General features: G+C 49.1%; 1 long non-coding RNA gene across 1 annotated transcript; it reads right to left on the bottom strand.

Annotated features, from left to right (window-relative positions):
• Positions 1 to 12,255: 12,255 nt before the first annotated feature.
• On the bottom strand, positions 12,256 to 83,268 carry LOC114670778 (uncharacterized). The gene is made up of 3 exons (XR_013400854.1): positions 83,101 to 83,268; positions 58,065 to 58,213; positions 12,256 to 12,604 (listed from the first exon to the last, which is right to left on the bottom strand). It is a non-coding gene; the product is annotated as an uncharacterized LOC114670778 (long non-coding RNA).
• Between the last annotated feature and the right edge of the window lie 33,750 nt (positions 83,269 to 117,018).

Here is a 117,018-nt window from a genome sequence, read left to right as displayed (position 1 = left end):
AGAGGTGACAGAGCCTGGAGGTTCTGGGAGCGCCACAGGGGAGCCCCATGCTTGCAGCCAGAGCCCTGCCCCGAGCCTCCCCACCAGGGGGCAGCAGAGAGCTTTCCAGAGCCGGCCGCGGGGCTGGCGGGAAGCAGCGGGTCAGAGCTGCTGACAAACCTCATGTTGACCCCAGATCGCTGTCTCTGTGGGTTGAGCTTGGGAATTGGAGGCCGCCTGATTGGAAACATGAAGACGGCTCGGCCTGGCTGGAGCAGCGGGAAGCGCCGTCACGTTTACTGAGGACACAGACCTCCTGCCCGCTGGGCCTACAGCCATTCTTCTCAGGGTGGGGTCCGCAGGTCCGGGTTGCTCTCAGCAACAACAGAGTCCGGGGGACTTTGGAACTGTTCCTCCCCATCTCCACCCACCCTGGCTGGTGCCATGAGGGGCCTGGATCCTGGGATCCTGTTCCTCTTGGGCAGCAGAGACTGGGGGACCAGAGGAGATGATGGGTCTTCAAGCCCCACATTCAAACCCCAGCCCACCACTCACAGTCTGGGGGTGCGGGGTGAGGGAGTTGATTTCTCTGAGCCCCAGTTTGGTCACCACTAACATGAGGCCGACCTACTGGGGCAGAGTGCCAGCCCCAGGGCTAATAGAGGCCTGTTTCCTACTGACAATACTTCTTACTCCTAGGAACAGCTCCAACAACCACACACTAGAGAACATTCAACCCAGGCCAACTTGTCAGAGGCACGTGAACCAGAGCAACTCCATCTTGAATGGGGGCTGGGTAAAGGGAGGCTGAGACCTGCTGGGCCGCATTTCCAGGAGGCTAGGCATTCTTAGTCACAGGATGATATAGGAGGTCGGCACAAGATACAGGTCATAAAGACCTTGCTGATAAAGCAGGTTGCAGTACAGAAGCCGGCCAAAGCCCACCAAACCCAAGATGACCACGAGAGTGACCTCTGATTGTCCTCACAGCTCATTATGTGTTAATTATAATGCATGAGCTGCTAAAAGACATTCCCACCAGCGCCATGACAGTTTACAGATGCCATAGCAACATCTGGAGGTTACCCTACATGGTCTCAAAAGGGAGGACAAACTCTCAGTTCTGGGAATTGCCCACCCCTTTCCTGGAACACTCATGAATAGTCCAACCCTTGTTTAGCGTATGATCAAGAAATAACCATGAAAATGGGCAACCAGCAGCCTTTGGGGCCACTCTGCCTATGGAGCAGCCATTCTTTTTTTTTTTTTTTTTTTTTTTTTTGAGATGGAGTCTCGCCTCTGTTGCCCAGACTGGAATGCAGTGGCGTGATCTTGGCTCACTACAACCTCCGCCTCCTGGGTTCAAGCGATTCTCCTGCCTCAGTCTTCCTAGTAGCTGGGACTACAGGCACCTGCCACCACACCCAGCTAATCTTTTGTATTTTAGTGGAGACAGGGTTTTGCCATGTTGGACCAGGCTGGTCTCGAAGTTCTCACCTCAGATGATCCACCTGCCTCGGCATCCCAAAGTTACGGGATTACAGGAGTCAGCCACTGCGCCCAGCCAGAGTAGCCATTCTTTTAATTCTTTTCTTTCCTAATAAACTTGCTTTCACTTTATGAACTTGCCCCAAATTCTTTCTTCTGTGAGATCCAAAAACCCTCTCTTGGGGTCTGGATCGGGACCCCTTTCCAGTAACTTACTTAACCTCTCAGACCCTTCATCTCTTCATCTATAACCAAAGACAAAGCCTCCCCCGAGGTTCCAATAGTGAGGAGAGAACGCATGGGAAACGAGGGGCACGGAGTTGGTGTGCAGAACCAATGTCACAGACTGGCTGTCAAGCCACTGTCATACTGGAAGTAATATGCTCTCGCCCACGAGTTATGAAGAACAATATCACAGGGGGGTGTGTACCTTCTCTGGTAGTGGGAGTAGCATCATCATCTCTTTTAGATGACAGGAACAATATCACAGGGTGGGTGTACACACCGTGTTTTTGGAAGCAATGTCATTCTCTCTTCTAGCTTTTACGATTCATATCACAGGCGGGGTGTACACCCCTTGTTATATTGTATGGAATCTCAACCTCTTTCAACCTGTATCTTCAGAACAATATCCCATGGGGGTTGTACACCTCTTCAATATTGGTAGTAACGCCATCTTCTCCTTTCCTGGATATAAGAAACAGTATCACAGGAGGGGTGTACACCCCTTGCAATATTGGTAGTAATATCACCTCTCCCCTGTGGATATTAAGGACAAAATCCCAGGGTGGCTGTAAAGTTCCTACTTTATTGGGAGTAATATCGTCCACTCACCCCCTGGATAAGAGGAACCGTATCACAGAAGAATTGTCCACCCCCTTCGATATTGTCAGCCGTGTCATCTCCTTCCCGCCTGGATATTAGGAACGATACCCCAGGGTTGGGGGCGGTGTACACCCACTGCAGTATCGAAAGTAAAATCAGCCTCTTTCCCGCTGGATATTAGGAACTCTATCACAGGTGTGTGTACACCTTCTGGGATATTGGGAGTACTATCAGCCTCCACCCCGCTGCATATTAGGAACAATATTTGGGGGGCAGTGTGGTTACACCCCCTGCGATACTGAGAGCAATATTCTTCTCTTTCTCCTGTACAGTAGGAACTACATCACAGGCATCTGTACACCTGTGATATTGGGATTAATGTTATCCTCTCCCCCACTGAATATCAAAAACAATATCACAGAAGGGTGTACACTCCCTGCGATATGGCCAGTAATATCATCGTCTTTACCTTTGGATAGGAGGAACAACATCACAGAGGGTGTGTACACTGCCCTGCAATATTGGGCATAATGTTATCCTGTCTTCCCCTGGATATTAAGAACAATATCCCTGGTGGTGGGGGGTGGAGTACATTAAGAACAGTATCACTGGGTGGGCGTACACCCCCTGCGATATTGGGTGTAGTATCATCCTCTCTTCCCTAGGATATTAACAATATCACAGGAGGGGTGTAGAGCCACGGCCCCTGCATGTTTGGGAGTAATAGCCTCTTCGACCTGTGGCCTTTCTATGGAATCTCCTATGATGGCCTGATAAACAGTGTCTGACCAAAAAATTGGCTGGCCGGGGTAATGCTGCACCACGTGCGGGGTGCGAGGGTGGAAGCACGTGTGGACATCTACAAGGTGCTGAAGGAGAGTGAAGCCAGCGATGACCGGACCCTAATGGCATTCAACGAACAGGAGTCAAGCGCGGGGCCCAAGGAAGTCCAGGAAACGAGCTGGGGCCAGCCTCGGCAAGGCCAGCATAGCACTAGGGAACGCAACAGGGAAAAGCCCAGGAGAGAGATGGCCCTCAGCTCAAGTGGGAGGCACACGAGGCTTCAGCTGACCTCACGGCCCCTCTGCTCCCTTCCCTGCACTGGAACTCAGTTCTGAAGGAAGAACCCGGAGCAGAACTACTGTTTTCTGAGGTTCTGTGCCAAGCTGAACTAAGGAGTCTTCAACAGGGCTGGGAGTTTTCACCGCAAACTCTGGAGCCCTTCTGGATGTGAACATCTAAGGTAAAGGCCAGCGGCTGCTCTCCAGGAAGCGCCAGGCGGCCAAGCCACTGACGTGACCCCACGTGCCAAAGTGGCCACCATCCCGTCTGCAGCTGAGTGAGGACCCTCTCTGCAGCAAAGGCCTGTGGAACTACCTGACCATAGAGGTGGGTCAGCTTATCAGGGACTGGAGGGGCCACCATGCGGGTGTCAGCACCACGCCCATGACCAGCAGAATCCACTCCCCCCACAGCACATGTTGGTGAAGCTGCCTGCCAAGGAGGGCATGATTTCAGCTCTCTAAAGAACCTCTCATCTCACCAGGAAGGCTATGGTTCCAGGCAGCGGCCCCCAGTGGGCCCGGCTCTGTCCCAGAGCTCGTAGGTACCAGGCACTCAAACCCCTTCCTGCAGGATCCCACAGCTGGCCCTGCAGCCTCGCTAGTCAACGCAGGCAGGAGAGGCCGGCTCCAGAGAAATGGTGCTTACGCTCCCCTAGTCTAGGTGGCATAGAAACAGGACCCCAAGGACTGGATATATCATCTCGCTTTCAATCAATAAAGATAGGCTCTCCCTAAGGCAGAGAAGCTAAAAATTTACCCCGTTCTGGCCAGTGTGACCGACATAAAGCCAAGCTAGCAAAGGGTTGGGGGGAAAGATTAATAATAAATCTGGCTCATTCTTAGCACAGAAGAAACAAGTTGCTAAAATAAGGGAAAGAAAGCAATGGGAGGAAACGGGGTTCTCTTACCTGGACAACAGCATTCAGGCCAGTGTCCGCGCCCAGGCTTATTTCTGTGCCCGGGACATTGTTGCTAATCGTGGCCGGCACCACACACGGGGGATGCAAAGCTCCTGATGGTGGCTTCCTACCTTGGCCATGTCGCACGCGCTCTTGTAAGCCTGAAGCAGCGGGGCCAAGCCGTTAGCGGGGGTGCCGGGTGCTCACCTGCCAGCCCCAGGGCCTGCACTGAGGTCCAGGAAGGGACAGGAGGGGCCTGAGTCACCAGGGGAAGCCCATTCATGCGGGTCAAGGGGCCCAGGGAAGCTCTGGAGGCTGTGTGGGAGCAGGACAGGCCTCAGCGACACAGGAGGCTGCCTGGGCACAGCCCAGGTCCTTGTGAAAGGGGAGGCCTGCAGGCAGCACAGCAGGGTGGGTGTGAGGCAAGCAGCAGAGCAGGTTGCAGGCAGTGGCGAGTTAGTCACAAGCGGGACAGCTCAGCTCTCGGCCTCTCATTGTGGGTAAGGGAGGCCAGGGCGGTCAGGACGTTTAAAGGCAAAGCCAGTCCTGTAGCTTTCTGCAGGCAGGCAAGGATGAGTGGGATGGGGCCCACAGCTGTAAGGACCACACCAAGTGACCGCCGTCATCGTGCAGAGGCGGCCTCCACGCGCAGGCAGGGAAGGAGGCAGGCAGCTGGATTACCGGGGGGCCACACTCAGCCCCGGGCCGCATCTCTGCTCTCCGGCGGGAGGCTGCCATTTCTGCCCTCGGGAAGCCGCACACAAAGCCACACACGCGAGCAAGAACCTGAGTTGCTGCTCTGGGGTTCCACTGGGAAATGGGCTCTGGTGTCAGAACTGGGAGCGGTTCTCAAGCCCGTGTGCCCCGGGGTTTTTCAGACTCCACCTCAGGGTGTTAACCAAGGTAACAGTAGGACAGGTCCACACGCCCACTGTTCCCACGTCCAAGCAGCCCCACACAGCAAGGTGTTTTGTCATCCACTTGGTGGCAAAACCAACTATTTATGGACTTGGATGTGTCCCTCTTACTGTGAATATCCCCACATCTGCTGCAGAAATGCTACTGTTGGGACACAGGGTGGGGCCCACATGTCCCCGGGAGAGTTGGACACTGAGCGACCCAGGCTCTGCAGCCCTGGTGCAGCCCAAAGCATCCCAAGGCCAGGAGCCCGTGTGGGCTAAGGGCTTCGGACAGTGAGTGGAGATCCGTGGCAGGTGAGTTCACAGCGTGGTGGGTAGGAGGGTAAGGTGGGTGGGTCAGTGCTGGGTGACCACGAGGTGAGCTGTGAACAGGGACCCCCGTGCCCCATGGCATGGCCTCCATGTCCACCCAGGCTCAGCACATGCCCAGCTCTTGGGCTGCTCTGTACAGGCTCTGGCCATGGCAGTCTTTGCAGGACTTCAATCCAAATGCCAGCCTGCTTCCCAGCCAGAAACACTCATCTGGGGATACTCGCTGGCCTGGTGCCCAGGATGTGGCCCCCTCAGCACCACCATGTGGGGGGCTGCTCTTATGCTTTTCAGAGAGGTGATGTCACTCCTTTACTGTGGAATACCCTAGCTCAGGACTGACCAAGACTGGCTGCGGGGAGCCGGCTGCTTCTCCAAGAAGCTCTGGCTGGAAGCCAGAGGGTGTGGGTGACCCGGGGCCAGGAGGGGCCTGAGGCAGACAAGAGGGCAGGTGGGGGGATCTCAGCTCCTTAACTCCACATTGAAATCTGTGGGAATGGCCACATTGCTGCAAATCCTCTCTCCCCTCTTCCCTATCGCTCTTTTTCCTTCCTCAGTCTCCAAAAAAGGGGAGGGAAGATTCAAGACAGGGGAGACCCTGCCCAGAAAAGCATAAAACTCTCAAGACCAAACACAGCCGGGCCCCTGGGTCTGTGGTGGGGCCACTATGACAAGGAATTACAAGGCTGTGGTCACCGCCACCTTCGCGACACCTGACAGCAGCGTGGCACCCACCTACTGTGTTTCTGATGTGACCTGATCAAGCTTACAGGACAGAGTAATGCACCAGCCAGCGCTAAGGAATGAAAGGAGTCCAACGGAAACTCCCTGCAGCCATATCCTGAGAATGTGTAACACCTGCTCTGAGGTATTTCATTCATTCCGTTCTGCCCGGAAGACCCACTCCCCAGCACCGCATAGATTCTGAGGGGCTGTGGTGTCAGCTAAGCATCAATGCTGGCAAGAAGCAAATCATCAGTGAGGATGAGGATGAGGACGCACGTGTCCAAAGCAGATGATGACTTCAGCACATTAGATCCGCCCAGGGCTTCTGAAGTGCAACACGGCCAGGTCCTGAGCCAGACGCCTACTATGGAGCTTGCCCTGTGCTTGGAGGAACTTTCCGCAGCGTCCCTTGTCTCCAGTCCCAGGTGCTGGGAGCATCCCTTCTCCCAGTTCTAACCAGAAACCTCCCTGGACAGTGCAAACATCCCCTGGGGCACAATCACGCCATGAGAATCACCAAATTGACTGAACAACTGGAGCCATCCACAGACCCCAAACATAAATGCTGCCCAGGGCCAGGCCAGGAGTCACGGGTCACAGAGGGTGTGGCCAGACAGGGAAGAGACGCTCACTCCCACACGTCCTCAGCCTCTGACGGCTTCAGGACAGTGGCTGGAGTGACCTGGAGTCACCCACGTCAAGTCGCCTCATGCCCTCATTTTTCGAGTTCGCCACCAGCTCCTGTTCTACGGCCAGACGAGCCCAGTTCAGACCCAAATTCAAACCTTCTCAGGATTCACCCTGTTTGGCCGTCAGTAAACAGGGCTCTGGAGAAAACAGCTGCCATGTCCACATCTCGGTCCCTCTCCCTTCAGGGGTCCACAGAGGGATCCTCGGCGGCTTTCTCGTCCCTGCCCCGACTCCTGAGCAGCTGCAGCATTCGCCAGGGTGACCTCGATCAGCTCAGCCGGTGTCACTCACCCATCACGAGACTAGAACCACAGCACTCCCAAGACAGCCTCATTCCTCGGAGCTCAGGATCAGAAGGGCAATGAGGACACACATACACACTAAGGTGGCTGTGCCTGGCCAACGGGAGGCTCCACTAACTACACGCTCCAGTTCTTTCTCTATTGTAATCAGTTAACTTAAGGTCCGACAGTGGCTCATCCCTGTAACCCCCGTGCTTTGAGAGGCCAAGACAGGGGGATTGCTTGAGCCCAGAAGTTTGAGACCAGCCATGACAACACAGGGAGACCTCATCTCTGTAGAAATACAAAAAATTAGCCACGCATGGTGGCATGCACGTATAGTCCCAGCTACTCAGGAGGCTGAGGTGGGAGGATCGCCTAAGCCTGGGAGGTCGAGGCTGCAGTGAATCATGATTTCACCACTGCACTCCAGCCTGGGAAACAGAGTGACACCCTGTCTCCAAAAAAAAAAAAGAAAAAAAGAAAACAAAATTTTTTAACCTAGCTTTCAGAAACTCGAATGAATGAAAAACTGAATTTAAAACAATCGCATAATAAATCACACAGTCCCTCAAAGCGGGTGGAACTGACCATTTGTGGGGTGTTTGCCTCACGTGTTTTGGTTTTCAAATTTTGACCCTACACGTTTGTTACATATTTACAATCTAAAAAAAAAAAAAAAAAGTTATTTATAGCAGAGGACGCTGGAATTAAAGAGAGATTTTCTTCCTGAATGAAAGTGTACATCACATACCACAAGCATCTACGCTTTGTGTGGAAACTTGAAAATAAAAAGTCACAGGGAGATCAACACCAGCTTTGTCCCACATCTTCAGATGCTCAGCTAACTGCAGTGACTGCTCTCAAATTCTCCACCCATTCCCTCTGGGCAAGTGCCAATTAGGTAACGATTAGGGAAAAAAGAAGCTTCAATCCCTCCCATTGCACACCCAACTTTCACAGACCCAAAAATCCAGCTAAAGCTGGTGAAAGAGCAGTGAAAGCCATGCTGGAATCCCCTCTGTGAAACAGACACTCATGTTCACGTTCCCAGCATGAAGGTCAGCCCAGAGCCGGGCTGGACCCACAGCAGCAAAGCCGTGACGCCCGTCACCAGGATTACTGAAGCAATGCCTAGGTCAGAGATTAGTGACTGCCAAAAATAAGGTGAAAGTTGCCCCCAAAGCCAGTGAACACGGGAAAACCTGGGCAGGTTTCCTTCACAAAGAAAGTTTAAGACACTCAGAAAAGCAAGAAACGAGTGCTAAGCATTTCTAACCATATGAGCTGTATGTTAAAAGCTTATTTTAACTACCAGTGCTAGAAATAAGTTGCATGCCAAGGGTTTACAAAAAAAACTTTGAAAAATATTCGTGAGAACTAAGTCGCACAAGAAAAATCAAAACTTGAGAATTTCTGAAAAATTTTAGACATCAAGTTTTAAAAAAATGAAATGCTTCCTGCGTTAGGTACGGATCTTCAGATTCCCACCTGAATCACCAAGTGTGACACACAAACTTGAGGATAGGCATATATTTCTTTTAGCCCGGAATCGCGGTATGTGCCTGTGGTCCCAGGTACTCGGGAGGCTGAGGTGGGAGGATCACCTGAGCCCAGGAGGTCGAGGCTGCAGTGAGCCGAGATCACACCACTGCACTCAAGCCTGGGTGACAGAGTAAGACCTTGTCTCACAAAGAAAAAAACTAACAGAAAAGTTTGTTTCATTATTGTCTCTTGGCAAAAAAACTAAACTAGCCCCAATATTGCCTTGGATGTAATTGAACATCCCCAGTTTACAAACGGGAAAATGAGGTCAACAGCCAAGACCAAAGAGACAACAAATGCAATGGTGCGTTCAGGACAATGACTACAATTATAAAATATTCAGTTCAATTTCTACCCTCAGCATCAAGGTAGGGGCTCCTCATAATGGGAATTGGAGGCTCAAAGAAAATTTAGGCTCAACATTTAAAAAAAAAAAAAAGCGGATTTTAATGCTGGTGCAATCACAGGAGACTGCGGCCCAGCCATCCTCAGCGCTGCAGGTACTCACGGGCACACCCGGGGTCTTGGCCACGCTAAGTCCGGGCCGGTGGCCACACAGAAGAGGCGATATAACTTTTTTGGGAGTGAGATCAAAAATGTTCAGTCTAAAAACCTACTTTTCCAGGGGGGAGAAAAGAACGAGAAGCTCTCATTCAGGGTATTTGTAAAAGCCTGTTTCCAGCGCACTGGTAGATAAAAAGGGCCGGGGCCCTCGGGTTAGCCTCAGCGGGCGCCGGCCTGGCAGGGCGCACTGGGACTTACCTCAGTGATAGTGTTCAGGGCTGTGCCTGCCCCATGCTGAAATCCGAACGCGGCACATTGCTCGACACAGTAGCGGGAACCATGACCATGGGCACACAGAACTCCTCGTACTTCTCCCGGACGGCCGACAGCTCCAGGAGTCCCATTTAAATTGACCCAGTATCTGCACGCTGGCTGCTGAGAGGCCATGGTGTGGAACGGCCAGGACATCGCTTAGTCATAGGGGGCACAAGCACCACACTTGCCACTCCTGTGCTTCTATTTCATCAAACCCTATTTTCTCCTGAATATTGACCATAGCAAAGTCATTAGCCTTGGAGATGCATTTGAAACATCAACTTACTTTGTTCAAGAGGTTTAAGACACACTTAAGTCTTTCTTGCCATGCTCAACACACTCGGCTGGCCCTCTCTGAAGTGTTTCTGGAACAAAAGCCTTGGCCTGCTGCGTGAACATTCACACTGAGCACACTGTGGCGAGGCCGCTTGGCCAGCCAGCAGGGGGCAGAAGAGAGCCACAAGTGCCACGTGGGGTCCCTGCAAACTGCGCCTCTCTCCCTCAATCAAGGGGGGTGCCTCCTGCCCATCCACCGGCTTCCTCCAAGGCCTCTTCAGCTGCCACAGCACTGACTTCAGACTGCTCAGCCAATGGGGTAACAGACTCAACAGAGTTTCATGTTGTTAAAGGAAAATTTCTGTTACCAGGCAACCTTAATATCAGATTCAAGGTAAAATAACCAACAAGATTGTTTCCAAACCAACATGCTACTAGTGCCTTATCCTTCAATGCTGCTTAAACACGAAGTATGAGGAAAAAAGAGCATGGCACTTACTTCTTAAAAAATAACACCTCTTCCAGGTTCATGTTACCCATATCATAAAGACTTAGAACTGTGGATTCCCTACAGAAACGTGGAGTGGGGGTGGATCCCCACCGCTGACCCAGCCTCCCCCCAGCTCAGTCACCCCCCTCACCATGGGGTTCACACCTCTCCAGGCCCTGTCACCTCAACAAGGAAAGGTGGCGTCTCTGAGATCTCTTCACAGGGAGCACCTGGGAGCTAGAGAGACACACAGACACACCCATAACTGCTTTAAAATCCTGAAATGCAATACATATTCAAGGACTTCATTATTAGTTTTTTAAAACTGTAAGAACAGAGTGAGCCTGGTTTTAACCTCTCTGCCACAATAACACCGTGTACATCTGTCTTTTACTGTTTGTTCCTTCTCCAGCAGCTGCTGCCTGGCTGGCCGACTGAAGAAGAGCCTCTGGTACTCTGGGAGGAGGCCCTCGGTAAAAGCGTGAGCACCACCATCACGTCTCAGGACGCCGCACACGTTAAGGTCACCCACAGACCGCCATTCCCAATGCCTAGAAGGCACTGAAGGGGTCTCCTGCTCTTTGTAAATGTTAACTCTCCTAAGCTATGTTGTGTTGAAAAATTTTAACTGCAGTCCACACATACTTCTTTGTTTCAGTCTTGTTTTTATCCTAGAAGCATATTATTATGGAAAATTAAGTTTGCAAGGTTGAAGGGTTTTCTGAAAGTCGACTTCTAATCCTGGAAGAAAAAAAAAAAAATGGGCCAGATGTGGTGCTCACGCCTGTAATCCCAGCAGTTTGGGAGGCTGAGGCGGGCAGATCGCTTGAGCCCAGGAGCTCGAGACCAGCCTGGAAAACACGGCAAAACCCTGTCTCTACTAAAAATACAAAAAAATACAAAAAAAAAAAAAATTAGCTAGGTGTGGTGACATGTGTCTATTCCCAGCTACTCAGGAAGCTGAGGTGGGAGGATCACCTGAGCCCAGGAGGTGAAGGCTGCAGTCAGCCTAGATTTGCGTCACTGCACTCCAGCTTGGGTGACACAGTGAGACCCCGTCTCAAAAAAACAAAAAGCAAAAACAACTGTATAAAAAATCATTACAGAAGGGAGCTGGCCGAGCACAGTGGCTCACGCCTGTAATCCCAGCACTTTGGGAGGTCGGGGTGGGCAGATCACCTGAAGTCAGGAGTTTGAGACCAGCCTGGCCAATATGGCAAAACTCCATCTCTAATAAAAATACAAAAATTAGCTGGGCGTGGTGGCGGGTGCCTGTAGTCCCAGCTACTCAGGAGGCTGAGACAGGAGAATCACTTCAACCCGGGAAGCAGAAATTGCAGTGGGCCGAGATTGTGCCATTGCACTCCAGCCTGGGCAACAAGAGCAAGAGTCCACTTCAAAAATAAAAAGGGAGCTAATGTTTTTCATTTAAGGGAAAGGAGAAGAACTTTCAGTATTTATACATCTCACACACACATCTGCAGTGGTGGCCTCAAGTATTCAAGATACACATTCCCACAAATATAGTTCAAAACTACTCACCAAGTTACACGCTAAGAGCACATGCATTGTAAGAATGCTACATTATATTTTGTAAGCATCTGTATCCAATATTTTAGCATACTGGCAGTTTTCCCTTCAGGTGCTGTATGCCTAAATTATTACATGTTTAGTCATTCATTTTAGAATTTATTACTTCCTTTAGACAAAAGAAACATATTTAAACGTAAGCTACTAAATTAATGACTTAGGCGAAAAATTACTAAATTAACTTGGAAGTTCAACTTTGCAAACTGTATTTGTTGGACCTCATGTAAGCTAGATGATCAGTTTTTTAAATTGTTGTGTGTTTCCCTGGAGGACGGAAGTCTCTTGTCTCTCATCCACTGTGCACACCACTGCAGCCCGCGCCTGTCCTCCACGGCGCCACAGTGAGGCCTGCAATTCACCCTGTACCACGCCTTCCACACCTTACCTGAAAGTCACTAAGTATAACCAAGAAGGAAATGAAAAGCAGATAAATGACCTCCACCCCCACATCCAGCACGCAAATGTTAGACATTCATCAAAGTAAAACCAAAAACCAAAAACCCATGTTAGCTCACGATTGTAACTGGTAGAGTTATGTGCATGGCAATTTTAAAAGTCCAGTTAAGTAAAAACCTAATTGAAAGTCTCAAGAAATGCGAAGTTTATACAAGAAGACATCTGCAAACATTGACAGTGAGGAGAGGACTTCACTCTGCATCCAGCCTGTCCTGGAAGCCACGGCCAAATGCCAGGCTGTATAGATCTGAAAAGCAGAGAAAAACAAGCGTTGAAAGGTGTACAGTCTCAGCAATGTACAAATTCAATGTAAGATGCTCAGAAACCTTGAATTTCCAATCAGAAAACAGGAACATGAGCAAGTTCCCCAGCAGTGCCCACCTTCTGCCTATGGCACGTGTAACAGGATCGCTGGCCACCTCGGGGGGACAGAGGCTTCCTGGTCACATTCGCTCTGGCAGCCACACAGCTGGCCCCACCACAAACACCTGGCTAATACTGAAGAACCACCCGCTCCCTGGGCTTTGCTCACTCTAGCCGGGAGAGCATATTTACAGAGTACATTATCAACTGAATCCTCGTTCAATGCGTCAAGCTTGTTGAAGACAGTGAACTGAGCAGAGCAAATGTTCCCAGTTGGATGGCACTCAGTCACAACAGCAGCAGCCACTGTTCACAGGGTGCTGGCTTCGTGCCGGGAACAGTTCCAAGCATCTTCTTTCTGTCCGAGGAATGTGCACTGCAACCCTGTGGGGCCGTTTGCAACGTCCATCAGAGTTCTGAGGCAGCTGAGTCCAGGCTGTCTGTGGGCCTCGCCGTGTGGCCGTCCACGTCCCCTGCAGACCAGACCTCACTGCAGGTACCGCGGGTTCCAGAGCCATCTTGAGGCACATGCTCCCTTTGCCACCTCTTCCTGGCCCCTGACACCAACCCTCACCACTGCTGCCAACACTTTATTTTCTCATGGCTCCTGAGGGGCCTGTTCTTTCTGCCCTTCCCTGCTCCCTGTGTCCGGCGTGGAGGATGCCCACATCAACGCCAACGCTCATGTAATCACCACCCCTTCCATGGGGCTTGACGCCTAGGAGTCTCAATATCAGAAAGTCAGACTCCTGTGCTTGTTGGAGAATTTCTTCACATCATGGAAGTGAAGGGGATCAAATTCTAGGTGCCTGCAATAACCTCATTTCCACAGCTAAGCAACTTCAGTAGTAGCACAAAACAAAAAAGCTTTTTTAAACTTCTTTTATACAAGCTAAATACAATTTAATTTTTACATCCACGTTCTCATCAGCTCCCACCTGATGAGCAGGCAAATGGTAATTTTCAAAGAAACAAATTGTTCCATAATTTTAACACTTAGCATTATCACTATTAAGCAAGAATTATCCCCAAAATACACGATGATCTTGTTCTCACATTCAAAACTTGATTGTCACACAGTGAAATAGCACTTAATGCAAAGGAATGTTTCTTTTCAGGTTTCTGCTCTGGAAAAAAAGATTTCTGGCAAAGAGATAAACAATTATGTAACTATCCAAAATGCCTCCGAGAAAAATAATGTCATTAGTTAGTTCTTTAAAGTGTTACAAATGCAGTTGAGTTTTAATAGTAATTTGTCCACAATTATCAAAAGAATCTTTAAAAATCTTAATACTGAAAGAATAACCATAAATGGATATAAAACGCAAAGCAGAAGAGTTAATATTTGGGATAGAGTTTGGCCCATATTTTTAACATATGCATAGTTATTTATCTAGCTGAAGTATATCCCTCTCCTCCTAGGCTCTTCAACAAGCCTGATTTTCAAACATAGACTGGCTTTTGGTACATGAAGGCAGCTTTAAAAGATGTCAGGATCGGGCCGGGCACAGTGGCTCAAGCCTGTAATCCCAGCATTTTAGGAGGCCAAGGTGGGCCAATCTCTTGAGGTAAGGAGTTCGAGACCAGCCTGGCCAATACAGCAAAACCATTCCTGTATTAGAAATTTTTGTAATTAGCCAAGCGTGGTGGCACACACCTATAATCCCAGCTACTCGGGAGGCTGAGGCAGGGAGAACTGCTTGACACAGGAGGCAAAGGTTGCAGCGAGCGAAGATCGCACCACTGCACTCCAGCCTGGGTGACAAAGTGAGACTGTCTCAAACAAGCACTTAGACCTCAGAAAAAGCTTGAGCATCCCCCGCCCCAACCAACCCAAGGAATCACATGGCAATGGTTATCATGTGATTTCGACACAAAAAAGTTCTGTTCTCTCTAAACACAATGGTAAACACTTGCCATCAGCGCACAGAAACTCCCAGGACCCAGTAACACCGTACTTAGCAAGAATAACGGGCCACGTACGCAGTGTTCAGCTGCAGAAAGTGATGGCACCAAGAATGTGTGTGCGCTCAAACCAGATTCCTCGCTTTCAGGGTGGAGGGTCTCCCCGGGAAGATCATCCAGCGGGATGGTTTCCACTTCCACCATGAGGAGGAAACGGGGGTTTCCTGAGGGCACTGACAGGACTTGGGTCTCTGCCCTTGTCCTCTGTCCTGTTACGGGATGAGGGTGGGCTGAAGGCAGGTTCTCCCTACATCTTCCGGGCAGGAGAGATGGAGCTGACAGGTGGACGACGGCTTTTCCAAAATGTTCCCATGTTTATAACCTGTTATCCACCTGCTTTCCCTGGAGATCAGTGAAGCCGCATCTTTGCTTCTCTTGCATTAGGGACAACCCGTTGGTACGGCCTCTGGGTCAGCCTCTGCGCGGGTCTGAGTCACTCACTTGTGCCTTGGCCTCAGCATGCTCGTCTGTCAAATGGGCGGCCCCACAGACCAGTGACTTTCAACCGGAGTTCCAAGGAGGTTGCCCAAGGACAGGCAGGGGGAAGAGGAGGAAGAAAGCTGTCCTAGGAAGGGGGGAAGGGGAGGGCTGTCCAGGGAAAGGGAGGGGGAGGAAGAGGAGTGTGGAGGGAGGAGCAGAAGGGGGGTTCTCTGAGGAGGAGGACCAAGTTGCTGAGGTGTCTTGGAGTCAGAGGTGGCAGTGGGTTGGGCTCTAGGCCCTCTGTTACATAGTTTTAGGCTTTAACTATTTGTTATTTGTGGACACTTTAAAAGATTTAATTTGAAGAAAACCGGAATTGAGGATACCTTGCTTCTAAAACACAATTTCTCAGGCCTGAGACTAAGTGCTAGGCATTGCTCATTCTGTTACCATCATTTCCTCCTATTTAAAATCAGCCGAACACCCACAATCTCCCTTCAGTGTAAGCATCACCTTTTCAGAGGATCTCAAACAGCAGAGTGAGCAGCCCTTGACCCCGGCCTTGTGCACGAGGAGTGAAGAGCAGACGTGCAGTGAGGGCTGCGGACAAGGGAGGCCGAGGCCCAGCACCTCCCTGCACCGCTGTGCTCTGCCAGGCCTAAAGGACACCCTTGCCTCTCGGGTGAACAAGCAGCACAAGCTATCGACACTTATTCCAAAGGAACAGGAAGAAAATTCAAACGAAGTTAACACAGTTATCCCAACACAACACTGCAACAGCCCAGAAACAGAAGGGCCAGTGAGCCTGAGATGGGTGGTTCCCACAGCGGGACTGCAACGTTGGCATTAGGGCTTTTTGGCAAAAAAAAAAAAAAAAAAAAAAGACAAAAAAGGTAACATGGGCCACCCATTATTTCCTGCCAGTGGAAAGACACCCACAGGCCCCCAGACGCCAACGGTCCCCTGGAAACGAGCCCATGCAGTGCCTCGGGTCTTCGCACGAGCAGGCACGTGTTGTCCTCAGCACCCCCACCCGGGACACACACACACACCACACTTGGCTCCCACACCTGAGGGTCCAGGAGAATGGCAGGAAGTCCCCGCAGGACAGGGCATCCTGTAAGGGCACTGCAGGGCTACGCACCTCAGAGAGGCCCCCGGGCAGGTGCTCTCTCCCCAGAGGATGAGCCAGTCCTGACCACACCCAGATCGCGGTGGCCTCCAAGCCAAGTGCCAACATCTCACGTCCAAAGGGATGCGCAGGTACCTGCTGTGCGTGGAGCCCAAGCCCCTCGCAGAGGTCAGGACGAAGCCAGTGTCTAGTCCCGGGGCCGTCACCAGCCAGGAGAGGCGTCCGGGGCCCTTCCCAGCAATGGCCATGGGAAGTAACAACTCAGGCCCATCAGGGGCTTCCTCACTATGCAGGTTTTAGAAGTGGAGACAGAGGTTCAGGTCTAGTGGCACAAACATCGACAGACCCCATGGAAATGCGGGCGCGGCCCCTCCATCCCACCAGCTTTCATGGCTGTTCCTTTCTGCTGCCATCACGCATGTCCCCACCCAGCCAAGCCCCTTCTCCTTTTCCACACTGGATTCATCAAATCAAATCTCGCTGTCCTTGGCAAATGTACCATTAATTTATTTACCGCCCAGAACAAAAGCACACTTCCAGTTAACATGACACCCCCGCTATGATAGAACCACCTTAATTCAGACATGACGTGGAGGAACAGAGGAAGGAGGGGTCGAGGGCCGCCCTGGAATCGGCAGCTGTTTTCTGGGGAAAGCCTCCATCCCACCCGAGCCCGACATCGTGCCCCACTGTCCCCATGGTGTCCGAAAGCTCCAGGAAGACAGGGTCACTCTGACCCCTTCACACCCACAACGCCAAAGAGGAGCATGTGTTCAGGAAAAGTCTCCTGCTAGTGCTGAAGACAAGAGTAATTCCTCGTGGTGCCCAGAATGTCAGAAGAAAACAAGGCACCATGTGGACGCCTTCCAGGTGAATTTTGGAATGATTCTACCGAAAACCAGTCATCCTTTTTCAGAACAAAATCCATACAACATGTGTCGCCAGCAGAGAGATGGTCCCTTTCACGGCTTACAAACACACCTACGTTACACTGAATTTATCTCAAGCCACCCTCTCTGCGCTAATGTAAAACGTCTCCCTTATTAACCAGTAGCGTTTCTCATCTGGTGTTTTTTAACAAGCAAGAGGGCCCTGTAACACTCAGGCGTTGTCTAAAACGTCAAATGGAAGCCTAAAATCCTCTTCCATGCAGCTTCACTGCAAAGTATTTTGACGTGAGCCAAATCGTGCTCTTCCTACACCTCCACAGGAAACTCAATGCTTCATCAAGGAGATGCAGCATGATTTCTGCTAGGCACAGAAACTGGAAGGGTGGGGATAGGGTTGAGGGAACATTACATAGAAAGCACACCCCAATAATCACCTGCATGAGAGCCACATTGGCCGGCAAGCCCCGGTCGGCTCAGTCTCTGCAGTCACAGGTGTGAGGCCTGAAGGTCAGACACCTGGCACTGCTGACCACCCCAAGGTCATGGCCTCTGCCCCTTCTCTGCTGACCATCAGTTCTAAGCTTCTGGCAACACCGCCTGCTGCCCTGCCTGACCGACTCCTTTACGAAAAGCAAATGTTGCCAGGATAGCTTATGAGTACACTTGCCAGGAAAGCAGCTCTGATTGACGCTGAAACCCCCTTCTCACAGCCCTGGCAGCTCCCCTACCCCCGATGTGTACATGCTTGCAGCTCTGACCTTGCTCAGTGTCCACATAGGCTCTGTCCCCTGGACAGCCCAATGCAGACTCAACGTTGAGTCAGAAATACACAAAGAGGCTGACGGTTATGAACCACCTGCCTGTCCCCCGAAACACAGGTTGAAATGCTCACCCTCAATGTGATGCTGTCAGGAGGTCTCTGGGAGGTGATGAGTTCCCGAGGCTGGAGCCCCCGTGAATGGAGTTTGTGCCTCAGAAAGGAGCCCGGCAAATCCGTCACCCTCCCACTGTGTCAGGGCCAGAGAGAAGGTGTGTGTGAACCAGGAAGAGACCCACACCAGTACCCACCCGTACGGCACCCTGATCCCGCCTTCCAGCCTCTAGAACTACGAGAAACAAATTTCTGTTGTTCATAAGCCACTCAGTCAATGGTGTTTCGTTACAGCAGCCTGAGCTGCCTGAGGTGACAATGCTCACCGTCCTACAGAGACGGCTACTCCCCTCTCCCAGAAAGAGGGGTTTAATTAAAATCCCTGTCTCTCCTCGCCGCCACCACAGATCTCATTCCCCCACCCCGTAAGTCAGCAGATGCTGCAATTAAAGGAAAAGGAGGATCGTTTTAGACCAGCCCCTCCATGTCAGTCTGAAGCCTTTGACTTTGCCCACTTCCACGGTGGCCGTGTCACCGGATTCCCCATGCCAGCTCTGCATCTGTACCGGGTCCCAGGCTCTGCACAGACTTCTCCAGTTGCCCATCCAGCACACCTATTTCCCCTTCTCCTTTGCAGATTGTCCTTCAATCCGCAATCTTCTGGTTGCCTCTCTACAACCCAAGGCCTTCCAATCCAGCCATTCAGGGTGAGCTCAGCCGTGCACTGGAGTCCTTGGCTCAGGTAACCCAAACCCAAGCCATTGGCACCAACGATCTACTGGCTGTGGGGTCTGCACAGCCACCAGCTGCCCCAGCCACACCAGGGCCTGGGAGGGGAGGCAGAGGAAGCTGTGAAGCTGCCAACAGCCGTGCGGGGACAGGAGCCTCTGGGATGAGGATGCCATGGAAGGAAACTCAGAGAAAGAGCCCCAGGGCTGGATGGGTCATGTCCAAAGTCTGCACTGCTGAGTTTTTGAGGTTTCTGAGCTCAATCGCTGACCCCACGTGGCGTTGGATACGGCAATAAAGCAAGACCCTCACCCCCACCCTCCCACCCCCCACATACACGGGGCCTCTGCCCTGGTGGGAAGTCAGGCCTGGGCGCCCAGCTGGCACAGCGAGCCTGGGAAGGGGGCCATTTCAGACGGCACACCTGAGCTCATGAGGGACAGACACTGTCTCCTGCTTATCTCCAACACTTTCTCTGCATGTCTAGTTACAAACGGACGACGCAGTCTCGGAAGCACAGATCCCAGGCCTCCCCCTGCTCCTCTCCTTGGTGCCATTGACAGGGAGGGGCCCGTATGGCCGCGAGGCCGCACACCCACAGCCACCCTGCCACTGAGACAAGGGCCTTTGACGGTTACTTCTGCCAAAGAACCCTGCTCCATCTTGGAGCACACCATGGCGGGTGGGAAGCTCCACCCGGAGAAACAGCGATGCTTCTCCCCAGGGCCAATGGAGGGCACCCCCCACCCTGCATTCAGCAGCTTACTTACCTTCTGGAAAACATCTGAATTAATGGGGAACACTAAAATGAAAAGGTCACGCAAGAAAGTTTAGCAGGCCCTGTGAAGTCTCAGCAAGTCCAAAGGTTTCTGAACCAAGACTGCTGGGGTCGACGAGCTTACAGGCAAAGTTTCCACACGGGCCTTCAACAAGCAACGCTCAGCAGAGAGCGCCACGCTCTGGGCAGAACCTCAGACACCACAAAGTCACATCAGAGCCAACAGCAACTGAAATACAGCGCTCTCCTAAGATATGTGTGTTATCTGTAGAAAGTTACTAGACTCTAAGATGGGGGAAGAAAAGGATAAGATTAAAAACAAATTTAAAGTAATTTCTGCATACAAAAAAAAATTCTATATCCACTGGCTTCCTTTCTGGGAGTAGTAACTTTTACATGAGATGCACATCCTAGTTGGAAGGAGTCTGGGTTTTCCATGGGCAGAGACAAGGGCTCTCCAGGAAATGTGAACCCTTTCTCACGGAGCCGCGTTCCCTGAGGCCATCCTGACCTGCCTGAGCACCTGCCTGGCTCTGCCTCCAACCAGCTCCTTCCAGCACTCACCCCGCTGCTCCCAGAGCCTGCACTCACCCAGGATCTACTCTTCTGCTGCTGTCAATCTTCTGCTGCCAAACTTTCACTTTAGGGTAAATAAGTTGGAAACTAAAAAGTTGTAAGACCCCTTGGTTTTTTAAAAATTTGTCTTCGCAGAAAACAAAGAACACTAATTCTACTTCCATGGTTTAATATGTTGCCCCCATCTGCATGCTCATGGATATGTGCTTTCATATATATTTTAATCAAAACTTATAATACTGTTGGCTACATTCAGTTTAATTACATTTGAGGTAAGAAGTTTTAAATTCAGTGAATTCAGGCACTCAAAATTTAAGCCCTGTGACATCTATTAACCAAATGGAAATATGACAGGTGGATATTACAAAAATCAAGAGAAGTGTTTAATATAAATCCTGGACTTTTAGTTATTTCCAGAAATGTAACGTATATATTAGTACACAAACTTGAACATTTTCACAAACCTTTGAATTCAAATTCCATTCTTAACTTTTACAGGTAAATCAATATCCATGTGTGATTTTAAGCAGCTCAAGCATCAGCTCTTAAAAACCACCAGAAATGCTGGGGGCAAATTCCACCGAGCAGTAAATAATGAACTGCACCCAACAACCCAGGTACCTCCCCCTGAGGCATCTGGAACATGAGGATTAGGAGCAGCCTTTGGTTTCTGAGGTGCCCGAGAGTGGGGATTCCCAACTCCCCAAGTCTAAGAAGGCCTCAGGGATAAGGAAAACTGGTTAAAAAAAAAAAAAATCCCTGCTGGTTCCCTGCCATGGGCTCCTCCCTGCCACGGGCTTACAGATCTCACTTCCTCTCCGCCCCCCAAAGCCTGACTCCTGGTCCCAACCCTGCTGCTCACTGGGGTGAGGCCGTGGGTGTCACTGCACCTGTAAGGGGAGAAGCTGGTCAGGATACAGGATCTTGGCTATCCTGGCAGTGCTCAAGCTGATACTGTAACTTTGCAGTGAGTTACTTAATGCAAAGGTTTAACTTCTGAGTAATTCACATATGTGTATTCTAACAGGGAAATACGGAACGTAGAACACAGGCCACACCCTCACACACATGCTATCTGGCTAGCACTCTTTGGCTAGCATTCTTTCTTGTTTGCCTTTTCAATAGACGTTTTTAAAAGCAGTTTTCAGTTCACAGCAAAATCAGGAGGAAAGTACAGAGTCCTCACATATCTATCTCCTTCCCCAGCACAGGCAGAGCCTCCATCATTCTCCTGCCCCCACCGGAGCAGCACTTCTGTACGACCGACAGACCCGCATCAACGCGGCACCACCACCCAGAGTCCACAGCTCACACGAGGGCTCGGCCTGCTGCTGCTCACTCTGTGGGTTTCACAGACATGGAACGGCATGGATCCCCCATGAAAGCCCCATCCGGAGTTGCTTCCCCACCCTACACATCCCCCTATGCTCCTCCCATTCATCCCTCCCTTCCCCAACCCCTGGCAGCCGCTGACCATTTTACTGTCTCCACAGCTTTGCCTTTTCCACACTGCCCTGCGACTGGACTCACACAGCAGGCAGCCTTTCCAGATTGGAGACTCACTTAGCAACATGCGTTTAAGATCCGTGTCTTTTCATGGCTTAGTGGTCCAGTTCTTTTTAGTGCTGAATAATATCCCAGTTTCTGACGTAACACAGTTTATCCATTCACTTACTGAAGCACATCTTGGTTGCTTTCTAGTTTTGGCAATTGTAAATAAAGCTATAAAGCTGCTGTCAACATCTGTGTGCACATTTCCTCGTGGAAGTAAATTTTCAGCGCCTCTGAGTGAACATCCAGGACTGTGATTGCTCCTGTGGTCGGATTGCTTAGTTCCATGGAAAACCGCCACGCTGCCTCCCACAGCAGCTGCCCCACTTCCTCCAACGACGAGTGACGGTCCTGACGCCCACACATCCACCAGCTCACGGTCGTGTCAGAGTTCCAGTATTGACCAGGCTGGTGGGTGTGCATTGGCGCCTCACCCAATGACATAAGACGCGGGCCATCTTTCCACGTGTAGATTTGCCATCTGTGTATCTTCTTTGTTGGGGTATCTGTCCAGGTCATTTTTCCATTTTTAATCAGGTTGTTCATTTTCTTGTTTTGAGAGTTCCTTGCACGGTTTGGATAACAGCCTTTATCAGATGAGTCTTTTACAGACTTGTCTGTGGCCTGCCCTCTCATGCTCCTGAGACACTATTTTAAAAAACATTTTAGACAGAAGATGGACCTCTCAGCCCACCGCGGTTCTCATTTTGGCCATGGTCACCACCCTCCCAGCCCTGGTTCCCACCTTTCCACGATCTGCTCGTCCTATGGGGGTTTCTCCATACGAAGTTCCTAACATATCTCCAATGATGGCAACATAAAAGCAGGCAGTTTGCAGGTAGGAAGGAGCTGATGGAGGCCGGAGCGGAGTGTGAAGGCCAGCGGCTTCATCCTTCGGGGACAGGCAGGCCTCTCAGATGTCCCTCTGGGTCACCTCCCAAATGAAGTACCTGCCTTGGCCATGGGCAGGAAGCAGGACCTGGCCCAGATCTCAGCATATTTGACCTGGCACGGCATTTACAGGTGAGCCTCTGTAACCGGAAACTCTACTCTGGGGAGAACACATTTTCATTATCAAGGCTTATTAATTAAGAAACCAAAGAGCAATGCCTGGAGCGAGGATGCAGGGACTCTGTGTGACCCACACGCTCGTTTCCACCTGACGCAAACGACCCTGGAGTGAGGTGCAGTGCCTGCTCTGAGTCACCAGCACCCTCGTCGTTTCTACATGAAGAACCCAGTGAGTCTGTCCCAGGACTTTTTAGCCTAGACTTAAAAATTCACAGCCCAGGAAACCCTAACCATTTTAGGAACCTGAGGGGTGGGCCAAGGGGATCTCACAGTTTGGTGCTGGCTGTGGGGTCAGGAAAGGGCAGCTGGGGCTTCCCGCAAGCACTCCCGGGAGGCCGTGCACTGGACCGAGGCTGGTTCCACCTCCTGTCGGTTCTCATGCCCAGCAGTGACAGGAGCGCTTCTTCCATAGCAGTCCCTGGCTCCAGGCCCCAACATCCATGTCCAGGCCCCAACATCCATGTCCAGGCCCCTAGTGGGGCAGCTTCTACCCAGGGAGGCTTGGACTGGAGACAGCCTGGAGCTCTAGGCAATCCTGGCAACCACCTGCTTCCCAAAGTGGCTGCAGACAAACTCCTGCTTCCAAAACCTGGCACGGGCTGTGTGAGGCCTGGAACATGGGAGGCACACTTCGCAGGGTCCCTGATCAGATGCAAAAGCAAGGCTAAGAGCAGGAAAATTATTTAATTACCCTCTTGGTCATCAAATAAAGTCATAGTCACTTAGACCTCTGTGTGACTAGAAGTATACACATTATAGAAGGGTATAGAAATGTAAATACATGCTTATTTTTGTTTTATATACCTTACATATATGTATGCATATATATAAAACATTGATAAACCGTAGTTAAGATTTCAAATCTCAGTCACAAAGATCTCAGAAGCAAATTACTATCCTTGAATTCTAAACAAAGACGTAACATTTTAGATTCTTGTGAACAAAACGTTCTCTATTAGCATTTTATTTTAAAAACTAAGGTTTCTATTTTAAATAATCACTTTCACTGAGAGATTCTGTAACTTGCTACACACCTTGATTTCCAACAATAGCTCATTAGTTTCAGAAAAACTGATATACGGGACTTTTGCTATTTTAAAGCATAATGATGTCTTTCTCTCTATACCCAAGAATAGAAAGATGCCCGTGCAGATGTTTCCAGAGCAATTCAGATGAGACGGTCTAGACACACAGTTTAGACCATCACATTTTCAAGAAAAAAAAAAAATCACATTTTCAAGAAAAAAAAAAGTATCACATTTTCAAGGGCAGAAGGATCAAGACCAAATCCAGGATGTTCTGAAGGGGTCACCTTATATTTAAATTATTTCATGTATTTGTAACTTGGGTGGAACACGACATCCTTAAAGATAACCAAATAATGTACCACAGCCCTTAAAACTCGTAGCATATTATCTCTTTTGTTTGACATACACTTAATTTTGTCGCATCTTCGTTTTATAATTTCAAGATTTCTAAAGCTCCTAAAGCCTCAAATCGAGAGAGAATTTGACTTTGGCAATTCCCAAAGTCACAAGCAGGTTGTATGTCCACAGCTATTTGGAATGTGGTTTCTGATGGAAGCTTCTATGAATGCACATGAAATCCCTCTGGACTGCAAAGACTGACTCAGCGTGTCTCAGAATGAAAATATATACGTTTGTGATGGACAACAGAACAGATCCTGATTGCTAAAACAACAGGAAAGTCTACAGCACTTCTCATACAGAACTTCTCATATAGAACGAATGCGAAGTGTTTGAGGAAAAGTCTTTCCAACTGAAAATATCAGAGCTGATTGGAACAAAGAAGATTCTGAAGATGATCCTGGCTGCTTTATGAGACTTTCAGAATTTTCCACATCTGCAAGTGAAAATGAAGCTCCTGCTTGCCCACTGAGGACAGGGAGAGAACAGGGTAGGATAACAGACCTTCAAACACTTCACAGGGGGAGAAAGGAAGACGGGCCAGTCCCGTACACCCATTGGCACACCCACACCAGCTGTGCAGATAACTGTGATGGCCGGGCATCTCAATGAGACAGCTGGGCACGGGTGATCTGCCAAAAGACAAGATGGCCAAGTTTGGGCCGAATCCCTGGAGGGTGGTCACTCCAGGGCCTCTCAGGTCTGTGTCCAGGAATCTGCACTTCCAAGTAGCCCAGATGAGCTGCTACCCAGAGGCCCTCACCAGTCATGGCTCACACAGGCATTGAACTCCACACGCCTCCTCCTTCTGCAAGGTCTGGGGTGGATTTTCCTTAATTGCCGACACCGTGCTCCTCTACGCCTACTCTCACCATTGGTCCCGAGTTTACTGAACTTATAAACAGAACAAGAGAAGGGAACTACAAGGGAAAGCATCCACCTGAAACAGGACTGACCAGGGCTTGCGTCAGCGGACACAGCAAACACAGCACATATCTGTGCACGGCTCACCACTCACAAAGTCCACAGCAGTGCGGTTTCCACTCAGAACGTCCGGGTGTCTGCAGGCATGGAGAAGATGCTGCACAGCTGTTTCTATGCTAAATACTCAAAGGTGTGAATTTTATTTTATTTTATTTTATTTTTTATTTTTTATTTTTTTGAGACGGAGTCTGGCTCTGTCGTCGACCAGGCTGGAGTGCAGTGGCCGGATCTCAGCTCACTGCAAGCCCCGCCCCCCGGGTTCATGCCATTCTCCTGCCTCAGACTCCCAAGTAGCTGGGAGTACAGGCGCCCGCCACCTCGCCCGGCTAATTTTTTTTTTTTTTTTTTTTTTTTTAGTAGAGACGGGGTTTCACCGTGTTAGCCAGGATGGTCTCGACTCGATCTCCTGACCTCGTGATCCGCCCGTCTCGGCCTCCCAAAGTGCTGGGATTACAGGCTTGAGCCACCGCGCCTGGCCTGAATTTTATTACATATAGAAAAATGTGTGTTTAGAATTCAAATGTGTGCATTTATGTTAAATACATGAAAACACGTAATCCAGGTGTTTCGGTTCATACCACTGTGGAGACTTTTTGTTTTGTTTTCATACAACTGCCCAATTGGGGCCCAGAACCAACACCCACCAGCTACGTCACTGAATCTGTTTTACTGTCACAGACCAGCCCTACCCCCCCACACACACACACAAAAAAAAGCCATGGCACTTATTAAAAAATTAATTTTACAACATTATTAGAGATGACTTGTGGTCCTCTTTGAAGAGATTGCAGCACGTGAAGGATTTCAAATACACGTATGTTCTGGGTCTCCTGATCTTAGGACCCGTCCACACTGGTGGCTTTAACGGTGCTTCGTGGAAACCTCTGGAAAGCATGTGTGTCATGTCTAAGAGCAAACTAGAGTTCACACCTCAGCACTGTGTGCCTCTTCCTTCCTCTATCCCACAGGCACTGTCTTCTCCCAGGGAGCTGGTGCTGTGCCTCTGTCCTGCCAGTCCCTGCCAAGTCCCTGCTGCCATTGTGGAGAACCAGCCTCCGTCTGTCCAGGTGTGTTGTGCAGAAAGCAACTCATCCAAATCTGTTTAAGAAACACACATTTGAGATGCCTATAGGCCTCAGAAGGTGGAGGCAGACAGGATAAAGGCAGCTGTCGTAGGAGCTGAAGATCAAGCCTGTCTGTCTAGCGACTGATGGATGCTGTCTGCAGTGAGCCACCACATTTAGTGAGGCTGTCTGGCTCTTCACCTCCGCCAAGCCTCCACCCCTCGTGTCTGGCCTGGATTCTCTGACGCCTGCACGGCCTTCACCTGGTTCATACCTCAGCTCACAAAGGCCCCCATACAAAGGCTCCCGTACCGCAGCAAGGACGGCGGTGGTCGCACCTGCGGCCATTTATCCTCTCTGCATCTAGCTCCTCACCCTGAGGCAACAGCACCTCTGGAGTCACAGCCTGGCCTCCCAACTCTCCCCCATCCCGGGCTTCTTGGTGTGTTGCTCTGCTGCACACACCTCAGCAAATACTGCTGATTAGCCAGAATCACCCAGAAATCTCTTGATTCTGGCTGCTTTTGTAATTTGTAATATTTGTACTTCGGGTGTGATTTGAGGAACAACAAATTTTAAAATTAGAGAAGATGTGGTTTTTATTCTCTCCTTTCTACTTGCAACCTTGAAAATTCTAGTAGCAGCAAGGGTTTGTTGAAAATAAATTCCACCAAATAGAACCTATTACAAAGGTACTACAGGGTGTCAAATAACCACATAGGTGTAAATAGAGATGCAGACAGATATAAAATCCAACGGTTAAACCAGATTGAGAAATGCTTGCCAGTTTGTAGGACTTCTAAAACTTGACATAAATGTTGGCTAAGGGATATAAGATGCTTTGAGATGAGTGAGATGCTTGGCCTAGAACCACAGGCTCTCTCCTCTTTACAGCAGAAAATCCATAAGAAAGTCAAATCTGAAAGAACCAGGCACCGTTGAGTGGCATGATCAGCCCTCCTTCCCCATCCCTGGGCCAGCTGCGGTGAGTGCAGCCAGTCCTTCACCAACATCCGTCCTCCAGGCCATGGCTTCACTTTACTCCCAGCTCCCTGTCATTATGTAGATTAGGTAAATCATGGCCACTCTCACCCTAAGCCTCACCCCTACACCCCGCTCTGTCAGCGTGGCACTCACCCAGTCTCAACCACAGCAAGGACAGCCGTGTCCTTGGGAACGCAAGGCAGGGGTCTGGAAGGAACTTGGATCCCCAAATACCTCATGGAGTAGTCACCAGCCTGGAACTTCCTCCCTGAAGGGTTTGCAAGAGAGAAAACCTCCTTTGTTCCTGAAGCTACAATCCTGCAGCGTCTCCGGTCCCAGCATCCTTACCTACCCTCGTCAGGAGCCGTTCATGCTCATCAAGACATGAGAACAAAACTGCAGTGGCACAGTCACACCCCCCCAGAACGCAGGCCACCTGCCGCTCACATTCATCGTATTAACACCAAAAAGCCACCGCGGTGGATATCCTGGATGTGGAAACTCTGCGGCCTTTTGCTGGAGATGCGCTTTGTGCATTTATCGCACGACCATCTTGGCATCAGGAGGGCCTGCGCAGATGGCGGGTCCTCTCCTCCGGGAGCACGTGCTTGAACGCCAGAGTGTCCTGTGGATCCACACAACCGCGCTGTGTGCCCCAGGAGCTTAGAAACTACCACTGCATCAATGTGTCCACAGGTGACGCCGGGGGCAGAAGCCAACCTCAAGCAGTCACGGTCCTCCGTGGGGCTGGCGTCCAGGCAGGAAGGCGGCTCAGCAGCTCTCCTCTCACTGTGGAACCTCCTAGGTCCCCACATGAACAGAACTTAAGTAACACGCAACAAACAGGAACGAGAACACGACCAGCAGCTTCTAAGATGAGCAAGCTGGGCTGATCATGAGACACCTGACGGGGACGGTGCCAGAGCCCCTCCCAGTGAACTGTGAGGACAGCGCTGCCGGCATCTCCCTAAAACCAGCCCAAGTCGAGTTAGACTCGAGGCTTCCCAGGAGTGGGCAGAGCCATTCAATCTCCACAGTCTGAACATTCTAGGCCATTTCATGGACCTCATCTCACAGATGGGAACCAGGACACTGCACCATAGACCCTGCCCCAAGCCCCCGTTCCTTCCTCTATACCACACACCAGTACAGAGAACACTTAGGGACTGGCCATTCATGTAAAATACTGCTTAACTGAAACTTCTGATTTAGAAAATCTAATTCCTACTCACAGAGCTGAAAGTGTTCTGTGCTAGGAGGCGGCAGCTGTAATTAAGCATGAGAGAAGAAGGAGGGATCAGAGTGGTGCCAAGTACTAAATATTCATCTAAATCTATTCACCACACCTACATGCTCCTCTCATCTGCTTCATTTTCTTTCCTTAAAAGACACCATAATTAGGTCTCAAAATAGACAACCTGTTTTACTGATGCTTAACTATAAAGGAGGGAGCTACGTATCCAAAAGAGATATGGGAAAACAGAAAATGTCCACAAGTGATCGGGTGGGAGGGCAGCTGCAGCAGCACCTGGCTCTGTTGCCTTGTGAGCCAGCCACGTGGGCTGGACAGCTCATTTAGCCACTGAAATTACATCATCTAAGATTTTTGTTTCAGTTACTTTGATAAATTCTCCCTCCTGCTATGGAGAGTAAGGGTTGAGCTTGCTTTCCTTTTATTTTTTGAGTCGGAGTCTCACTCTGTCACCCAGGCCAGAGTGCAGTATTACAATCATGACTCATCGTGGCCTTGACCTTCTGGCTGAAGCAATCCTCCCGCCTCAGCCTTCCAAGTAGCTGGGACCCACAAGTGAGTTTCATTTCTTTGCTAACCAATTCCTTTTCACCACCGTGCGGTGGGCCCATCAGGACCATCTGCCCAGGTGTCCACCTTGCTGACCGGCTGTGTGGTCTCTAAGGAGGATGCACCCCTGTTGCCCGGGCTCTGCATGCAATGCTGAGTCTCCATGTCTGCCGCTGTCTGAGGGATTGACAGCCCGAAGCATCCCGACGTGCCACCGTAAGCCGGGCTTTATTCCACAGGGTGACTCTGCTTCCCGTGATGAGATGCAACACGTGAGCACAGATCCAAGGGTGTGAGCAATAACACATTTCCCAGATACTAAGCAGAGGACTAAGGCTTTAGTTCCTTACTTATTTGCCATAGGCTTGATTCAAAACAGCTTTCTGGGATCCTGGGGACAAACGTCTCTAACTAGTGAGAATTCTGGCTTCAGTAACGGAAGACTCAACTAATGCCCATTTAGTTTCTGCTGTTTCCATCAGAACTTGAGGCCAAAGAAAGGGAAAAATAAAAGGGGGACCAAGGTCCTGACACCCCAGTTTGTACAAGGCCAACCATCCTGCTTGAGGGGTGAAAGGAGCAGTGTTTTTAAACTGTCGAGTTTTAAAAACATGGCTGTAGGCTGGGCGCAGTGGCTCACGACCGTAAGCCCAGCACTTTGGGAGGCTGAGATGGGAGGATTGCTTGAGACCAGTTCAAGACTAGCCTGGGCAACACAGCAAGACCCTATCACTTTAAAAAGAAAAAAAAAGTCTTTTATTAAAATAGTAATAAAAAGGTTAATACAATAAATTACTATGTCAACATGGCACCGCCTGCTGTCAGACGAGGTGGATTCTCTGTGGCTACAATGAGGCCCGGAGAAAAATGTAATCGGCATCACAGGGAGGAAGGTCAGCCCTGAAGCCCCACGACACTAACTCCTGTGCAGTTTGTTAACCAGCCTGAAGTCTCCTCCGCCATCAGACAGAAGCCTGGTTTAGAGGAATGCTGCCCACGGGACCTGGGTGGACTTCCGACACCAGCCAACCAGACAGCTCCACACTGGGACCCTGCCGGCAGCGCCGACTGGAGAGAATGGCCTCGTGAGTGTCCTTTCCCGCCAGAAGCCGCAGACCCTGAGCCAGTCCTGGCTGTGACTGAGGCTGCGCATAAACGTCTGTGCCCAACAACTCACCTTTGTACATGACACGCTGAGTCCGCCTCATTTCAAATGTTACACTAGCCCCAAGGCGAACATGGATGTTACAGGTTAACTCACTGCGCATGTGCTAGACTTTCCCTGTAAGTGTTCAGACATTCCACGAACCGGATGAAGAAACCCCACTTTCCCTGTAAACGTTCAGACATTCCATGAGCCCGATGAACACACACAGCAAACAAAAACCGGAACGTTTAATGCCGCGGCCTCCCCCCTTCCTGAAGGATGTGTGCTTACAGCTCCCCCGAGACCACATTTCCCAAAGCACAGACTTACTCTGAAAACAAAACCTCCTTTTTTTCCTTCCTCTGTACATTTCATAGGTCATATTAGCAACTATTGCTACAAATGCAAAGAAATGGGGTATCATCCGTGCTGGTCACCCAATTCCTACCACCAAAGCTTCAGGGCCCCCCAGTCTGACGGAAGCTTCTGTCACCCTAAAGCCAACTCTGGAGATGAAGGCCGAGCTGGGGAAAGGCTGCGTCACCCACAAATCCACACCCCGGGGCCCTCTGCAGCTGTGTGTAAGGAATTCTTGGCCTGTCCTGGGGTTTGGGGAAATCAGGATGCAAGCAGATACTGTACGCTCTGCCATAGGACCATGAAGTCCGCAGGACCTCAGAGGAACACAGACAAATGGCTGCACGAGTCCCACAGGCCGCACCTCGATGGGCACCCGTGTCAAGAACACAGACACGCCAGGAGAGGCAGCCGATGAAGGCAACGCTTGCAACCCCAGCACGTGGCAGTGTCCGAGTGTGGGGGTCTCTGGCCAGGCTCCACCACAACTGCCATATTCTGTGACAAAATTTTAAAAATAGGTTTTAGCTATTTACAACTCTAACTTGTTTTACAGATAAACAGAACACAGGGTTCCAACAGGCTCCAAAATACTTTGCATAGAACCAAGTCTAGAATGCAGATGGCTGCTGCTCCGAGTGTCATGAGTCCCCTGTAGTGCCATAAGTCCTAGATCTAGGTGACTAAGTGCTCTTCCTAAACCAGAAGGCACCCTCTGCCCCCAGACCAGTCCATCAGCCCCGGCAGAAGCTTCTAGAGTAAGAGCCTGTGGATTTGTATTGGATAGATGTAAACCAGGCAAAGTCACCGGGGCTCATCCTGGAAGCCCATCCATTTACCCTCTCATGCCCTGAAGATCCTTGCCCCCAGCTCCACACCCTCAGTCACGCTGAACCACAAGAACTGGCTTCTAGGCCTTAAGCCCCTCCTACCTCCCACTCTCCCCTGGACAGAGCCTTCTCAAACCATGAGGCCCAGAGTAGCCTTAACAGGTGGTCCCAGCAGACCTGGCCGCTCCATTTTCTTCCTGGCAAAAGAGTCAACAGTTACACGAGTAGAGCAACCAAACGGGATGTTTTTCCACTTAAAAGGTCTCATTTTTGTCCATTTAGAATTGATACTTTGTGTATGTGTGTATGGGGATGTGTGTGGGGTATGTGTGTATGGGGACGTGTGTGTGTGGGGACGTGTGTGTGTGGGGACGTCTGTGTGTGTGTGTGGTGGCAGGGGTTCTCGTTCTGTCACTCAGGCACAGTGCACTGTAAGTACAGTGGTGCTATCACGATTCACTGCAGCCTCAACCTCCTGAGTGGCTGGGACCACAGGTGCACACCACCACTATTTAATTTTTTGTAGAGTCAGGGTCTTGCTATGTTGCCCAGGCTGGTCTCAAACTCCTGGGCTCAAAACTGAATTTGCTCACCTCAACCTCTCAAGGTGCTGGGATTAAAGGTGTGAGCCACTATGCCCAGCCTAGGATTGATATTTCTTAAACTATTACTGAGTTTAACACATGAATTCCACTGACATAGATACCAGCACACTCTCACAGCTCAAAGGTTTTTCAGAATCTCGATTCTGTCCATTCAAGATCAATACCTAAAGAAAGGGCCAGAACTGACCCTCCCCTCAAGGAAGCCTAAGGGCAAATGCAGCAGCATCTCAGGGTATGAGGAGACAAAGTAAGAAGGGTGGAAAATACACATTGAAATTCTAGTGTTAGAATCATAATCAACACTTTAAGAGACAATCTGCTTTCAAAAACATGTAGCTGCTGGATTAACCTCAAAGTCACCAGATTCCACAGGCAGGCGCTCAGAGAGGCACAGCTTTCTAAGGCCACCCACGCCGGCAGCCTAACAGTCTCGGGGCAAATAAACAAAGGCTTGTTTCTCTCAAGGAAGAAGGTGCTCAAGTCCTTCCAAATAGTTTCTTCTTCTAAATCAGTTAGAACGCCTCCTACAACACTGTTTAGAGTGCCAGTGTGTTCAGAAGTGTGAAGTGAAAATACATCTCAGGACCCCGAAATCACTAAGCTAAAATGAAGTCAAGGTGGGAAACGGCTTAGGGCAAACCTGCCTCCCATGCTCCTAACAGAGATTAGAGGAAAAAAAAAAAAAAAAAAAGCCACGTACTTCCCTCACAACCGTTGGTCCACAAGGAAATTCCTCAGGGACAGAGGACAGAACTCAAAGTCACCATCTGCACACGGAGATAAATGTGGATCTTACTGTTTTCTCTGGAAAGGCTCACCAGAAACGCATCTGTCTCTGATCTACCTGTGACCTGGAAACCCCTCCCCGCTTCGAGTCATCCCTCCTTCCTGGACCAAACCAACAAACATCTCATATATTGATGTCTCACATCTCCCTAAAAAGTGTAAGGCCAAGTTGTGCCCCACACACCTTGGGCACATGTCCAGGACCTGAGACTGTCACGGCGCATCCTCAGCCCCTCCCCTAAGGCTGGTGTCCCGGGTGTGTCCTCAACCCCTCCTGACGCTGTGTCTTTAACCTTGGGAAAATGAACTTTCTGAATGGGCCGAGAACTATCTCAGACGCTTCTGGTTTACAGGAAGCATTCTCTCCTGCGGGTATAATGCAATCATGTGGAATCACAAAATGCCACTTTAGCAAAGGCCGAAGGAATTAGGGTTTGATGTACTTTAAAAAAAAAAGAAAAAAAGGAACGTTCTATTTATCAATGGACCATGAAGCCCACACCCCCTTCTGCAGTGATGTCAACTGGGATGAGGGGCCCCCTCCTGGGGATGCAGCAAAGGCTACCCTCTGACCCCACTCCCCAGAGTCCAGGCTTCCTGCTGCTCAAGGAACAGCAACCCCAGCTTCACGGGGCTCAGGCCGCCAAACCCAACTCCCATCCATGCTGGAGAATCACCCCAGGGACTAGCGAAATGGCAAGTGCAACTCTCACCTCATCCCCTTAAAGGAGAAAAGGCACCTTCCCGCTCTCCTTCCTGTTGGTGGGAACAGGAACAGGGGCAGGAGCTGGAGGGGCAGGAGTCGGGCAGCAGGAGGGAAGCAGCCTGGGTCCCTGCTAGTCCCAGGTGGCAAATGCCAATCAGCCCTGACCTTCGCTTTGCAGAGAAGAAATCCTTCTCTTCTGGCAGGTCCCTGTTAGAAGTTTGCGCCCATTCCTTTAAAAAAAAAAAAACTCAGATAAAACATGGGTGTTTTGCTAATATTTCAATTGCCTGGGGGCCTTGGGTTGAGTGACGCCAAAACAGGAACCTGAACCCTGTTATTCAGGAAACCACCTTCCAGCCCCATCTACCCTCCCAGGCTGTCACCTTATGGTATTTGTCTGCTGGATGATTATTTTTAACAATAAATGCTCTTAAGAGCGAGGTGTACAGGACAGACAAGAAGTCAGCTCAGGTTGAGGGGAAGCAGGAACAGACCCCTCTCCCTGCAGGACAGTGAAGGGACCTTCAGCACCTGGGTTTGCAAGATGCTGGATCTCTGAGAGCATCGCTCACAGCTCAAGTACGGCCAGACCCTCCTCTGCCACAGCCTGTTCAGGAGAAGGTAGCACCTACCCTAGAGACCCACAGCCCTGTGTGGGGTTCAGCTGGAGCTGAACTTTCCTCCCTTGGTAAGAGCCAGAGCCAGGGCCAGAGCCAGAGCCAGGGCCAGGGCCAGGGGTGAGGAGAGGAGAGAAGGAGCAGGTGTGAGGGGCACTGTGGCAACTCCACACCACGCTAACTCTCATCTGACGTGCTCCAGCCAAAGCCACGCTTCTTGGAGGGCATTTCCCTTCACATGTCCAGAAATCATCAACATGTAGTCTCCCCACTGAACAGATTCTTCCCCAGGAGGCAGGGGCTTGGCTGTAACATGTGGTAATGAGGGGCGCACCTTCATGCCCATTCCATAGTGTTTCCTGTTACCTATTTTACTTTAAAGCTAAAAATGGTCCCCGTTTACACTCTGTAGTGACACAGACAGCAAAACACACGAGATTCAGTGTGATCCCACACCCGTCACTGCTGACCTCAAGATCTTTATTTGTTCATTTTGCTTCTAGAGTTTGTACTCTATCTCCGAGTTCCAGGCCTGTGGATTCAACCAAACATAGACCAAGAATACTTTTTTAAGGTGTCTGTACTAAGCATTCAGACTATTATTCATTAAGCAATATCGTTTAACTACTACTCGCATGGCATGTCCATGGTATAGGTGTTACGAGCAACCCTGACATGACTGAAAGTCTGCGGGAGGATGTGTGTATGTCATATGTAAACACGATGCCATTTTATACCAGGGACCTGAGCGCCCACAGACCTTTGTGTCCATAGGCAGTCCTGCAGCCCACCCCCGTGGGCACTGTGGAATGGCTATAATAGAAAACAGAGATTTTAAACAGTTATGTACCAAATCTAATCTTTTGTTAAGAAATTCCTGTGTATCACGTGTATTATTTGCAAGTCCTTCCTGGCCCAGAGACTTGACATGTTCTTATCATCTTTTCGTCCACTGATCTAACGAGTCATTCCAGTAAGTTTATTGAACACGAATCAATTTTACAATTAAATTCTTATGGGAATCACACTCATACTCTAAGCTGCTTTGGTTTTTAAAGTGAAATAACCAATAGTTTTGAAAACCAGCTATATCATAGAATAACAGGATAAAGCAACCCCATGACATGCAGAAACATGGAGTTTCAAAGCTAACCAGAATAAAACACGTTACAACTCCCTAAATTGAAAATGTTTCACACCACAACAGATATTCCAGAAAAAAGAAGATGTTCAAAAAAGCCTTAGGCAGAAAACCACTTTTCCCCTTCATTTTTCACACGGTTTCCAGAAGCTTGTGTTTGGCAATAACCATGAACCAGAAGTAGCGTCCGCTGCAACTACTGCTACTGCAACACAGACTATTAAAGCAAAAAAAAAAAAAAAAAAAAAAAAAAGGACACAGTGTATTTCCTACTGATGAGAACAGGTAGAGTGTTATAAGAATGAGTGTGTTCTAAAGTCAACAATGTTCCAATTCTAGGTCTCTCGCAGACACTAGACGGCAACCACCAAAGCTTATGTACTTGGCAACGTTGGAGGAGACCAAGTTCAGAGCTGTCACAATACAGCACCATCCTCACGCGATTATCTCAGGAGGGTTTGAGGGCAAGTGCCCCCATCACAGCGGGAAAGCTGCCCAGCCCAGCACTTCCTGAGATCACAGACCTTCGCCTTCCCACGTCTTCAATAGCTCCTTTACACTGGGAACCAGAGAGCAAAACCTAAAACACTTCCTCTAATCTCAAGAGTTCTGAGAGCTCTTCTCCTCGCCCCTTCTCTTACTGACAAAGCCTCTTTTGCAAGCAATCTGTATGCTTACCAGAGCTGCGGCAGGAGGAGAGCTAGTGTTCGGTAGACCGAGTTTCAAGCATGGGGAGACCAGGAAGCTCTGGAGATGGATGGTGGTGATCGCGGCACGACAATGTGAACACACTTAATGCCCCCAAACCATACACTTAAAAATGGTTCGAGTGCTATGTAATTTTACCACAAGCAAAAGACTGAGAAAAGTCATCTGTAATTACTGTCTCCTCTATCTTGCATCCTGTAAGATGCATTTGCTTTTGGAAATCCTCAGAGCAATCATGAAAGATTAATACCCTGTCATCTCTGAAACACAGGCAAAGTCAAGGCTTTTGATTATAGGAAAGTAGCTGGAGAGCACAGCGTCCGTTAGACACGGCATCCGTGGTAGGACAAACACATGGTAGGAAGGTGGTGGTCATGCCATGCTACAGGCAGATGTGAAGGCTGTGGGGAGCCACAACACCCGATGCTTGGGAGGCACCTGGGCAGGAGCTGAGAATGTACCAAACACGTTCGATCACGCAACTTTCATGGACCCTGAGTCCAGCCACGGCCGCTGACATCCACTGTGCCCGGGGTGTCCTCTACCACAGAGATACGCACCCCGTGGAGGATATTGCACAGATTAAATGCCAAAGCACAGAAATGCTCAGGTCCACCTTCTCAGATAGAAGCAAAAACACATTTCCCAGACCACAGCAGCATGACTCTCCACCTAAATGTACCCCCGTCCCATTTATTCTCGAACCCGTCTCTTCCGGACCCTACAGCATGACTCTCCACCTGACTGTACACCGTCTCATGCATCCCCGCACCTGTGTCTCGGCCCTCACTCACTCCCTCGTTGGATCAGGCACCAACAGTCCACTGTGTGCCTGGTGCACTGAGCCTTGTCAGGAGCCTCTGGGCCGTGTACCAGGACACGCACCTGGGAACTCCCAGTGCACACGTTGGCCTCCTGCAGGACACTTGGCTCTTCTATCTGCGGGAGCCGGCACCCACCCCTGACTGAGCTCTCTGCAACCTCCACCTCCCAAGATTCAAGCAATTCTCCTGCCTCAGCCTCCTGAATAGCTGGGATTACAGGTGCACGCCACCACACCCAGCTAGCTTTTATATTTTTAGTAGAGATGAGGTTTCACCATGTTGGCCAGGCTGCTCTTCAGCTCCTGGGTCTTGTGATCTACCCGCCTCGGCCTCCCAAAGACAGGCACCTGTTTTAACAGCCACCCCTGCTCCCAGCCACAACACGACTGAAAGTTGGCAGAGGATTAACTGAGTTGTTGATTCTCTTAATCAGAAAAGACTTCCTAAATCTGAATATTTCTGCCAAATATTCTCTCCTCTGCTTACAAGCTGTGAGCATGATATAGAGAAGTTTCATTTTGTTTTTCTGTGACAGAGTCTTGCTGTCATCCAGGCTGGAATGCAGTGGTGTGATCTCTGCTCACTACAGCCTCCACCTCCCAGGTTCAAGAGATCCTCCTGCCTCAGCCTCCAGAGTAGCTGGGACTATAGGTGGGCACCACCTCATCCGGCTAATTTTTAGTTGAGACAGGGTCTTACCATGTTGGCCAAGATGGTCTCCAACTCCTGACCTCAGGTGATCCGCCTGCCCCGGCCTCCTAAAGCGCTGGGATTACAGGCATGAGCCACCACACCTGGTTGAGAAGTGTTTGACAGAGGCTGAGGGGAGGCTCCTGACCCACCCTGGGACATCCACGTCCCACCCAGCTTCCCACCCCGACTACAACACTCAAAGCGTCACAGCAAGGGCAGCTGCATCCCCGCGGTTCTCTGCACTAACGCCACAGCTGCGTGAGCTGCCACAGCCCTGGAGCTGCCACTCAGCCTTATCATGCTGGCACAAGCACAGCAGAAACTACTGAGCTCCAAGAGGGAGGAGTGGGGGCCCAGGGGAGTGAACTAGGAGGCAGGGGTGGCGGCGCAGGGGTGGCGGCCCAGGGGAGTGAACCAGGAGGGAGGAGTGCAGTCCAGGGGAGTGAACCAGGAGGGAGGAGTACAGTCCAGGGGAGTGAACCAGGAGGGGCGAGTGCAGTCCACGGGAGGAGGGAGGAGTACAGTCCAGGGGAGTGAACCAGGAGGGGGGAGTACAGTCCACGGGAGGAGGGAGGAGTACAGTCCAGGGGCGTGAACCAGGGGGGAGGAGTGTGGTCCAGGGGAGTGAACCTGGAGGCTCTAAGGGTAGCAAGTTCACACACCTCAAATAACTCCCACATCCATCCGTGTGCAGGGAAGAGACGGAAGCCATGCAGGACCTGCAGCACTTTCTCATCGCAAATGAGAAGTGAGGATACCTACTCATGCATGAAATCAGAGCTAAAGTTCTACCGTGGTGGGGAGACGCTGTTCAACAAGTTTCATAGACCCAAATGGGAACAAAAAGAAACCAATCATACAAGATCAGTGGATGGAAAGGGATCAGAAATTTAAGCCTGTAACAAACTTTCAGAAAAAACCTCACTTGATCTGCAAGATGGCTGCAGCTCTGCCTGATCATTTCTGAAAATGTCTAACCCTCGATAAGCCATCTCAGAACCGATAAAGAGGAGTAACAAAATCAAAACGCCAAGGCACCCTCCGTATTTTAGATGACCTGCAACAGTACGGAAATGAGCAGCGGTGCCAGAACTTTCAAGTTTGTTTGAAGCAAATTCCAGCATGAGGGCAGCATCTTTCTAGCTGAACCAATGAGGTGGGCTCCTACTCACTTCATTGAGCAGGGAGATCAGCTTTCAGGTAAGGTGCTGTCAAGGGTCTGCAAACCACGATCCCCGAACCAGCCTTGGCCAGGGAACCACAAGTGGTTTTTACACTTTGAAGTTTTAACAAAAAAAAAATATGCAGAGAATTCTGTGACCCACAAAGCGTAACACGTTGCCTACCTTGCCCTTTACAACAGCTTCTAAAGCTTTGTTGTCAGTTACAAAGTGTTTCTATAAAATAATGTCACTGATTTTCAAGCATGCCAAGAAAAGTCACACTTCAGAACAACCCTCAATGGAGATGCACCATCCTGTGTTTCAGTTTTGTAAAAGCCCAAATAAGGAACATAATTCTGTGAGAAAATAAACTAGCTCAAAGTCAAACACAAAATAACAAACCAAAGCATGTTTTGGCCTCTCAAAGTGATCAGTGAAATTGAGAAGAACATTCACATAAATCATACTTCAAAAAAAAAAAAAAAGGCAACAAAACAAATTCCACTTCACCATTATTCCTTAAATTTATTTTACTGCTGCTGCAAAATAAAGTGGAGAGACTTCTTACTGCAGGGTAATAATCGGCCATCATCACCATGAAACAGACCACTGTACAGACTCAGGCCCTCCTGCCCACAAAGGCAAGGGGAGGGAGGAGAAACAATGGTCAGAAAGAAAGGGACAGGGCAACCATGACCTAGTCAACAATTGTACCCTCCCACCTTTCTTCTGGACTTAAAATTTTGGAGCCATCTGGGTTTACCTTCCTGTGTCCATAAGTCAACAAGTTCTCGAAGCCAGAAATCTACAATACTTCGGGCGGCCAACTCCTCTCGACCTTCCCCCAAGTTTTAGGGTCCCATCAGCTCACCCCTGGATAGTATCAATGGCCTCAGAGCTCCAGCCAACCTTGCACTCTACAGACTGAAATATGCCAAGAGCCACTCAAGGCTGCCACTGCCATGACCAAAGGCTTTCAGAGACAGTCACAAGCACTGCACAAATCCATGTGGCTTCACCAGACGCAAAGTGGCTCCAGCATTCTATCCAGCCTGTCACTGCCACCATAGCTATGAGCCTATGATGTCAGAAAGGGAAGGAAGGCACCATGTAGATCATCTCATTTAAGCTTCAGTGTCACAAGGTGGATTTTGTAGTGCCCATTTTATGGATCAGGAAACAGTTTTAAAGAGGCCAAGCACAGGGCCCTACTGACACAGCAGCAAGCCCTGCAGCAGCCTGGGCATGACCCCCACCCCATGCTCCCTGGGTCCTAAAGTCCACTCCTCCCCCGTGGGAGCCTGATCCTGGGTCTGCCTGAATTGCTACCATTCCTAAGACACGACCCACGTGTGCCCACCTCCTCCTTTATCTGTTTCCTGCAGCCTAGAGGCATGTACTCTTCCATCCAGCCAGACATCACACTTCAGCACCCGCACCTGACACCACTTCAGCCAAAAGCTTTTCTGTAAACCTCCCCCCACACCTGCTGTTCACACATCACCTTTCTCACACGAATTCTCACGTATTCCTGTGTAGCACCATCCAACTGATTATAGCCTGTTGAGAGAAGGAAGTTCTGTATGTAAGTCCACATCCTGCTTTGCTCCCAAGCACACTGTCTTGCATGAGGCAACTGATTAACAGCAAATTCATTTCAGCACATTTCCATTGAAGAAACGCAGAGCATAGAGCTCTGGTCATAATTAAAAGGGCGTTTCATTCGTCATTGAAATTCCATGTACTGCAGCAACAGCAGCACCCACTCCTCGCCAGGCTCTGCTCAAGGGACATCATTCTTTCAGTGCATGACTCCCATCAGAGCCCCGGCAGCAAGAGCCCCACAGGCTTCCCAGCGCCTCAGGCTGCAGCTCCCACGCTGGGCCGGCACTGGCCTAATGACAGGTCGGGAGTGGTGCCCCCAACAACGACAGGATCGGAAGCTGGCCGACTGCTCTGTAGAATGGAGACATGTTAGTAATCCCTGACATTTCCACTGACAGGCTGCTCAGCTAAACTGGGAAAAATCCACAATAGAAAGAAATCATGGGGACGAGCACTTCTCTCTCCAACCTGATGGCAAATGGTGGCTGTGCAGACGACCTCTTACCTCTTCGGGATAACTGTCAACTGCATCTCAGGTCAGCAACAGCCCCACTGAGAGCCAAAAAATCAGCTCCCCCCGGCCCTCACTTCCTAAGGGGCAGCCTTCCCGGGCCGCCTCTCCTGGAAGATCAGCTCTGACGCACCCACGAGGGTCAGGAACCGGTTCTGGGGCTCATTTCCCAGGCTCCTGCCCACCGCCCTCTCTTCCTTCTCCTCCATCTCCCTCTTCACTCCCATCCTCCCTCCCGCTTTTGCTTCTCTTCTCTCCTTTCCTCTCCCTCCCTCATTTCCTTTCAGCCCTCACCTTCCTCACTGCACTTCCCCATCCAACTCAGCTGACGCATTCTCAGGTCAGTAGAGGGTTTTCTTTCACTCCATGTTTTTATTGCAATGATCATTCTTAATGAACAGAAACCTGTTTCAGACCATGTGGATGCCACCTCATGACCAACTGCTGCCCCATGGCTCCATGTCCACTCAGTGTCCTCACGGTGCAGGTGCCCAGCAGTATGGCCGTGACCAGGGACAGCAACATGGGAGAGGTATCCCAGCCAAGAGGCCCTGCAAAGCCTCCCCAGCGAACCGGAGCAAGGCCCAGGGCGGTAGGGAGAGCGCCGTGCTCATGATGTAGGCAGTTCGGCTTCCGCAAACTGTCCATCGACTGCAAATTACTTTCTTTCCATGGTTACAGAAGAACCATAAGCATTCTGAAATATGTTCTTGGTTTCATGTTTGTGAAATCTAAGCAACGTAATAATAAAAATCACCGAATTCTGCCAGAGGCTCTAGGGGTGTTTTCCTCTCTGAAAGGAGCCCCTTCCGGGACTCGGGATTGAGCGACAGCCTTCAATCACAGTTATCCTGGTGGTAACAGGGAACTCCTCAGCCTGCCGGGAGCTGGGGCCCTCGATAGCCTCACGGCTCCACACGCCAGTGTTCTAAGGATCACACGCGTGCACATGGCAAAGCTTGCTGCACACACGTCAGGTGCTAACAAGCCCCAAATGTCTCACTCATACTTGCTAAGCACATCTCTTCTCTCAGCCTCCACGGCGTTTCACGCTCTGCCTTTATATAGAGATGAACCGCGCATCCTGAGCGCCACCGAAATTCACCTCCTTCTGGGCAGAGGGTTGCATCTTGCCATCACAGGGTCCTCTCTCCAGCTGGTACAGAATTTGCAGAGTGGGCGAGTCTAACGTTGACACTTTCTCAATATTCCCTTCACACCCCTCCAAAAACAAGAGTACTGCCAGCTTCTTACCGAGGTTGTAATGAGAAAAATATTTTTCTCTTGTGAAGAACGTGACTCTGTATGTACACTGTTAGCACCCACACCGTGAACATTCTGCTCTCCCGTGACTGTATTCACAGGTCACAAGGACAAAACTTCTCCATAGTAGCCAAAAAAATAAAAATTTTTTTACCATGACTTCCACTCATCTGAAAGACACAGATGTGGTTTTCCCTTCATAACAAGATCCAAATGATCCACAAGCCAGGTTTAATAAACACGTTGGTCCAGGTGGGAAAATGACCCCTCAGTCTCACTCCCCTCAAAGACCAGGGCAGCCAGGAAACTGTGCTCTCCAGTCAATGACAGCTGGCAGGATTCCCTAAATAAGCAGCTGGAAGATTCCCATCTCGCAAAGGGCACCTTTCAAGACTCAAGATGTCCCCACACTCCCTGAATGTCCTACCAAGAACAGGGCTACCCAACTGAGGACTGAGGCAGTAAACAAACATGTTTTCGGCTAGGTGCGGCGGCTCACACTTGTAATCCTAGCACTTTGGGAGGATGAGGCAGGCGGATCACAAGGTCAGGCAATCGAGACCATCCTGGCTAACACGGTGAAACACTCGTGTCTACTAAAAATACAAAAAATTAGCCAGGCATGGTGGCGGGCACGTGTAGTCCCAGCTAGTCGGGAGCCTGAGGCAGGAGAATGGCATGAAGCCGGGAGGCGGAGTTTACAGTGAGCTGAGATCATGCCACTGCACTCCAGCCTGGGCAACAGGGCAAGACTCCGTCTCAAAAAAACACTAAGTAAAATTTAACAAGTTTTCAGCAAATAGCATCATCGACCCACAAATGAGAGGTACCGTTTTCATTTTAGGAGGGAAACACTACAAAGCATGTACATTTTAGCCCGTAAGTGAATTCTTTGGGTGTTCCTGTGTCTGCTGTCAAATGCAGCACATCACCTCAAAAGGCAAAGTTCTATAAGTCACATTCAAGGTGGGGAAAATCATTCTAAGTTTTAGCAACTCAGTAAGAACCTGATCAAGAGAAACCTACTTGTTCCAGACTCTAAGCAGCAATATATTGCTACAATGTAATGAAAACAAAGAGATGATTTAGAAAATTTCAATGCTAATAAAAGACAAAAATGTAATTGGATTTATTCTACTCTAGACAGAGAGCAGCCGAGCAGTTCACCCATAAGTTATTATTGTTGCTGTTTTTCAGACAGGATCCCAACTCTGTCAACAAGGCTTGACAGCAGGGGCGTGATCTCCACTCACTGCAAGGTCCGCGTCCCAGGCTCAAGTGATTCTCTTCAGCCTCTGGAGTAGCTGGAACTACAGGTGTGCAGCCATCACACTGAGCTAATTTGTGTGTTTTCAGTAGAGATGGGATTTCACCAGGTTGCCCAGGCTGGTTTCCTGTGTCTCAAGCTCCCAGGCTCGATCAGCCAGCCTGCCTTGGCCTCCCAAAGCACTGGGATTACAGGCATGAGCCATCACGCCCCGCCTTTTTTTTTTTTTTCTTTTCTTTTAAAGTGATTAATGTGCTTCAGAGTCTTGTAGACATTTAGAGAAAAAAAAAGAACAACAAGCAAATTCTGTAAGGGAAAGAAACCATTAACACGTTTTACACATCTCAAAACTGAAATGCTAAGAATAAAATGTATTTTTATTCGCAGAAGCAGCATTCTTAAAGTTCTGTAAAAGTGATACCATGAACAACACCACATCACAGACGAGCATGGCAGGACTGCTCAGGTTCCGAACACATTCTCCTGCCAACTTTCCTCAATGGGAACACTTTATTCTGTCTTTTATTCAAATTAAGTATCTTGCAAGGGAGTTGAAGAAAACTGCATAGCAGATTTTAAAACTTCAATGTTTTCTCAATTTTCGCCACATTCTGATGCATTTTACTGACTACACGGCCAATAAGTTTAAAGCTTTTTGCATCGATAAAGACAATGCTCCTTTTAGCAATAGGCTTTTTCTTTTCATACAAAGATCTATAACTTAAGCTAGTAAACTGGGCATTTCACAAAGATTTGGCACAATTCCTAGCACAGATTTTAGCAAAATAAAACCGTTATCTTTCCGCAATTAAATAACCAAGCATAAGAAACTGCACAGTTAAAGTAACTGTTCCATTATTTTATATAAACCCAAATGATAAAGTAGAGTATGCTTTGGAAAACAGTATTTCCATATGCTAACGATGAAGCAGAAGACAGTTCATCAGCCTCATATGACATTTGACAACCGAAGTACTCTGGCCCAAGCCCAGCCCGGTTAAATGGAAATGAGGTAAACGTGTGAGTGACTGTGCTGGGGCACTCGGATAGCCACAGTCCGGGAAAGAACAGCTAACATCTTTCTTCTTCATGGGAAAACTGAAACATACTTAAGAGACCTTGATTCTTTAATACAGTCTGCCCCAGTACTAACCTTAAGCTCCCATTGATAAAGACTGCGATACCCACAGAGGTGTTTATCCAGGCCCTCGAAAATCACGGACATGGTACATACACAATGTTTTCAAACACTCAATGCTGCCAGTATGTTAAATGCGCTGTGATACCGCAGGTCTTGGGCAGGACCAGAAGCGTCACAGCCTGGTTACCTGTCCTAGTGTTCAATGCGTTGTATGTGCAAAGCCTGCTGTTACAATTTACTGGGCCTAATATGATTCAGTTCATCACAGAAGAGAGCTATGACATTTACTTAATTCCACACAGGGATTCTCAGGTTCACCTTCCATGAGTGACTGCTCTGTCCACGAGACAGCGGAGGGAAGACCCAGGAAAGGCCTGGGAGATGCCTGGTGCTCACAAACTGGTATCAGTCTGCTGCTTTTGGCTTAAAGGAAAACAGACATAGAAGGAACTAAAAGGGCTCACTACACCTAATATCACAACGTTCTCAACTTTACCTTAGCCAAAAATAAAAGCGGAAAAGCGAAACTACTCACTCCAGGGCACGATTCCAGTGCTAATCTGAAACATGGAATATTTAGAAGACAAAGCTTATTGTGAGTGCAATTATAATACACACATAAAACACTGGTTTCACAAAACCCAGTCTTTGTGATTGCTTTTATAAAAAGTAAAATTCTCATGAGGATCGCATACATTAACTGATTTTCAAATGAAGGGACTGGTAAACTTCAGGGCATATGATTTCTGCCACACACGAGGGGAGCAGTGAGAGAGGAGAGCTAGGATCAAGTGTGCTGAAGCTGTCCTAGGACTGACATTCAGTTTCTGCCAAAACAAAAACCCAGGAGTCTGTCAACTTCGATAGCAAGCTCTGCTTGAGAGCGTCAAGATGTTAAAGTTGCAAAGGGGCTTCTCCCGGCTATGGGTACGTGTGATCCTTGCAAAAACATAGCACAGCATCATCAAAAACCAGGAAAGAAGAAAAGCCTTCCAGACATGAAATCCAAGAGCAGAAGGGAGCAGAGTCCAAGCTTGCTCAACAGAACTGTTCCCGGAGGAGAACAGCACAGAGGACGTCACAGGGAGCGCAGGGCAAGCAACAGCGGCTTCTGTCTCACTGCAAGCAGAGCCTGAGCCAGAGGTGCAGTCTCCTCCAACCTGACAAGGAGGCACGAGGAGCCACAGAGAAGTCAATTCAGGGTCCTTTTCAGAAAGGGGCAACAATGAGAAAATCTGGTCTTACCCACACACCCCCCCCCCACCCCACGGTAAGAGCTGAGCTCGTCTGTCACGTTCCCCACCCCTCATGCAGATGCTTTTCCTGCACCAGAGTGCCCGTCTCCATGCTGCTCCTGAGGCCACACCTGTTGCCATCCAGTAGTGACCAGGAATTCACCTTTGTCCGGGAGAAGCAAACGCAGAGTTCACACACTCCTGTACGGGTTTGCTGGCTGAGAATCTAACCGCGCTGTCCGATTCCAGATGTGCTGGTACCAAGCAGAAGGTTCGATGTCCGGCATTTATAAACGGTATCAGTGGGTTCTCCTGGGACTCCCAGGCAGCCGCAAGAGGGAGGGAGATGTTGCCCTGTTACCCCGAGCCAAAGTCACGCTGTGAGGCAAACACCACGGGCCACATCACACTCAAGCACTGACTCTTGACAACTGCTTGGTTCGTGTGTTAAGAAGAGTTCGGGGTACAGGCGTCAGACAGGCCTGATCTCAGCCATGGGACAGCAGTGACTGCCCACAAGTCCCGTATCTAAGCCCCGACTTACCCATCTGGCCTTCCTTCAGGAACAATGCCCAACTCACAGTGCTGCCATGAACGCTAAGTCAGCACGTACATACACAACCAAATTCATTTCAATTGTGCTTTCTACCCCAATTTAATACAACCAGGCACTATCATCGAGACTGAATAACCAATATTAGAACAGAAGGTCAGGCCAGGGATGGTGGCTCAGACCTGTAATCCCAGCACTTTGGAAAGCTGAGGTGGGTGGATCGCTTGAGGTCAGGAGTTGGAGACCAGCCTGGCCAACATGGCAAAACTCCACCTCTACTAAAAATAAATTATCCGGGCATGGTGGCACACACCCTGTAACCCCAGCTACTAGGGAGGCTGAGACATAAGAATCGCTTGAACCTGGGAGGTAGAGGTTGCAGTGAACGGAGATCGTACTACTGTGCTCCACCCTTCCAGCCTGGATGACAGAGCAAGATTCTAACAAAAAAAGTAAAAGGTCAAGATGAAAACTGATTGCCAAGGTCCACGTTCCATGTACTTAAAATATAAAATTCATTAGCTGATACTTGATCAAGTTGTTGTTTACTTCATTACAATCTTGTATATCCTTCTAACACAGCTCAGAATGTTTACATTTGAGTACACCTCACGTATAACAAAAAAAAAAGTGCCGATATTTCATAAGAGAGCAAGTTCCAGAAAGGCTGCATCCTGCTGTAGTTAATCCTTTGACAACATAAAACTGAGCCATCCTGACATAGCACTGACAGATGGTATAACAAGAATGACCTGCAATTAAGTCGCTAGATTTAGAGGACACATAAATATAGTTTATCACTAATTCACTAGCGATTAGCAAGATGGTAAAGGAAGAAAAAGTATCAGGACCGTAACTAGGAATAAAGGCAAAAATAAACATGAGAAATTAGTCACGTTTAAATCAATACCCTTTCAGTGGGGCCGTAAGAGTTTGCACACCTGTTGTGTATACTTTATCATGCTAAGCTGCCACCAAGCTCTCTATGAAGGAGGTAAGAGCGTACCAAGTCGCAGAGCCTCGTATTCCTATTTAAACCCTAAACAGCCAACACCACACTCAGCACGCAGTGAGAACTCTGAAAGCTCAGGGGAACGCATGATGGGATGAAGGGCCCTAGCCCTGCCATCACCCTGCTGCTCATTAAAAATATAAAACAAAGCCTTGTCTTCAAGGTGCTCAGATCTAACTAGTACAAGCTTTTGCTATCAACAAGTTAACTACCAATGATGAAAACTCTCAACAGCTGTGAGAAATGTAAGGCAACCTGATAAGAGGAACTTGGCTGAGACTAAATCCAGAGATGGTTTTTTTTGAGATGGAGTCATGCTCTGTCGCCCAGGCTGGAGTGCAGTGGCGTGATCTCAGCTCACTGCAAGCTCCGCCTCCCGGGTTCACGCCATTCTCCTGCCTCAGCCTCCCAAGTAGCTGGAACTACAGGCGCCCGCCACCACACCCGGCTAGTTTTTTGTATTTTTAGTAGAGACGGGGTTTCACCGTGTTAGCCAGGATGGTCTTGATCTCCTGACCTCGTGATCCACCCACCTCAGTCTCCCAAAGTGCTGGGATTACAGGCGTGAGCCACCGCACCCAGCCCCAGAGATGGTTTTTTAACCACAGAAGAGGAAAGAACTGAAGAACCTTACAGAAAATTGGCAGCAATTTCTATTTCTCTATGGTAGAACCTGGAATTTACCTTTAGAGACAGACTGTCCCTTCTGTTCTGAAAAATCAGATTATTCTTGCAGTCCTCCATCAGGAGGAAAATTCCCAAAGGCATGGAAAACCAAGTACTAATGTTAAAAACCCAAAAAACTACCTACCATCTTAGATGTGAGATTTATTATTCTCAAATTCCAAATTTGGAAATATTTTGCACTAAGCCCTTATTTTCCCTGTTTACTTGAAAGCTCTCTATTCTTTTGTCCTAAATATCTTCTTTCTCATCCTTCCAAACAGTACCTGAAGATGAACTTACATATCATTTTCAATGTTAACAAAGAATATACTACATTTCTCATGAACTGTTTATATTCACAACTCTAGAAGGGATTTTGCTACATCGTGAGGAATAACACAAGGCAGTAAATATGCCACGAATAAAGAACAGTAGAAAATGGACACATTTCCTGATGAGTGGCGATTTCTCATTGAGCTGCTGACAAAGTTATAATATGGAAAGCTAGACAGCTGCTATGTTCATTCTACCTCACTTCAGTGACCGAGTCATTGTTGTTTCGGTTCCCTCTCTCATCTGGGAATGAGACACACCTCACAGAGCTGTTTGTGATTTCAGGAACACACACATCAATGAAGTGATTGTTCCTTAATCGTTACAAAGGGTATAGGAACCTGCCAAATTTCAACTCGGTTGCAACAAACAACTGTTTTCATCCTACATTCTGGTGCCAGCGAGATGGTGCGTTCTTGGATCCCTGCGGGAGCCCTATTCCTGGTGCCATAGAACGCACACACATTTACACTCACATAGTATACGTATATGGTACACTGTACCACGTGTACATGCAGAGAGCGTACACACATCCTAATACGTATGGTATACATAAGTGCACTACATGCGTACAGAGTGCACACACATCCAGATCCATGTAGTGTACCTGCATAGTGTACACATCCACATATGTATAGTGTACAAGAGTTCACTACGTGTGCAAGCATAGAGCATACACAAATCCCTATCCATATAGCATGTGTACGTAGGTATGCTAACATGTATGCACATGCATAGCATGTACACACATCTATATGTAAAAAGTATACACAGATATACTATAACCTGTATGTACATGCATATGGCATACACATGCACATCCGTGTGTACACAGGTATGCTATTTGCTATATGTATACGCATGCATATAGCGTACATTCTTATCCAATGTATGTAGGTGCACTACAGCACGCATACACATGCACAGTGTACACATATGCACATGTATACGATGTACATCAGTACACTAACGTATAAAGTCTAAAGTATACACATATGCAACAGTGTACATACATATGCAGCATGTATATGTATTAGTGTGTACATATCCAGAACTTTAGTGTGCGTAGTGTACATGCATGCTTGTGTGCACATATGTATATATACATGTGTACAAATAATGTGCACATAACCACATGGTGTACGTACACAGGTATGTATATGGCATTAAACACATGCATGTATGTACACATGCAGAACAGATAGGTGTCCAAGTAGTGTGCATATAACCATAGTGCCCAGTTACACACATACACGTGTACATGCATGCCTACAGCATGTACGTGTGTAGGACATATGTAGTGTACATACCTATACACTGTCAATACATGCAGTGAAATACACTTAGTATGCACACACCACATACACACATGTACATTTATACAGTACACATATACCGAGACCCAGAACGGGTCATGAGTATTAACACTGTGGAAACGCTTCCAGTTCTACCTATGTGAATTTTTTTCCAAACTATAGTAGAACTCATACAAAAAGGGTTTTAAGGAAATTAATGAATAAAACTAGTGACAGAAACAGTGGGAAGGGCACAACCACTTTCCCTCAGAGCTCTGGGCCTGACCGTGGAAGTTCAGAGGTTTCCTAATGCAGTACACGTCAGGACTGACCCACGATGAAGCGCTCCTTAAAAATTAGAAGTGTGTCCTCATGTTTTGGCCTTTGAGACAAAGCCTCTTTTATTTAATCGAGTTTTGACTGAATTTCACTCACGGTACTCTGGCAGATTCTTCATTTTCTGGTGAGACAGACGAATGTCCCAGAGTGAGGGCAATGCCAGCCCTTTCAGGGTCAGCTTTTTGAGGAGCAATGTCTGGCAGAACAAAATGCAACACCATAGTAGGATCCCCCACCCAGCCACTTAGACGCTTTCTGGTACTTACTCTAGTCTACTTGTTTCCCTTTCTTGAATTCAGCTCGGGGAGGGGGGTGGGGGAACAAAAAAAAATCAAAACCAAAAACAAACAGCCCATGTGTTTGTATGTCTGAGAAGTTAATACATCCACATCCAACTTTCTAAATGAGACGACAGGTATGATGGTCACAAAACAGTGGCCACTGTTGACAAAATACAAAGTCTTCTGCAAATACGAACGAGTTTCTAGGAATACAAAAGTCAAGGTAATTTACTTCACATATTAAAGCTGTCAAGGACGCTCATCAAAAATGTACTTAGAGGTTTTCTTTTAAAGTTATTTTTGAAGATTTTTAAGTTGCAATATTTAAAAGCCTCTGGAAAAAAAAAAAAGGATACGGGTGTCTGGAAGATTTATACTCAGTGATTTTAATTTTTTTTGATAAAGTTAAATCAGGTCAGCCTTGAAGTAATGGGTTCCACTACTCTGAGGCTGTGGATGGAATCCACCACACGACGAGACAATTGAATAAACAGCAAGGCTGCATACACAGGATGCAGGCAGTGAGCTAGCCTGACTAATCATCAGGTTCTGGGTCAGTTCTACCCAGTTCTGCCCAGGCCCCACTGGAGATGAAAACCTGCCCTTTAGAAGCCTTCAATCCCCCACCTTTCAAAATCTAATCCTCTCCAACTGCGGCCCGAGTCCAAAAATCTACTGACATCATCCACGCGTTAGGCCAGCTGTCCCCCAGCCTTTTTGGCACCAGGGATGGGTTTCGTGGAAGACAATTTTTCTGGGGGGTGGTTTTGAAATGCAACTGTCCCACCTCAGGTCAGGCATTGGATCCTCATAAGGAGAACCTCCGAGATCCCTCACATCCAGTTTACAATAGGGCCCCAACGCCTATGAAAACACACAGCTTATGATTGGGCCCCAGCACCTAGGAGAACACGCAGCTTACGAGAGGGTCCCAGCATCTAGGAGGATCTAATGCTGCCGCTGATCCAAGAGGAGGCAGAGCTCAGGCGGACATGCTCACTTTGCCCACCACTCACCTCCTGCTATAACCCCGGTTCCTAACAGACCATGGACCAGTACCAGTCTGCAGTCCAGGACTAAGCCCTACTGGCCAGCACACACACCAGCCCAGGTGGAGACATCACTCGTGACCCTGCTGGGCAGGAAGGAAGCCTGAGGGCAGCTTCCTGACCAGGATGCCACACACCCAACCCAAATACAGAGGTTCTCCATAAAAACCCACTGTACACTCAACAGAAAACAGAGCCACACCTGGGCAACATAACAAGACCCCATCCCTACAACAAAGAAAAGAAAATTAGCCAGGCACGCTGGTGCGCGCCTGAGGTCCCAGCTGCTCGGGCGACTGAGGTGGGAGGATCGCCTGAGCCAGGGAGGTCCAGGCTGCAGTGAGCCGGGATTACGCCACTGCATGCCAGCCTGGGTGACAGAGCAAGAGCCTGTCTCAGAAAATACAAATAAACTAAAAACCAACAGAAACTGGGTGCATTTAGGGTGGAAGAAACCCCGCAGGAGACTAAAGAATGGCATGATAGGGTTTCTATCAGGAAGAACAGCGTGTCTCCAAACCAAGTGTTCATGCCCTTATGAGACCCTGTGCTTGGGTAGCACCAGTGAGGCCACATGGCTGGTCTCTTCCTGCTTTAAATAAAGTGGAACCAGACACTGTAATGACACAAAGGGACTATGACAAAACCTGGAAGTTCTAACTGGAGAAAACAATTACATGTGTGAGTTCCTATGACATAGTCTCATAACAATGGAAAGAAGGTATCATTTTCAAATAAGACAATTTTTGGTGTCTATTCAAGTGTTACCTCTTGGGAAAATAGGGAAGACTAATTTTCTCCACAGACAGAACACACAGACCACTTTGCCACACATAATACAAGGGGATTTATGGCAGTTGCCGCTTATTTTCACATGTATCAACTTTTGGGCATCTTCTAGGTTTGCAAAAGCCAGTGACTACTTTTATTCCCCACAAAACACACAAATGCATGAGAATATCTCCTCCAATGGAGCATCTACACTAATAGGAAGAGGAATGTTGTACTCCAAGTGTATCTGCAAACACGGTTTCTTCTGAAAATCCAAGCACATGCAAAGCAAACACAGGATATCACTAAAGCGCACAGGAGAGGAGCACCTCTTAGTAGAAAGAATGTATAGGACAGCTGGTTGGGAACATTACTTTAAAAAGTTTGTATGGAATGAGTTATCCCAGGGAGCCTGTTTGGTACCTGCATTAAAAGGCAATTCATTATTCTACAGCGAACCTTTACAGAAGGTCCACAGTAAGATCCCTGGAAATGGCATTCCTCTAGCGAATTTTCAATGCGCAGATTTCATTATCGATACAGCTTTGTAAGCAGTCAGGAGAGGGGTGGCTCAGAGGCCGAAAGCACACAGGTCAGGGCCCTCCTGTGTCCGACACAGACTCGCCTGGGCCTTGCTTTCTGCACCGCCCAGGACTGCTCTTGAGATTGTGCCGAAATGGATCTGTGCACGCCAAACAGCTCTTAGCAGGCGCTCAAGAGCCGGAAGCAGTTCCACCAACTTCATCCCCCTTCTAACCAAATAGAGAACACCTGATACAGAAACAGGAGAAACAGATATTAAATGAGTTGGCAAAGCCAAAATCCACCCGATCTACCACTCCAAAACAAACGTACACCACTGCCCAGTATTGATGTGAGCCAAAAACATGGAAGTCCTGAGGGCCCACACTGACCACAGCCAGACACCACTTCTGCAAGAACCAAGCACACGCCAAGAGATCACCCGTGATGACCTAGGAGAGCAGCTTTGAGCAGAGGCAAACGTGAAGGAGAGGCACAGGGGCGAGGGTGCTGGGTGTGCCCGTCTTTGTGACCTCACTGAGATTGCTGACCTCTGGCCCTTGGTGTCCATCCTATGAAGGAGGTAGCCCCCCAATCCCTGCCTCCCTTCATCACTGACTGAGGCTGCCCTGAAGTCTCCCCAGGGCTGAGACTGCTTCTAAATCCAGTTAACTGCACACCCACATATAAAACAAAAAACGAAATATCAAGTATGCAGACAGGAAAAGAAAAATATGTGCATCTTCCCCTATTCAACAGGCATTTAAAAAGTAACAGGAAAATTGTGATAGTCTTTGAACCACCACCAGCTATCACATCCTGTTGAAATGTTTTAGCTAATCAGGAACATCTTTACCAGGCACCTGTGTTTTTAGGAAATCAGCTGACAGATTCCAAATCACCTCGCAGCCTGTGACCTGACCCCCACTCATGAGCATCACCTCTCCAGCGGAACAGGCCCTGGACACCATTCAAATGGTGAGGAACAGGAACAAGGGTAGCTTTCCCTCAACACCACAAAACAAGCTCGACCCCGAGGAGCCAGGAGAACAGCAACGTTTGTTTAGACACTTTCCCACTGACCTTGTCAGAGCGAACATTCCCATCCCAGGGCGCCCAGTGTTTTACTCTCCCTGGCATACCAGCAGCCGTCAACCCTCACAAACTCAAAACAGAGGCCAAGCTGACAGGAGGCCTCTCTCCATTCCCTACTGAATTCGCTCAGGACACGGATGTTCCCAAACACACACGGCCCTGAGTATTCCACACCTGGAGAACATTCAAACAGATGCTGCAAAGACGTTCCCCTAAAGAGAAACTCAGTTTCTAACTTCCCTTAGGGAAAAATATGAGGCCCAGAACTTTCCAGAAAATCAAGTCTGGAAGGAAACCACTCACCTCTGGCACTTCCTAAACCTGCCTCCCCCACAGGTGCTCAGGGATGTCCCCGCGCCAGCCCCGTCCACCCAGGACGGCAGCAGGGCTCAGGCAGCCAGCACCTGGGCAGCTGGCGAAGCAACCCCAGGGTGAAAACGTCGTCCAGGCACTGCTTCTTGGAGCCCCTCAGCAAGAAAAACAGATGCAGGACAGAATTGAGGGCTGACTCGAGTCTGGGGAGCCACAGACCCGCACAGCTCAATCATCAGACACGCTCTGCTGTGCACAGAGCCCAGGGAGAGGCCAGCACAGAGACCCTCATGCCAGCTCCACGGGCCGGCATCCTCCAGGGCTGCAAGTTTGTGATCACAGCTTCAGAATCTGGTTCCAGAATCTTCCAGAATCAAAGACACACCAAACTGTAAAGCTGCCAGGACAGCAGGGCCCAGGAGCAGGCTCAGGGGAGGACCAGGTAGAAACCCCACACACAGCACACACATGTGCATGCTTACTCCACACACGCCACCCCTTCACCCAATACTATACACACAGGCACATGTATGCACTCCATACACACCCTCAAATACACTCACCAAATGTGATGCGTGTACACGCTCCACACACACCCTCAAATACATACGACACACATGAACATGCTGACTCCACCCACACCTGCTAAATACACTCCCCACACACGCACAAACGTGACACACTTGCACACTCATTCCAGACATCACACCCCTCACCAAGTACACAGGTGCACACACCCCCCAGTCCAGAACCTGCAGACTCCACAAGCTTTGGTTTCTCCTACTGTTTCATCACATGAGATCGACACACAGGTGTCATTTACTGACATCTAACACCCAGGGAGGCCCTTAGAACTGCAGTCACAAGTCGGCTTCATTCAGGCATTCATCACCAGTCTCCTGAAGCCACCTCCTGTCCCCAAGGGGAGCGGGGGCTGAGACCGGAGACGTCACTGGGCTTACAGATCCCCAGGCTGGAAACCCAGCGAAATCAGGAGGGCTCGGCCACGGCCCTGGAGGGAGACGGGTACTGGCCCAGGTATGCGGAACATGAGTCCTCATTTCCATACAGTGCCACCTACGACAGCGTCAAGTGAAAGCCAGTGGTTTGGCATTCCTGGGACAGACAGTCCTGGAATTACAAGGGAAGCTTTTTACTCCCCTTCCCTCTGAACACATGAGGTCCATTGTTCCCTCACATCTAACCCTGGGAATCGGAATCAGTGACTCCTTGTCCACCTGACCACCGAAGAGGATCCGCACACCTGCTGCTACAGCAGCACTGCACCTGGTCCGCACGGGAGCAAAGCAAATCCCACCTTTTTACTAAAACTGGATTATCCCGACACTGGCAGCCTGCAGTGTATATATCGTCAAGCCCTCACAACTGCGCCACCTGCAAGAGGAACACAAGCCCTTAGTCCCAGGTTCTCAGGACGGCCTGTGAGGTGGATGCTGGCACCTTCTCATCTCCCAGTGGAGAGGAGAGGAGAGAAGGCCAGGGTCAGGGCTGGCGTATCAGGAGGGTCAGGGTTCAAAACCCCATCTGCCTCACGAAGAAGCCCTTACTGTTCAAGTGACTTCTATCATCAGCCTTAAAAATGTACCACAGTTACCAGCAATTCTGAGTGCTGTTCCCTGGGACATCATAAGCAAACATTTTGTTAGAAAGGTTTTGCCAAATCTGCTTTCAAAATCCTATGTTATGAAATGACTAATGAAAATTTGAGCTATGAAATAAAGCACATATTTAAATGAATCCCAAAATGACTATCACGAAGGAAGTTTTAACTTGATGTGAAAAATATCCTCTAAATGACATCAGCCAGAATTATCTTCTATCATTACTGATCCCATATGCTTAATGAATTATACAACATCATCTCAGATATGAACTTAAAACCATTAGCTGAATGCACGTTTTAGCACAACCAAAGTTCTGCTCTAATAAGCAGCACAGGCGCTCTACAGAGGATTTTAATTGGGACTACAATGTGCACGATCATGGTAAGAGGTTTCATGATGGCTGTTCTCCAAGGTGCAACACAGAGAACCACCACTAACCTCGAAGACACCTGCTGATTTGTAACGAGATGACGAGAGACCATGTGGACAGAATACTCTAAATACTTGAAAAGGAGAAACAATGCAAGGAAAGAATCTTATCAGTTACTCTTGACATTCTTAGAAAAAACCGATTTCTCTTTTGGGATGATTAAAAAAGAAAATGATATTTCTGGATTTTTTTTTTTTCTTTCTGAGACAGGGTCTTGGCTGTGTCGCCAAGACTGGAGTACAGTGGAGCAATCGCAGCTCACTGTAGCCTTAAGTGATCTTCCCACCTCAGCCTCCAGAGTAGCAGGGACCACAGGCATGCACCACCGCACTCAGCTAATTTTTCTGTTATAGAGATTGTTATAGAGATGGGGTCTTGCTATGTTGTCCAGGCTGGTCTTGAACTCCTTGGCCTCAAGTGATCCTCCTGCCTTGACATCCCAAAGAGCTGCCATTACAAGCATAAGTCAGCATGCCCAATCTTTTTCTTAATTCTATAACAATTGTGCCACATTCAGAGAAAGTATAACTATTATAATAAGAAACTTGGTGAAGCAATATGCTGATACAAAAACAAAATGGTAACAATTCTTCATTTTTAAATTTGAGTTTGAATATTTGTTCCATTCATTCTACACCACGTTAAATAAAAAAATGAAATTGTTTATACAAAGCAAAAGTGATAGCTCAAATCAGGTTTTACAAAGAAGTCCAATAGATTATGATTCCAAGTGTATGTTTATTTCTAGATTTTAGAAAGTAAGTCATAGCCAGCTTCTACAGTTTTGTTGCCATAGGCTCAAGATTAAATCAAAATGTGCGAACGTGCCTCAGGGTGCGGCAGGGAACCCCATGCTCACCAAGCACGCATATGCAGAAATATTTTGCCCAAATCTATTTTGCAACATATAATTAAAGAGGTCCCAGATATACTTCTCTCTCTCCCCACAAAGTATGTGAGGTCAAGTTTATCCTAGTATTCGGTAAAAAGGCTCAAGTGAAAAAGGTAACAGCAATGCTCAGGCGACTCACGCAGGCCCCAGCAGACGCTCTAGCAGAAGGGATGCGGCACAGGCAGGGCTGTGAGTGCACCCTCGCTAACCTGGCTAACCTCATGGTGCAAAAGCACCCGAGGCTCTACAGATTCTATTCCCAGAGTTAGTGGAAAACTCCATCCTAGCACCGGGATGCTCTGTGTTCCTAGATCTACCTGCTTTAAGATATGCGTGAACTGTTCTTACTCTACACACGAGACTCACTAGGAGACACTTTCAGATTTAGCCTAAGCGTACGATGTTTTATCGGAAAATAGACATTCCAGCAAATGCATTTCTATAAGATTTTCTACCTCTTTTCACTGTGGGGGAATAAAAGGTAACTTGCCTCCAAGGGTTGGAGACAAAGCTGTTACTGCACACAAGAGCGCTGTGCACCCCGGGAACTGCTGCGCCACGAGGAATCCGTGCACCCTGGATGCAGGAGTAGCACACGAGGCTAGCACAGGCTGATGCCGGCCCTCTCCAGAAGCAGGCCTATCATCCTTCCTCCTCTCTCAGCCCCCAGCTCCCCTCCAGGCCTCAGTGGCTGCTGACAGGGCAGAGGCCACAACTAAAGGAGGCTCTCAGCTCCAACAGGGACAGGAGCTCCAGACGCTGGGGACTCCGCTGCTGCCCTCCGTGCCCACCCCCTTCTGGTCCACCCTTCTCAGGAGTCAGGCATGGCCACTTTGAGCCTCTTCCCTTCTGTGGCTCCTACAAAACCAGTCCAGGGAGCCCAGGCTGCCACGCACGCCAGGGATGCCCGGCACAGGCCACATGTCCTCATCCAAGCTCCTGGAACAAGAAGGGTCTTGCAATATTTCACTTTCTGGTTGAGCATCCCCAGCCTGAAATCCAAAGTGCTCCGAAGAGCATTTCCTTCGAGTGTCATGAGGGAGCTCGGAATGTTTGTTTCAGAGCATTTTGGAGTAGGGACGCTCAGCCTTAATTTGAACCTCTTCAAGGAAGCCACACACTGAAGCCCCCGATGTCCACCCCACACAATCCCAGCTCACAATCTGAAGTCCTCAGCAACAACAGATTTTCCTTCTTCAAAAATAACCACAAGTCACATAAACTCACACGCAACCACAGAAGGGATTATGGACACCTGCACAGACTGGATGAAATTGAACTGTCACATTTTTACCTGGGTAATTTAAAGTCATTCCTCAAAACATACCTGTTTTACTGAGTTGCATTTTAAGGTGAACACACACAAATCATTTCAGGGAAACAAATGTCACTTTGGGCTGTGTGTGGTCTCTTGACTCCTGTGAATAACTCAGCGTTCACCCTCACTTCTGGATAAGGGAGAAGATGCCAAGAAATCTGTTAAAACAAAGACATGAAAACAAGATTAAGAAGGGTTTGAAAGGTTCCTCCTGACTCCCTGGAGGGGAGAGGAGGCCGCCTGGAAGGCTCACAGGGGACAGGAGCACAGCCTCCTCAGTGCTTTCTACACTCAGCAGCGTCAGAAATTCCCGTAGAAGCAGAACATGTGAGAACCGAGACTGGAACACCCCAAAGAAAGGGGATGAGGGATCAAAAAAAAAAAGCATTCGTTCCTTAACAAGTAACACGGGCAAGAAGCCGCTTCAAAGAACGTGTGAAAAGTCACTCACAGGCATTTCAAAAAATAAGGGTAGCATGAGATTGCTTGATCAGCTCAAACAGGCTGCCGTCCCTCAGGCCATGAAGTCCCTGAGATGAGCCTCTCAGTGAACAGAAGTCACTCGCATCTCTCTGCCAGAGAAAGTCCTACAAGCCGACATGTGACCTCATGAAACCTGGGCTTCAGCCCATCGACAACAGTGAGTCTGACATGGTACATCCCTCCAGATGGTTAAAGACCCCAGGGGCTCAGACAACCTCAAAGGACTGTGTCTGACCAGCCCCTTTCCAAGTTCTGGACGATTTTTCTTAATGTACTATAAGCAGCATGTTCCAGTAGAGACGTCATTAACTGGCTCTGGGTCCTCTTAATTTTGAAACTAGAAACATGCTTGGCCAAGCACGGTGGCTCATGCCTGTGATCTCAGTATTTTGGGAGGCTGAGGAAGCTGGACTGCTTAAGTCCAGGAGTTCGAGTCCAGCCTGGGCAACATTGCAAAGCTCCATCTCTACAAAAAATATAAGCCAGGCATGGGGACATGTGCCTGTGGGTCCTGGCTACTCAGGAGGCTGAGGAAGGAGGATCGCTTGAGCCTTGGAGGTCGAGGCTGCAGTAAGCTGTGCTCACACCACTGCCTGGGCAACAAAAGTGAGAACTTGTCTCGAAAAAACCAAAGAGAAAAAGAATTATATACCTGGCTAGGCCAAAATAAGAGGCCTGGTGGGACCACCTGAAACACAGCTGCAAATTCTGGCAGAGCCTCCCTTGGCTTGATTTGTGGTGGGCGTGGGACCGCTCTGAAGGATAGGACCCCAGGCACCTTCCGAGACTAGACCTTACAGTACAACTTGCCCTTGCTGGAAGGAACACTGGCCTTGGAGCCTGGGACACCCTGGGGCAGTGCCACCATCTCGAGGCCGCCATGGCACAAGGAGGCCCTAGCATCATGGAGCCTGAGATGTCCATCAGAGCAGGGCCCCTGACCTGAGGCCGCCATGCCAGGGGAGCCTGGACATCATGAAGCCTGGGACATCCGGGGGCAGTGCCACCAACCCGAGGCCACTGTGACACACGGGGGCCCTGGTGCCCCTGAGAGGCTGCACAGCAGGTCCAAGCCCAGGCCAGGAGTGAAGAGGCTCCACATCCTTTCCATCCCTCCAGCTGAGGCCACAGACGTCTCGGAGCAGAAGTGCATCACCCTCAATGTCCATGGGTAAGTTTTTGGCAACAGAATCTGGAAGCATAAAAGATGGCTCTGGGTTGGTTGGTTGCTGGCTCGGACCAGGGCTCAGGCTTCTGCTTATGACCTGTCCTCTTTCCACACAAAACCTGGCTCACACCAAGCAACGTCTAAGTCCTGGAAGACCTGCTACACACAAACGCAGTTACAAAGCGGAGAAACAGGGATGCCTGGAGGGGGCCGGGCCGGGCCGGCCTGTGCTCCAGTGGCACCGGGGTTTCTCGGGAAGACCCTGGGCATTACAGGGTCCAGGGCACGGGCTTCCTGGGATCCAGGACATGGAACAAGCACCCATTCCCCGGTCCTGTTGAATATGAATCGGCCAAGGGCCGATTCCCTCGGAGGACTGAGCACCGCTCCACAACCCATACCAAGGTAATAACAAGCCCAGTACGAGCAGAAGGCTGGTGATGAAGACACGAGGACCAGATGAGCACGAGGCATCCTGACAGATCAGCCCTGGCACTGAACAAGGGGCGGACAGCCCCCGCCTGTTCCTGACGCATCAGCCCTGGCACTGAGCGAGGGGTGGCAACACGACCTGTGCCCCTGCAGATGCAGAGGGATGTGAGGGGGGCGCAGACCCAGCTTGGAGGCTAATCAACCACCTCCGCTTGCACTTCTGTTCCTCATGGCGGGGAGGCCAGGCACAGGCAGCATTAGCGCTCACCTTGCCCCGGGGCTGCATTTTTTTTCTGCTTATGAGTCGTGTTCACTTTACGTGGACAGACATAGCCATAATAACGGTTCCCTGAGTATTTTGCTGCCTAAAGGGCTTTCAGAATTCACTTCCATCCTTAGGAAAGGCGGCCAACACCAGGTTGTCTCCCTTAAGATGCCATGTCTCATATGGGGGAAAAAAAATCAAGAGAAATCAAATAAAGGCCATAAAATACATCAGTTTCAACATTAAAATTTAATAGTATGCTTTAAATTGAAGATGAGTTAAGTCACATTTCCAAACCTCTGAAAGAAAAGTTACTGGGAGGGAGTGGTTTGCAACACACAGTTACGGGGAGGGAGTGGTAGAGGGGCCCAGGCTGGACCAGGTCTCAAACGTCAGTGCAAGGAGAAAGTCTGAACAAACGCTCTCCTGCCCTGCAGCTGTCCTCTTCCAACACACACCAGTTATCTGTCAGTTTAGAACAAGGCCTGGGGAGGCAGGAGGCGGGCCTGGGAGGATCACCTAACAAAACCAAGCTCCTCACGCGCACCACGCTGAGCTGAGCAGCACACACAAACACCACTAATTCTCCCCAGAGAGAAGACGGAAGGCAGCACACTGCCACACCAGGCGAGAAGACCGAGGGGAGCCAGAGGCACGTTTAATCTTGCTTGCATGGCGGAGGGAGGGGAATAACGCCGCTCTCACTCAAGTGTTGCACAATTCTTTCTAGCACTGAGCAGCAGAAAACAAAAATTATAGATGCTTCCTCAGAGAAATGTTTCCCAAGAACTACACATAAATTACGTTCAAGAAATAGCATTTGAATGCCTCAAAGCGCTTTTATTTTTAATAATCCCCAAGTAATTCTATAAAACCAGGAATCACAGTCTCACCCAGCTCCAGGATCACGGCCCAGGTGACGTGGGCGCACACATCCTGAAGATCCAATGTTCAACTAAAGTGGGGGGAGTGAAAATGATCCTGGGTATAATTTACACTGACACAGGAGGGTGGCTGAGCCCGAAACCCCTAAACCAGGAAGACTGGCATCCTGCAGAGGCTTCACCTCTGTCCTTTCCCAGCCTCTGGGAACCACCACTCTCCTCTCTACTGCCACAAACGCCGCTCCAAGGTACAACCAGGAAGATCATTCAAAACTGAGGAACGTGGCAGAACAGCGCTGTCAGGAGACTTGAATCACCAACAACGCTGGTTACATGACCCAAAGATGATTAAAACCCCAGGCCCTTCAAGATTGAATGTTATCTATACTTAAATGCAGTTAATCACCACATTGGGGGGTTATTCCTTTGTTTTGCTGCAAATATATCCAACGGCTGTAAAAGGAAAAGGCAATTTGTTAAAGAAGCTTCTTGGAGTGTCTCAACGGGCCTCAGAGGCAGGATAAAAGGCAGGAATTCCTGGCAGAAATGCTCAGCCCAGGGCAGGCGGAGTTCTTGAGCACCAACCAAGGCAAAACAAGGTCGAAGACCACACCACACTCTCTTCAATCACGTCCTTCATTCCACGTGTCCTTCTATTTCTCGAGACTTCTCTGGGAGAGAGAATTAAATTGTGCTGAGCCTCTGAAAGAAAATGGAAACACACACCCGCAAAGTCCCTGCAGATGCTGAGAATGGGTGCAGCCGTCACAGCCCGAATGTCCTTTCAGGACCATGTGACCTGGCTGCGATCCAAGTATCCAAAGTGCAGGAATGTACGTTGGACCCGTGAAGCCAGGATTACAGCCACTGAAGGGCAGTTTTCCATCCCACCGCAACCGGCCTTGTTAGGGGCTTCCTCGGGGACCATTGACCTCACGCCACCACCTCTCAACTACTTCAACTAACTTACATCATGCCAGAGGCCTCTCCAGGCCGACCAGCCCTGCCAAGTCCTGCTTCACGGCAAACCCTCCAGGCAAACGTCCTCGGCCTCCTCCAGGAGGCTGTGCTCGGAAGGTGCCCTCACATTTACTTCTGTGGCTCTGAGACATTTAACTAGAGCCCAACACACCTCTTCCTGTTCACAGTATTGAGTTAACAGATTTTTATGGTGAACTTTCACTGGGAAGAACACTATTTCAGGAGCCCCAATGACCACAGTGAAAATGCTTTTTACCTCCCCTTACGTGACATTCGCAAGGCCAGGTCCAAGGAATGTTCTGGATCTCAGAGAATGGCATATCCACTCGTAGTAAGTCTTGGTTTTGTTTCACAAGCTATCAAACGCTGCCCCGAAGCAGGAAAAACCCCACAACGTGGCAGGGAGGGGCAACCAGCGTGAGTACGAAGGCCAGACCACGCGAGTCTGCTGACAGCGCGGCAAGGGGTAAACAATGCAGGGTCTAAGGTCAGACCACCCAGGTCCCGCTGACAGTGTGGCTTCAGGAGTTTCTTAAACCCTTTGCTCTCCAAGTTTCATGTCAGAAAAATGCGGTGATAACTGTGGCCACCTCGTGGGATGACGGGAACACACACAGTAACAGTGTCAGCAGGTGACTTGCTGGGCACGTGGTGAGGCCACACTGCTGTAGGTTGCCCCACATGAAATCCAATTCGCTTTAAAAAAAAAAAAATACCCCAAACCTACAATCCTATAAAGGTCATTAATCCTAGCTATCCCTCAAGGCATTGAACGAACAATAATGAGCCATCCATCCCCCTGCTGCTGACCTGCCTCAGCCCCACCCTTCGGAAACTGAAATCCCACAGCAGCCACTGCCTCAGCCCCACCCTCCAGAAACCCCGCATCCACACCAGCCACACAGGATGAGGGCAGGAAAGGAGCAGGACTGTGTCTTGGGAACTTAAACTCTGGAAGCTGAGTTAAATCAGTACCGCTCAAATCTTGTCACCAACGATCTTGTTAAATTGGAAGATTCTGTCTGGGGATCTCAAGGGAACCTGAGGCTCTGCACTGAGTGAGGTGAGCACTCGTGCTGGAATGAGACGTCAGGGAAAGCAGCCGAATCTGGGGTCGCAGTTGCCCAAGGCTTGGGTCCCACTGGAAAAGTGGCACCAGGGCCCTCGGGACAGTGGCGGAGGTCCCAGGAGGAAGTCCAGGCGCAGAGACTCGTGGACCCAAAGCTTGCTCCAGGGCCAGGAGGGGCTGCTCCGCTGACAGCCACGAGGCAGGCAGCCTTCGAGCTCCTCCAGCTGCCATCCTGCAGGCAGGGAGGACAGTGCCCAGACCACCCCAGGGCTCCCCCAGCCTGCCAGGCTGGTACTCTTACTCCAGCCACTGACAAGAGTCCCCATGTTCCAAGCTAGGTTGAAACAGTGCCCCAGGCCTCAGGGCACACGCACCCCTGCAGGGCCACTCCTACCCAACACCTGGGGATGGTTATTCCCACACATCCCCAACTCACAGCAAAACTTAAAAATGAAAGTCGGAACATATAGCCAGGAAACCAATGCTCAAGAAGCAACTCCAGGGTGACTCTTCCTAGAGCTATTGCTACTGAACATCTTTAAAAACATTTCCAGGGTGACTTCCTAGAGCTATTGCTGCTGAAAATCTTTCAAATTCTTCATTTCAAAATTAGCTTTTATTACACTGTCTCCCTATTCTACCCAGACTCTAGAAAAGAAAACCATTACAAATTCCAATTCTATCTTACAGCAAGTTAGAGACACACACGTTTCCTCAAAGGATTCTACGTGTTTCCACGTCTTTAGTGGCTGTCTCTTTGTGAAAAAAGTAATGCTGTCTGGAAGCAAAAACCACATTAGAAATGCTTTAAATAAGATTCTTCCTCTTGTCAGGAGAGCAAAGCCACCGCCCTAAGCAGAGGTGAGGGCTCAACAGCTCCCAGGCAAAACCTTAACACACAATGGGGAAGGCAATTCATTTCAAGAGAGTTACCAAGGGCCACAACGTGAGACCAGCATAGCCATGAAAACTGCAATCATTTCACAACAGAATGAAATTCATAAAGAACTGCTGAGAAGCATGTGATAAGTTACATAAATCACCGTTCCTTAAATTCTGACGGTTGACTAGAACAGAAGTAGCTTCACGGTACAGTTCAAACAGGAGAAAGGCAGGGAGGGGTGGTTTCCACACCACACAGGGCCTGCAGGAAAGGGACACTCTTCCCGTAAATGGGAGATCCTGGGAGTGATGTGATAAACCACGGTGACAGGCACGGAACTGTGCAAGCCAGAGTCGTGGCCTGGGCCCCACCACGGAGCTTGTGTCCGTGAACGACGAGGCTCGAATGTCAGGCCGGGGGCTACCGAGGCAGTTATCAGGGAACAAGAAAACGAGCGCACGGTGCGAGGCAAAGGTCGGAAACTGCGCAGCAACTTCGAGTCAAGTGGGACAAACTGACTCAAAATACAGGTTCTAAAAACACCACAGCGAGCTGTTCCTGGGCTCTGGAAGGGCTAAGTGACTATTGCCCACACTGAGCATCTGCTCCCAGAGACGACCCTGGTGACAAGTAAGGCCCAGCTCCTCCGAACCCGCGCCAAACCTCAGCAAGGAACTTTGCTGGTATCTTATGGCGTATCGACATGTTCCTTTAAAATCTGGTATTTCATCAACAATGCAGGCGCCAGCTTTGACTCATTTACATTTCAATTAAACAAGATAATTTACACCCTGACCATGCCAGCTAAGAGTTTCCTACAATCTTGAAACAGAGCCAGAAGCTACAGTCTGCTCCTACACAACACTACATCTCTACAAGTTCGATGGGTTTTTACTTTCCATGTCTTCACTTGCCTAGTGCTAGAAAGCAGATTAAAAACAGAAGAAACTCAGAAACACTATTGAATGAGACTCAAATATCTTGCAGTCATCATCCTGATGCGATGTTTATTCAAGAGAAATGTTCTCACCTGCAGAAAGCAGCACACATCAACACGCACCGGTAACTGTCACCAGCATTCCTGATCATCTTCCCTTCCACGGCCACCTGCAGACCCACGGAAAGCGGGGTGACACGGGCCGATTCTTGTAGCGAGCAGGCCAGGGTGCACTCAAAGTGCATCTCTTTCCAGAGGGCCGCCACAGAAAGTTACACATTTATTCCATGAATGGCGCTGCACCAAACATTTCTGTAAGATTCTCTAAGCAAGCTTTTCCTTCTGCCTAAAATGGCCCGACACAAACTGAAAAAGCTCTTGGAGCTGGCAAAGACTTCAGTATCTCCTTAACTATTGTCATGCGAGCCCGTGTGAAGAGACCACCAAACAGGCTTTGTGTGAGCAACACGGCTGTTTATTTCACCTGGGTGCAGGCGGGCTGAGTCTGAAAAGAGTCAGCGAAGGGAGGTAAGGGTGGGGCCGTTTTATAGGATTTGGATAAGTAAAGGAAAATTAGTCAAAGGGGGGGTTTTTCTCTGGCGGGCAGCAGTGGGGGTCACAAGGTGCTCAGTGGGGGAGCTTTTCGAGGCAGGGTGAGCCACGAAAAGGAATTTCACAAAATAATATCATTGCTTAAGGCAAGGACCAGCCATTTTCACTTCTTTTGTGGTGGAATGTCATCAGTTAAGTCCAGGCAGGGCATTTGCACTTCTTTTGTACTTCTTCAGTTACTTCAAGCCATCTGGGCATATACATGCAAGTCACAGGGGATGCGATGGCTTGGCTTGGGCTCAGAGGCCTGACAACGATAATCTTCACTTCTAAGGTGTGGGGTAAGATCATATAACCCCCAACTCGGCTCCCGATGCTGCGTGTGGCATCCAGCAACAGCACGTTCCATTCCTGGATTACATTTGAGTCAAGAGTCCACAGTGAGAACGATTTCTGGTGAATGAGACACCAGGCAGGAGGGCGATTCCGATGGGCAGCTCTTCACACACAGCCCAGGAGCTGGGGGGAGGGGGAGAGGAAGAGGCCGACGCGCGTCCACCATGCTCACGCCCCCTTCGATGCCCCCCACTCCTAGAGGCCCGGACTCAAGGGAAATCTGACCTGAAAATGGGCAAACCCTCACTTTGGCAGAGGGACAGGGACTCGGGGCCACACCTTGACCTCAGAGCAACACAAGTGCAGACACAGTACCCCAGGACACCCTCCCCACCCAAATTCAAGGAAGAAAACCATCGCCCCGCCCCTTGCGGAAACCCCGGCTGCTGGAGCAGATGCCTGCCGCCCGGTGTGTGCAGCCTCTCCCATCCCACGTTCCGGGCTCAGCACCTATGCCTCAGCCCTGGCACTGCTCACCACACTCACAGGTGTGCCAGGAGGGGCAGGTCCTAAGGTCTCCACTGCACCAAAACCTGCAAGGCGAAGGGGCCGCTCACTCCAACAGGAGTCCAGAAGCAGTGACTGCAACAGCGTCAGGGCGTGAGAATTCTCCCCTCAGTCTCCGAGTCTCCAGTCTGTTGCCCGCCAGAGTCTTCTGCCAACCGCGAGGCCCAAGCTGAGGGGCACATTTGGTTCTGACCATTTCACTTGTCAAGATCAATACTCCAAACATATCCAATTCATCCTGTCACTAAAAGTGAAATAATCCGCCATCTCCATCACAGATGACGCAGTCAGGTTTCCATTACCGGGGTGTTTTTCTTTTTTTTCTTTTTTTTCTTTTTTTGAGAGAGTTTGTTCTGTCGCCCCAGGGTGGAGTGCAGTGGCGCGATCTCGGCTCACTGCAACCTCTGCCTCCCGGGTACAAGTGATTCTCCTGCCTCAGCCTCCCAAGTAGCTGGGATTACAGGTCCCCGTCACCGTGCCCGGCTAATTTTCGTATTTTCAGTACAGATGGGGTTTCACCATGTTGGCCAGGCTGGTCTCCAACTCCTGATCTCAGGTGAGCCACCTGCCTCATCCTCTCAAGGTGCTGGAATTACAGGCATAAGCAACCACGCCCTGCCATTACTGGTGTAATTTCTAAGCCACTCTCTCACACCCACTCCCATTTTTTTTTTAAAGCCAGCTTTATGGCTATCTCTTTTCCAAGAGAACCAGTTACCCATTTGAAGTACAAATAAGACACCATATTTAAAAACCAAAAATGCCAATTTGCACAGACGTCTCCAAATACCCAGTCGATTTGAGCCTTGAGAGTATGATCAAGCTGTTGGCTGAACACAACTTTCCTATCCATCTGTCTGCCTGTGAGTTAGACAGAAGGACCAAGCCACAAGCTAGGGACATAAAGGCAGCAACCACTAAGGCAGCCGAGACTCCAAATAAAAGCTCGAAGGACCAACATAAAGGGGATATTATTTTGAAGCTTGTCAAAGGAACAGTTGGGAAGATGTTCACATTTTTAGAATTTTCATAGTAATAGTTATAATTTACAAAGAATTTAAAATTGTGTAGTCATTATTTTGCTTTTTTCTAGATGTGCCCCTCAACAGGGTTGCTAGCTATAATTCTACATCACAGGATTCAGAACAGTACCCTTTTGGAGCAGATGCCTGTAATCGAGGAATTCCACCTAGTCAGTTCACTTTAAGCGTGAGACGCCCTCCTCTCCTGCTCCTTCCTTTTCAGAACTTCCAGGGGATGAAACAGGGACCTCCTCAGACGTCCCACGGTGCAGGCGGCCAAAGGGGAAGGCGGCGGCAGCCTGAATGAGGCGACCGGGAAATCACATTCCACAAACAGAAATTCTCCATGTGCTTTACATGCGCTGTCTCTGAAGAACTATGTCAGTCTAACAGTCACTGGAAAACTGTATTCAAGTGTCATTTCACATTTCAAGCAAAGAAAACAGTGGTGGGGCGTGAGGGAAAAACATAGCCATGTGTTCCGGGGTATTAAATAAGCTTTTCTCTGTTATAAATGTATAATTATACATTCTCAGATTTCTGTATAATTGATATGCTTCCTAATTAGCAGACATAGTAATAAAAAGTGAATTCCAAGTGTAAGATCGGAGGACACGTTCACATGACTTCAGGTTCTGCTACTGGGTTTCAACTTAAGAAACTGGTTCTGTGTACTGGTAACAAGGCCTGAGAGTCTGTGTGAGAGTCTGTGTGGCTGTAATCAGGGTTCGTGTTGGCTCCGTAGCAGAGGATATTACACTGTTACACTATCTTCTACAAAAAATCCTGAAAAAATGAAGGCTGAATAGACATACACACACTCCCAAAATAATCCAGATGTCCACCGATATCAAAAAGAGATGAATTACTGTTTCCATCATGGAATATTCCACAGCAGTGAAAACCAACTATAGCCACAGGTGCCAACTAGGATAAAGAAAATCTTTTAAACACGCTTAAAGTGAACTGACTAGGCGGAATTCCTCGATTACAGGCATCTGCTCCAAAAGGGTACTGTTCTGAATCCTGTGATGTAGAATTATAGCTAGCAACTCTGTTGAGGGGTACATCTAGCAAAAAGCAGAATGATGACTACACAATTTTAAATACTTTGTAAATTATAACTATTACTATGAAAATTCTAAAAATGTGAACATCTTCCCAACTGTTCCTTTGACAAGCTTCAAAATAAATACCTGGCATTGCTCCCCACACCCACAGGTGTGCCAAAATAAATGAAAATATAGCCCAAGATAGTAGAATCGAAACCTGAAGATGTACGAGCTGTCCCTGCCTTGCTATCTATACATCGTATAGAAATTTAAGAGCAGGTAGTGACACTGCAATGCAAGGCTCAAACCAGCTGGGTATTTGGAAACTTCTGTGCAAATTGACATTTTTGGTTTTTAAACAGGTGTTATTTGTACTTCAAACAGGTAACTGTTTAGTTTTCTTGGAAAAAAATACAGCCATAAACCTGGTTTAAAAACAAAGAAATACAGGAGTGGGTATGAGAGAGAGCTGCTTAGAAATTTTACCAGTAGCATCAGGGAGCAGTGGCTCATGCCTGTAAAATCCACAGGGCCTTTGAGGGCACTGGTGTCCTCTGCTGCCTTCCTGCTGGACTGACCCCAAGACATTCACTGGGTTTCCACCCCTGTCTCATTCAACATCCCCCCAAGGGTGGTCTTCATCCTCGTCTGGGGCTCAGCTCTGCCCCAATTTCCTAAATCTCTGCCTTCAGAGCCTGATAACACCCATGCCCAGGGTAACCTTAAGTCCAAGTTTACCCCAGAGAGTCCCGATTTTATCTGTTAACCCAGCATCGCCTTAGTGATAATTTATCCTGTAAATTCCAACTGCCTTCACACCTCACCCCTGCTGTCTCACAGCAGATCCCACTCAGATGCACCTGCCCCAGACCCCACAGCCAGGTCTGTGCATGCTGCCCTGCTCCGCCCATGTGGGGACCACCTCTCTTTCTTGAGGAATCAGCTGGCGATCATCTCCTTGTGGAAGGCTGCCCTGACTTCCAACCCTCTCCGGCAAAGGCAGAAGCCGTCCTCGGTACTTCCCCAAAACTCAGGCCAAGTATGAAGATGGCGCAGATGCTAACTGTGCCTGGGATGCCATGGGCAGGGTCCCCAGATGCTCTGCACATGGCCCGGGACACCGCCTGAACACAGTAAGTGCTGAAGAAATAAAACCGATGTGCGCTGACCTCTGATAGGGCCTCCTTCACCATCCACATCTGTCTCCCCCTCTGGACAGTAAAATCCATAAGACAGGGAGGGCTTGTCTCACTCATCTTCAAACTCCCAGGGTCACCCTGGCATGTAAAGGGGACTCAAATGTCTTCTGAAGGAAGCAGCTGGTTAGCTGCCGAGTTAAAGGGTCTCTGGAATTCAGAGCTCTGCGTAGGAGTCCAGCACACTTTAATATGAATGACTCCAACCACGGCAGAAGTGGCCGTGGAACCAGTGCTAACCAATTCAGGGTTTGTTCACTGTTTCAGTTCATTATCACAACTCACTCTAACAGCAACCGTGCACAGATCCTCAAACATCTACAGAGTGGGACAATAGCGCCGAGTCACGTGAACATCCCGTTGCAGACGGGGAGACACTGGTCAGACAAGGACCCAGGGAGAGCGCAGACCTCGCGTTAAATCGGCTCCATGTAAACAGCACTCCCTGCCAGGCTCTTTCCTATCTGTACAGCTTCTACAAATTCAACTCTCGCACCTGACAGCAAGAATAGTGTATACCCCCATGTGAACGCCCCACTTACCTCCGAAAATGACCCGGCATGGCCCAGTACAAACCATTTCAACATAAGGGAACTGGAGGGCATGTGGGGCTTTCTCGAGTCCCTGCTGCCTCCTGATGGGGAGGTCCAATGCTTCACACCCCTAGTGAAGAGCGGGTCTCTTCGGCCCCCTCAGAATCAAGAAAACCCATGTTCACTTTCTCAAGACCACACACAACCGAGTCACAAAGCAGGGCGGAACCTCGACTCTCTGGGTTCAGGTCATGTCGAGTTTACGACCTGCTGCTGTGAACACTGCAGGAAATGATGAGCCTGATTCCGGCTTTGACCTCGAGCTCATCAGCATTAACTAATTTCACTTTCCAGGGGACCAACTTCAAAGGTCTGCAGTCAGAGAAGAGAGAGGAGATGGAACACACCCTCACCCCAGACCTGTTGCAAGCACACACTTCTCAGATGCGTCCCAAGGTGCACAGCGTGTCCAATGCCTGCTCATGTTCACCGACCTATAGGTCTTCTATGTGGCATCAGCCTCCTGGGCACTGCGGACACGAAGTATAATGGCAAGTCCCCTCTGCAGCAAAGCTGAGGCGCAGGGACCCAACGGAATAGAACTGATCTTTTTCTGACAGTCTCAAAACAGAAGAAAATACTGTACAGCCAACCTCCCCTCACACAGGTTTATTTACCTGTGACTCACAGGCCATGACAGACAACTTCAGGTTCTCACGGATTCCTATTCTCCCCATCCAGGAAGCCTTTGTTTTTCATATTGTACGAACTTGCCATTTTGTAGGCCAAAAACAGCAACTATTGGCAGTTTGCTACGGTTCAACCGAATAAAATATGATCATGACCTTTTGTGAAACCATGAAGAAAAGGTGGATATCTCAGTATGTGTTTCCAGACTGGCTTTGTTCCTGAAGCACCAACTCTTTTCACTCAGGATTTTAGACACTGAAGAATAAACATCAATATCCCACCAAGGAAACCAAAAGAATGAAATAATTTTGCATCCACCTTGGAGCCTTTTTAGGACAAGGCAGGACACAAACTTTTAAAAAGCTGCAGTTGTCCCTCTGTATACACAGGGACATGGATTCCAGAACACTCCCCGAGTTTACCCAAATCTACGTATCTACAGGATCCCACGGCCACCCCATGGAACCGCATGTAGGAAACGTCGGCCCTCCACAAAGCCACATTTTCTCAATAAGGGTTAGGTTGGAAAAAAAATTAACAGAAGTGATCCTTCGAAGCTCAAAACCCATGTCGTTCAGGGTCAGCTGCATTTACTACTTGTGTCATATCTGAGGTCTGAAAGCCATCATTCTCGATACCTTAACATGACGGTTAACAAACTAACTGTTCATTCTGATTAGAAAGAGGAAGAAGCCTATTTTTACAAGCTGACAATGACAGTGGACGCTGCTACGGTGAATGGAGAACAGACCTAAGCAAGCACCAAGGCTGGGGTGACTGCCTGTGCTCAGATACACTAGGGCCTGTTCCTCCATATCCCTCTGCTGAAAGGAATAACTCCTTCTCCCCCACGATGAAAGGGCTTTTTAAAAATATTCACACGAGAAGTGCTATGAAAAGCTGAAAGGTCACAGATAATATTTTTAAAAATAAACATTGATGTAAACATTTAACAAGCCCATTATGATTAAAAAAAACAAAAACAAAAACGGTATTAAGTTGCTGGGTGCAGCGGCTCATGGCCATAATCCCAGCACTTTGGGTGGCCGAGGTGGGTGCATCATCTGAGGTCAAGAGTTTAAGACCAGCCTCGTCATCATGGTGAAACCCCGTCTCTAATGAAAATACTAAAATTAGCCAGGCGTGGTGGCAGACGCCTGTAACCCCAGCTTCTTGGGAGGCTGAGGGAGGAGAATCACTTGAACCCAGGAGGGAGAGGTTGCAATGAGCCGAGATCATACCATTGCACTTCAGCCTGGGCATTGAGTGTGTAACATCATCTCAAAAAGAAAAAAAGTGTAAAGTTTTCCTTCCAATGAACCTGTCATTCAGCCACCGAGGTATCCTATAGCTACTTATTCAGCCATGAGATACACCACAGGAGATATAGGCGAACAGGACACAGTTCCTCCCTGAAAGAAGGCTGCACCCCAACAGAAGGCAGGCACACACTGCGAATGGAATTGGCGTAGGGAACACAGATGCTGCTGCAGGTGGAACTGGCTGCACAGAGCACCCGCTCAAGTGTCTGAGAAATAAGGACCCGTTGGTGGCATCACCTTCCACACCTGAGCTGGGGCGGTGGGGAGCCTGTCACCACCACCACCCGGGGCAAAGACCCCCCAGAACCGCACGAGCTTACAAACTCACCGAGGCGATGACCGAGCAATGCACGTGGAGTGATGCGAACACGCAGACGTCAGGGCCACGCGCGGCGTTGGTTTTGTGCCTCGACCTGAGCGTGCCTTGGGTTCCCAGATGGCTGGTTCTGCATTATTTCTGTGTGAGATGCATGTTTGCCTCTGGACTGAGTGGAGACCCATCCTCGCTGGTGTTGGGGGCACCACCCTATCCACCCAGGGCTCGAGTAAAACAGCAAGGCAGGGAAGACTGGGCTCACTCCACCTGTCTGGCTGATGGGCCAGTGACATCCGTCTTCTGCCACCCGTGCTCCTGGGTCTCAGCTCCTCAGACCCGGGTGGGATCTGCACCCTCTGCTCCTCAAGTCTTCAAGCCACACCCTCCCAGGACTCTAGCTTGCAGGCTGTGGGTCCTGGGACTTCTTGGACTCCGTAGCCCCTGCAGCAAGCCTTCCCCTGGAGACACACGCACACGTGGCTGGCTGGCTGTCTCTCTGGAGAGCCCTGACTAAAAGCTGCCCCTAAAACAAGTGGTCTTCAGAGTTTCTTTCTAGCCCTAAGATCCCAGCGCCCCTCCTACAATTCTAAACGGAAAGATGAATGGAGACCAGTGGACAGAGGTGTGTGCCGAGGACAGCGGCGCTGGGCAGGAGGGCACTAACGCTCTCACTAAGCAAAGAATCAATGTTGCTTTCCACAAAAATGAGAACAGTAAAGATTTCTTCAAACAGAAATGAGTTTTATGATTTGCTCTTAATACATAAGAAATCATAAAAGTAGGCCTATTAACAATTACGTAAGTCTTTAGAGGCCCTTGAACTACTTCTGTCCCTTTGTGTTTTTATACAAAATAAGCCTGAGGTTAAAGAGAATAACGTCACTGGCCACAGCTGGGGCCACGCGAGGACACAGCTTATACCCATGAGGTCCCTGGGTGCCCCGAGTCCTTCCCTTGCTATTTATGGAATTATGGGAGAAACCAGGAGGGTCTGAGCATGGACCTGGCCATGCCCCCAGGGGCCAAGGAAAGCATCCATCTATCCAGTCTTCCCTCCAACCCCGCAGTTCCCTCCCACCCGGACTCTTGGGCTGACGCGGCTCATGCACTCAGCAGCGCATTCATTCAGTGTTTAGCTTTGCATCACGAGGGCCTCCTCTGGCCTCCTCTGACCACCCCTGGACCTGCAGTCAGCACTAGTCTGCAGGACACGCGTGGACAAGGTTGATGGATCACGGCCTCCAACGAGGAAGGTGCCAGGCAAGGAGTCGGAGACGCCAGCGATGGGGCAGCACTCACCCGGGGAGGCGAAGGCCGGCAGCGGCCACGACTGATGACCTCCCTTCCCACCCTGAGGGCAGCTCACCCAGGGAGGCTAAGGCCTGCTGGCACCGGCCACCACGGAGGACCTCCCTTCCCACCCTGAAGGCAGCTCACCCAGGGAGGTGAAGGCCAGCACCAGCCACCACTGAGGACCCTTCCCACACCGAAGGCGGCTGTGATCACGTTTCCCATCGCACTAAGAGACCCCTGTATTGAGCACAAACCTTTTCAACCTTCGAATCAATAAAGAATCACAACACGGACATTCCCTCAATCCAAATGGCCAACCCACAAAACAGACACGCAATCATACACATTTCCTGTGGGAAAGTCAGTCAGTCCCTGGGGCCTCGCGCTAGGGGTGGGGGAGCATCATGGGGAGACGCCCTAGCCCCAGCCTGGCTCCTCCCCCTACAACTCCTTTTCCCTCTGCCCCTGCCCCTCCCCACCCCCTCCTAGCTTCAGAGGCTCCTTCCTCAAATTCTTTCCCCTTAATGAAGTCATTCATTCCCAAACTGCAAAGCAAAGGCACGGGGGCTCAAAAGAAAACCCACACCATGGCCCGTATTTTAGATTCTCATAAGTTTGAGAATAACCAAGCAAGAATCTTTGGCATCTGAATGTGGTCTGAAGGCATCTCAGCACAATGCCTGGCACTCGCCCGGAGTGGATCATGGGTGTCTCGGACGTCTTCGTAACTCTACACCAATTATTTTGAAACATCACTAGCAGAATAGAACCATGTGAATAGTTACTTCTCTATTAAAAGTAGCAAAAGACTCCAAGCTGCCCTCAGGGAACATCCTTCCCACGAGGAGTTTCTGCATCGAGCCTTTCAGGCACAGGCCTGGCCCCCGGGCCCAACTCCCTCATCCCTTCGTCATAAAGTAGCAAAGACAGCGGGGAATAAAGCAAGTGAAGGAGTCGGTCCCACACAAAACGAGCTCCAGAAGCCACAGCCACTCTCCCAGTGTGGGAGCCAAGTCCAGACACCTGGAAACCCCAGCGTTCCCAGCGAGGAGGGCAGAACAATGCCATTTCGCCCTAGTTTAGGAAGACAGCACCCCACGTCCTCTGGCCTTAATACAAGAGAGACTTCACATAAATGATTAGAATGAATCCACCACACACAGAAAGTGGGCTAAGGGCTAAGACACCCATTTACATGCCCAGCAAAAACACATTAAAGGAACACACAGATAAGCAAAGTTCTCCTGTTATCCACGAAATATTCAGAAACAAATCCAGCAAGCAATCTCTTTGCAATCAAAAGAGCAATTCAGAGGTGCAGATTAAAAATCAAGATACAACTGAACCCTTAATACACCAAGAACCAAGCTCCACGGAAGTGAAATCACATCACCACCTCCCAGCTGAAGGAAGCAGCCCTGGCCACTTGCCAGCTGTTCACTCGTGGGTCAGTGAACGAAAGGCAATGCTGTCCAGGACAACGAGGAGATGTTAACCTGAAAAGGGCAAAATTGCAGAGGCTGGAGGGACCTTCCAGGTAACCCGGCCCCCTCAGTGGACAGAGGACCCCAGTGGGGCCACAGAGCCCAGAGCTCCAGTGTGTACAGGGCAAGCACTCAACTGTAACCCTGATGATGTCCAAACGCCTTCTGCGTCTCTGCCCCATTAACAGGGAATCCGTGAATGCTAAGGAAATCTAATCCATTTCACAATACATTTAGATTTTTAGCAAATTAAAGATAAACAGTTAGAAACTTTGGGAATTAACCAAAATATAGTTCACTGAATGCCCAAACTCAAAGTTAGTGTCCAAGAGGTGATAAGCTGTGTGTGGTGGTTAATGCCTGTAAATTCCAGCAGTTGGAGAGGTTGAGGCAGGAGAATCACTTGAGCCTGGGGTTGAAGGTTGGGGTTGCAGTGAGCTGTCATTGCACTACTGCACCCAGCTTGGGAAACAGAGTGAGACTGTCCAAAAAAAAAAAAAAAAAAAAAATTTAAAGGAGTTCAAACGAATTTGCCCATACCCTTTAAATTTTCACTTGGGTACATGGGGTGATGTAGTTCCTTTTTCCCTTGCAATACATGAATAATCTAACAAATAATTAAATATAATCTAACAACTAAATGGAAAAATTTTCCCATTTCATTCTTCCCTATTTCAGGGAAAAACTTAAAATTATTCCCTCTTTCAGGGAAAAAGCTAAAAATCATTTTAAACCTTCCTTCCACAAAACAGTATACTCAGTTATCTCTATCTGCTTTATCATGTGGAATTCTGCTTCACATGTCTACAATACAGTTTTTGTTAAACAGCGTTTATGTAGACAGGCAAGAGAGAAATACTTGGTCTATGTAGAAGCAGCAGAAGACACGTTTTAACAGAAAAGGGAGAAGATACCACCGTGTGGATCATCCGGAAATTCTGTCCTCATCTTGTCCACACACACAGAAAACACCCAAGCACGTGCCTAGTGTCCAACAGGAGCACAGAAAGGACAGGGATCGCTCCAGTTGTTTCATGACCAGCCCCACTTGTCACCACCACATAACAAAATCCGCGCAGCAACTTCAGCACGTTTCCTTCACGATTCCACGGAAATCAGGCTGAAGAACTGAGATGTTTTGCCCACCTTTGAAATCCAAGTGTGGGACTCATAGAAATAAATCCATTATGGGTTCACTTAACTTTTCCAAATTTTTACTTGAGGAAACCTATAAAGTTCTTGTCAGGTACATTAAGTTTTTCAATAATTTTTAAATGCAAAGGTCGGGCAAGATTTGTAAAGAAGTACACACATATGGCCCGGGGCAGTGGCTCACACCTGTAATCCCAGCACTTTGGGAGGCCGAGGCGGGTGGATCACGAGGTCAGGAGATCGAGACCATCCTGGCTAACACAGTGAAATCCGGTCTCTACTAAAAGTACAAAAAATTAGCCAGGCATAGTGGCGGGCGCCTGTAGTCCCAGCTACCCGGGAGGGAGGCTGAGGCAGGAGAATGGTGTGAACCCGGGAGGCAGAGCTTGCAGTGAGCTGAGATCACACCACCGCACTCACTCCAGCCTGGGCGACAGAGGGAGACTGTCTTTAAAAAAAAAAAAAAAAAAGGAGGTACACACACACATGCCACGTTCTTCTCTCAAAGAGATGGGCCCTTTTATAAGATTCCAGATGTAAATGTGGTTGTCACCCTGCTTTTGAGAGGATGGGCTGTTTTAAGCATGAACAGACTTTTCCTCCATGCACTGAGGATGCACCATGGGGGACAGCGCTGCCGCCACCTCCTCAGTCTCTGCTCAGGGTGGGGCAAGGGGAGCTCATCTATCTCCCGTGTATACCGTCAACAGGCCTGGTGCTCAGGAGGGAGCTTCCAGGGCTCGCTGTAGGCATTCGTCAGCAGGGCAGGCAGTGCCTCGTGCTGGTGGGCATCCAGCAGTAAGGGGGTCTTGCACTTCACTACCTAGGCCCAGCCCCAGAGGGGAAAGAGACACCTGTATCGTAATTAATGTGTATTTATAGACACAGAGACTCTGCAGTGCATGGCGCAGAACTAGAAGGAATCGTGGAAATAAGAGGAAAGACATTTGGTTACGACTGGCAGAGCCACCTCAAGCCTCAGCACTTCCTGCCGGAGCCCTAACCAGACTCCTCCAGGGTCACTGCCGCTGCCTTGCCCAGCTCATGACAGGGAAGACGGTGACAGAGCCTCAGAACAACCTCCCACTACATCCTCACCAGCCCAGGGGGATGAGCTGCTCATGAGTGTCCCAAAGCCTGAATGCAGGAACCCAGAGGTGACTGAGCAGAAAGGGGGACAGCCACAATGGCCACGGGTGTGCAGATATTGCTGGGCACCCCAGCAGCCCTTTCCACCTTAAAGAGGACAGCCACGGGTGTGCGGATGCTCCCGTATGACCCAGCCATCCTTTCCACCTTAAAGGGGAATGGTCACGGGTGTGCGGATATTCCTGGATGCCCCAGAGCCCTTTTCACCTTAAGGAGATGTTCACAGTCTCATTTCAGTCTCCAAACTATTCAGTGAGGTGGGAGGAGCATCACTGTGGACCAACACTGATGGGCACCAAGTAAGGGCAATTTTCCAACCACGTCTCGACCATGAGACAATCAGGTCTTTGGTCATCTTGGTCAAAGCTTCTTCTGTAACAAAGTCGGATAATTAAGTTGAACTTTGGATTTCCAAAGCTTCTTACAAAAACCACATCTTCCTAGGTGTGGCTCCATGGTGTCACGTGCACACATCAGTAGTCAGGCTTGTCAAGACTCACTGCACGGGCCGGGCGTGGTGGCTCAAGCCTGTAATCCCAGCACTTTGGGAGGCCGAGAAGATTGGATCACGAGGTCAGGAGATCGAGACCATCCTGGCTAACACGGTTAAACCCCATCTCTACAAAAAAATACAAAAAACTAGCCGGGCGAGGTGGCAGGCGCCTGTAGTCCCAGCTACTCGGGAGGCTGAGGCAGGAGAATGGCGTGAACCCGGGAGGCGGAGCTTGCAGTGAGCTGAGATCCGGCCACTGCACTCCAGCCTGGGCGACAGAGGGAGACTCCATCTCAAAAAAAAAAAAAAAAAAAAGACTCACGGCACGTTACACGTTCACCTGAGAAGGCTGCTCAATTGTTGATGGCTCTGGCGTGCTCTGAAATGAATTTGCCACTTCAGCCTACACTCTACTCCCTTGTTTGGTTCAAGAAAACCAAAAGGCAGAATTTGTTTTGGCCAATCGCCTGCTGCACCCAACTGCAGAGGTTTTAATTATAGTACTTTCATTGCATCATAGAAAGCAGAGTCATATAGATCAACTTATTACCACTCCAAAGGTTTAGTAAATCTCCAGATAATCAGGCAAACATTTTAAGAAGCTACATTAAGGTTTCCAAAATTTAAAACTATATCCATGCTTCAAAAAACCACCATTCCCATTGTAGAAGGCCAAATGTATGGGAGAAAGAAAGAAATGTGCTGAGTGCATTTTTTTTTTTTTTTTTTTTTTTTTTTTTGTAATCTTACAGAGAAACTGCCACTTTAAAAACGGCTCTAGTTCCTGGCTCCAGATATGTGCTGGGTTGCCTCACTCAATTTCAACTCCACCTGAAGCTGGGAAACGAAATCCATTCCCAGACTGCAGGGTATGAGAATTCCCACTTCTGGAAACAGCCTGAAATGCAGACTTGTAGCAGAGAATTCTTTCCTGCCCACCCTAACCGTCCTCTGCGGAAGGCAACAGTCAAAGACAAGTCCAATCCCCTAGGCACAACCGCACCATGAAGAACCATTTCAAGGTGGGAGGTGCCCACTGCTCCAACGGCAGGCCTGCCGGCATCTCAGAGCAGCCAGAACTGCTCCCTCCTTCACAGGGAAGGGGAAACAAGGCCAGGAGGAAGCGGTGGGGGAAGCGAAGGGGTGGCTGATTGGGGATCAGAGGTTTCCTCAGAGGGGCCTCAGGCTCGGGTAAGGAGAGAAGAGGAGGAACCAAGATTTGGCTAACAAGCGTTTTGTTCTGACTCATCAGTGGGAACAGGCAGTTTAGCTAATCACTTATAAGGCAGAGAAGGGGGATTTGAAGGCCTGTGTCTCGCCTTGTCCTCAGTAAATGGTCATCCGAAAGTCAGCCTAAGCCACATGGGAAGGGGCTTCTTGCAGTAAAAGTGGGGACGCAGTTGTGGGGAGGGGGAATGTCTTAACCATCAGTTTTACAGGATCACAAGGCTCAGGCAATGTTCAGTATTCTCACACACCAAGGTTTTAACAGTCTGAAGAAAACTACAGTCCTAAGGTGTCAGTTCTCAAAGCCCTTAGGTTCCTCCTGCTAAGACTCCCAGAGAGTCTCCACTTCTTGCACTGAACCCCAACTTGCACAGGCACCTGCATCTTCCTCCTGCAGCAAATGCAGATGAGAGGCTGTGACTCTGCTGCAGTAGTGATGCCATGGCAGCCCTGACACCACAGCAGAGCAACGGCTCTGGCCTGAATGTCCCCAAAACCTCATGCTGAAACCATCTCCAATGGGAAACTAAGAGGTGGGGAGGGTCTTTGGGAGGCCCCGCTCTCAGAACTGGGGTTGGTGTCCTTGTTGGGAGGCCTGAAGGAGCCCTCCTGCTCCTCCACAACTTGAGGCCTGATGAGATGCCTGCTACCACGCGAGACCTGGTGAGATGCTGCCATCTGTGAGCCATAGGCCCTGGGGCACCAGATCTGCAGGTGCCTTGACCTTGGACCTCCCAGCCTCCAGAACTGTGAGCAATAAATGTGCTTACAAATCACCCAATCGACAGCAGCCAGACAGAGAGACAGTCATGTTACAACATGAATCACATTCTCAGTGGGCCAGAGGCCTCCCCGTGAGCCACCACCGTAAAGCAAGAACTCCCTGGAGGATGGAAAGGGGTTCCCAAAGAATTCTACCCAGCATCAGGGCATCTATCCTTTCTTGCAGGAAGATAACTGAGCCATGGCAGGAAACTACGGGGTGGGTGGGTTTGGACAGTAACATGTCACCTGCTCATCTAAGCCTCAGTCTCTCACCTGTCAACACGACAGCGGGGGTAGCACCCCTCACCTGAGCTGTTGGGGGAGGTAAGAGTGCTGGGTGATTAACAATTGTTAGCTCCGCAGAAATTAGGCAAAGAATCCACCGCTAAGTCTTATAAAACCAAACCAGCCCAGAATTCCACATCACTACTAATTTGCATGGGAAAATGCTGGATTCTCATAAGTTCTGGCATGTCATTTGTATTAATAAAGTTTGCAGAGTTTTCATATACTAAGTATATAAAACAGGAAAATAAATCATGCAATTTGGAGGCTGAGGCAGGAGAATCACTTGAGCACAGGCGGCGGAGGTTGCAGTGAGCCAAGACCGCGCCACTGTACTCCAGGCTGGGTGACAGAATGAGACTCCATCTCAAAAAAAAAAAAAAAAAAAAAAGAAAGATTTTGCTGCTTCATACTAGTAAAGTGGGCAGATTCTACGCGCCAACTCTTATTCGAAGGTCACCTAACACTGACTCAGGAACTCTGTCTCTGATGTGCTTGAAGTTTTAATCCTAACAGTGTTAAAGACCACTCCCCCAGGAGCTCTGAACAAGTATTCCAGGTATACACTGAACAAGACCACACACTCTGACCGAAATCTAACTTCACAGACCCAAACTACAGAACCACAGAAGACACTGCTTCTCTCCACCTTTCTGTTCTGCCATCGTTTGTGTCCATTACTTTCTACAAACCATCTCATTAGAATTTAGGGCACACAAAAGGCCGATACAACACGGTTACTTTTCAAAGGTTTGGAGGTGAAGAGCAGATACAATGCATTAACTTCCTATTGCTGCTGCAACAAATTACCACAAATGCAAACCTCCTCTCAGCCCAGGAAGTCAGGAGTCCCAGGGCTGAAGTCAAGGGGTCAGGAGGTTGTGTTCCTGCCTGGAGTCTCCCAGTTTATAGAGGTCACACCATGCAGCTTGGCTCACAGTCCCACACCCCTCCGACCACTGCCCCGGCCTCAGCCCTGCACCCCACTCTGGCCCCTGCCCCACCCTTGTCCCCATGCCCCTCCGGCCCCTGCCCCACCCCTGCCCTCAGCCCCACAGCCCTCTGGCCTCTATCTCATCCTCAGGTCTCCTCCTGAGGCAGACTCTCATACTCCCTCTCATCAAGGCACATGTGAGGACACTGGACCACTCCTGGACAACCCAGGGTCTTCCCCCATCTCCCTGTCCATTACAGTCACATCTGCAAAGCCTCTTTTGCCATGTAAACTTCATTATACTAACATAATCATTTAATAAGTCCATTATAATGTAAAAATTGGCACTGTTTTCCTAATGAACAGATCAGTCACCCATATAACCTATAAAATATTTGACTATTAAATACACAGTACTGTAGGAGACAAAGAAGAGGAAGATGACTGGACCCTAGATAGAAGGATGATCATTCTGAACAGAATCAATGTAACTCGACATTTGAGTCAGAGAGGCCAAGCAGTAAGACTTTCAAAAAAGCAACCAGAAAGTATGTACCGTGCCTGTAGTTCACAGCTGAGCCTGGCCTCATGAGCACGAGCGTGCTGACACACACACCGGGCCCAAGTTTAAGATCTAATACAAGGAGCTTTCAACTGTAGTATTTAACTAGATCTTATTACAAAATAGCCTCTTGATTGCAGTTTTTAATCCAAAAAGTTCTCTGTGATTAAAGAAATTAATTTTCCCCTAAAAAGACATTTCTCTATCCATCATTCACATATAAACTAAACTGGTATAATAAAGAAAAAAGACAAATGTTTGACTTAGGGGGTTTGCCTATGACTTGGATAAGCATGATTTTCTTCTGGCCAAGCAGGGAGCAGCTGGACCAGACTGGAGGGAAGGAAAAACAAATTTCCACTCTGACCTCAGTTGGGCACCAGAGTCTTCCCTGTCAGAATGTGGGTGTGGTGCTTCCCACACACCAGCCTCTGACAAAACTCAGCACAAGGGTGTGGGAAAAGGCCGTCTACTTCGGAAAAATCTGTAAGGTGCAGACACCTCAAAAGCTTCAGAAGACTGTAAAGCGCCAAGGAGACCACTGCACCCTTGGAGTTTACAGAAAATGGTCAGCAGCACACGTGCCTGAGGTCCAGGGTCAGCTCCCAGCTGCTGCGACGTCGTGAGCGCAGCCCTGGCTTCCCCTCTGATGCAGAGGGCTGGTCACTCCGCCGGCAGCACTCAGAGCTCAGAACATTCTAGATGAAAACAACGTGTTCCTTTTAAAATGGGGAACTGGGGCAGCACAACTGAAGCTCTACGACTGTCTCAACTACTGGGTTTTGGGGTAGCATTAGGAAATCATGAGAATCCAAATCTCAATTTCAAACAGATTCCAGATTCACTGCAGGTTCCAGAATTTCCTGAAACATTCTTCCAATTTATCACTCAGGATTCCCTTGCCAAAGCTAATAAAGTCTAAATTCCTTACGGAAAAGCCACCAATAAGCACCACCACAAATAAGATCAAATGACGCCCGCCCTTCGCACCAAACATACAAACTGTTACTCACACAGGACTGTGCTGGAGGCAGCTCTCAGCTGACGCCGAATCCGTGAGACTTCATTATCCCCATTTTGGATGGAGTGTGAAGACTGTCAGTGAACCAGGGCCCCAGTGTAAAGCAGAGAACAGATCCTCTGACGCCTGCCTGAACATTTCCTTCCCACCTCTGTCTTGGAGAGTGAACACCCTCAGAGCTATTGAGTCACCCGCATTTGCAGGTCATTTACCCAGCCACCAGGATAACATAATTATGCCATAAAAATGCCCTCTCAGGGCTTTGTCATACTTAACAAGGAAGCTCAGAAGGCTAGGAAAGCCCAAGAAAAGGGGAAGCGTCCTCCAAACAGACAAAAACCAAGGAAAACTGTGCAGAGACTCTCAAGAGAGCAGAAACACAGCCCGCTGTAGCCTTTCAGGTCCTGCTGGCCACAGCCCAGCATTAGGTGGCACCATTTCCACAAATGCATCCTGCTGGGCCCATTTGAAAGGTCCTGTGAGAGACACTCACCCCCACCTTCCGGCTCCTGCAAGACCCGCTGCAGCCCCACTCCACCCCGGGGCCGACTGTGCAAGTCTCCCTGGCGAGACCCCTCAGAGCCTGCGCAGCGTCTGAGACTGGGAAGCACCAAGGATCCAGAAACGCACAAACCTGTTCTCCTCAGTGCTGCTTTCTGGGTTCCAAATTGTCTTCAGAAGGAGTCCTGCACAAACCCCGGGCTGGGGAGCCAGCCACGGCCCAGCAGCACCCGGCTCATGCGCTCCACCCACCCCACAGAGGACTAGGGAGGCCCCAGCACGCTCTGTCCGCGGGGGCAAGACACCAGAAACAGCCACAGTTCAGGGTTCTGCCACCCGCCCCACTGCCCTAATTACCTGCTGTGATCTGAATTCTCATTGGTTGGGAAGGTGATCTCGCAGCTCCGCTGCCGTAATTACCTACTCTGATCTGAAATCGCATTGGTTGGGAAGGGGATCTCACTGCTCAAGCTCTCCCTGCTGCCTCCTCGCAAACAAAAAATCCAAAAACCCCTCTTAAAGAACGTTTACTATAACCTCAAAACAAGACCCATTCCGAGACCGGGGAAGATACACACGCACATCTGACATCTGGTGGGCACCGAGTGACTGACGCCACGGCTTCCTTGTGGCCTGTGAAACGGGAGGCCTGTCACGGTAACTCAGGCTGGGGTCTGAATAGGGGTCTTCCAAGCAACTAGGCAACCAGGACACACACCCCAAAACCCAAGTCCCCGCATTCATGTACCTGCCAGAAATTCTGCGTGGCCATCACACCAGTTGTGAGCCAAGACCGATCTGTGTCCTGTGGCCCTCACAACGTCCGTACATTCCTGGGCCCTGCACAGGCCTGCAGGGCACCCTGCTCGCCTCCAGTGGGGCTCTCTCCTGCCAAGGGGATGGCCCTGAAGTCCGTTGAGATTTCCAAAGCTCTCCAAAGTCGTGCTTCCTCCCGCTTGTTCCGAAGGCCTAAAGCCCTGAAGACACCAGTGAGAACTGACCTAGCCTCTTAAGGCAGCTCAAACACCTAAACACAGGAACACTGGACCTCTCTGCCCTGGAGAGCAGTCGATAACCCACTGGACTAAGCAGAAGGCAAAGACCTCACATCCACAAGCCAGTGGCGCCCACGTTTGCATTCCAGGAGCCACCCATGTGAGTCAGTCCCTCCAAGGCTTCCAAGTCCCACTTGATTGTTTTCATCGTATCTCGATAACATCAGAGACATTATATTATCTCATGGTATCTATGAGATCGTCTCTACTTTTATGAGCACATATGCTCCCTGACTTACCATGGGATGAAACTGTTCCAATAAACCCAGCGTAAGCTGAAAATATCCTAAATAGAAAGTGCATTTGACATAATAGTTTCAACTTACAACGGGTTCATCCAGAGGCAGCCCATCTCGGGTCGAACAATTCACTGAGTGTGACTAGTTCACACCATCACAAGGTTGAAAAAAAAAAAAAAAAAACTCACAAATGTAACCATTGTGAGCCAGGGACCATCTGTATTGTGGCTCCTGTCTTCAGAGACAATAGAAACATCTTCTTAGACAAGAATCACAATTTATAATCCTCAAAATGTTAAACTAAAATTAGTTTAACAATCTACAGGTTCAAGCAAACCCAAAGTAGGCCCACAAGGCCATTTGTGCCATTCACTAAGACACACCACTCTGTAATAACCCTCACCACAGCCCCTCAGTGTGGTTCCCAGAGGCGGCTGAGGCTTGTGGCTATGGACACTAACGAAACCAAAAATCAGAGTACACAGGTGCAGTCAAGTCATGTGACTTCTCCACTAGAATATGCACAAGTGTTCTTCAGCAAATCTGATCTTTGCTTTACCTCCCTCCCATGACCTCAAAAGGAGTCCACCCCCCGCCCCCACACACACCCCACTTCAAAAGCATAATTGTTACTTGCATTCAATTCTGGGCATTTGGAATAGACCTAATGGGGGATTAAACCTCTCCTCCAACCCATTGCTTAGTCTTAGAGGATGAAGGATTTTGTATAACACAAGTCAGTATATAAAAGATCTTGTATAGAAACATACTTTCAAAGTGGTCCTCATTATACTGATTCAAAATGCAAAGGACCCAACATACAGCGCAATGTCTATTAGAATGATTAATTTGTTCCCCTAAAAATCCTAATATCTACACAGAAAAAATAACCTATACACATTTTATCATTCTTTACCATATAGTTATACAAACAAAGGAGTATCACAAAAGCAAAAGAACACATTTGGTTTGACTCGCAGTTCTAAATATAATATAAAATTGCTAAAACCACCAAGACAAACATGACTATGAAATATTTAACGGTCTTCACCTAAATTCAAGTCACCATTCAACCACCAATACCTCTGCTCTCCTTACAGTAACTTTCCAAAAGTAAATTCTGGAATTAACAGGACACAGTTTTCTGGTGAGAGAAATTAGGAAGAAATTGGTTGAAGGCTGTTCCTTGGCTGTCAAACTTTTTCTCAATATTTTGTAAAATAAAAGCATCAAACAGCTCTTTACAATAACTTACAATCTATCAAGCAATACTGGAGCAAGCTTTAAATAGCCGCATTCTATCAGGGCTGACTAACATTAAATCAGCCTCAGTATCATGTCTTGCAGCATCCACAGTTTGTCTTCTCAAAACCACTTAAGATTTCATAATTAACTCAAACTATGTAAGTAATCTCCTTCATCTTTGACATGAAGGGGTGATTTTCCCCCAAAATAGTACCTCTTTCCTTGACATGATTTAATCTGTGGTTAGAGTATTTAACAGGATTTTTTTCCTTCTTAGAAAATCAAATATACATCTTTCCAATATGAAAAACACTGATAATGCTATAGCTTAACCAGGTCAAAAGCTTTTTTTTTTTTTTAATAGTTAAAAAAAAGAACCTAACTGCATCTTTGGACCTTATGTGAGGCAGTGTCCAGGGTCACTGGGACCCCCGCTTGGTCAGTGCAGCCAAGTACCAGTTAAAGACAGAAACCCAAGCGTTCACTCAAAGTCCCTTCCCAGCGGTTCATCCTAGTGGAAGCCATGGGCACAAAGGAATGCGGCATTCCACGGAGGATTTTGGGGATAGGCTGCTTGAGAACATCAAAGTGGCTCACGTCCCCCGAGTATAAAGCCAGTGACTGCTCCCGGCTTCAATGCAGCACCATCCACAGCAGCCAAGGTCCAAAATCACCTGAGTGCCCATCAACAGGGGATGAAGGGAATGTGGCCTGAACATACACAGGAGCAATACTCCACCACAGTGGAGAGCCCTGTCATCCGCGACAGCATGGATGGAGCTGGAGGACATGAAGTTAAGCAAACGAGCCAAACAAAGAAACGGCGCATGTTCTCACTCATAAGCAGGAGCTGAGAGCAGATCTCATGGAGGCCAAGAGTAGGTGGCCAACAGGGCCCAGCAGAGCCCACTCATAAGCAGGATGGGCAGAGGCTGGTAACAGGCACAAACACACAGCCTAACGGGAGCACAAGACCTACTACTGATAAATCAGCAGGGGGATGGCAGTGGGTCATCTACTGTGTATTTCAAAACAGCTAGGAGAGAATAACTTGAACATTATCAGCACAAGGAAAAGTATTTGAAGTGAAAGACATCCCAAGTACCCAGATTTGATCAATATAGGGATGAATCAAGATATCACATGCACTCTGAAAATATGTACATATATTATGTATTAACAAAAACCAAAACAAGTGACAGAAGCATTTGCCAAGCACATGCAGAAAAACGGGAAGCCTGACATGGTATGGCTGTGTGTCGCCACCCAAATCTCATGCTGAACTGTAACTCTGTGTTGGAAGTGGGCCCTGATGGGAGGTGATTGACTCATGGGGGTGGTTTCTACTGGTTTAGCACAATCCTCCACGTGCTGTCCTCATGATAGGTCTCCTGAGATCTAGTTGTTTGGAGGTGCATGGCACCTTCCCCTTCACTCTCTCCCCTTCCAGCCATGTGAAGACATACCTGCCTCCCCTTCACCTTCCACCCTGATTGTCAGTTTCCCCAGATGTAGAAGCCTGTCCAGCCCACAGAACTGTATGCCGATTAAACCTTATTTTCCTTATTACCCAGCCTCAAGTAGCTCTTTATAGCAGTTGAACAGTACAGTCCTCAGGACCAGCAATGTTTTCCTTCTACCCAGTGGCCAACAAGGTCCCACACCCTAGCTGGTTTTCCGAAGCCTTTTCCAGAATGCTGAGGCTGTTTTGGGGATACTAACTTACCCCATCTCTGGCAAACCAGATGGGGCATCCTATTTGCCTCTTACCACCTTTCTCAGAGAGATCCCACCTCTGAAACAGCCTCCGCCAGGGGCCTCTTTTTGCAGCAGCAAATCTGAGTATTCCTTGCACTTCCCTTCTTCTAAATAAGTAAACATCTTAAGCTTGTTTTTCCATCTTCCCAGTTCATTGAAAAAAATCTCTTATGCTTTCTATTTTCCTAAGACACACACACACACACAGAAGAGAAGAACCATGAGGACAGGGGCTCATTTTCCCAGATCTGAGCCTGGCCCTCAAACACTAGTCGAATTCATACTAGCACAATATCCAGACGCAGAAATGCAAATATCCCCACGACTTCAAATACCCTAAGGATCTAACAGGCCGAATGGCCCTTGTAACTATGGTTTGTTTTGGGCCACTCCACTGGTGTTCAAATCCATGTCCAAGTGAGCTCTTTAATTTTGGGACTTTTCAGACAGCTGGGTTTTTTTTGTTGTTGTTGTTCTGTTTTGTTTTTATTAAAGGGATCTGTTACAGTTACAATTAAGAATATCCCAGGCCGAGCGCGGTGGCTCTTGCCTGTAATCCCGGCACTTTGGGAGGCCAAGGTGAGTGAATCACCTGAGGTCAGGAGTTCAAGACCAGCCTGACCAACATGTTGAAACTCCATCTTTACTAATACAAAAATGAACCAGCCATGGTGGCAGGCACTTACAATCCCAGCTACTCAGGAGGCTGAGGCAGGAGAATGGCGTGAACCAGGAGGTGAGGCTGCAGTGAGCCAAGATCATGCCACTGCATTCCAGCCTGGGCACCACAGCAAGACTCTCACAAAAAAGTAAAAATAAACCAACACGCCCACTTAGTTCTTCACCAATGTCAGATACATCGGTTAAAAGAAAAATAGTATGAAACCATGTTTTTAAATTTCAGTGTTGAGTTTAACCATATCTTTTAAGAAGATATGAAGATAGAAGGTCCCCAAGGATCGGGGGAGAAAAAAGCACAGTTAAGAAAATTTTAAAACCTCAGGAGAAAAACAAGTATGGGGCAAGAACTCAAGGCAAACTTTTTCTTTGCACTTTGATTTCAAAAGAACAGAGATGCCAAAAATATAAACTCTCGCGTCTGCATTTTATATTCCTCTACGTCCTTTGAAAGGCTGGAGATGGGATCCCAGGTTCCAAAGTGCCTGGCCATAGTTCACATCAGGCGGCATCTTTCACAACCGTTTACTCCCCTGACTGTGCCTAGAGATCTCTGTGGCCCAATTTACACAAAAATGTCCTAATTTACACACGTTCATCACTTTGAACAAAGTCTCAAGAAATGAGACAAATATTGACACTCCACAGACACAAGTATTCTCTTCCAAAAAGTGTCAGGTTCCCATGAGCCAGGCAGCTTGGTTACAGAAAGCACTGGCTGACTTGCTGGTTTAATGTTAAATGCATTTAAAATGTTAAGTGGTCCGGCCCCCCTCCCAGTGGGTGTGCATTGAGCTGGCTGCAGTAGTGATGCACACTGACCACGTTCTTTCCTTTGATTTTGCTTCAAGCAGAGCACCCCACACCCAGGAAGAGGCCATAGGACAGCATCGAGGTCTAGGACAGTTCTCAGGAGAGCTGCAGGCTGACTGCCTTGTCCACAAATAGTCTCTCATTTCAGAGGAAATCACTGAAGAGAGTTCATAACACGTGAATTTTAAAAATTCATATTTCTAATTTCATCCCATTAGAACTGTTGAATAACAGATGTGCACCTGCTCCAATGAGAGGACACTCGGACAGTCCCTCACAGGTCCTCGGCCTCCACCTCCCACCTAGAAAATGTCAGCTCAAGCCAATCACAGCGCAGTGCGATTTTCTATAAATAATGTGCACACCTGCATCTGACTGAGATGTGAATGTCTGGAATGTGCCTGCCACGCCCAGGGGGAACTGCAGCAGCTGTGGGGACACAAGTCGCTAAGGAATCTGATTTGGAGGGAACTCAAGGCAACTAAAACCAGTTCCACTGTTTTTCTTGGCAAGGCTTGACCAGGCAAGCTGTTATCACTGTTGCTAATTCACGGTAATTGGGATGGGGACTTAACAGTAAGTAGTTAGAGCAATTACAGAATTTGCTACTCATTTACAATGGCACCGATTCCTGAGAATGGAAGAACTGTTGCCCAGGAATAGAGTTCAACAGGTCCTCCCCATGCCCCAGGAAACATGGCATTTCCACGCACCCCTGCTTTGGTCCCCCGGCCACCACCCTCCTGATCTCGGCCATCTGATGGCATCACTCCCCACAGCTGGAAACACCTCACCGCTTATCACCCTCCCATCTGCCCTGCCTTCCTCCAGCCCGGGATATTCAGGGATGCCCACATACAGGACCAGGAAACCAGGGTTATCCTAAACCAGTGCCTGCATTCAAAGTCCTCCACGGAGGACAATCACCAACGGTCAATACTCCCAGAACCTTCCACCTCAAAATGGGAGCACATCTGGATTCAAGCTGACAACGCTGCATTCTCTTTGCCACGTACACACGGAGGCATGTCAGGTTCCACCTAAAGGTATCATCAGGTTCCACGCTGGTCAGGAGCCCAAGCCTAGTCACTCTGCACGATCTCACTTCACCATCCACAGAGAAGCCTGCAGTTTTCCTCTGGTGCACGGTGTGGATGGTGGATGCATTTCCCATGAAGACTCGGAGACAGGAGCCTGGCTAAAGAGGCCAGTCACCCCAGCCCCTGCAAGGCCTGGACCTGCCCCTCTGGTGTCTGCACACAGTACCACAAGTCTAGCAGTGCTGGCTCTGTGGTGGGATCCATCTGGGCCTGCAGAGGACCCGGGGCACAGGAACCGTGCAGCCTGGCTGCAGCCAGATGCCTAAGGGATCCCCACAAGGGTCTCCAGCTGAGGTGCCCTCACCACAGGCAGAGCCATGCAAGAGAACTGCCTGCTGAACTGGAAACGTCCCAAACTGCTCAGCCAACTCAAAGGCAACAGCCACCTACAGCTGCTGAACCCTGAAACGTGGCCACTAGACCTGAAGGGCTGAATCTGGAATTTAACCTGTGAAGTTCTTTTCCAGTGTGATTAGCTATGTAATCAAATCTTTATTCTAATTAAAGGAGGCTCAGGTTATGGGCTCCCTTGTCGGGCATCACAGCTCCAGGGAGTAAGAATGGGAAGGAGAGGCCCAGAGCCTCTCTCCATTCTCCACGCTAATTCAACACATCATCATAAGGACAGGCACTCCAGCAGGAGAGGTGTGCATGGGAAGAACTGGGTTGGCACTGACACAAGCATGACTCCCATGGCATCACAGCTGCCTCAGCCAACAGGCAAAAGACAATGATGCCCACCTGGATAGGCCACCGGATGTGATGAGGCACCCCAAGCCCTAGTCCCACAGCAGCCAGAGACCACCCGCTGCTCATCCCAGGTGAAACAGGCAGAGCTGCCCGAGCCCTCAAAAGCAAGAATTGAGGCAATTCCCGCGATTCCCGCGATTCCCACGACACACATGACACTCCTCAGAGACAGACACAAGCTTCGCTGTGAAAGTGCAGAGGATGGTGCAGTCCCTAGGCAGGCTGCTTCTTCCAACGATTGGGGAAGAAATCAGATCCATTTCCTTGTAGGAGAATCATTTAGTACCGTGATTAGACAGAAGACAGAAGGTAGCTGATGTTGTCAAATCACCAAGCACCGCATGGCTGCTTCTCCAAGGAGGGCCTGGAAACTTGCAGCCACCTGCCTAGGGGCCGCAGTGTTTACAATGGAGATACGTGTGACTGAGGTCTGGCTTCCTCAGGGAAGCTAAATTTGAACCTTCACCACTGAGGAATCAGTCATTTACAGTCACTCACCCTCAATGCAGAAGAGGGCTCAAGACACTGCACCAGACTTCAACACTCAGGGTTAGGGTCAGGGTCAAATTCACAAGTTTTACAAAATGTATTTACTTGGGATGCCAGAAAAGATGTAACTTCACACACCACCCCCCCACCCCCGAGGGTTTGCTTAGCCCCTTCACCAGTGGATCTCACCAACAGATGACACATCCAGGCCTCGTCTACGGCAGCACAGAAAAGCACTTGGAAGACAGCCACTCCCACCAAGCTTCCTGGCTTTGGTGTTTAAATTCTGCATCTCATACGTCAGATTACACTCCTCTGAACAGACATTGCGACTGTCATTTCACCCAAAAGGGCTTTAGGAAATGACACGCGGTCCAAACGCCAGAGGCCGCTGGCTGCCTTACTCTAGCATAATTCCTTTGTGCCTCTATGGAGGTTTCACAGATATAGCCCGGTCACATTAATGACCGTATGAGAAGCTCAGGGCATAGACGAACTCAGTGCTGAATTTTTCCATTTATCGCCCCTTTGTTTTATTGAGAAGACAGCTGAGAAAGGCTGGGGCAGATCATCTCCTCCAGGGTAATGACTCCACCCACTTCTCTTCACCCCAGGTCACCCCCTCAGTCACATACTTTTGAGAAATCAAAGCAATTCTGTTCTCTTCACTCTGGGTTCCAAGTACTAAATTCCTCCATTTTCTCAATTAGATTATCAAGCAGCCGTTTGTAATCTGGACTGCAATCTGATACAAAATGTAAAGCTAATTTAGGTTGTGGTAATAGCTCCTATTTACATTATAGACAAGGCATGAATGATAACTTTAATCTGTTTGTTCATAGGATCAATTTTGTAAATAAACCAACTATTCAAGCAATGATTGTCTTCAGTCAGATGCAAATTTGCTCATAAAAGATTTTCCAGTAGGAATTTTTAAATCCATGGTCTGTATTCCCTGAGCCTGTCTCTGCACCTTCCCCCGAGTGCACAGCAGGACTTCCCAGGGCATCCCATCAGCAGGCCCACTGAAGAGAACAAGCCCGCAGCCCCCAGCCCAGGAATCAAGTCCGAGCCCTAGCAGCCCCTCGTCCAGCTGAGGCTTCCTCACCAGCACAGCACCCAGAGATCTTCCAGGCTTAATGCCACGTGTGTGTGGAGAGTGCTGGAAGGACCACAGTGGACATTCTGCAAATGCAAATTCCCTCCTGCAACAGCCCAACAACCCTCTGTACTTTACTCAAAGTACCCATGCCAGGCAGGCGTAGAGTCTAATGGGGTGCCTAGGAATCAGCATTTAACACAACTCTGATGAATAAACAAGTTTGAGAGGCCGGTCAGTGAGAGGCTGCCGTGGCCTCCACTGATTTGCAGGCTCTGAAGAGACAGATTCAGGTAACAAGCCGGATAGGACAAGGATGGGGAGGTGGAAGGCAAATTACAGGGACCACCAACCACCCTGCCACCCCCACTGAGACTCCGTGATTTAAGGAAAGGCAAAGCCAGGGAGAAAAGATGCCCACACCACGCGAGGGACTGAGATTTCACCTAAAGTGTGCAGCATGTGGCTGAGGGCCAAGGTTGGGCAAGCCAGGAGCATAGAATGGGGTTCACAGGCCCAGAGGTGCCCCCCCACACCCAGACCCCACGCAGACCTCCCAAGCACTGCCTGTGTCTCCTGCCTGGTTTATTTCCTGCCCCCCCTTCTACTGTTTTGGTTTCTCAGCCGCCCATCACCACCACCACACACCCCTCTCAAGATTGGTGGACTGAAAAGAGCAGGTGGGGTAAGAGCTGGCCTCTGGGACCAATCCTGCCTGAGACATGAGTTCTAACCCACCCAGCTGTGATGTGAGCCTGTGAGATTTCTCAAATGAGAAATGGAAAGGTAACTGAACCCACGTCCCAGGGTGACTGTGGAGACTGAGATCACATATAGCCACACCTCGGCGTCCAGTACACGTGGGACACCAGCCGTGTTGCCCCTGATGGGAATCCCTCTATGCCCCCTTTGCTACCAGAGTCAACTCCCAGAAGTAGCTGTGGAGGGTGCGTCCTCCATTCCCACTCCACTCACCTCCCATGGCTCCACGCAGTGACCTGCCATGCAGCGGCCACCAGCAAACGCGGTCCCACTGGATAACTGACCATTTCCTCCCCCAACTTTGGGACGTCTTCCATTTGCAGTTCTGAAGCAGACCGAGAAATTGCCTTCAAGGGCACTCACCTGTTCCTTATTGCACGTAATGACCTGCCACGCAGGACCACCAGCAAACCCGGCGCCACCATCCAGGCTCCAGGGAATAACTGACCCCCCCCCCCCACCCCCCACCTTGGGGCTTCTTCCACTTGCGGTTCCCAAGAGGGCTGAGAAACCGCCCTCAAGGGCGCTCACTTGTTCCTTATTGCACGTAATGACCTGCCACGTAGGGCCACCTGCAAACCCGGCTCCACCGTCCAGGTTCTGGTGGGTAACTGCACCCCTCCCCTACTTCCCCCTGGGGTGTCTGGGAGGCTCAGAAACTGCCCTCCAAGGGCACTCATCTGTTCCCTATTGCACTAATACCTCGTTTACAGAAATCCACTTTGACTTCCAGCACTGCAGGTGTGACAATTTAGGAATCCTGCTTGCTTGCAAGCTCCAAGAGCTTGAGGTCACGTCCACCTCACCAGCATCCCAGAGACCCAGTACTGTCTCACTCTATTTAAAATTCCAAAACACTCTTTCAAAATGCTATTGGCATTTGGTTTGTGCATAAAATGCTAAAAACCTTCAAGTGAAACAAGTATCTTCAACAGTTTGATTCAATCATAACATGTGAGTTACATATCTGCCAAGTTGTAAAGCCTCATGCATTTATAACATTTTATGTATGGTCAAATGGTTCATTAATATAAATTATGAGAATCTCTAAGAAACAGTTTTTTTTCTGGCATTAGATGACCAAAGGAAAACTGGGTTCTGGCTGGCTTGCGGGAACGTAGAGGCAGACATATCTGCTGACACAACCAAGCTCCTTGCCACTGACGTGGCCTCATCCCAGGCCCCTCACCCGGATGCCTGCAGGCACCTGGAGGAGCAAGCTGACCTGCCCACATCTCTCAACTGCACAGCTGTTGCTCACACCGCAGATGGAGCTCAAGGCACGAGCAAGCCACCACACTAAAAATACCACGCAGCGTCCACGCCAGGTGACGGTGCTTTTCACTCCATCCCAAAGCCCCATGTGTGAGTTTACAGCCATGACTACTAAATGGATTTTTGGACCCTCAAGACATACTTTGTTTCCTTTATATGCAACAAAGTTACAAGACTATCCCTCACATATAGGCTCTGAAACTGTGGAATTATTATTTGGGAACAAAGCGTCTGCCAGATCAGGATAAGCACTTGGGACAACACCCCATGCCCTCGGTCCACACAAATCCATCTAGACCAGAGGCCTCCCGCACTGCTCTGGAATTTCTGTGGATTTCTATAAATGAGGTATTAGTGCAATAAGGAACAGATGAGTGCCCTTGGAGGGCAGTTTCTGAGTCTCCCAGCCACATGGCCACGTTCAGGCTGAAGCCACACCACCTCCAGAAACACTGTCCCTCGCCGAGGTGTGTCTGGCTTCTCCCTTTTTCCAGAACTTAAAACTTGAAAGGACAGGTCTGTGTAGAAAAACACAAACTACTTGCCATTCCTCTTCCCAGTTTAGGCTGTAGGAAGCTCATTTCAGCCCTCACCGTGTTCTGACTGTGGCTTGGTTCCCATAAGAAATAAAGTCAGAATTCTAGTCCCTGTCTCCTGGGCGGTGTGGCAGGCATACATACCTTCAGTTACATGAGGAAAGGCGTGGCGAGCTCCCTTCCTTCAGTAAAACTGCACGGTTCCCAGAACCCTGATGCCATCCCCCTCACGCCACTGTGAACACCTGGACAGAGCACGTTTCAATGCGTGCACCTTCGTGGACTAGTTTTCTATTTCTCCACTAAATCACCCCAAATTTAGCGCCCTAAACACTGACTTATTTTCTCACATTTCTGGAAGCTGGAGTCCAAAACAGGTCCCACCACCTAACATCGAGGTGTCGGCAGGGCTGGCTCTGGGGAAGCGACCGTCTCCTTGCCTCCCACAGCCTCTAGAGGCTTCCGCACCCCCTGGTCCATATGGCACCCACTGTCTTCAGGACCCACAGCGGCCCTGACGGCCCCTCAACAGGAAGACACAGAACGTCAGGAGCCCAGACTCTAACGCTAGGGCCATGCCTCCCCACCCTCCTAGCTCCTCACATACTCCTGTATGAGCTAATATAGATTCCACTTCAACTAGTGTCACCTGTGTAAGGGGTAAGTGCCCAGCTGTGAACTGGTTACCCTCGCCCACACAGACCCCGGGAATAAACTCACAGGCCATGGACCACTTCATAAGCAACGAGTGACCACCTGCTCGGGGACCTCCATGGCCCAGCGGAGTCCTGTGGTGCTTCCCCGTGGGCTCAGGGACCGGTGGCTGGGGTCTGCAGCACCAGAGGGCCCTGGATAAAAAAGAAAGCTCCCATGTCGGGAGGCACCCACCTGCGGTTGGGTTCCCGGTACTTTAAGGAGCCCAGTTGGACAAGCCGTGAAGCATGCAACTCCATCACCAGAATAGTGGCTGCACGTGGCGAGTGCACGGGTGGCCACCCCTCAGCCCAGCTGGCCACGCTAAGCACATCACCGCCGTGACGCCCAATCAGACTCAGCTGCTGGCACAGTCCAGGCATCCGCCCCCAAGAACATTCTGGATCACGATTCACAGTAGTGATTGTGATCAGGGCCACACGTAGCTGAATGTATTTACAGGAGGACGCCACAGCCGATCTGGGTGGACTGAGAGCATTTCCCACTGTACCTTCTTACAACACCATTTTATTTGTCCTTTATTAAACTTTTATGGCTTTTTTCTGTTTATCTACTTTATGGGAGTGTTTCTTATTCTTACGACTGCAGCGATACTTCAAGCTACAACTATCAATGTGTAAAATTAGTTTGGAAGGTGCCTTATCATTACACATTTCACAAGCAAGCAGTCAGAGGCACCCAACCCGGAGGCCTGTTTTCTTCTCTGAGCCAAACCTACATTGGACTCAAAGAAAACGGCACATGGAGAGGGGCTGGATCTCCAGCTCCCATTCCTGGGGGGCCTCCTGGGGAGCAGATATGGAAGGAGAAGCCCTGGGCTACGGCACCGTCTTACTAAAGAAAAGTCCATTTGGGTAAATGTAAGCACCAAACTGAAGAGATTAAGCAAACCATGAAAAGAGACCACTAACCACAGCTTCTCTAAAACAGAACTAAACTCCCTTTAGTTTGAATTGGAAAAGCAGAAGTGATGATCAGGATACAAAGAAAAAATGACAAAGTATCTGAACACAGGAGAATAAACAAGGGCCACTGTCTCTTCCTGTGTCAGTGGGAGCCTCGCATCTAAGCTGGATTTAGAAGGTTGCTACTTTGAACGGAAAGTTATCTTCAACCCTAGTTTGTAAGCAAGCGGAGCAGAACGCTTCAATTATTTCAAGGTTTAGCGGTAAAGCTCTGCAACTCTCACAACCATTTTAATTGGTGTGAATTTTAAAGTGACTCAATCTGTTGGCTGGAGCATCTAACGGCTTAACCACGGGGTCATGTTGGAAAATTATTCCAATTGCTTTTGTTTTTCCTACTGAAGATGCATTTGAACGTTCTTGTAGTTTGCAGTTGGCTGGTTCTGATGCTTGGTCCTGAGGAGTCCCAAGTACCCGGAGAGGAAGAATCTGAACCCTCAAGACACTCGAGTGCTGTCTGGGGAGATGGAGGCCCCAACCCGAGGGCCACTGTTGGACTCAGCACAGGCGCAGGGCCGCCCTAGGCAACGGGCCACATATTTGCCACTTACAAAACAACATAAGCACACACCCCCAGGTGTGCACACACGCTCTGTACACGCTCACGTCTGTCCGTGCCAGCACCAGCAAACACTCCCAGGTGTGCACACATTCTCTGTACACGCTCACGTCTGTCCGTGCCAACACCAACACACAACCCCGAGATGTGCACACACGCTCTGTACACATCTGTCCCTGCCAATGCCACCACATATCCCCAAGGTGTGCACACACATTGTGTACGTGCTCAAGTCTGTCCATGCCAACGACAGCACACACTCCCGAGGTGTGCACACACGCTCTGTACACATCTGTCCCTGCCAACGCCAGCACACATCCCCAAGGTGTGCACACACATTCTGTACGTGCTCACATCTGTCCCTGCCAACGCCAGCACATACCCCCAAGGTGTGCACACATGCTCTGTACACGCTCACATCCCTCCCAGCCAATATGAGCACACACCCCAGGAGTGCACACACACTCTGCACATACTCACGTCTGTCCCTGCAGCCTGAGTCAAACAGTCACAGAGAAGCATAAGAGGAGGAGGAAGGACGCGATGGGCACTGAGATCCTGGGCCGGTTCCCCTCTCTACCTCGGGAGAGACCCCTCATGTGATCCTGCCGTCACTCACCCTTCCACTTCCATCCTCTACCCTCCCACATGGATCAGGAGGACGCCCACTGCACAGAGCTGTGATGAGCATGAACAGAAGACGGCAGGAGCTCACACCAAGGTGCTGAGCATGAGGCCTACGGAGTGCTTCTTTCTGCTGTGGCTGACATCATCAAACAAGAGACTGACACGGCTTCTGCAGAGAATGTCACTCGCGGAGAAACTGAAACGTGTGACCTAGGAGCCTATGAAAGTCTAAGAACAAACTAACAAACCAAATGGCTTTGTTCGTTTTTCAAACACCATAGCCGGTTTTTTCCTTTTTTTTTTTTTTTAATGCTCTACCTTGGGTATCATTTAGTTTAATTTCAAAGTAAGTCCAATAAATACACAAAATCGCAGCACTGAGCATGGAGCATTGTTTCACTTCATGTCCTCCAGCCTTTAGGACACATTAAGGAAAGGCATGATTCCAGGATTCCCATTAGAAAGGCTGCCCTGAGGCACCTGCTGGGGCAGCCAAATTGTAGCACTTGATGCTGCCCCCAAGCTGCTTGGATGAAGCAGAAGATTCCGGAGGTCTCTTCTCTTCTGCCCCTCGCCCAGGAGAGAAGGTTGGGGGAGAAAGGTGAGAGAAGACAGGAAGAAGGAAGGGGAAGGGAGGGAGAGAGGAGGGGAGAGGGAGGGAAAGAGGACGGGGGAGGGAGGAAGGAGGGGCATGTTCCATCCACCAAGGCAGTGGCACTGCAGAGAGAATGGAGGGTGTGTTGCCTCTCAGGACAGCAAGTTCAAGCTGTTTATAATTGGTAGCGTAAACAGGGACCAGCAGAGGACAGGGCTGTAATTGGAGGTGACAATGTTTTATTTTCATAGTTGATATTGGGGACTTCGACCTACAGCATTGTGCCTTGCCCTTTCACCAGATGGGCCATGCCTCTCTATACTTGAGTCTATTTGACTAAATACCCGATATTGACTAGGAATTATGACGTGTAGGATACCCCTTACCACAGTAACATAGAATTGACGTTCTAAATGCAATTTGCTCAGGGACTGGCTTCTAACTCTGGGTGGGAATGTTAAGCTCAGTCCCGTTCAATTCAATAAGCATTTATCAAGAAACTCTTAGACCAAGAGCTGTGTTAGACACTGGCTATGGGGTGATGGAGATACGAAGATGTGGAATTAGAGCTCGAGAAGCTCAAATGCTTTCATTTAATTCCCTAATGCAATTACCTAGCTTCAACCTGATGGCTGTAATGTCTAAATTCACTTTTTCTTTATTCCAGTTCTACATAACAAAGCATAAATAACCACAGAGGAATGCTTCTGTGTTGGACTATTCAGTGGACAGAGAAGAGCATTCTGACCCGCGTAAGACACTGTCTCCGTTCCTGGGGAGCCCGTGAGGTGGCTGCACGGAGCACACGCGTAAAGATTCGGGAGCAGGAGGGTCAGGTGATGGGAGGGGCATGGAGGCAGCACCAGGCAGATGCTTGCTGAGGGGCCACTGCAGCCGGGCTGGCCGGGAAGGTCACGGGAGCGGACACAGGCATCTCCCTCCAGCCGCACTTGGTTTTCACGAGGACGCGTGCAGGGAAGGGGATGACACTGAAATGCTGTGGCGCTGAGGGGAGGAGGGGAGGGACGCAGGGCTGAGGGCTGGCCACCACCCCTTTCGTCCCTGCCCCTATGAACACTGCCAAAATCAGCCCCAATGGGGAGAAGTGAGGTGGATGAAAGAGGTGGACAGACTTGGCTTCCATGGAATTCACAGATTCCAGTCATTAAAAATCCCGTCTGAGTTTTCATCTGGAAAACTTTGCAAATGCATTTAGGGACAAGAGGCAGAAGATGAAGCCAACACAGTTGGGCTCAAAACGCCGCCCTTCTCCTTCTCTCTGCATCCAGGATCCGCCCCGAGCCCCTGAGTGTGAGGACCCGGAGCTGCCCAGCTCAAGGGCGCGGCCCCTGACCAGAGGAAGGAGACGCACAGCGGGGCCCCCAGCAGTGAATGGCAGGATCTGTGCTATCTCAGTCCCAGGGCCCCAAGCAGAGAAGGCCTGGGGCTCCCAGCTGAAGTTTTGCTGTCTCCTCTGTCACCAAAGTCGAGAAGGACTGAGTGGGACCAACGCCGGACCTGCCAGCTCCTCAGTGGCTGCCGATGTGGCCCTCAGGCTGCGGGTGAGACCGTCTAGGGGAGCCCAGACAGCGGCGGGAATCACAGCCACCAGTGCTCCAGGGGCCCCGAAACACAAGTGCAGCCTGAGGAAGGCAGCGCCCGCTCAGATCCCCGTCCAGGCTTGTGTGCCACACTCGAGAGGCACAAGGCACCAGAACATGGCACTTTAAGTGGCTTTGTGGGGTGTAGGAACACAAAGTGGGGCCTCGAGTGGCTCAGAAGTCATTCCCACCAGCCCGCGGGGACCCGGGCGGCCCCTCTGGACGTGGCTGGCGTCTCTCCAGGGCGGGCTCCAAAGTCCCCTGGAGGAGGTGAGCTTGGGTCTTGCTCTGACCTGAGGGAGGCCCCTGACAAGTATCCTGAACATGCAGGCACACAGCTGGCTGACTCATCTGAAGGGACCTGCTGAACCACGAGCCAGGGAGGGCTGGAGAGAACTCAACTAACACACGAACCCTGCCCAGGCACCCACCTAGGGCGCCCACGAGAAAACTAGGGAAGCTGTGAAGACGGAGGTGTGCATGGGGCTGGGAGAACCCAGGGAGGAGCTGCACTGGGGACCGGGAGGGATGGAGGGCTGGGCCCCACAAGCAAATGAGGGAGGCACTCAGTGCCCTGAAGATACCGCTGCACCCACAGTTGCAGGCCTGGCTGGCAGCAAGACCTTGGCTGCAGGGGCCCAGGAGCACGTGTGTTTGGCAGGAGCTGCCCTCCTGGAGCCGCACTACGGGTACTGTCACTTTAGAGGCAGGTACCTGATACCAACGATGACAATCAAACATGCCACCCTGAATTACAGCCGTGTCCTCAGCGGGTCACTGTTTACGCTGACAATTACAAAGAGCTTGAACTCGCTGTCCCAAGAGGCAACAAGCCCTTCATTATCACGGTGGCAAGTCTCTGTGCAGACCTCCTCCCCCGCGGCTTCCTGTTGGGGCAACGTGAAGTCCCATGACAGTGACTCAGAGCCAGCCCAGTAGCTTCAGTGCAGGAAAAATCACAAAAACTCAGACACATCCTAAACATGGGCAGTTGGTAGGAGCCGATTCCTCAATTAAACCTGTTCGGAGGCTTTCTGGGCTAGCACAGCTCTGATCACAGGCTTGCGCTTTCTGCTCCCTGTGAAGGGGGGCGAGGAGGCTGGGCTCTGCCATTCTGCAGGCTCCGCTACGTGGAGTCTGCCCTGTGGCCTCGGTGGCCTGTGCCAGACAGTGTGACCGTCGCCCGCAGTGAACACTTGGCACAGCAGAGCAGGCTTGGGGAAGAACAGAAAGTGACCTCTAAGCCTGCAGAAGACGCTAAGCCACGCACGGCCTCACGCGCACTGCGTATCAATCGCGGCGGAAGCAGGAACCAGTTCTTAATAGTTCCAGGAAATGCAAAGGTCGCCCTGGAAAACTGCGTGAACCTTTCTGGCTACTCACAGGTGGGGAGCCACTGCCTGAGACACAAAGGTAAAGAATTAACCTGAAACTGCATATTATCAAACTTATTTTTAAATGACAGTGCTTAATTTAAAAGACTCCCAAAGAATACTGCATTAGAAAGTGACAGAGTGAAACCGTGAGGCTGACCACAGGAGTCTCTGGAAATTTCACCAAATGTTGTGTCAAAACTGGGAAACAGAAGAACCGCACCTGATGAAACATTCGATTAATCACTCGAATCCTCTCCACATACAAAGCTCCGTTAAAAAGTGTTCCAAAGGTGGAGAGGATGATATTTCTTCCGATTTCGCAGGGGGTGTACACCACCCCTGTGATACGATTCCTAATATGCATGGGGAGAGAGGGTGATATTATCTCATTATTGTGGGAGGTGTACACTTCCTAGTGATATGATTCCTAATATCCAGGCACGGAGAGGACGATATCACTCCCAATAGAGCAGGGGGTGTACACCCTTTCTGTGACATTGTTCCTAATAGCCAGCGGGGGAGAGGAAGATATTACTCCCAATATTGGAGGGGGTATACAGCCCCTTGTGATATTGTTCTCTATATCCTGGGCGGGAGACGATGATACTAGTGGTAATATCGCAGGGGGTGTACACACCCACTGTGATATTGTTCCAAATATCCAGAGGGAGAGAAAATGATATGACTCCCAGTATCACAGGGGGTGTACATCCTCCTGTGATATTGTTTCTTATATTCAGGGGGAGAGAATGATATTACTCCCAATATCGCAGTGGTTGTACACACCTCCTGCGATATTGTTCCTGATATCCCGAAAGGGAGAACATAATATTTCTCTCAATATGGCAGGGGGTGTACACCTCCTTTGTAATATTGTTCTTAATATCCATGATGGGAGAGGATGATATGACTCCCAATATCACAAGAAGTGTACAGCCGCCTGTGATGCAGCTCCTAACATCTAAGTGGGGAGAGGATGATATTACTGCCCATATCACACAAGTTGTAAAACCCCTTCAGTATTTTGCCTACAATCCCGAGGGGAGAGGATGATATTGCTCACAATATCGAAGAAGGCATACACCCCACTGTGACACTATGCCCAATATCCACGCTGGGAGAAGATGACATTACGCCCAATATCGCAGGGGGTGTACACCCACCCAGTGATATTGTTCTTAATGTAATCCACCCCCCACCACCAGGGATATCCTTCCTAATATCCAGGGGAAGAGAGGATAACATTATACCCAATATTGCAGGGCAGTGTACACACCCTCTGTGATGTTGTTCCTCCTATCCAAAGGTAGAGACGATGATATTACTGGCCATATTGCAGGGAGTGTACACCCTTCTGTGATGTTGTTTTTGATATTCAGTGGGGGAGAGGATAACATTAATCCCAATATAGCAGAAGGTGTACAGACCCCTGTGATGTAGTTCCTAATGTACAGGGGAAAGAGAAGAATATTACTTTCAATATTGCAGGGGCTGTAACCACCCTGCCCCCTGAATATTGGTCTTAATATGCAGTGGGGTGGAGGCTGATAGTACTCCCAATATCCCAGAAGGTGCACACACACCATTGATATAGTTCTTAATATCCAGCGGGAAAGAGGCTGATTTTACTTTTGATACCACAGTGGGTGTACACCGCCCCCAACCCTGGGGTATCGTTCCTAATATCCAGGCGGGAAGAAGATGACACGGCTGACAATATCGAAGGGGGTGGACACCTCTTCAGTGATATGGTTCCTCTTATCCAGGGGGTGAGTGGATGACATTACTCCCAGTAAAGTAGGAACCTTACAGCCACCCTGGGATTTTGTCCTTAATAACAACAGGGGAGAGGTGATATTATTACCAGTATTGCAAGGGGTGTACACCCCTCCTGTGATATTGTTTCTTATATCCAGGAAAGGAGATGATGATATTAGTACCAATATTGAAGGGATTTACAGGCCCCATGGGATATTGTTCTAAAGATACAGGTTGAAAGAGGATGAGATTCCATCCAATACAACAAGGGGTATACACCCCGCCTGTGATATGAATCGTAAAACCTAGAAGAAGAGAGAATGACATTGCTTCCAAAAACACACGGGGTGTACACCCACCCTGTGATATTGTACCTGTCATCTAAAGGAAGAGATGGTGATGCTACTCCCACTACTGGAGAAGGTGCACACCCCCCTGTGATATTGTTCCTCACAATTTGTGGGGGAGAGCATGATTTAACTTCCGATACGACAGTGGCTTGACACCCAGTCTGTGATATTGCTCCTAATTTCCAGTAGGTAAAGTATGATGTTCCTGCCAAGAGAGTAGTGGGTGTACAGCCGCCCTGTGATATGTCTCCGAATATTCAGGGAAACACAGGATGACATTATCCCAAATCTCCCAAAAAGTGTACACCCATTGTGTGATATGGTTCCTAATATCCAGAGGTGCACATTGTGGTATTCGTTCTCCAATCGCAGGCTGTGTACACACAACCTGTGAAATTGTTCCTAATATCCTGAAAAAAAGAGACTGCTAATAATGGATACACATTGCAGTGGGGATTAATTGGCTATTAAGATCCCCATCGCAGGGGAGTGAGGCACCCTCCGCGATGTGGGGAGTAATAGCCCCTCTCCCCCGCTGGCTATTATGATCTACATCGCACGGCGGTTCAGGACACCAGCCCTGCCCCAACCTTGACCCAGACAGTGGGTATCATGGGACCACCTCAGGGTGGGTGTCAGCTCAGCTCTAAGGTATCTCTGCTGCCAAAGACCAACAGTTCCTGCTTGTTTGAATCTGGCCACAGGGTCTCCGTTGGTGAGACAGATGACCATGAGGCAGACACCCTGAAATCTAGCACGACAGAGCTCAACGCCCCCATGAGAGGCACCATAGCACTCAGACTTTGCAGACATACTAGCGAAGGCCACAGCAGGCCCTGAGTGAGGAACAATCTGACCAAGATCCTGGGGTCCTGCCACACAGCCCTTAAACCAGGGACTGGAAACTGTTTCCCTAAAGAGCCGGGAGTCAGTATTTTCAGCTTTGCCAAGTGATCTTTGCCTCAAGGATGCAACTCTGCCATGGCTGCATGACAGCAGCTTCTGCAGGTGGCCTGTGAAGAGATGGGCATGACTGCACCCCCATCAAACTTTACTTATCGACATGGAAACGTCTCAGTGTCATGAACTGTTATTTTTTTATTTGTTTAACCATTTGGAAATGTAAAATCCATTCTTGATTCATGGGCCACAAGAGCGGGCAGGTACGGGCTGCCCCTTGCCGACCTCTGGAATGAGCTTAGAGAAGGAAAGGACAGGCTGGGCCAGTGCAGCCTCCTCACAGCGGATTCGCTGCAGGAGGATACTTCTTAGCAACCACTTCTCATCCTTCATCTTGGCTTCAAGTGCAGGTCAGGTGGAGAAAGAGAGAACAGAACTGGCCTCAGCAACAAGAAGGAAGGAGATGCAGGGTCAAGCAGCCGTGTGGATCGGTCACACTCAATATTCACACCAAGCGGAGCACAGGCAGGACCAGCCCGGGGTTGCTGAATGGAGGCTCTCTGGGGTGGGCGACCTCTGGGTGGGCAAGATTCTCTACCTGAAACTCATATAGAGGTTCTACACAGCAGTAGTTATAGAAAACACACACTAAGATAAAGGCCAAAATAAAAATAGGACACCAAGTTTGGCCAACTGGGTCTCACAAGCCAGTAGGTAAGAAAGCCCAGTAGGGCCCACCAGAGGAGCTGGGCGTGGGTTCCTGCCTGCAGGGGGCCTGGGACACCCCATTATCACAGATGAGGACCCAAGCTTTGGGGAGGAAGCTGTCAGAGTCACCAAGTGAGCTAATCAGAACTGGAGCCACAGAAGAGGTGGGGAGCCCTGGCCACATCCCTGTACAGGCTGAGAAGCTGGGGCGGGGGCAAACCCCCAGGGGCAGATGCAAACAATGGACCGTAGGCCCTCCTCCTGCCCAGAGGATGCTCAGCTCCCATGGGACCACCAAGGCCTGGCACCCAGGGACACACCACCTGACCATCATACCCAGGCCTCCTGGACCAGGCAATGTCCAGTACAGGCAGGCAGTCTGGGCTTGGGGCCAGGACAGGAGTGGATGATCCTGCTAGTCAGGTCTCCTCCCTACCAGCTGGGCTGGTTGCACTGTAGTTCTGGTTCTGGCAACATATTGCTGTCCACTTTGGTCACACCAGTCCCTGGTTCCCTGGCTAGGCCCAGTGCTGTCCAACCCACCTACACAGACCCCGCACACCCAGTGCCCACCAGGCTTCCGTCAGCCAGGAGGACCCATGCTCATCCCCTGAAGTATCCGTGGGAGCCTGCACCCCACAGGGACCCACAGCTCAGGGCCAACCTCCATGGGGGCCTCTTGGTTGTGGTGGTAGGGGTGGAGTGGGGGAGTTGACCTCCAGCCCTCCCATCCTGGCCGCTGGGTTTTGTGGGGATCATTCAGTCCTGGGAGCTTCCTGGGGACCCCAGAAGGAAGAGAGCAGGGTGGTCATGGCAGCCTCAGCCCCAGGCTCTGAGCCCAAGAGCAACAGAAGGAAGAGAACAGACTGGTCATGGCAGCCTCAGCCCCAGGCTCTGGACCCAAGTGCAACAGTCTTTTGGTTCTGGTTTGATTTGGGCGGTAACAACAGGTCTTGTCATTCACACAAGGATTGGCTTCAATATAATGCATCAAGGGACTGTGGAGGACACAGATCAGCCTCCAGCCCAGTTACACCTGGTGACGTAGGCAGTGCAGGCTGGGGAGTGGAAAAACTGATCCCTGACCTCCCCACATACCCTGCCCACCAGACGCCAGTAGCGGCCAGGGATCCCCGACTTCAGGCAGAGGCAGGCAGCACAGTTGCTGCCTCCTTTGATCCCATCCCAGGGTCCACAGCCCCTGGAGAAACCTGGCAGGGGCTGAGTTGGGAGAATCAGGCAGGGGGATGCCAAGTGAAGAATGTGAGGGACTGGGCATGAGGGGCACTAAGGGCACAGGGTCTCCTTCCCCTGGGGAGGGGGCAGTGAGACGTATAGTAGCCAAGCCTCCGCATGCACCACCCTGCTGCCAGGCACACGTGGTGTCCATACCCACCCCAACGGCTGCGGGAAGGTTCTTCATCAACAAAAGGGAGGATGCACCCACACCCACGTAGGCATTGGTGCCCACACACATCAGAGAAGAAAATTGCTGCTGTGCCCAAGTTGTGGGGAAAGGGGCAATGTTCCCTTCCTCCCCATGGTGGGTCCAAAATTACCTGCTCCTGCCAGCACCTCCACCCCCAACTCCACAAGCTGCTGACCTCCACCCCAGTGCCATGCCATGTGCCAAGAACAGCTCAGCAATACATCTCAAAGGGTGATATCCTGGAGCGGCTGTGCTGGGCAAGGGCCATGTTTCCTAGTCACAGAGGTTTTCCTTCTTTACCGCTCACTGGCCCTGTGCCTCGGTTTCCCCCACTGTGGCACAGTGTAAAAATCCCATCTTGAAGGCTAGGAACCAAGAAAGGTCACCACACGTGGTGAAATAGGGGGTGAAACTCCCTGCCTTGGACCTCTTGCTCCAAGACCGATGTCCATTGGGACTTGGCCAGACCAGCATCCTGGGGAGGGCTGCATTCCTTGCCTGGGGAACATTGCTCCCGGTAAGGGATCAGTAAGTTGAGGCCCCTAATGGATTGGGGGAGGCACAGGGGTAGAATAGAGGTAGCCCCATCATATGTGCCTGTGTAGACCCCAGAAAGCAAGCATAGAGTTCAGACTCTTGTCTGAAGCTGGCCACCTGAAAGTATTTGTGCTTTGGGGAGTGATGAGGGCCTGGGGTCAGGGAACAAAATGTGCTGGCTTGGACATGCAGGAGGTTCTCTGCAGCTCTCTCAGGTACAGGGTATGTTGCCAAGTATATGCTTTTAAAAACCCTAGGAGGAGGGGGCACCCAGATGGGACCCTGAAGTCAAGGGCAAGGTCCAGCGTTTCTACCTCCCCAGCTGAAGACAGGCTGGAGGACAATTCTCCAGAGTTTCATAACAAAGAAGAGAAAAAAGAAATCAAAAAGACCTGGAGGACAGGCAAGCTAATGAGGGCCTACAGGGATCACCCTGCCTTATCCTCAAAACAAGCCTTCCCTATCTGTCCTCTGGGCCAGGTGAGGAAACAGGTCACAGTAGGACATTCAGACCCTGGGCAGGCAGCTGGCAGCCTGGAGTCCAGGAGGTGCAAACACATATTCACTAAGGCACATCCTGCACAGCCCTAAATCCATTCAACCTTGAGTCAACACAGCACATGCTTCTGTGAGCACAGGGTTGGGGCTGGGGCTACAGATGAACAGCATCTCAAGGAAGAAGAATTTTTCTCAGTACAGATCAAAGTGGACTTTCTTATGTCTTTGTCTTTCTCCATAGACACAATAACAGTCTGATCTCTCTTTCTTTCCCCCACACAGACAGTGTCACCCTGTATGTCAGCCACTGGGGGACAGGCTTCAGCTTACGCCCACCTTCCAGATTCCACCCTCTCACCTTGGCAGAAGCTGGCCAGGAATTGGGGCTAATGAATGGGTGTGGTCTGCAGACCACACCATGTTCAGGTCCCCATGATGGCCTCACACATGAGTGGTGGCCCTGCAATTCCAGGTGCCACACACACGCCAGCCCCTGCTCGGACCCAGATCTTTGAGGAAGGGGAGCAGCAGAACCCGGGAACTGACCCCACAGTGCCACTCACACCCACAGACGACTCTCCACACAGGCGTCAGTTCTCAGTCCTGGTTACCTCCCCCTGCAGGGCCTCAGCTCTTTCCCTTGACTCACGTGGTCCTTCCTCACATGCAGCTCTGGTAGGATGCATTGCTCTGTACTCAGGGGCTCTGAGGTGACAATGGCCACGCTCAAGTAGAGTGCAAGGGCACAGGCTGGGTGTCCATTGTGGGGACCCTGACTGCAGCACTCCCAGGCTATCATCGGGCATGCTGGCCCCCAGGCTTAGCTACGGCACCAGCGGTAGGAGTGCACTGCTCTGGACTCTGCAGGAGGAGGACAACTATCACCGCATTTTTATGTTCTTCTTCTGATATCACTCTGTGCTTCTCATCTCCTGGTTGTAGGATTCAAGGCAGACTTTCTGAAGACCTTGTGGGAAACAGCAGAGTCCAGCAGAGAAGAGGAGAAAAGCCCAGCTGCAAAGATGAAAAAATGGCAGGTGTGATATGGGCCCCCCAATCAGATTCTGTATTTAAACGAGGTCTTCCGGAACACCTGCTCTCATTGGATAATACTTCAAATATATATATATATATATATACATATACATATGTATATATATATATATTTTTTTCAGACAAAGTCTCGTTCTGTAGCCCACGCTGGGGTGCAGTGGCATGATCTCGGCTCACTGCAACCCCCGCCTGCCGGGTCCCAGTTCAAGCAACTCTCCTGCCTCAGCCTCCCAAATACCTGAGATTACAGGCATGCACCACAATGCCGGGCTAATTTTTTGTACTTTTAGTAGAGACAGAGTTTCACCATGTTGGCAAGGTTGGTCTTGAACTCCTGGCCTCGGGTGATTCACCCACCTTGGCCTCCTAAAGTGTTAAGATTACAGGCATGAGCCACCATGCCCAGCCCATTGTGGCATCTTAATCACAGAGGAAAAGAAGGCCCGGACCCAGCATGAAGATGATGGAAAGGGGTAAGAGCAGCTCTCTCACCTATGGTGTTGCCAGGCACGTCCAACTTTCAACGTAAGGGACACTAAATAGCTCTCCCAACAAAAACAACTGAGATGTTGGGTAAAACCTACCAAAATGCATCTTTGTAAGTGCATTACTGAGCTGGCATTGAAGGATGGAATCCACAGCAGTCAATAAAGAATTGGCAGAAACCAAAGTGGAATTTTTTTTTTCTGTTTAGACAGTTGCACAGAGGATGGGGCATCAGAAACAAAACCGGATGTCTCTCCAAAATGAGGTCAGAAATCTGACATCTTAGACTTCAAATAAAAGCCCACCTCAGAGCAGGAGCAGCAAGGACAGCAGCTGTCCCTGCATTGGTGATGGGTGGAGGGAAAACCACTGACCCTGAGAACTGATGAGAAGCAGTCCTCCAGGAGTTCATGCTGGAAGACCTCGAGAGCATGGGTCAAATCGACGTGGCACCAGGCGGCTGCTCACTTCACCTCTACCCCATGTGAGTGAACATCTTTGCTGAAACAATGCAACCCTGTCCTCAAAATATCTCCCCACATAAAATTCCAAGGAAGATAAGTCCACGTGCAAAAAGTTACAAAACATAACTAAACAAAGTACTGTGGATATATCTAATAATTCAAGAAACAAATTCAGCAGAGCCACAAAAATCCACAAAGTGGAAAAGATCAACTGCTGGCAAAGTATCCATGTTGTTTCTCCCGTTAAGAGACTGTATTTCATAAAAAGCTAGACACGCCCCTCTGTGGCCTCACACTTGCCTTCTCCGGCATGTCTGCCCCAGAAATGCCCTTGCACGGTCTTCTCCAAGAGACATATACGGGGCAAGAATATTTAGGCAGTGATTGTAGAAATAGAAAACACCTGAAAGCCATCCAAACACACCTCTATCAAGGAAAAAAGCTGCCCTAGTCACATTGTGGAATATGATACAGCAGTGAAAATGAACGGCACTTAGAAGCATCAACAATGAAAAATTACAGTGAACAAAGGAAATTACTGAAAAATACACCGCTATTCCATATACAGTTCACAAACCATAACATATGACATTGCTTCATAATATACACAGAAATGATAAACCTTATGAAAAGCAAGACAAACATTAACACATTAGTCCTATGTCTGGGTGAAGAAGGGAGACCCAGGTTATCAAGGGAGGGCGTATTGTAGCCTTTCAAGACACTCGATGCTAATGGATGATGACATCAGTGCAATTATTAATCTATCGGATTATGCGTTCAGTTTTTGTTTGTTTGCTTGTTTTTGTGGTAGAGTTTTGCTCATGTAGCCCAGGCTAGAGTGTAATGGCACGATCTCGGCTCACTGCAACATCTGTCTCCTGGGTTCAAACAACTCTCCCACCTCAGCCTCCCGAGTAGCTGCGATCACAGGTGCCTGCCATGATGCTCAGCTAACTTTTTGTATTTTTTTAGTAGAGACGGGTTTCACCAGATTGGCCAGGCTGGTCTTGAACACCTGACCTCAAATGATCCGCCCGCTTCAGCCTCCGAAAGTGCTGGGATTACAGGCATGAGCCACCGTCCCCACCCAAATTTTATAGACTCTTTTGTGTCATATATTTCATAATTAAACATAAAAAATAAAATATTTACTGTAGTGTGTAAATGAAAGAGCAATAAAAAATGTTGCAAACTTTTAAACATCAAACCTGTTGTATAGCTCATAGTGACCTTCGTATTAAGCTGTGGTAAGTTCCAAGTTGTATTTCACTGTAATTTTCTAAAAACTAGGTGAACAGATGAAAAACAGAATTCAGTTTTAAAACAAGGTATTAAGATAATGTTACTGGTCGAAGGTGTCCAGGTTCTTGGTGTCTTGAACCAAGACTTGGACACAATGCAAAAATGGAGCAAGGAAAGAATGAAGCAGCAAATTAGAGATTTACAGAAAATGAAAGCACACTCCACAGGGTGGGAGCACCTGAGCACAGGGAGCCCGTTACTGAAGTTTCTGGGGTTTAGATCCCCTTTAGAGGTTTCCATTGGTTACTTGATATGCACCCTACATAAATGAAGAGGATGAAGTAAAATTACAAAGTCATGTACTCGGTGTACGCCCTGTGTAAATGGAGAGGATATTTCCTGTCATAGCCCAAGAGTTTCCATTTGATTAGTTCTCCGAAGTCAGGGTGAATCGGACTTTTGTTCCTGCCTCCAGACCCTTTTCTCCTGCCTCCGTGGAATGGATGGCAGCACAGGGAAAAGTGTTTTGTCCAAATGACATGCCCCAGGGCACTGGCAGCTGAGGACGAGAGAGATCCAGTTGGCACCACTGAGGAATGCTCACCCGCATCTGCACACCACACAGAACAAAGTGAGTGTCCTTGTCCTGAACCCTCTGAAGTGAGTATCTCACCTCAGGGCTTTCATGAAACCCTTTTTTGGAGAGGCTCCTTCTCTCTCCTTCTGCAGCCACAAGGCAGCAGGGATAGCCCCTCTCGTGCTGAAGTTCTTCTTTAAAAAGCAAAGAGAATAAAATAATAGAATTAATGTAATGAATAATAAAATAATGAAAATGAAACTTTTTTTTTACAGAAGCAGATCTGGAATTTCATGGATTGGTGGCATTAAAAGCAGAAAATGGGCCTATAAGCCTGGTGGGGTGGCTCATGCCTGTAATCCCAGCACTTTGGGAGGTCGAGGCGGGCAGATCACAGGGTCAGGAGATCGACACCATCCTGGCTAACACGGTGAAACCCCGTCTCTACTAAAAATACAAAAAATTAGCCAGGCATGGTGGCGGGTGCCTGTAGTCCCAGCTACTCAGGAGGCTGAGGCAGGAGAATGGCGTGAACCCGGGAGGTGTAGCTTGTAGTGAGCTGAGATCGCGTCACTGCACTCCAGCCTGGGCAAGAGAGCAAGACTGTCTAAAAAAAAAAAAGAAAAGAAAAGAAAATGGACCTATAGAGCTCAATTTAATGGCAAAAAATTAAGGAAAGAATAAAAAGACTCTGCTAATAATGGTGACATGAGTTGCTCATATTGTCATTTTCTCTGGGACCTAATATTTGGAGAAGGTGGGACCACCTGCCACCAGGCTCCAGGTGATTTTCAGGCTGTTTCCCAAAATCACTGCAGCCTCTTCCCTGCTGGTCCCTTGATGCTGCTGCCGTGCCGGGCGTCCTGTGTGCCAGGAGGCACCTCGGCAGCTTCCAGTGGGATAGGCCTGCAGCATTCTGAGCCTGAATGCCGTGATCTCTAGGAAGTAAAGAGACATAAAGAGGAAGGGTTCAGGGATGGAGCGGCCACATCTCAGGGATCAGTCTCAGGCCCGAGCTGGGAAGAATCCCCTTTCAGGACAGTGGCTGCAGGCTGAGGTCAACGTCGTTTCTGTGCATTATGATGACTGACCTGCACCCACAGGGAAGTGTATCCGGCCTCCTTTTTTCCAGACGATGTTGGGAACATCTTGAAATGGGCACTGGTGGATTTCAATTCCAGCTTTCCAGAAGCCACTCCAAATGGAAATTGAGCTAGGGGATGTAGCTGGAGGAAGTAAATAACTTTGGGTCCCGAACAACAGTTTTCACATACAATATAGTGTACAGGGAAAAATAAAGCCTCAGGACCCCCATTCACAGCCAAAAAGGAAAAAAATATTAAGCTGGAAGCTGAATTATACAAGAAACTGCCTTTCCTTTTGTTCCAAAGCAGATAGCTACAGATAAAGGGTTACATATCTCCACAGGAAGCTGGAAGCTGGTCTATATTCACCTTATCTTATGTAAAGAACTGATTTACTGCATGTGAGATGAAGACGTAACTGACCATTCCCCACCTGCTCTCTTTCTCTTGCAACCTGAGAATGACCACAGACTCCCTCTTTTCTTCCAGCCCACACTTTTCCTCCAGCCCACCCTTCCCCTCCAGCCCACCCTTCCCTCCAGCCCACCCTTCCCCTCCAGCCCACTCTTCCTCTTCAGCCGACCCTTCCCTCTAGCCCACCCTTCCCTCTAGCCCACCCTTCCCTCTAGCCCACCCTTCCTCTTCAGCCCACCCTTCCCCTTTAATTACTGAAGCTCTCAATATCACCTTGGGAGGAAGGCACAGACCACAGACTGTTTCTGTGATTCCGTGTTTTTTTCTTCAAAGCAAGTCCTTAACCTTGGCAGAATTAACTTTTAAATGGATGGAGATCAGTCTCAGGTCCCTTTTGGTTTACAATCGCATGCCTCAGCCATCGTAGAGCTCTCTGGCGTTTGTCCTCTTTTACCAAAGGAGGAAGGTGGATTCCATGACCTTAAAACCTCTTCAGGTCTCCGTAGGTTTCTGGGGGGACACAATTACCTAAGAGATTAGAGAGAGCGTCATAAAATATGAGTAGACGGTGTGTGGCAGTTAGGGTTAAGTTTGGCTGCATAAAACAGAAGACTCAAGCTGACAGAGGCTCACACCTATAAAGGTCTGTCTTTTCACATGGACGAAATCTGAAAGCAGGCAATCCTCCCCTGTGCACTGGATCTGTGATCTTATCAGAGAGCCCAGCTTCTCCTATCATTCTCTCAAGCGCTTTGACTGAAGGTGGTTGTATCTTCTAGATCACCTCATGCCCCAAGATAGCAGCTTTGTTCCCGCAATCACAGCTGCATTCAAAGCAGCAGGAAAAAGAAAAACTAAAAAAGAGCCATACTCAGTAGTTTGGCTCCTTTTAAGGAGTCCTTTTGGACGTCCTGCTCTACAATTCTACTTATATCACATGGGCCAGAATGGACCCACATGGCCGCATGGGTGCACAAAGATAGCTGGGGAATGAAGCATTTAGTGCAGAGCCTTGGTCACAAGAGGAGGAGGAAATGGATGTTGAAGCAACTGTTTCTGTCCCATGGCGTGTTAGTTGAGCTTGGAAGGATGAGTGGGTTATTCACAGACAGGCTTGGAGAGAGACACAAGCAAGGATCGTATGTGGAAGAAGCACGCCGGGAATTCGCAGGATAAAAAAAGTCTCCCCCTCACTGCAGATTCTTCTCGTTAAAAACTCAAGGTCTTCTGAATTATTTCCATATTCTTTCTTTCTGAATTTAGAAGATTTACAACTCAATTATATGTAATGGTAAGATATCGTCTTCTTGGGGATTGTTTAAAAACAAGTCTGTTTGGGTTTGGAAAGAGAAATCTAAGACCCACGTAGAGGGGGACGGAGTTTCAAGGTTCCTGGAACACAATGCTGGAAGGAATTCAGGCAAAATATTCCATGGTGTTCTGACTGCTCTCTGGTGCCTGTTGTGAAGTCTAAAAGTTGTGATGCTCACGGGAATGGCTATGTTCTGAAAGCTTTTCCAGGAAAGTGTCTTGAGCTGGGCTACAATGTTAGCTCTCTGGTTCACAGAAAGAGCCTTCTCGAAGTCCAGAGAGCACTTAGATGAGACAGACTACATGGCACTCAAGGTTTCCTCCGTGGTTTTCTTCCAGACATCTCTGAGGCATCAGAAGCAAGGGTCAACAGCTGAGTGTAATAGAAATTTTAAAATGAATCAAATATTTGGATGGAAGGAGAAACCTTCAAAATTATGTCTACTATTTAGCATTTTATCTTCCACAAAACAAAACAAAGCTATAAACTTCTCACTGCAACTGTGAGGGAAGAGAATCCTAAAACATTTTGTCTTAGCCTGTTTTCTGCTTCTCTTAGCAGAGTGTCTGAGATTGGGTAATTTACAAAAACAGAGATTCACTTCTCACAGTCCTGGAAGTGGGAAGTACAAGGTTAAGGGGTGGCGGGCATCTGGCAAGGATCTTTGTGCTGTGTCATCCCACAGGAAGGTGGAAGGGCAAGAGAGCATGAAGGAGTAAGAGCGGTCAAACTCACTTTTGTAACAGACCAACTCTTGTGATAAGGAACCCACTCCCCCAATAACAACATTAGTCCACTCAAGAGGGCGAAACCCTCATGACCTGATCACCCCTTAAAGATCCCTTCCCTCAGCACTACTACATGGGGGATTCAGTTTCCAACACTTGAAATTTGGGGGACACTTTCAAACCATAGTAAGAAACAAATGGCAAAAATAAATTACTTATACAGTGTTTATCACTAAAAATAAGGTATACAAAAACATCATTTATAGTCTATATTCACTATGATATGTTGTGCTCTATTTTGATGTTAATTCATGTGAAGAAATAAAAAACAGAGAGAAAGATTTTCGAGAGAGGTATTAAGAAACAGCACCATAACCTTTAGCAAAACTGAGAAAGAGGTGGAAGTAATTGTTTTCAAAACCTTTTTTATTTGCCGGTGGTTTGGAAGTCAGTGGTGACATTTCAAGGAGGAGTTGTCATTGGGAAGGCAGATTTCAGGAGGCTTTAGTAAGAGGGCATGAGGAAGATGGGGAAGGAAGGAGGACAGGTGACATAGAAAGATTCTTGGTGGTGACTGAAAGTGCAGGAATAGAATGTTGACTTCAGGGAGAAGCAATTCAACGAATGTTGTGCTTTTGCTTCTCTCTTTCTGTTCCTCTCCCCATCTTTCTTTCCATCTCTCTCTGCCTCTCACTTTGTCTCTCTCTGTTTCTCCCTGTGTGTGTCTCTCTCCTGGTTGCTCTGTCTCTCTCTGTCTCCTTTTAAGACTCTGTGTATGTCTCTGTTTCTCTCTTCCCCTCATCTCTTTCTCCATGTTTCTATGTCTCTCTGTGTCTCTGCTTCTCTGACTTTTTCTATCTCTCTCTCGGTTTCTCTCACTCTCCCTGTTTCTTTCTTTCCTTCCTTCCTTCCTTCCTTCCTTTCTTTCTTTCTTTCTTTCTTTCTTTCTTTCTTTCTTTCTGTCTCTCTTTCTCTCTCTCTCTCTCTCTTTCTCTCTCTCTCTCTCTCTCTCTCTCTCTCTCTTTCTCTCTCTCTCTCTCTCTCTGTCTCTCTCTCTCTCTGCATGTGTGTGTGTGTGTGAGACTCACTCTCTTGGTTTCTCACTCTCACTCTCCATCTCGCAGCTGTCTTTGGTGAGGGGCGCCCCGTGGTCTGGCTCCCAACAGCCACTCCCCCTCACCCCCTGGCAATTGGGAGCCACGGTGGACTCACAGCCTGTTTCCGATATTGGGAGTAATATCATCTCTCCCTCTGGAAATTATGAACTCTTTCACAGACGGGTGTACACCCCCAGTGTGTACACCCTCAGAGGGTGTATTGGGAGGCTGTATTGGGAGTCATATAATCCTCTTCCTCCCTGAATATTACGAGCAGTATCCCAGGAATTTTCTACTCCCTGCGATATTGGGTGTCATAGCCTCCTCTCCGACGCGGAAATTCGAAGCGATATCACTTGGGGTGTGTATACCTTCTGTGATATTGAAAGTAATATCATCCTATTTCCGGTGGATATCAGGAAAAAGCCTATTAATTATTAGTATTAACAAATATAACAAAATTTATAGTAATTATCGATATTAATGATCACAATAAACTTAGCAAAAGTTAATACTGGTTTAAAATGTTAAC

Source organism: Macaca mulatta, chromosome 11 (genome assembly GCF_049350105.2).
Source record: "Macaca mulatta isolate MMU2019108-1 chromosome 11, T2T-MMU8v2.0, whole genome shotgun sequence".
NCBI lineage: Eukaryota > Metazoa > Chordata > Mammalia > Primates > Cercopithecidae > Macaca > Macaca mulatta.
The sequence above is the reverse complement of the archived record's forward strand: the minus strand, read 5'-3'. Positions and strand labels throughout refer to the sequence as shown.